Below are 122309 nucleotides of genomic sequence, written 5' to 3'. Positions count from 1 at the left end.
CACTCCATTGGGACAATGGCGGGGTGCCTAATTTTAGTCAGAAAATTGTCACAGCTTGCCCCTCATTTTTCCATGCATGTGGTGGGGTCCTTTTTGCGCGTGTCAGCCTGTGGTTTCATCGACAGCCTCGGGGAGGTTTATGGGACACGGACGGAAAAAAAAGGAAGGCGCATGATGATAAGGTAGTGCGATGTCATAAATGTTCAGATGTGCTAGAGATCACGCTGCAGAGCCAAGTTTGAAATGTACTGGCATGCTGCACTTATTCACTTTTCGGAACTGCTTCTAGATCTTGAAAGATTATGCATGAGATAGTAGTTGTATAGGAGTCGGTCTTTGCACTTGGACTGTTGCCTTAGTCGACGCTAGCCTGCTACTTAATGATATTCTTAGAGAATGTAGTCTCCTCAGTATCAAAGGGTCTTGCAACTTGAAGAGGAATTTGATCAGGTTGGAAGATCATGAAGCAATAGTGTAGCTAGACGGTTGCCTTACTTGCTGGCAGGCGTGTTGTTTTAGGGACCATCGAAAACACTGCGAAGCTGTAAGGAAGCGCTGGGGACTTATTTGCAGATACGAAATAAGAAGCTTGCTACTGTAAGAGTGCCAGTACTATTAACGAGGACGTACATTTATTCCAAGCCCCGAAACTTTACCCGGCCAAGACATTTTCATAGCAGAAAGTCGTGACTGTAACTCGAAAAGTGTACCTCGTTGTTGTAAAGACTACCACAACACGACAGAACAACTTGTATTGGCTAAAAAAAACCAAAGTGACATGCGTTGCGATGGTAAGGCGGTCTCTTCATAACGAAAAGGCTGCTTTTCCGTACCCGGCGAGAGACGGCTGGCTGCGTACACACCCAGCCTGGTCAATCATCGCACGTTAAAAGCTGCGCAAGGGTGTGGACCTTGGGCTAGGATGGATGGTCTCAGGTTCTGGCCGTTGACTGGAGCCGCTCTGCATGCGTGCATGGGTGAATAAACATGTGCAAGTACCTGAAAAAAGAAGGAAATGTATGTATCTATGCCTCGAATACTGTAAGAGGCTCGCTTGGTGATTCGAATCGTCGACTTGAGCTGACATGCATACTTGCTCGCAGCGAGAAGAGGCGAGACTCCAGACTCGTAGACAAGAGGAGAGAGTGGGTAGGATGGAGGACCGGACTCCGGATACGATGCACCAGGAACAGACGGCAATATCGATGCATTCTCATCGACCCTCGAGAATGAATACGAAGGAACGAATACAGTACAATAATGAATAAATGGCCTGTCAGCCCTCTAAGGTAGGTACGGGTACAAAAATTAGATAGGCATCTGATGTCTGATCTGGCAGCAAGCAGCGTGTGGAACATATCGAATGCCTGAGTCTTATTGGCCTTCCCCACGCCCGTGTCAGCAGATGCTTGAATCTTGATAGCTGGACACTTTTCTTTGTTTGATCTATCTCCAAACGTCCTAACTTTTGTCTTCGTCCTCCAGTTATACCCTATCGAACAGGAGATCCGGGCACTGAGAGGTATTTGGCTGAGTGAGTGCGGTTGTGGAAGTGAGGTGATTATTCGTTGGGTCGGGGTAGTAACCATGCTGTGAGCATGAAATGCAAATGCAATGGGCCAGGGCAGAAGTGCAAATCGCATGCGGGATGGAATCAGAGATCCACTATTATTTTACTTACTCACTCACTCAGTCAGTTCCAGAGGGCGAAGGAGGAACACGGCAGGCCGGATTCTCGCCCACGCCCTGGACCACCACTAAATTGGAATAAACGCACCCACCAGAACGTCCAACAACCGAGCCTTGAACCTGCCTCGCCCCGGCAGCCAATCATGGATGTTACACGCCCGATGCTCTATTCTACTTACAGTAAACTGCACGCCCTGGCATCTTTCGGGGGTTAGCGCTTTACCTTTATGCACCCTGGCAGCATTCCTTGCACTAAATTTGTGCACCTTGCAAGCAACCCTGCAAGTGTGGATCATTGCAAGCCACAAGCCACAAACCAGGATCTGAAGTTCCCAGGTGGAGCAACTCACCCAAGCCAAGCCAAGCCCAAGCATCGCTCAAGCCAAGCACCTCTTCCACCTTCCATCCATCACACCCGCCAGAGAAAAGGAGGTAGTTGCGACCGTGTCGCCCGCCCGCAGAACACCACCAGCCAGCCAGCCTGTCCCGCCCAGCCAGCCCTGCCTTGCCTGGCCCTGCACTGGACTGCACTGTTGATTTCCCCATCACCACCAAATCCCCTTCCCTTTCCCTCCTCCTCCTCCTCCTCCTCCTTCATACCACTACAACATCAATCACCCAACATACCACGACCCTTTTCGTGACGACTTCTCTCCGCCTGTTTCCCCTTTTTAATATCGCGGTCGCCTTCCTTCTTCACCTCTTCGCATCGGATTATCCACTCTTGTAATCACGGCCCTTTCGTCGCCCTTTTCTTCACTTGATTCTCCGTTCCAGGTCTTCGTCATCACTCCTTGCGCGCCAAAACATCAGCGTCTCGTCGGTCGCCCAACCACAACAACTTACTTCTCGTACCTTCCCGCGCCACCACGGCAAATACGTCTTGATCGCACTTCTTGCACCAGACCACTTCTTCACAACGCGCCTTTTAATTCACGACTTTCTTGTACAAACTTTTTATCACGACTGTTGGATTGTTGGGCGGGTCTTTTTCTTTTCGGGAGCCGATCGTTTTTAAAGGGGTCTCTCGTATCGACGTCAGCGAAACCCTCCGATCTCACTAGCCAATATCGCCTTCTTTGCGACAACACCACCACACCACGTCCTGCGCAACTCATGATCGCAAGATAAGACTCATCCTCCATTACTTGTCTGCCTGACCACCTCGACTATTAAAGCGCCCGGTCGCGCCTCGCAGCAACGCTCGTCAAGGCGACAACTTGTCCTGCGGATGTTCCGATCATTTTCTTGGATTTCCGAATCCAGGGGCTGCGATAAGGTGGTAGATGGAGTGGTAGGCCACAAGATGGCGCCTGCCACATCGCCCGTCGTGGAGATTCCGGTCGAGTCGGTCGCAAAGCGGAAGAGAGTCGACGAGGACGTGACGGACTCGGCGCATGGAAATTCTCAGGATTTGAAGCGGAGGAAGGCCAACACGGTCGTAGATGGACGCATATCTGTCCCCAACCCGGTGACTGCTGTTCAGGCTGGAGTGAGTGAAAGACAGGAACCGGTGACTGTGGATCCGAGTAGGATACATGATGCTATCGAGTCACAGTTCAGCCTGGAAATTCTCTTGAAGCACAACGAGTTACGTCTGATCAACCAAGAGCTCGCCAAATGTCAAGTCGCATTGGAGCAGCTTCGTCGTTGTCACTTGATTTCTTATCCTGTCTCTCAAACGGCTTCTGAGTCGATGATCAATATCAGCAACGGGGTGGGTCCAGTCCTGGCTCAAAAGGACAAAGTTCCGCAATGGGCTGCACCTTATGGTGTCACTGATGGCCCATACTCGAGACATTATGCCAAGTGGCTCATTCCCGATTCCAGCTTCGACGGTTCACAGGGCGAGTGGCAACGAAGTCTCGACGAATCACGTGCCGGTAAATCAGTACCGGAGGGTCGTTCTACGAGGTACAGCATCGCTGAAGGAGCCATGCCTGCCAGCAAATCTAGATCTCAAAGGGGCTCTACCGCGCAAAAATTTCAAGCTCTATCTAGCGGCTATCCGCCACCAAAAGAGAAGGCTGGGCCTTGTATTCTCAAGCGTGGAGATGGTCAGTGGGTTAAGCTTGTCTGTCCTGAGTGTCACCGTGACAACTTTTCCAGTACTCAGGGCTTCATCAACCATTGTCGTATTGCACACAAGATCGAATTCAAGAGCCACGAAGAAGCTGCCGTTGCAAGTGGGCAGCCGATTGAGATCGATGAAGTGGGAGGCATTGTTGGCGAGGAGAAGAGTCCAACGACTATCAACAATCTTGTACATCCAATGATCCGAAGTGCTCCACCAGACCGAGCAGCGTATGCTGCACTGTTATCTCGCATCGAAGCTTCTACCAAATTGTTCGAACAAGGCAAGCTTCCTGGTGTCACTTCGATACCAACAAGTGCGGCCTCGACGCTAGTCACCCCAAGTCGCAGCTTTGTTCCTTCATCTGTCACACCTCATCTTTCCGAGCTCATGCGCAGTAAGGGCTTTGGTGGGAATCTGAACGACATCGTTGGTGAAGCTAAGCAAAAGATTGACCTAGATGATATGTCATCACACGATGAAGACTCTGGTGCTGAAACAGACATCACTGTCCCTCCTCGTCTTGATGGTGCAAACTCACCGCTTCCAGTAATGCGGATGCCGGCACGAGCTGGCATGTCACCCGCACCCATTGGTCGACCTGGTAGCAGCAAAGGTGTTGATGGTAGAAATGCTCGACAACCTGCTCTAAGTGGCATCTCGCCTCGGTTATCTTATGCAACTCCGGTCATCAATACCATTTCAACTACAAACAATGCTACGCCTTCACGTCTAGCTGAGACTCCTTTGGACCATCACCATATGGTTGATGTGGATGTGGAAATGCTTGATGGACCTTCACTCATTGATTTGAGCCCGAACACCATTGCAAGCAACAACGCACCAAGTTTGGTCAGTGATGATGGCGAGTACGATGAAGGTGATGATGCAGAGAGTGCTAGCTCTGGTGAGGAAGACGATGATAGCGTCGCCGAGATTCAGTTTGAGGATGATGGAGAAAAGGTGGTTCCTAGGACCGTCCTCAGGAATCGGTCGGGAAGCGGGAGTGATGCGATGCGATTGAGGAAAGAGGACAAACACGTCACTTTTGTCAGCCCAGTAAAGGATGTCACAAGAGAGAGGAGAGGGCGGAAGATTTAAGGCTCAGCTCTGAGTCTGTTACGAAAAATGCCGAAGAATTCTCTCAGCGATGTTTATTTTGGCGCAAAGCGCTGTTGTTGCATACGAAGCGTTAGAAACCCTTCTCTTCGTTAGAATTGTTGTATGATAGAAATATTACTCTTCATGAATCCGTACATTCACACGTGCATACAAACTATTTAGAATGTCCAGTCATGAAGCTATCACGTCCCAGTACCCTCATAATTACCCATTTGTGACTCCTGACTTGAGACTTGTAGCATCTCATCATTGCCAAGCTCCACTCCCACTCTGAAAGCCGACTTCCTCTTCATCCAAAGTACCTTTCTGCTTCTTCAACTCCCGTCTCAAATCCTCGTTCTCAGTCTCCAGCTGCTCAATCCTCAAGTTCAACCCATCCATCTGCTCCTCAGCACCAACGCTAAATTCCTCAATGATCTTAAAGAAGCGCCAGAGACGAAGGATAACGACTAGAGAAGCGACTTCTTCGAGAACGCCATGAAGCAGGACGTCGGTTATGAAGCCAGCTACAATAACAGCCGCGTCGAAGCAGTGGAATTTGGACTTGAAGTAACTGGTGCGGGTTAACATGATTTTCACTCCAACATCTAATTTCACTAAATAAGAGAGGATAGGATAAAAGAGAGAAGAAAATCAACAAACCTCCACCCAAAAGCCCAAACGCTCAGAATCAATTCCACCATGAACAAGCAACTAAACACCAACCCGGCAATCGACAGCCCCTCGCGGACGTCGTTCCAGTACGGGCCGGCGAAGTCGCCCTCGTCGCATTGGTACAGGTTGATGATGATGTCGGCGAAGATGCCGAGGAGGTCGAAGGACACCAGCGAGAGCACGGTGTAGTGCTGCGCGGGCGAGGAGAGGAAGGTCTTCACCGACAGGCGGCAGTAGCGGTATGCGGAGCGGATGGGTGCGCGACGGGTTTTGGAGTCGGAGGGGTAGGTGTTTGTGTTGTTGTTGTTGTTGGATTGGGAGGAGGAGGATTCGCCCAGGAGGGGTTGCGAGTCGGAGGAGGAGGAGGGCATTGTTCGTGGTGGTGGGGTAGGTAGCTGGAGAGAAGAGATAGATGGGAGTTTGAGAATGAGTAGATGAGAGGATCGGTTTTGAATCAGAGATGCCCGCGTGAGAGACTGCTCTCTTATGTGTGAAGTGAGGGCGCAAAGAGCGGGTTGAACGTGGGAGAGAAGGCTTGATGGCGCACGTACTCTTATCAGCGCTGAGACTGGTTGACGGTGCCAGTGATAGAGAGGAGAGGAAAACCTGCTTGCTTTTGCCTTGATTTGTACACACTTGTGCAAATAATCGTACGGTCAATGCTCTGCGGGGGATATCAATTGATCCAATGCGTGAGGATATATGTTCTTGCCAAGATGGATATGTTTTTTTGATGGAGATCAGCCTTGGTGGTGGGATGCATTGAGCTTGTGTCTTGGCATGAGATTCGAAATGACGGAAGCTTTCTGCAGCCTCGCGTCTTCGTTCGCCGAAGCGGTACGATGATGCTTGCTTGCACGTTGAAGATAATTTTTTATGAACAACATATTGTAGAACATTTAGTTTGTCGAGCAGTTGAAGCAGAAAGGTACGATATCTATAATCTATTTTCTATATCATTGAGGGTTAATAGAGGAAGTTTCCTTTATTGGTGCACTTGTGTATCCCTTGACAGCTAAGATCGTTGTTGTCCGATGGGGAAGCTACGAGGCTTCGGATTCACTGTTGAAGATATTTACGCAGCTTGAATTCGAGTTGATTGACGAGGCTGCGCTAACGAACATATATAGCGGGCTTCGTCCGGTCTTCTTCCACTTCCGTGCATCAACTTCTTTTGTTCTTGCATTGAGCAAGCTTCGACCGCATTATTCTTCGATCATCGTTCATCATGGCCGACACGGAGCCTAAGGTGGTGGAAGATGTTATGGAGCAACAAGAAGAGGAGGGCAACGATGAGGTACATTGCGCTTGCGTACATGGACTCGTGTTTGTTACTGACATTGACGTATAGGAGGAGATTTCCGCAATGAAGAGACGGGTTGCAGAGATGGAAGAGGAGGCAGCCAAGCTGAGAGAGATGCAAGCCGATATCGACCAACAAAAGAACGAGATGCAGGATGGCAAGGAGGACATCGATTCAAGAAGCATCTTCGTCGGCAACGTAGACTACTCTGCGTCGCCGGAGGAGATTCAGGCTCACTTCCAGAGCTGTGGTTCCATCAACCGTGTCACCATCCTGCTGGACAAGTTCACTGGCCATCCCAAGGGGTTCGTTCACGATTTCTCCGTCCGCGATTGTCCCATTATATGATAATGTTGCTTCTTTGGTTTGGGGTTGAAAGAATCTTTTATGATCAACGCTACCTGGCAAGAGATGGATGCTAATCTAGGATATGCAGGTATGCGTATGTGGAGTTCTCTGAACCAAGCCTCGTCGCTCAAGCTCTTGTCTTGAACGAGAGTGTCTTTCACGGACGTAACCTCAAGGTTTGACATCCTCTTTTGTCTATTGTTTCTATACTGACATTTCACTCCTTCAGGTGGTCCCGAAGCGTACGAATGTCCCTGGTATGAACCGTGGTCGTGGCAGAGGTGGCAGAGGTGGAGGACGAGGCTACATGGGACGAGGTGGTTTCTCTCCCCGAGGTGGCGGATATCGTGGCGGATACAGAGGCAATCGTGGACGAGGATATACCCCATACTAGAAGGAAAGATGATATGACGATGCAATTAGAGGGTTCTCGAGCAGCGAGGCATGGCATTGGAAAGCAAAAAAGTAGCAAATGCGTTGAGTTTCTTCTTCAAAAATGGTGGGGAATCTGGTCTCCGAGTTTATGGGGATGGACCTATTCATGAATTACCTAGAGAATGGGCGTTAATGGAGCACGTGCGTCGTCATTGAAGCTTTCTGGGCTCCAATGTGAATGTTTGACGTGAATCATTGTATTATATGAAGAACTTGTGCGAGTTGAAGGTGTGTCATACGTATTGTAAGATTTGGGTTAGCAGAAAATATTGTTCCAAAGGTTGCGGGACAATATAAATAGAAAAAGTGTGCCTTTTTTCCTAGGCACAGCGGGGTTCTGAGGTGCCTCGTTATGACTTCTGCGGCGTCGAACCCTTCTTCGAAACGTCCTGCTGATGCGAGATCCCAAAGCTCGATATCACGACCTCGACTGAATAATCAGTCAACGGAAGGGCAAAATTACCTGACCAATTTTTTTGTCAGACCTTGTGGTTGGGAGGCGCCTACCGTTCGTTGCTTGCGCTGCTGCACAGCCCCAGTTTCTGCGCTTCGAAAGTGACGACCACTCTTCCTTCCGTCGCCCGCCCAGGATCCCAGGAACCTCCCATCAGTTCTGCCATTACACCTCACGAGCTTCTTCATTGACGTTCAGCTGAACGTCGCCGCCAATTTTGGCGTATCTTGAAGATGTCGAGCAGTAGAGTGGATTCGAGTCTGCCAGCGTAAGTTTGCTCCTTTGGTCAACAGGTACCACGATCATGACTGACAGCCCTTCTAGGCAGCCTAATCTGCGATTAACCAGTACGATAGCTTCAATTCCACATCTATACAGGGTGCATATACTGATAGATAATAGTCATTGCCGCCGATGGACTCTACAAGCGTGATGTATTCAGTATGTATTATACCAGACGTCAACGTCAACATCAACAACCCATGCTGATAGCTTCCCCAGGATTTCCAGATCCCTTTGCAGTGGCGACGCTCGGTGGAGAGCAGACCAAGACGACGACCGTCATCAAGCGGACCTTGAACCCATACTGGAATGAGAGCTTTGATCTGTGAGCATAAGCTTGATGTTGCATGGAGCACCCAGACTAATACGATATACAGCCGTGCCAACGAAGATAGCATCCTAGCAGTCCAGATCTTTGATCAAAAGAAGTTCAAGAAGAAGGATCAAGGTTTTCTCGGCGTCATCAATGTTCGAGTTGGAGATGTAGTCGACTTCTCGTCTGGGCAGGACCGTGAGTGATATATTGCTTTTTGATTCGTTGGCTGCCACTGACAAGCCATGATTCACAGAGATGCTCACCCGAGACCTGAAGAAGTCCACTGATAACCTGGTCGTTCATGGAAAGCTTATCATCAACCTATCTACGAATCTATCAGAGCCTCCAAGAACAAACCTAGCTCCTGCCAATAATCCGAATGGAAGTCGACCATCGTTGAGTACCCCACAAGCTTCGACCACCTCTTTCCCGGGAACATCCACTCCATCTCACACATCAGCGCCGTCTGGTGTCTTGATGGCAAATGGTGCAATGTCAACCGGCCCGACCCCAGGCCACGCCCCCGCTGCCGGCAGCGCAGGCTCAGCGGGTGTGAATGGTCAGACAAATGGTACCGGTGGCCCCAGACAGGGTGGAACTTTCGGATCTTTCGAAGACGCACAAGGAAGACTGCCTACTGGATGGGAGAGACGGGAAGACAATCTGGGACGAACCTATTACGTGGATCATAATACAAGGTCTACGAGCTGGAATCGGCCCTCTGCTTCTGGTACCACCGAAACACAACGCAATGAACGAGATGCGAATACCCAGGTTGAGAGACAAAGACATCAAAACCGAACTTTGCCTGAAGATAGAACCGGTGCGAACTCGCCGAACCTGCAGCAAGCACAAGCAGCTGCAGCAGCTGGTGGAACTACGGCCAATGCTGCCACCATGATGGCTACCGGCGCCACAACTGCCGGAACAGGAGAACTGCCACCTTTATGGGAACAGAGACATACTCCCGAAGGTCGACCATATTTCGTGGATCACAACACTCGAACTACTACCTGGGTAGATCCAAGACGGCAGCAGTATATCCGGATGTATGGTGGACAAAATGCCAACAATACTATCCAGCAACAGCCAGTATCTCAGCTGGGTCCCTTGCCCAGTGGTTGGGAAATGCGACTCACAAATACAGCACGTGTATACTTTGTGGACCATAACACAAAGACAACCACTTGGGACGATCCTCGATTGCCATCATCCTTGGACCAGAACGTACCACAATACAAGCGTGACTTCCGACGCAAGCTCATCTACTTCAGATCTCAGCCTGCGCTCCGTATTCTCTCTGGCCAATGCCACGTCAAGGTTCGAAGATCCCATATCTTCGAAGACTCGTATGCCGAGATCATGCGTCAATCTGCTACAGATTTGAAGAAGCGACTAATGATCAAGTTCGATGGCGAAGATGGTCTCGATTATGGTGGTCTTTCCAGAGAGTTCTTTTTCTTATTGTCCCATGAGATGTTCAATCCTTTCTACTGCCTATTCGAATACTCCGCCCACGACAATTACACGCTTCAGATCAACCCTCACTCTGGTATCAACCCTGAGCATCTTAACTATTTCAAGTTCATTGGCCGTGTTGTTGGCCTGGCTATCTTCCATCGACGTTTCCTTGACGCATTTTTCATCGGGGCTCTATACAAGATGATGCTTAATAAGGCGGTTGCTTTGTCCGACATGGAAGGTGTTGATGCGGATTTCCACCGCAGTCTTCAATGGATGCTCGATAATCCTATCGAGGGTGTTCTGGACCAGACCTTCTCCACAGAAGACGAGAGATTCGGCCAGACTAATGTCGAGGACTTGAAACCTGGTGGACGAGACATTGAGGTCACAGATGCCAACAAGAAGGAGTATGTTGACCTTATGGTGAAGTGGAGAATCCAGAAGCGTATCGACGAACAGTTCCAAGCCTTCATCAATGGTTTCCATGAGCTGATCCCGGCTGAACTTGTCAACGTCTTCGATGAGCGTGAATTGGAGCTCTTGATTGGTGGTATTGCGGAGATCGATGTCGAGGACTGGAAGAAGCACACGGATTACAGAGGATACACCGAATCGGACGAGGTCATCAAATTCTTCTGGCAGACAATTAGAAGTTGGGACGGAGAACAGAAGTCACGTCTACTTCAGTTCGCAACGGGAACGTCTCGTATTCCGGTCAACGGTTTCAAAGATCTTCAAGGAAGTGATGGACCCAGACGATTTACAATCGAGAAAGCTGGAGAAGTGAATAATTTGCCGAAGTCTCACACATGGTACGTGGCACCGCTATCTAGTTCTTTCTGTCTTGCCACTCACTAACACTTTTAAGTTTCAACCGACTCGACTTACCGCCTTACAAGAGTCTCGAAGCATTACAAACGAAATTGACGATGGCAGTAGAGGAGACGATGGGTTTCGGGCAGGAGTGATTGCTTGGGTTGTATTTCCTTTTCGAGTTCCGGTGTTTTCATCATACAGAAGTTGGGAAGGCCTCCCTCCCACGAACTTGGAGGGCCTTTTCGGAGCGTTTGGGGTTGCATAGTCATCATGATCGATATACAAATCGAAAAGCCTCACCTGTATTCAGAAATCGCCAGAAGAAATATCGTCATGTCTTGATTAACGTGGTTTGTAATTGTTTTTTTGGGGCCCGACCAGACCTATAAATAAAATGAACTTTGAATACGCACACCATCAACGTCCGAGTTTTTTCAGGAAGATTTTCCATCCGACGCAGGGTTTCCCTCTATAGTTCGAGCTTGCAAAGGAAGCTTCTCAATAACGGCAATGTCGTTAATGATATCGCTGATCCCTTCCAGATAAGCCCCTGCTGTGCACCAGGGGCTCAAATTTAAGCATAGGAAGCTAAATATTGGCGTCCGGGATAAGCCTAGTCCCACAATTGAGGAGACGAGACCCTTCCACAACAACCAACGCATTCGACAGTTCACAGTACACAGCCACAGATCTCACGAACATGAACACGAAAAGCAAAAACAACATCCCATGATAGGCTGGATATCGGACCTTCAGTCTTGCAATCCCCATATTGTAACGAAGGACACGATGCTCGTGGCTCCCGACGAAGACCAGGTTGCCCGAGCTCAGACATTTATGGACGCCTTGCCGTATGCCGATATTAAAGATTGCATTGCCCAATCAGATGCCTCGCTTCTCGGAGCTTCAATAAAAATGGCGTCTCCAAGAAGAGCTGCTGCGTGCATTGGTCTCAGGGGAATCAGGGTTCGAGTGGACCCCCCATCTGAGATCTGTGAGTCCATGGCTTCAATGAGGAAATTGTCCGAGGGATATCGTATGAATACCACTCTGCACCCGTTGTCTTTGACCTTTTTTCTATCCTTCTTCTCTTAATACCACTCTCACAGTCTACCACCTCTACCTCTCGATATTGTTACTTTGTATCTCAACAGTACTTCCGCAACTCAATCATAATGTATATCTCCTCCGTCTTGACTATTTCTTCCCTGGCTGCTTTCGCGGTTGCAGCAACCTCCACCACCTACTCCTACGTTCCCACCACTTCTGCTTGTGGAGCTCAACCTGTTCTCGAGGCATGCATTGCTAGCACCACAGCAATCATCGAATCATGCGCTGCCACCGATTATTCGTGTCAGTGCCAGAAATACACTGATCTCGTAACGTACGTTTACCGCCTGTCTATCTCCATCAATATATCTTGCTAAATTCTCTAAAGCTGCTTCAATGTCTGCCCCAACGACCCACGTATCGTCGCCGCCCAGTCCTCCCAATCTACATACTGTTCCGACGCCTCCGCATACTCCACCACAACCACCAGCGCCATCTCCCGCGCCGTGTCCTCCGCCGTCCCAGTCACGACCACCGATGCTAATTCAGCTTCCCTCGCGACTACGGGATCCAGCGGTGCTATCAGAGTCGCTAGCAGCACTACCGACGCCGGAAGCTCTGCTTCGGCCTCTGCCAGCAGCACAGCGAAGAGCGGTGCTCAGAAGGAGTTGATTGTTGGTGCTGGTAGCGTTGTCATGGGTCTGGCTGGTCTTGTCGGTGCTTTCTTGTAAGAACACTCACCGTACTCTGCTCGGCTCGAAGAGGGATGAAGATATTGTTGGGACGAAATATTTGGAATTTGAAGATTAGCGTCAAGCGTAGGCGCTCATGTGAAGGCGATTCCTGGGTGCTTTGTGCTGTGAAAAGGTTTAAGGATGTTTTAATCAAGTAAATAGTTAATTTGGCCATAATCGAAGATACCATCCATGGTGCTTCTCATTCTGAGAATGCACACATACACTCCCAGTCTCCTGTCTAGATTGCAAACTTGACGTGATTCTCACCGCTGGAGTTGAATGTCTCTAATAATGTGGAACAGTCTTTCCCGAATCAATGTTTGTCATTGAGAATGGACTAAATGTCTAATCGTTTAGAGATAAAAAGCAATGGTGCCAAGGTACAATGTTTCAAGATATCAAAGTACCTTCGGCGGTCAAGATCTCCATATCATTTTCGGACTTCTTGCCAGCCACATTGTTGGTCTGCGACCAGGGACCTAGGCCGGACTTGAAATCTTCGAGTCGAGACAGACATTTACTGTACAAGCCACAAATTTGCAGTTCTACAATGCAGACTCAGCTTCGCTTGAGTACTCATGGACTTCCAAGAGTTTACACACAATCTCAATGTTCAGTCGGTGTATACACTTTGTTACCAATTTGGATATCTCAAAATTTTCTGACCTTTCAAGCAATCTAATATCAATGATTTAGTAAAAGCAAAGCTTGTAGATCACATACAATTGTAAAATACGATAATAGTATTTTCTTCTCCTAGCTTCTTCGACTAGTTAGTTCTCCAGCTTTTTAATTTATCAAATTCCTAGCTTCCGAGTCCTAGGCCCTAGCTCGTAGCTTCTTAATTGGCAAGTCACATATAGTAAGTAGTAAGTTAGCGCTTCCTTCCCCTAGTTCCCTCTCCTGCCTCACAACTTGATGGGTCTCTATCTGTCTTTCTTCTCACTAATTTTCCATTCCATCCTGCTTCAGCTGATTGCTTATTTCATCTGCTTGCTTGTGCATTGGGACGGTTGTTTCAACACTCTGCTGGTCCTATCGTACAAATTAATCGATTTAGAGGCAAGCTTCAGGAGTACAGTGATATCTCAACAGTACACAAATTCTGGTGCTACCTGTGACGCATCAATTATACCACAGACTCTGCATTCTGACCCTGCTTTGTTTGACCAATGATGGTAGCCGCATCCAGGTTTCCTTTTTGGCTGTAAGCAGAGCCTTCAGTTTTTAGATTCGTGCTCAAACGGAAAAGACAAATGCTCGTTGTATGAAGTTCTATGTTACTGAGTATCTAAGTCATCATTGGTTACTCCGCTTTTCATTCGCTAGCTCCCATGTTGACACCCAGTAAGAATGCAGGCTCGTCGATTTTGTGGTGCTCATATGATAAAGTAGCTACTGCTCCAGGTTCAAGCATCATTGGAAGATTCGTGCTGAGGTTAAATCCAAGCCACCTCTTCGTGAATGCTCTCAAAATATGCCCATGAGCTATCACTACCACATTTGCCGCTTTCTCGCCATGCATATATGGACCTTGCATATCTCTGATTTTGGCGATGATCCTGTCAAGACGCTCTGATACTTCTGCGGGGGATTCGCCACCTTCACAGCCATTTTGCCATATGTTCCATGGCTGCTCCTGATCTAAGCCCTGTTCCTTTCGTTTTGCACGTATCTGGGCTGTCAAAAGTCCCTCATACCTATGGCAAATTAGGATACATTTTTCGTCAAAGACCTAGAAGCCAAGTAGATGATGAGGAGCTGAGACACATAACTTCTCTGACCAGCAACTCTCGACGAAGCCCTCAAAGAAGTTGGCTCTTAGGATGAAAACTCAATGAATTTATAACTTTGACGTACTGGCCATAGTCCCATTCTCTGATGTCTTCAGTAATCTCTGCATTGTCTTCTAGTTCCCTCCGAGTAGATGCATCAAAGAGAAGTTCGTAGGTTCGAAGAGCTCGAGTGCGAGGACTGATAAAGAGATGCGTGATTTTAGACGGGTCGATGACCTTTTTAGGTCCCACAATCACCTGAGCAGATGAGGAGACTTGTTCTTCACCGGCTCTGGTTAAAGGTACGTCAGTCTTGCCCGTATAACGACCTGAGATTGTCCACTCTGTCTCCCCTGCACGAAGGTCAGAAAACTAGCACGTGCGGTTTGCTTGGATGGCATCGAAGATCAGTGGCCTTCGGCAATTATAGGTACATACCGTGACGGACGAGAAGGACCCTCGGTGTCCCCGCATCTTTGTCGGGCATCGTGAGACGTGAAACTTGTTTTACTCAGGTGAAGGGAGATCAGAGAAGATGATATAAAACTTTCTTTCGGCGATAAAGATAGTAGCTGATCGCTAAACGATCCCCTGAAACCTCGCCTAGCTACAAGGGGCTACTCCCTAAATCTAATTATTTCAACGTCAGTTTGACGAGACAAGGCGTTGACGAGATTGCTAAAAACACCTTAAAGTAAGTCACGTTGTGTAGGAACGATCTGTGCTACCGTACGATATCCATGACGATGAATGAAATAGTGAAATAGAGTTGTAGCGCTTAGATTTGCTGGCAAGAGCCACCGGCCAATGAAGCCACCATCAGACGACGAGGCTGACAGCGAAATGACTCGTCCCATCTCCCGACACGGTTCTCGAGGCTTCTCCGCAAGTCCAGTTCAGATCTCACTTTCGTCGTTTCCTTCAACTGTTCGCTGCTTCTTTGATTGTAAACCCAAACCCTCTTCTTTGTCGTTTCTCTACATCTTCTCGTCAGGCGGCAGTCCTTCTACATTGGGTGCCCAGGCAGACGCAGGCAGCCTCACCTCACAGAAAGATGCATCGAGGCGGTTCTCAACACCCTCGGCCTGAGTTACCGCTTCGTCGACCGCGTCGACCATCAACTTCGAATGATATGCTCGAGACGGGGGCGGCCAGCACTCCATCACAACCTCCATCCTTTCCCCTTCCGCACACCTTCTTCTCCCCACAAGTTCAGCAAGACCTTCCAGATCACCAATCGCAGCCTCACCCAGGTCCATCTCGCTATCATAATCCGCATCCTTCCCCATTCACGTTTTCGCCTAGGCTTCCGCTGCCCCGCCACAGAGCTGTCATACCGGCCAGAGAACAGTACACTCCCAGTCTAAGATCCACCGCGCATATACGTCCCCCCAATGTGCCAAGCATGGAATCGAATCACCACAGCATGACTCATCAGGCTCGAGGTCCTGCTTATTTTCCTACAAGTCCAGGCATGTTTCACTTCATTTCCTTAAGTACTTACATCGTCACGAACAATGACAGCAACTTGGTTGCAACAATATCTTGAGCGCATACGAAAGACACTGCGCCGCAAAATACTAATGGCTACAGTAGATCCCCAGACATATAATGGACCGCAAATGACAGGTGGACGTTCCACGTACGAGCTTCCACCATTAAACGTCCAATCTTCAGAACCCTTCAGTTGGCAGCTACCAGCGGAGTTACCAGCGCAATTACCAGCACGAGTTCCAGCACACTTTCCAGTACGGGCTCCAGCACAACTACCAGCAGCAATCATACCTCCGCCACCTGCTCCTAAAGTGGAAAGAACCTGCACTGTATGCATGGAAGATTTCGGTGAAGATATGTTTCCGCACAAGTGTACGAAATGCACAAGCATTTACTGCAAGAACTGTCTCAGATCATGGTTCCTCGATGCCTGCAGAAATGAGTCAAAAATGCCACCGAAAGTAAGCATTTCTCCCCTTTCATAGATTTCAGTATATTGAACGTTGTATCACCTGATTCGCCTTCAAACACGTCCTGTTGATGTGAGAAACAATACTGACCTTCTGTAGTGCTGTACTGTCATACCTCTTTCCGCTGTCAATTTTCTCACCCCGGCTGAGGTACGTAAAAGATCCCTCAAACACTAAGTCAGATCACTAAACAGCTTCGTAGATTGAGCTTTTCAAGCTTAAATTCGAGGAATGGTCTACGCCAGGCAGGCTTTATTGTCCAGAAAAGAAATGTTCGGCCTTTATCAGTACTCGACTCTATATCAAGCCAACGGTAACTGGGAAAGTTACAGAGAAGCACGTTTCATGTCCTGAATGTGGCGTCTCCGTTTGCACGAAGTGTCGTGCTCTGGCACACATTGATAATTGTCCTGAAAGCGACCTTGACCCAGCACTCGAAGAGCAATTAAAAAAATGGAAGATCAAACGGTGTCCTAAGTGCCTTAATGGGGTCAGGCGAGTATTCGGCTGTGCCCATATTGAGTAAGTCAAAGTCCCTTCAATCTAGGGTCATGTACTGATTTGTCGCAGATGCAGATGTGGAGCTCATTTCTGCTGGGAATGCCTGCAACCTATCGGAACCTGCGATGGCTCTTGTGAGGACTCCGAGCGAGATGAGTCTGAGCCAGAAGAGGACGACTTGGACGGGAGAGCGGGCTATTATGATGGTGATGACCACGATTTTGGTCCTGAGCCGTATGGCACTGTCGTTGATGCTTGGAGCTGCCAGCATGTATGGGTTCCCACCAGATCCAGACCCCAAGGAGACCAAATGATGGAGTGTCACCTTTGCTACCGACATATCCAACCCGTTACTACAGACACAGTAGATAAGGACGAGGATAGTCCCATGACTGGTATGACCTGGCAATGCGCTGGCGCTCACATGATTTGTTCTACATGCGTGAGACCACCGGAGTCGCTGGTAGATAAGTCTCCCACCTCATTCGTTTGTTGGTGTGGAACTGCATACTGCCACATCTGTGATAGGAACGAGAAGGTCAAAGAGCTTGAGACGGCCTATGAGTGCACTTGCGGCATGATGCTGTGCGGGGCTTGCAAGAACATTTCAGATAGGCAAATAACGGAGTGATGGAGAGGTATCCTCAATCGCTTTGTACACACAAGGTCATGGGATGCGGGACCGCGGTGGAGGGATGGAAAATGTGGCAATGATTGCATGCCGTTGGCGTTACGGGGGACAATTTTTCTGGTTGATTGAGACTTTTCAGGGCGTTGCATGGCTGAGCTGGATCAGAGCTTCCTGACTTGCTTGCTTTATTTTCCACATTGCATAGCGTTGCTAGCTCAGACTTACGGGATGTGCTTTCTGCTCTGAAGTAGCTAGCATTCGATACTAATAATATGAGAATTGTTCATTGGGATTTTCGGAAAGACAATGTATAAAATCTGGAATCTGAAGCTAGCACACCTCGACTTAACAGAGCGATAAGTACTTTTCGAGCGAGGAACACCCACAATGCTTAGAATAGTATCTGTCTGTCTCAACATCTGATGAAATCATGATTTTGCTGGTCAAGTCAGAAAATGGGTGTACTGCTCACCTTACCTCACTTAGTACTGCTTGTTTCCCTTCAGTAACCCCAGCTTAGTCTTAATAATTTAGCTTTTGCCTACCTCCACGGCAGTTAAGCAATTAAGTAAACAAGTAAGTGGCAAAAAGGTAATAATGGAGACATTTTTTTTCTGCGCAATACTGAAGCTCGCCCTTTCCTCTCTCTCACATACATTTTCTTTCCTCGCTCTCACCTCTTCCACGCTCTGGTCTTCCCCCTCTTCCCCTTTCAATCTGCCTACTTACACTCTTTTTCTCGCATGTTCATCTAGTGTGATGAGGGGCGGTGGCAAGTCCTCATAAAACACTCTGATGCGAATGACATGAATGGCGATAAAGAATGATGCTGAAGAGGCTTCTTCCTCTATGGAGGAGGCCTAATACAAGTATAACAACGTCATGCATCCTTCCTTCTCATGCGCTATACAAAACCAGTTAATCCCCTCATTCACACCGTCCTTTCCCGTTCTTTTCTCTTTGCTCTTTCACTCTTCCACTTGTTTACTTGTTCAACACCCGAGTACAAGCAATAATAAAGTGAGCAGAAGTGAGATGGGCAGCAGTGAGTAGCTAGAATAGTGCTTGTTGGTAAATAAATTGAATGCTGATTATAACTGTCAGAAGAATACCCCCCTTTTTTTAATTGGTAAACAAACGCTACAAAACCTCAGAGCGAGCTGTCTAAATAAAGGCCAGCTGTATTCGTCTCAACTGGGTAGCACTGCAGAGCTGCTATGTGTAACAAAACTTGATATGTATACTATCTTTGAACAATTGAAGGCCAAGAAGCAGCTGTCAAGCGACCGCTAGCTAGTCGTCTATTCGACCAAGCAATCTCTATTTAAATGGTAACAAAAGTTGACCTTGTCCGTCTATAGAGAAAGGAGAGTGAAGCCACCACCTAGAGACCTTTCGGGATCAGAGAGACTGGGAATTGTAATCAGAGAGTAGAGAGTTAATACTTCGGGTAGAACTCAAGTTGAATTACCAAAGCACTACTAAGTAGTTTGACAACTTTGAGATTTTGAACAAAGAAATATAGAGATTTGGCCTTGAATTAACGCATTGCTGAGCTTTAGAAGATATAGGTAGTGCTTCGCAATATCTAGTACGATTATCCGTATGTTGTAGTACGCCTCACTAAGGGAATACATAGGAATGGCCTACTTGATCAATTCTGAAATCCATTCGAATCTATGCTGATAAGATGTCTTTTCCTAGTCATCGGAAGATCTCAATGCTGGTGGAGCATCTTGAGATGCGAAACAAAGCGAGCCCGTGCTGATGTGCCCATGAGTGGCAGGGCGTCGAATAAGCTTCCGAGTTAAGAGAGCCCGGGTGAGGCTGCTCGGGAAATGCATATTGTGGAGGAGAGTCACATCTTCTCTAGCACTAGAGACCCAGCAAGTTCTCTTGAAGTGTTCTAGAATGCTGGTAGATTTAGTCGGAGCATGTAGCTAAGATTTCGATGAGAGATTGCTCGCAGAACAAGCAATTCTGGTGATAAAGTTTCCTGACGCAGCTTGGAGTTGTTCATGGGTTGAAACAAACAGAGTGTGACCAAGGCCAAGCAATCCAGGACGTCCGTGGCCGTGACCGTGACCGTCAACCGCCCTTTAATTATCGTCTGCGTCTTCCTTTCCCCAGATGAATTTTCCCGAGATATCCCTGACGTGCAAGGATGGCCTGGGCCCAGTCCCAATGACGCAGTCAGCGTGCAATGTTACCCCCAAGATTTGCTGCTGGTGCTGCAAACCCCGACCGCCACAAGGGACTCGGATCATCCCCAGAATGGACGCCCACTATCCAGCATCAGCATCAGCATCAGCAGCAAGCACAAGGCTCAATATATAATGTGATAAAATCGAGTCCACCGAGAGTAGATCAGCCACAGTGCAGACGCGGAACCGGGCAGATAATCAGGGTCCGCTAATGCAATCCCAGCCTGTCCCCTCCTTGTGAAGTCGAACGCAGCCTATGGGAGACCACTGATGATGCTGTCCCGGAGTCTGCCAACAGAAAGGGGTTGTCTTGTTGTGCGACACACAATATGGGTGACTGTGAAAACCTTGCAGAACGGGTTTCAAGCAGCCTTCTTCTCCAACTCTGTGAAAGAACTGTCAAACACCAACAATTGTGACTTCTCTCTAGCAAAGCAACGCTGAAATCGAACCGACCGGACTTCTCGCCGCTTTATATATAATCCGGTTGCCGCTTAATCTTGCCCACACTAGCTCGCTCGACCAGCTTTGCTCTCTTCATCGTCATTTGAAAGCACCTGTCTTCGTTCTCACACGCGACATCCTTTGAAAACTCTTCCCCCTCAACGACGAAGAACGAAGAACTTCTCAGAACCCTCATGCAGCAGAACAGATAGCCTGCTACCCGTTTTCTGAATTCCCCTCCACGCGACTCAACCCCGCACATCCTTCCTTTTTCCTGAACGGCAAAGGCGAAAAGATCCCCTCCACACCCGACCTACGGTACCTGAGGGCGCGATAGCTTGTCACCATGGGTCAGACTCTGTCCGAGCCGGTTGTCGAGAAGGTACGAAGTCCATTTTCTTGTTATGACAGAGGTTGTTGTCACTTGTCAGCCTCCGCTTGACATGGTCTGCATATCGCAGTGCTGCGAAGAGTTGAAAATGTGCGCATGGATATCTGCAGGATACATGTCCATGCTGGAACAATTTGAGTGATCTGGGATGATGGAATAGTCTCTACTATATCCAGAGCCTTCTTTTTTATGCCTTCGATTTGGTGTGGTGACGCGCTCTATAATGTGCCGCAGTCGAGCTCGATCGTCGGCCATGATTACTGACAATATTTCTACCACAGACATCGGCGAGCGGTGGCGATGAGCGGTTAATATTTGGTGTATCGTCTATGCAAGGATGGCGAATTAGCATGGAGGATGCCCACGCAGCTGTCCTCGATTTGCAGTCTGCTTCCGAAGATGGCAAGGAGACGAAGCCAGCTAGTGGAGAGACGAGACTTTCATTCTTCGGAGTGTATGACGGTCATGGAGGAGATAAGGTTGCCCAGTTTGCGGGAGAGAATATCCACCAGATCATCGCGAAGCAGGATGCTTTCAAGAAAGGAGATATCGAACAAGCCTTGAAGGATGGTTTCCTGGCCACAGACAGAGCAATCCTGAACGGTCAGCATATTTGCACGAAGAATAGCGGTATTGGAAACTGACTCGTGGTGTACAGACCCACGGTACGAGGAAGAAGTTTCCGGGTGCACCGCTTCAGTTGGAATTGTCTCTGCAAAGAAGATATACGTGGTATGTGTCTCTTCCATCCTTGGAGCGCGTCAATTGACCATATTAGGGCAATGCTGGAGATTCTCGAAGTGTTCTTGGTGTGAAGGGAAGAGCTAAGCCTTTGTCTTTTGACCACAAGCCGCAGAACGAAGGTAAAATTCTCACTGCTTATGTGACGCTAATTGTTTGCTGAAAAAATGGTTCTAGGCGAGAAAGCAAGAATTACTGCTGCCGGTGGTTTCGTGGACTTCGGTCGAGTGAACGGCAATCTGGCATTGTCTAGAGCCATTGGTGATTTTGAGTTCAAGAAGAGCGCTGAACTAGCACCTGAACAGCAAATCGTCACCGCTTTCCCAGATGTTACTGTGCATGAAATCTCTGACGACGACGAATTCTTAGTTGTTGCTTGTGATGGTAATGAGCCTTCAGTCCAGTTGATAACTTGCGCTGACCTTCGTTTCAGGAATCTGGGATTGCCAATCTTCACAAGCAGTCGTTGAATTTGTTCGCAGAGGAATTGCAGCAAAGCAGGAGCTCTCTAAGATCTGCGAGAACATGATGGACAACTGTCTTGCATCAAACTCCGAGACTGGTGGTGTCGGTTGTGATAATATGACCATGATTGTTATTGGACTCCTCAGAGGAAAGACCAAGGAACAATGGTATGAGGAGATCGGAAAGCGTGTCGCGAATGGAGATGGCCCTTGTGCTCCTCCAGAGTATGGCAAGTACTTTTGTTTGTATTCGATTCTCGGAGCAGTACTAACATCCATAGCAGCTGAATTTCGCGGTCCTGGTGTGCACCACAACTTCGATGATAGCGATAGTGGCTACGATGTCGACATGGATCAGAAGTCGAAGGGATTTGGAAGCAACCAACGAGGCCGCATCATTCTCCTGGGCGATGGCACCGAGGTGCTCACTGATTCAGATGACACCGAGATGTTTGATCACACCGAGGAAGATCAAGATCTCGCTAGCCAAGTTTCCAAGGCACCAGTCGCAATAACACAAGAACCAGATTCGAAAGTGGCTTCAAAGGAGTCTGTTAACCCCTCTGAACCTCAATACAAGAGCGCCGTCGATGAAGTTCTTCCCAAATCCACCCAATCATCAGAGAAGAAAGCAGAGGCCGGTTCTGATAGCAAGGAGAAGTAACGAGACGATACCCCAATTCTTTCGGAGAAGTTTTACTTGGAGTAAACCTTACATCACCCGCCGAATTTCTAAGAAACTGATGAAGATGGTTATCTATTTGCAGCGTAGCTTGGAATTGACGCTTGCTTGTGCTTGTATAGCAGAGTCAAATGCAGCTACTGCGTTTTACCTCCTCTCAGCCGCTTGAATGAGCTGGTAGGTTTCTGAGGGAGGCATAAAGTACAGCACTTCCCAGCATTGCAGCATTTGGCATCTCACAGGGGCGGCGGGATTTCTTCATTTTCATTTTCTGTTTACGATCTCCATCACGCAGCGAGTTTATGTCAGAGTCTCTTTTCTTTTGCATCGCAGTCTTACGAAAACGGAAGGATGGGTTCTAGATTATGGGTAGCAGTTACTTTTACTGAGGACTGCTAATTGAGAACTAAAGCTTTTCAAAACTTGTGCCAACTTCCATCGCCTGCAACGTTTTATATGATGTAGGCAAAAAGCTTCGAAACTTGATCGCATACAGACAAGCCACTCAGCCTCGTCCGCCAAGGCTCTAGCCACACACGTGAAGCCCGATGACGATTGCTGCAACGAGAAAACCGGGCAAAGAAAAAGACGCGTTTTCAAGTATCAGTATCGATTCCAAGTCTGAGAACATGTGCGTAGTTGCCCTTTTAGATAGCTCACTATTTCCTATTTATCATTGAATTAATTTTCTGGTCTGGGACATTGTTCTTCGATAACAACTTGGCTGCAATCCGAACTGAACCCTTGCCATCCCCGGTCAAAAATAATATTAATTCCCAGGAGCCAGAAGTCAGAAGCTTGCACGCGTTCTTACCACGCAATCGACCACGACCCCTTTTCATCTTCGAAGACCGAGCCACATCATTAAAGTGCACTTTGAATCTGCAGGCCTAATCATACAACTTACAGAATGTCGTCTCCTTCCTCAGCAGGTTCAAGTGCAGGCAAACGGAAACGAACTACCACCCTAACCTCTGCGAAGAAGACATCGGCAATGGATCAACTACAACCCTCGTCTCGTGATGCATCTGGAGAAGAGGGAGAGTCTACAGCTCCAGAGTCAGGTGTATTGCATCACAAGAAGACTGCGTCGATAGATTCTGCCAATCCTCCTGCTAAACGACTTCGATCTTCAACTCACGACAAAGCTCCGAACGGCTCAGAGAATCTGCAGGATCCCGGAGAACCATCTGACACGACCGAAGGCAGCACAGATATCGCAAATCGCATAGGAAGAAAAGGACGAAAAAGCACTTCTAAAGATGCAGAAGAGAAGACGCAATCGATGGCACCTCCGCCGATCGGAAAGCTTACGGACCCTGTTGGATACAAGACGAATCCCCCACCAGCAGGAAGGGCAGTCCGTGTCTATGCAGATGGCGTGTTTGACCTCTTTCATCTTGGGTAAGCTTTGAAGGCCCCGAAGGATGTATGCTAGCTAATCATTCTTAGGCACATGCGTCAACTGGAGCAAGCCAAGAAAGCTTTCCCGGACGTGTATCTTCTGGTCGGAGTCACTGGCGACAAAGAAACACACAAGCGCAAGGGATTGACAGTCCTCTCTGGCCAAGAGCGAGCAGAGACTGTGAGACACTGCAAGTGGGTTGATGAAGTCATCGAAGATTGCCCTTGGATTGTGACTCCCCAGTTCCTGGAGGAGCATAAAATTGATTATGTTGCACACGACGATTTACCATACGGTGCAGATGAGGGAGACGATATCTACAAGCCTATCAAGGAGGCTGGCAAATTCCTTGTCACTCAGAGGACTGAGGGCGTTAGTACGACTGGCATCATTACGAAGTAAGTCAAGGTCATATGTGAAAATTAGGATGAAGCTCATCACGCACAGGATTGTTCGCGATTATGAAAAGTACATTGCTCGTCAATTCAAGCGCGGTACTTCTAGACAAGAATTGAACGTCTCGTGGTTGAAGAAGAATGAGCTGGACCTCAAGCGTCATGTCTCCGAGATGAGAGATGCTATCCGCTCAAACTGGGCCACCACGGGACAGGAGTTGGGCAAGGAGTTGAGACAATTTTGGCAACCCAGCAGGCCCGCAAGTCCAGCTCGTCTAAACAGCTATGATGATTCAAAGACTCCGACGCTTACGAGTCCATCTGCTCTGTCACATCTTAGTCGACGACTGGAGATTCCCCGAGGTGATAGTCCAGGTCCCGGTAGTGACTTTGCTACAGGGTATAGCTTGGGATTGATTGGCGGTGTTCGTTCATGGGTAAGACTGACATGATAATTCTCGAAATCCTCACTAATTCTCTACAGATGATGAGAAGCCGTCAAACAAACAGAGATAGTCAACACAACAGTGACAGCAGTGAAGAGGACAGTGGTGACCGCTCTCCTCCACGTGGAAGAAGTGGCAACGTTCAGAGTAAAGATGCTATGGATGACGAGCAAGAAGTGGACGCTCAGATTGATGCATTAATGGGAGAGAACTCTAAGAGTTCGGGGGCATGAAGAAGATTTGGCTTATGGCGTCTTGCTGCGTAGAAAAAAGCGTTGACTTGCTAGACTTTGACGACCACTTCTAGTACATATGTTTTCATAGCAGATACGCTACCTGTATAATTGTAGAAACACGACTACTCAAATGAATACTCAATGATTGCATATTTTCTCAAAGAGTTTGGACTATTTCCGGTCTTTTGTCCTTTGCCACCACACGTGACGACCAATCAGGGCAATGCGATTATAAGCTTTGCCGAATTGAAGACGACTCGATTTCTTGAACCTCACGAACGTCGCCTCTCCACTCTATCCCCTCTCGCAATCCTTTTCCTTTTGTCTTGTCATATTCAATTGACAAGATGCTTTCCTCTACTAGATCAGCAGCTGCGCTGGCGCTGCGGGGTATGCATTCCATCAAATCGAAGCTTCCGGTGCCACCAGAGCTAATGAACTTCTGCAGTCAAGCCAGCTTCCTCCTTGATTTCCTACCGATCAATCGCTGCAATCTCATCCTCATCTGCGAAGCCTGCTAACGCAGTCACATCTCACAATGTCCCGGGGAGCTCGGGCACACCACTCATGAGCGTGACAGGCAAGGAGAGGCGCGAGGTACCTTTACCTAGTCAGGAGGGGAAGAAGGGCGTTATGCAATACGCCTTGTACGTTCTGATACCGCTCAAGTCTTGAAAACCTTTGGCTGATCCCCATCTAGAACGACCCTCGACCAAATAGCCAACTGGGCACGCCAGGGTTCCCTCTGGCCGATGACCTTCGGACTCGCCTGCTGCGCCGTCGAAATGATGCATCTTTCCACTCCCCGCTACGATCAAGATCGCCTTGGAATAATCTTCCGTGCTTCGCCTCGTCAGTCAGATGTCATGATTGTTGCTGGTACTTTAACGAACAAGATGGCTCCCGCGTTGAGACAGGTTTATGATCAGATGCCGGATCCAAGATGGGTTATTTCCATGGGAAGCTGTGCCAATGGTGGTGGTTATTACCACTATAGCTACAGTGTAACGAGGGGCTGTGATAGAATCGTGCCAGTGGATATCTACGTGCCTGGATGTCCACCAACTTCGGAGGCATTGATGTACGGGATCTTCCAGGTAAGCTCTGAGTTCCTTCTCGACTTTGAATACCAGTGACTAACTTTTGATTAGCTTCAGAAGAAGATGAGACACACAAAGATTACTAGAATGTGGTATAGGAAGTGAGGCGATAGAGAAGAAGGACAAGAGGGCATCTTTCGTTTTTGTACAAAGTTCAGCTGCACATACGCACAGGAGTTCTTTTGCGTTAGAGAAAACCAAGAAATACTATTCAATCCAGTACCTCGCTCAATATACTGTATGTGGTAGGTAAGAGCAGGCGACCATCAGGAGGACGCGCAGAGGAAGTAGCCTTTGATCACAATAGAGTGTGCATTTCGGAGCTCCATCTGCCCAAATTCATCGAGTTGTTGTCTGTATTTGTGGAAAGGGGAAGCTTCAATACTTGCATATATCGAAAGCTCAAGTTATTCACATAATGTTTATAATGGCAAGCGTTAAGATACTTGTACACGTCGAAGTTGGCAAAGGAAGGCAGAGATTTTGATTTGAATTGTGAACAGAGAAGGTGTCGAAGTCCCAATAGCCTAGTAGTGAGGTGATGGCTCGAGAGCTCTCTAAGAAGGGGCATCTTCCTCAATTTTGGGACAATGATCATGGTAAAACTATCTTTAAGATCTTCAACACTTTTATTTTTCATTTGCAATCAAAGTTTCAGTTCATGGCTAATAGAACACTTCAACACTTACTAAACATCAAATTGAAGGTAGTAGAAATGTGTAGAAACACGTATTATAGACATTGATCTTTTAAATCAACGCTCAGAAGTACATAAAAATTGTCTGTTACTTAATGCTGTTTCAACTATTCTTTAATATGGTACCGAGTAAAATGGGTCAGATTAGACAGTTAGACATTAGGACAAATTTACCAGTTCACTTTTAGAAGCGTGGTTTCACAGTTAGATTTAGGTGAGTCCGATCCTCGATAGCATCCCTCTCCCTCAATGGCAATTAGATACTGTTGTTCAATGTTTTCGTTTGAGTGTATACAGAAACAAGCCTTCTCTCGAGAACGTTTCCCTGTCCTCATCTTCCACTTCTTCCACCAGAAACTTCTTCCTAGCATTCTTCATGAACTGCATGTCTGCCCTCCTCCGCTTCTTGAAGCAGAAGTAAATGACCGCTTCATTACACAGCTTGAGCAGTTCTTCAAGAGTCTGTAAAAGTAGTGGAAACGCTGGCTCAAAGTAGACACAGTCTGCAGCTAATATGACATTTGGCTTCCCCTTAATTACTTCTAATGGCAGTGGGTCACCCCTAAAAGTTACGTTAATAACGGTCTATAGCCCAGACTGTCCTACTCACCAATTCAGAACGAGCTCGTGGGCACGTGACTCCAGTTCGTTTAGTGCAATATTCTTGCGCATGAGGTCGATCATATTCTCTTGGTCCGTGATAAGGGTTAGTTGGTCCAACTGGAACTTCAGAGCTACAGCTAAGCCAACAAGGCCTCCACCAGATCCAAGCTCAAGGCTAGATTGTCAAGTCAGCTCTACTAGTCATGCTTTCAGGAATGAGGAATTATTATACATTCTTGCATTTCTTAAAGAGTCCTTGTGATGGCGCAGCATGTGATGCCCTAAAACCATTCCTGCAGGCCATAGTTGTCCTCCGCATCCGGAGGTGAGGTCCTCGTGGAGCTTTAAGGGTATCTCAAGAAGATTGGAGAAGTCTATGCTCGTGGTAGAAGCCGCTTTGTATTGAGGGATAGGTGTAAGGTCTTCTCCGACCACCAAAGGTGAATACTCCGGTGAAGGAGACCGAGATAACATCTTGAAGATATCGTGGGATTTGGGTCTATTGATGGAAGTATGGACACGATGTATTTCGATCTCGATTCTGCCAGGCGGGATGACAAATTAGGCTTAGCCGCTCGCTTAGAGACCTCCCTCGACTCGATTACTTACTTCACCCCTTTCCAAGCTCAACTTAATCTAGTAAAATCATTCTTGTAATCTAACCCTTGCCAGACTGCCACATTCGATATAGGCGCAACTCATCGCATATTCTCTGGCTCCGATGCTCCTCATCTTTCAGACGCTCATTTCCTGTCCTCACAAATCACAATTTCATGGCCTACGGAGCTCCCTCAACTCTCGTAAGGACATCTCTATCTAGCTACACTATGCTAGCCTTCCTTGAATGCTTGGGCAAGGCATTGAGATATGTCATGTCGCGGAAAGTGGCATGTGACCAACTTCCGAGGATTATCTTGAGGGTGAAGTTAGGAATTTAGATGGCTGGAGAATGGCATGATCCGAGCCTTCCATGAATATGCCAATCAACCACTCCACCATCACTTTTCCAGCATTCAGTGTTTGTCAAGCTATGTTGCACCTTCAGAAGGTTGGGATTGGGAGGTTGAAATCCCTTACAGCCAGATATCTCTTCGATCGAATTTTTAAGCAAGGCGATGATGCCGTAGAAGGGCTCCCTATCCTCCGCCTCAGAATTTTGGCAGTGGAAACTCTTGCAAGTGCTGTCTCTTCTTGCATCTTTGTTCATCCGTCAAATTCTAAGTTTCATCTGCATTCAGAGATTTTCCACTTCGCGTGTTTCGTGAACATTGTTTGCAGCGACAGAAAATCTTGAGAGTACAATTTCTCCGTCGACAGTTTGCGCTAGTAAGATGGCACTGTGGAGAGTAATTTCTGCTGCTGCCATCTTCGGAAGTCTCGTCGATGCGATACCTACAATTACATTTCCGTTCAACTCACAAGTCCCACCTGTCGCTCGAGTATCAGAACCATTTCTATACACGTTCTCGACCTCGACGTTCTTCTCCCAATTACCTCTCACCTATTCTCTTACCGATGCGCCCAGCTGGTTATCTTTGAATAATGATACTCGAACGTTGGAAGGCACTCCAACTAGCGATACATTGGGGACGGCAGAACTACTTGGCGTGTCATTTAGCCTGACTGCCAGCGATGCGTCTGGGTCAACTACACTTAATGCGACACTCGTGGTCTCTAGGAATCCAGCTCCCAACATTACGATTCCTCTCTCTACACAGCTCTCATCATTTGGTATTTTCTCTCAGCCCTCAACTCTTCTCTACCATCCATCAATACCATTCAAAATCAGCTTTGACTCGGAGACTTTTTCGTTCAGCGGTAGAAATTATAGTAAATTCTACTATGCCATTACCGTAGACAACACACCACTGCCAGCATGGATCACTTTCGACGAGAACACACTTTCGTTCAGCGGCCAGACCCCCGATTACTACTCGCTCGTCGAGCCCCCTCAAACATTTGGCATACAGCTTGTTGCGTCCGATGTCGAAGGTTTTTCCGGGACATCGATAGATTTCGACATTGAGGTTGGGGTGCATTTGTTTGCTTTTGACAACCAAACGATATTGATCAGCGCGACAGACGGCGATACTGTTGATTTCGGTGGACTCTCGGGAAGTTTACAACTAGATGGGCAATCTGCCAGCATAGCAGACATTTCATCCATTACAGCTCAAGTTCCATCTTGGATGACCTTTGATAACACAACCCTTGCTCTCAATGGCATTGTTCCTGCTGGTGCAGCTTCGGTCAACATAACCATCCAAGCTAAGGATATATATGAGGACACAGCAACGGCATTTGTGTATGTCAACGTCAGTGGCAGCACAAACTTCACATCTCACATTTTCAATCGGTTGATAGGCGAACTGAATGCTACGATTGGTTTTAGCTTCTCCTACGATCTGGGAAGATATCTTAATAATAGATCAGACACGATAATGGTTGCGCATTTCTCATCTCCTGCATCTTGGTTATCGTTCGATCCACAATCATTCGTCTTCGCTGGGCAGGTCCCCTCGAATGTCCAGCCATCTGTAAGTCTTGTCACGTTGAACGTGACCTCGAAGACCCAACATGTTACGGATTCGCAATCCTTTGTACTTTCGATTGCTCAAAGGCTACCAAGTCCATCTCCGGAAACTCCGACAACAATACCCACCGCTCCCGCCTCCATTGCCGACTCTCATCACCATCTGAGTACGAACGCTATTCTGGCAATTAGCATTCCTACAGGGCTATTAGTCATGGCTTTGCTTCTTGCCGTCATCTGCTGCTGCCACAGGCGACACGCTGCGCGGAGAATCAAGGACAGTCCGAGCAAAAGTGATATCTCGTCTCCGACGGGTGGGAGACAAAGTATGGCACAAATAATACGTCCAGGGCGACTTAATCCACCTGAACCTTTACGTTTGGACACCTCTGGGTTTGCTAGCCAAACAACCGTGGATCCAGAACATGCGAGGACAGACAGAGTCTCAAAAAAGTTCTCCACAAACTTGGAGTTGAGAAGATCCCAAAGCTTAATGGCTGTTTCCGAGAATCCTTTATCACCACTTCAAGAATCAGAAAGCTCCGGGAACAGAGCGCGAGCGGTCTCGGATAATAGACTCTCAAGGTCGGACCCGAGCTGGAGGTCAACACAGGGCAGCGCATACCCAACTCTGAGGTCGTCGGGGACGAGCTCGGCGAGGACACAGAGATTGTCTCGAAACTACTCGAACTATTCCCGTAAAGGTCATACTAGGCGTTCGGCCATGGTTTTCTCGGGAAATCCACCTCGCCCAGTGATGGAAAGTGTTGTCTACTCCAAAACTAGGGAAGAGTCTATCTTGGGTCTGCAGGACATCGATTTCTCTTCAACACCACTAGATGATTTCTCCATGCTGGCAAGACACACGGCTGTTCAAGACACGCCTCAAACCTACGCCAGAAAGACGACTGCCTCTCAGAGAAGTTCAAGACGGCGTTCAAAGTTTATGTCGTCCTCTGGTAGACCACTAAGCGGGCTTGGACACGGGGCTCGACCATCTAATTCTTCCATACCTGGGCTTAATGAAAGACGGCGTAGTGTTGGCCACGGACAGGATGAGGTCGACGGACAGGGACTTCCCCGTGACTCGAGAACTTGGCTAACTGTAGGGACTACCGATATGTCTGAACGAAACCGCCGCAGCAACACAAGTGCTCTGTCAGAATACTCCGACTCAAGACAAGACGACGCCAATGTTGATCCTAGAATTAGAGCTGTGACCAAGAGTCCAGCCGAACCAGTCTCTACGACTACTTCCAGACGCCCGCGGCCTCTCAGTAGAAGAGTTGGGTCGTCGCCATTCTTTGCTGGCTCCTCGTCCAGAAATTCGAGAAGGTCGCCAAAGAAGTCGAGAACATCTTACGCAGACTCACCAACTGTTCCAGAAGAGGCTACTATGGCCAATAACTTGCCGAGGCTGGTTCATCCGGTTATAGACGAGTTACCTCGAGACTCCTTTGGAATATCTTATGGCCTCGCTCGTGAAGGAACGAGGCAACTAAGATCGTATATTCAGAGTCAACTTGCTGGAGCTAAATCTAGGCGTAGTCTGAGATCCACGGAATCAAGGGATAGTCGTTTTGAATCTGCGGCTGGCTCCATGTTGTCGTTGCCACAATCTCGAACCCAGCATTCACCCGAAAGACCAACTGGCGATGACAGCTACGAAGATTTCTTACGAGATGGATTCTCAGAAGAGAGCTGGGAAACGCAGGGCAGTCTCCATAACAGCCAAGAAAATGTGGTCCTGTTTGATGCTGAAGACTCTGCAAACATGATTTCGGAAGCAATGCAAGCGAGAACAGATATTGAATCAGCGTTGAGACCCGGGACTTCAGCATCCAACCCAGTCTCTCAAAGACCGGGCTCGAGCTCCGGCATCAGATTTATGATGGGTGCCGCTAGAAGACCACTGAGCGTTGATGCGTCAGCAAATAACAGGACGAGTAGAGCCACTAGAGCTGTGGTGGACAGGGGAAATTTGATGGACTATACGGCCTATATCTGAGCGAGGGCCTAGAGGACAACGGGGCTTTGTTATATTTCTTTGATATAGATAGGAAAGTGATCATGTAAAGCAATGCGAGCACATACAGTCTCTTTTCACCTGGTATGAGCTTTGCTGAGTATACCTTATGACAAGTGCGTGCTTTGTAACTTCGATGCGGTTATTTGCTTCGAAGAGAATACAAATTCATAGGTTGACAACTTTGAGATCTCGATCAAAGAGATGCAGAGAATTGGCTTCCAGGGGATACATATCTATAACTGATACATTGAAATACGATGGAGACCCCAATCACCCGTCGAGGCTGTTCCGTTCCTGGCTTTCGTCTTGTGATCTCCGGTCTCATTCCTGCTTCTTCGGCTGTCGTTGCGTCCCCTTCTATCCCTGCTTTGGTCTGTACTGGCTACCGACCTCGTCCCATTGCTTGATTAGATCATCACTATCAAATTCTCCCTCCTCATTCTCCTCGGCATATTGGGCAAGATCTTCCTTCTCCTGCTTTCCACGTTGTGCTCTCAAGCGCTCATTCATCTCCAAAGCAGCAATCGTTGTTCGTTTGTCGTTCAATTTGGACAATGCTCTCATGGTGACGTCGTCAGGACTGAAGCCAGCATCTTCCATTCGTCGAAGGACATCCACTGTATCAAGAATCGCCTGCATCTTGGAATATCCGACAACAAGTGTGTTCCAGGTGATCATATTGGGCTCTACGCCACGCTCTTTCATCATTTCGAGAACCTTTTCAGCTGCTCGAGGCTGTTGGTAATCCATGAAGATCTTCAGAAGTATTGACCATATGAAGACATTTGGAATGGCAGAGCTGCCATGAGACGAGCCTTCTTGCGAAAGCTGTGGCATTTTGGGCAGTGTCGATCCTCTTCTGCTAGCCGCTGAGCGGGGTTTCAATCTGGTGGAAGAGTTGGCGAGTCGGGCATTGAAGCCAGGTTGCAGAGGATCCAGAAGGGAAGCATCGTTATCTTCGTGTCCAGCATTAAAGTGAGGCGGTAATTTGGTGTTAGAGAGCATAGTTCCGACAACTTCTGGACAGTCTGATAGTCCATCACTAAACCGGCTCAAATTCATAATGATCACACTCCAGATGTGCGTCGTCTTTGCTACTTCAATAGCAACCGAGTCTCTCGATTCGAGGAGTTTGACGAAATGAAGGTAGAACTGCCTCACACCCACTGGGTTCCCCAGACCTGCGAGATAAGCAGTAATCATGACAACTAAGGTTGGAACAGAGGGACGCTGTTGAGAGCTCGTTAGACACTGGACCACGTCGGAGTACCTGGACGTGAAGGAGGGAAGGAGACTTCGTAATTGTCGAGTATCGAAGTATTCGCAGTAGACTTGAAGCATGCTTTCAAAGGCGGGTTTAACCACTGTTTCGTGACGTTCGGAAAATTGTGGAATCCTGGTCGTACGATCCCTATGAAGGAGGAAAATGGCATGAAGGACATCTGTTATAATGTGCCCGTTCCGTATTCCCTTGTCTTTAACAATGCCGATCACCTTTTTGATAGCTTCTGAATCCATTCGATTTTTAGCGTCGTTCAGGAGAGAGGAGTACGTGTAGGCGTCAGGCTCAACATCGTTCTCCATCATCATGTCGTATATGTTCCAGCCTGTCTCGAACTCTCCATCTCTAATGGAATTATGCAACAAGATATTATAAGTAATGATATTTGGAGAAACACCACTACTCATCATGAAATCAAGGATTCTTGAATCGAGCTGGCGAGCATCTGAGTCTCGATCAAATCTCTTCAGCATGGTACTGAACACACTTAATGCTTTCGGTGTATTTAGAGGCCAACCTGCATCCTTCATTCCCTCCAGAATGTTCAGACTTGCAAGAACGCCCGCCGATCCCGATTTACTAAGTTTTGATGCGAATTGAAGCAAAGTATTCTCGTGCAGTGGGTGATTGACCTGTTTCAAAGTAATATAAAACCGCATAACCTCAGCTGCCTTTAGATGGGACATCAGACTATGTATCGAATGCTGAGGTAGATACACTCGCTTCTGAGCGCCTAGATAGAGAAGCGTTCGAACTCTGTTCACGAATCGAGAATGGTCTTTGAAATCGTCGGATAGTGGGTGAGAATATTTGTCTGAGATGATAAATTGAAGACAATCGGCCACGGCGAAGGCGGGAGGAAAAGGGTTCATGAAAGTTGCTTCAACGATGTTCAAAGCGCTCTGAGGTCGGTTTTCCATAGCTCTCAACATGACTTCTGGCCAAATGACTGATCTCGTGCGTCTCTCGAGATTTTCCCAGATTAGGCGAAAGGACACTGTTGGAGTATCTTGAGATAAAGCCTGCTCAATAGCTGTCGGCAATTTGACAGTGGGTCGACGGGCATGAAATTTGACTTCTCGCGGTATTTTTATGCTTCGCATGAACTTCTCATGACGGAGATTGAGGATTGTGAAGCGTTGATTCCACTCCCCATAGGACCATGGAAACCTGTAGCGTCCCCTTAATTGTAGGCTTATATATCTTGGTCGAGTCTGCGGAATTCTGAGCCTTTCAACTTCCGCATCAACTCTGAGTTTTAACATCCTCCGTCTTAAGGCTTTTCGACGCTTCTTCTGTTCCCTCGGTACATCCCGAGCTGCAGCTTTGAGAGGGCCAAATGCCAGTCTTCTGAAACCTAGTACTACGTGGGAACTGCCTCGAGTGCGGCGTGCGAGCTTCGGTCCCATATCTTCTGGAGGCTTTCTAACTTCTGGGGCAAGAGGAGTATGCCACGTTTCTGAGAAAAGGCGCAGAAATTCCTCATTTTCGGTCTCTTCTAGCTTTCGGCGAGGTGTACTGACCCCCTTTGACTTCTTTGCTTGTTCGTCGTGTCGTATGCCACCCTGATACATCATCTGTTCTTGCGCCGACCCATATGCTCCCAAGATGCCATCCGCCTGTCTGAAATCGATTACTTGTTCTCTCGATTGGTGCCCATAGTTCCGATGCTTTGATCGAAGATGTGCAACGTCTCGAACAATCTTTGGCCTCTTCTCGATTGCTTGTCCCTGGTGGTAAATCCTGCGTGTGTCGCAAGGCCATGGTTTGAAGACTCGGGGTGCTAGAAATGGCAAAATTGGCAATTCAAACGTTGACCAGCGTTTCTTCAATGTTCCTAGAGGGGGAGGCATCAGCTAAGAGGAGCTTTTCATCCGATAAGTCATTGCATAGAAACTGGAGTAATGTTTTGTCCCCTGAAAGCCTCGCCTCGTCAAAATATTCTGAACTAGCGGTTTGGCTCCGCCGGCCGCAGCAAGGCTGACAAATTTATTAGCTTGAGACAACATCGAAAAGGAATCTGAACAGTGTTTATGTACCCTGACCTCCAACATCGTACACAACCTCATACATAATGTCAACGACTCATGCGACCTTGGGCGCAGCAGCCGACGAGCGAAAAGCCCGCCTTGCGAAGCTTAAATCTTTGAAGCGCAAGCAACCTGGCGACGATGTTACTGAAGCCCACGAACCCACACGGTCACCTACCCCACCTGCGGAACCAGACGTTGCGAAATTACATCTATCAGGTCGCAACTACGATCCAGAAGCCAAAGGTCCTAAACTTGGCTTTGAGGCACCCCCAACACAAACAGTCGAGAAGACTCTGGAACAGCAGGCAAAACAGGTCGAGGAAGATATCAGGAGAAAAGCTGAAGAAGAGGAACAGGACGATAAAGGGGTAGATTTGTTCAAGCTGCAGCCAAAGAAGCCTAATTGGGATTTGAAAAGGGATTTGGACAAGAAATTGGAGATCTTGAATGTGAGGACCGAAAACGCTATCGCGAGAATGGTACGAGAAAGGATCGAGGGAGCGCAGAAAGCTGCGAAATCGAAGAGTAGACATGGAGCTGCTAGCGCGAGTGGAGAGGGAGAAGAGCTGGGGATGGAGGGTGTTGCACTTGTAGAGGGAGTTAAGTTACGGGAGCGAGAGGAGGTGGAAGACGAAAGACGGGAAAGGGAAGACGACGAAATGCAGTGATTTGGGTCCAATAACATAGGCGTTGTGGAGTCTACTGCTTGGTTGAATATCATGGAGCATCAGATATGAAGGTTCTGCTTGCCGAAGGCATATTAACCTTCACAAATCGAGGAATCTATCCAGCCCTCACTATTTCAGTAATAGCCAGCGATCCTGATGTTTGTGCCATTACTGAAGCCTGCAAAACAGATCCAGACCCTAAGTCCCTCTATTATACTTCAACACTTTCCGATTCCTCAACATTCCCGAGTACCATCACCACCTTTACCTGGCCTGTGATCCAACTCTCAATTGAATGCCCAAAGCGTTCGTTCCAATGCTTGACTTGGCCCTCAATCTAGTGCAAAGCTTAGCATTCAGGGCCTTGGGACTGGAAAGAATCTAAGTTGAAAAGATCCGGCTTGTCGTTCGCACTTCTTCGACATTTGCAGATAGCTCGTTAGAGCAAATGGCAACTGCACATAGAAATCTACAAAGTATATGGGATGCCATCAAATTGCCAAACCAAGAACTGGCTCACTTGTATACCCCAGGGTACCACAGAGTGAACATCTGGAAAATAAGCAAATAGTTACACATCAAAAATCTGCCCTTCGTTATCGGGATACTGCCATTGTGATCGGCAGGTCAGATGGTTTGATTTTCGATGCAGAGCAGTTAGGCAAGTATGTTTCACAGTGTGAACCTGATGGCAAGTTGTTTCTTTTGTCGAAAGGATCAATTCGGTGGAAATTGGTACCAAAGACCTTGCTCGTCAACTTTTGAGACAAGTCGAGCAGGAGGACATGAGGAGGAGCAAGATGAGTGGGAGGATACTGAGGTCCGAGATGAGGAGGATAATTTCTTGAACGATTTGGGAGTCTGGATGAAACTCATCTATTTATAGAAGCAATGTTCAGCCAAATCGCAAAATTGGGATTTCCTTCATAGCAGTGGAAAGCGCAACACGAAAGCTACTTCGTACTTCAAGCAGGATCTTGCTATTGTCAGTACTATCACACCACAAGACACTGGGGAGGCTGCTTGGGTGTTTCAAATTAAGGGTATCTCAAGCTGTGTCGATTGGGTCAGTCAAACCAAGGCAAATAAGGAAATTGGATCGTGGGAAGAGTCCGGTCTGTACTAATTGCGGCAATGATTTGAAGGACAAGACTACCCAGGCTCGCCAACTCACACAAGTAGGTGTGCTAGACACAAGAGTAAAGTGCAAATACCGTCAGTAGATCGTGAAGGGGCACACAACCCGTGGATGGTTCCAGATCCAGATTATGGCGAATCATGAACAATCTTGTACTCGCTACTTTGTGAGGTTTAGCATTGCTTCACGGATCTGGCACTATGGAAAATGTTATAGAGTGGAGAACGAGGAGCAATTGGAGGCAAGCAATCTGGACACTTCGGGATTACTTAAACCATTTCAAATTTTGGTACATGGAGGCAGCAAGAAATTATATCGTAGCACTAACAAGATATTGTTGCATCTTCAGGTCTTGCTTTGATCTTTTGGGTTGAAGCAAGCCTTATGATAATTGTAAACCAATAAATGATTACAGCCACAACTAGGAATTCTGTGATGGATGCTGATTGAGTCATAAATTGGACTCTGTCTAATCATAAAGAACAACGGTTGGTGTCGCCAAGGGGTATCTCTTCTACAATCCTTTATTATCCTACCCATCCCAATGATGCTCGCTGGTATCCTACCGACCCATGTTCATCGCCTGCGTCAATGCCAACCGCTTACTGAAGGGACTTAGACTTCTTTCATTAGGCGGTCTGTTGCTTGGGTTCGTGCTGACAGCAAAATCTCCCTTTTCTCTCTGTCGATCATTCGATAACTTGCGTCTTTCTCTGAGTGGACTTCGGCTTTCCGTCGTTCTTCGTCCTCTGGTAGGGGGGCTGGCTTGTTGATATCTTCTTCGGGTGCTGCGACTGCTCTCCCGCTCTCTAGAGCGCCGCCTCTCAGTGGAGCTATAAGAGTCCAGAGACGAATGGGAGTCTCTTCTCCTTTTCTTTTCAGAGTCAGAAAGTCTTTGACGATGTGATCGTGGTGAGCGACTGGCTGATTTTGGTTGTTGACGAGGAGACTCAGATATGCTCATAGACCTGAATTTGCTCCTGTCAGGCTCTCTCGAAGGCTTGGGAGATGGTGAACGAGACATGTTCGTAGAGATTGTCGAAACTGAAGCTGACGAAGCAGAGCGCATTCTTTTCCTAGATAAAATTAGCAGAGAATCTTATAAAAATCCAAGTTCTCATCGGGTGTAGTCGAAATCCTATTCATAGCTAAGGGCCTCCATGACTTCCTCGTTGCGCAATGTCCGGAAAGAAGACTTACGTCCGAATCTCTGGGTCCTCACTCTGTCTTTCCCTTTTTCGCCCTCGCTCTAAGTCCGCTTTTGCAAGTTGTTCATCCGCAATACCCTTTCTAGCACAGAAAAGCAATCAGCATTACTTCTTAACGCTCAAATAATCGAGATCAGGGAATAGTATTGTAGCGAAGTAAAAGATGACGGGCACATACTTCTGCAAGAGAGGAGCCTCGCTGGTCAGTTTCGGAACTAGCTTCGGGTTGAGCAATTGCTGTGTTCTTGAAGGGCGCGTTGTGTAAGGTCGGTCTTGGGAAGTGGCTTTGCACTCATAAGAATAGTGGCGTTATGAATGTCAGTCAGGTCCTCGATCCAACGAAGGATATACATATCTTTTTTGAGACATTTCTGGCACAACGTAGACGGCGAAGCTTTGGAGGGGCCAGAAGTTGGACCTCTGCTATAACGATTCATCTTGAGCAAGCACAGGAGAATGGAAAGAAGTGGAGGTATTCGCACGCAGAAGCTCTGTTAATGCAAGATTTTCGATTATGGAGTTGCTGTCGGAAGAATTGGAAGGGGTTCTGGTAGAAACGCTTTGAAATTATTCATGTTCTAATACAAGTACCTAGTAGTCAACTCTTGCCTTGCCTTGCCTTGCCTTGCCTTACAAAAATTAAGGTTACGCTAGCGCTAGCGCTAGCGCTAGCGTTGTGCAGCTCAGAATGGAAGGGGCCTTGAAATTATTTCAACGACGGACTTGCGCTGAAGAAATGGTCTGACCTCCACACGGTTCCTCCTCGATTTTACAGAAAACATATCTGTGCCGATCTCGCAGAGTCTGGAAAGGTCCAGTCAGAAGTTCAGCGACAGGAGAGGTGGTGTAAGAGCGGACGAGTTGAGTATTCCATCTTATTAGGCCCGCCCGGCACTCCAAACGGAACTCTGCGAATCTACACAATACCTCACCAAACACCCGATTCTAGTCATTCACGACAATGACCAGTCACTTCTCTTCATCGGGCGCTTTTGTTAAATTTCTTCCTTAAAAATTCTGTTTCTTCACGACGCTGAGTTCTCCCGGCCTCTCGCCTGGCTGCGATTCTCACCTTTGTCCGGTCAGGACTTTTACACTCATTTCCACTGACTTGACGGGTTCTGGACTGGACGATATACCACTATGACTACTGCGCAAATGTCCGCAGATAAGTCTAGACTGTCCTTTGCGAAGGTAAGAACTCGTACCCCTCACCACCCACAATCATACCGCTTCTCTTCTCGTTCTCTTTCCAGGATCTCGTACTGACTTCGATCTGTCCGGCAGGTAGCTGCATCTGCTGGCAAGGACAATGTTGCTCTCAGTTCATTTGCTAAAGTGGCTGCCTCTGCGCAGGCCAAGGATTTAAAGAAGGAGAACATTGCAATTCCAGGTCAGGCAGAGACATCTACTCAGCCTAATGGATTGTCGGATATACAACACACCAGCACCGACGACGGAAAGTCTAACGAGAATCTTGTCGAAGCAGTAAAGGCGCTGAGTATCAACGCTGCTCCCAGCCTTGTCGTCAATGGGTCTGGAATAGTTAGGAACAAGTCTGAGGGACCTGATGATGAGTCTGGATCCGATCTGGGTACAAGACCTCCGAGCTTCACTTCTGGCACCACGTTTGCGTTGGATGAAAAGGAATCACTTCGCCCCGATGATAGTGCATCTGTCAAAGCAGCCGAAGATGACGACACCTTTTCTGGACGAGGATCTATTGTGGCTGGATCTAGAATAGGCAGTGAGGCTGCTGCTCGTGCTTATCGTGCACAATTCTACGACGCTCCTGATCGACGGAACATGCAGAATATCCATGAGCGTCAAAGCCAGGGAGTGAGTACACCTCAGAGTGGCTCATCTGGACAGCAAACAACAGACGATGGCAAGTCCAAGCCACTCATTGGAACACCAGGAGTGCCGGATGCCTTCAATCTATTCTACCGACAAACACCTGACGAAAAGCTCCTCGAGGCACTGGAGTCACCAAAAGACCGGATTTTCCTGCTTCGCCTGGAACAGGACGTGATTGAGTTTGTCAAATCCAGCAAGTAAGTGATTTTCTGTGGCATTCTTAATATAAAACTCTGCACAAGTCTTGGAAACGCTTTACGACTGCTCTCCCTTTGCTGGCCGTCCATATTGCCTGGAATATGCTAACCAGCAACAGGGAGCCTTTCATTGATCTTCCCCCATGTAATTCATTCTGCAGAATGCTCACCCACAAGCTCGCGGACTACTATCATATGACACATCAGGTCGATGCTATAGCTGGTGCTGTTCGCATTTTTCGAACTCCTTTCTGTAGATTGCCGCCTTCATTGACTAGTATCTCAAATCCTCCCACATCGGGTAACACTCCACCACCTACTATGCCAGCGATGAAAATCATGCGCAGAGGTGGTGACGGAGACACCGGACCGAGTCCGTCAAAGGCTACTTCTGAAACAGGAAGTGACGGAAAGGATAAGTCGCTCTCCGCGAAGGAGAAGTATGTCACATTTCTGTTCTTAGAGACACTGTATTGACTATGGTCAGACTATCCCGAGAGGAACGAGAAGCGGCGTATAACAAAGCCAGAGAGCGGATCTTTGGTAAAGATGATAAGGCGGGAGATGTAACTCCAGGTAAGCCTGAAATTGTCTTATGCTACTTCCTTATTTACTCATTGGCGATATAGATACCGAAGACGGAAACGAGATGTCCAGATCGAGTTCCGTCTCAACAAAAGACAGAACTAGCCAAAACAAAAGAGCCAAGCCTGCTAAGCAACGACGAGACGACTCTGAAAATTTTGATGTTAGATCTCAGTACGCACCCTACTTCCCACAACCGCAAGCTCCGACATGGGTTCCGACACAACAATATGCACCAATGGGCCCTCCTCAATTCAGTGGTGGTACTGCACAGCCCAGCTATCAAAATCCTATGCAGCCTCACTTTGGTCCTCAGCAATTCAACCCAGGAGTGATGACGGGTGTTAATATGCAGTACAACCCTCCCCAAGTATGTGACACATTTTTTCCGGCCCCATTTAGTGCTTCCATTGACAACTTTCGGTAGCAATATCCACCACAGGGTCAACAACGCTTTCAACAGCCCCATAGTGCTCCAATCAGTGGTTTCGCCTCGCCCGTCCAATCACCACCGCCTGCTCCACAACAGTGGCCACAACCTCTCTATCAAAGCCCATATCAGCAATCTCAAACAGCTATGGTCCGTGGGCCTCCCAATTCGATCCCATATGCGTTTGGTCAATTGCCAAGTACTGCCAATCCAGCAGACCCAAAAAGCCAACATCCAATCCCAGGAAGTTTTAACCGCCATGCATTCAACCCGAAGACACAGTCATTCGTTCCTGGCAGTTCAGGCCTTCCGGTCCCGCAGCCCATGTCTCATCATGGATCTCCTCACCATGGTTCCCCGCATCACGGTTCTCCTCATCTCCCTTATAACGCCTTCGCTACTCCTCAACAACAATTTGGCAATGGAATGGGCTACAACATGGCACGTCAAGGCTCTAATAACTCACTGCCGTCGTACCATGCATCTCCTCACATGGCTCAACGTCCAATGATGCATCAAGGTATGCCTCAAAACCTCCCCCAAGGCATGTCTCACTCGCAAGGTATGCCCCAAGGTGTGAGCCAAGTGATGCCAATGGCGATGTCACACATTGGAAATCATCTTCCCAACTATGGTAATCCCTCGACACTTCCCCCTAAGCCACCTACTGGAGTTTGAAGGCGTACCCTTTTATGTTTTTATCAGAAAGTGGCGTATGGTAGGAGCATTGGCGGAGTTAGCGGGACTTGCGGCATAAAGTGGCACTTTAGTACCAGGTTTACAACATTGAGCTGATAGACCACAAATACAATATTCAGAATGATGTGATTTTAATGTTGGAAGACCATGTTTGTGTGAAGAACGGTATTCTATGCGAAAGGCTCCCGAGCCAACCCCAACGCCAATTTTTCCATTCCTGTACAATGCGAAGAAATGCACAGCTGAGTCAGTCAAAACGAAAAACTATTTTCAGTCATGACTATCATTACTCAGCAGGCTCTCTTGGTTCCCTAGGTTCTCGTCCCCCTCCACCCCGTCCGCCACCACCACGCTTGCCACCTCTCTGTCCTCCACGCTGTCCTTTGTCTCCTCCACCTTCTCCACCTCCAGTTGCTGCTAAAGCGTCCGAGCCTCCCATAGTAAGCGTAGCGGTTGCTAGTCGTTGAGATAGATCGATCTGGGTGCGGATTGTATTTGCAAGATACGAGACCACAAGCACATCTTGGATATGATTGTTAAAGTCACGCTCAATGTCTTGAGCATCGACTTTTGGCGCCAATGATAGAGCATTCATGAGGAACTGTCCCAATGCATTGGACGGCTCTCGTTCTTCGTCTAGAACCGAGCTGACATACTCTGACACCCGTTCGAGAAGGTCAATTGACTGATCCACTGCTCTTTCCAACCCCTCGATATCCGAGACTACCGGTGCTGCACGATTCTCACTGTCCTTCGCACCTGAAATTAACTCAAGACCGCTCTTCTCAGCTTCGCCATATCGGATCTCGTAAGGGACTGGTATGAAGAGACAACTTTCTGCTGCACGCTCGGCGTTGACCCCGACGGGAGCACTGATATATGCTTTCGCGTCGATCTCCTTTCCAGCTTCAGTAGAGACGGTCAAATGCACAGCGGGGTGAGGGAAGGTTCCTGTCTCTGGGCTGGCGAAGAAGTTCTGGATCAAGGCACTGAAGCTGTTGAGCTCAAGGCTTGTGGTGTACCATCCCAGCAACACCTCTCGGGGGTTGGCTTTTAGTTGTAATGCCAGCATATTCTTCTGGTACTCAACATCGACCTCGACTTGATCCTCGTTCTCGGTATGTGGGATTGCAAAGCAATTTCGTACTTCCACCTCCATGCCATCCTCAGAGCGGATACCTAAAAGAGCTCCAATCACTCGTGTTGATTGGGTATCCCTGATATCGCGTCGTATCGCATGATCGAGGATCGAGAAGACAGCCTATGCATTGTAAGGTCGGATACTCATTAACGGGTGAAGGTTGAACGTACTTGTGGTTGAAGTATAACATTTAGAGGGGCTGTAGTAGGCTGAACTCCAATGACTGCTGGCGCAAGAGGTCGCGCTAGGTGCAGAAACGATTCAGTACTGACCGCCATGCCGGGCGAATTTATGGTCAGGTCTGAAAGAGTCGTAGAAAACTTGAAGGTGTCGGCGCTGAGATCAAAATTTCACCCCTCTTTGTCGTTAGACGCGAACATTAAAGATTGTGGGAAACGCTCGCTTCCATCGATAAGAGAATCTCTTAGCGCGGTTTGACGATAAGGATTTATTGCGATAAATTTTGTGCCACCTGCAACTTTGTCGCATTCACGACTTCTTACGCAAATGGCTTTCTATGGACCCAGAGGAGGCTCTCGAGGACGGGGCTTTAGTTCTACAGGGTTTCGAGGTCGAGGAGGAGCCAGAGATAGCAGGGTTCGAGGACGAAGCGGATTCAGAGGGGGACCAGGTAAACCAATATTTGACTGTGCGAGAATTGCACAGCAGAAAGAGGTGTAAGTAGATTTGAACGCTCTGTGCAATTCCATTGTACTGATCCATCTTGATAGGGAAGAGAACAACGCCCAATCTGGAGAGGAATCCTCACTCGAAGAAGAGCAGGACTTGGAACTTGACGATGAATCTATTATCGATGAAGACGAGGAGTCTCTACCGGCTGTACGTTCTTATGCTGCTCTCATGCAAAGTTTGTTCTCGGAATCTGGACCACAGTCCAAGAAGCGGAAGTTGGATCACCCTTCGGACGTTATTACGGAAAGGAGGAACAGTGCGAATGACCAGGAGGTTAATGATTTAGCCGCTGAAGATGCAGACGATGTCGAAGAAGCTGAAGAAGGCCCGGAGACAGCTACGGATGGTCTACTGGAAGAGGTTGCCGAGGATTCTGAGGATGCTTCTGATCCTTTTGAGGCGCATTTTGCAGATCCAGACAACAACATACTGGGCCAGAAGCTGAAATCTATTCAGCAAGACCAGTGGTCAACTCAAAAGGTACTATTTCAGAAAGTTGGAAAGGCATTCTTCAGCTTTCCTCGACAAGATATTATCCAGGATGTCTCTCCCAACGAAATCCCCGACTCGAGCCAATTGAGATTGAAGCAAAAGTTGGCCACCGCGGTATCGAAGTGCAGACCGTGTTTCGATATGCTCGAGAGACACTTAGCCCCTCTTCTATTCAACTATCAAGATGTACTACACTGTGAGCGGAAAACAAGCAATTCGGAGAGTTTGAGACGATTGACTTGCTTGCACGCTGTCAACCACATCTTCAAGTAAGCGCCCCACTCTACAACTTCCGGTTTTCAAGACACTTACCACTGCTCAGGACCCGTGATCGTGTCATCAAGAATAATTCACGGCTTGCAAAAGAAGACAATGACGATCTAAGTCTACAAGACCAAGGCTTTACACGACCAAAGGTCTTGATGATTCTTCCTACTCGGGATTCTTGTGTGAGAATGGTTAGCATGATAACGACACTATGCGAACCAGAGCAGCAGGAAAACCGCAAGAGATTCGACGACTCCTACGTGGAAAAGGAAGAGAAGTTCTCTGTTGACAAGCCAGACGACTTCCGGGAACTCTTCGGAGGCAACGATGACGATATGTTCAGATTGGGGCTGAAGTTTACTCGCAAGACTATCAAGTACTTCTCTCAATTTTACAATTCAGACATCATATTAGCCAGCCCACTTGGTCTACGCATGGCTCTGGATGGAAAAGACGAGCAAAAGGGAGACAGTGACTTCCTAAGCTCGATCGAGATTGTCGTTGTTGACCAAGTTGATGCACTTCTGATGCAAAATTGGGAACATATGGAGTATATTTTTGAGCATCTCAACTTACAGCCGAAAGAGGCCCACGGCTGTGATTTCAGTCGTGTGCGGCCCTGGTATCTGGACAACAATGCGAAATACTTTCGTCAGACTATCGCCCTGACAGCTTTCAATACTCCTGAGATCAATACGATGTTCTATAATCAGTCGAAGAACTGGGCTGGTAAAGTCAAGATCAACGCATTTTACCCAGGCACAATACAAGAATTGGGCCTCAAGGTCAAGCAGACCTTTTCTCGACTTGATGTCGCATCATTTGCTGAAGATCCAGATGCTCGATTTACTTACTTCACCACGGCTATTGTCCCTGCCTTGACTCGTCGTTCTAAGGATAGCGCTGGGACACTTGTCTTCATACCCTCGTACCTAGACTTTGTTCGAGTAAGAAACTACTTTTCCACCTCAACTTCTACTACTAGCTTGTCCTTTGGTAGCATTTCTGAGTACAGCTCTGTACCAGATGTGGCTAGAGCACGCTCCCATTTCCTCAGTGGCAGGCATAGTGTCCTGCTATATACTGAACGAGCCCATCATTTTCGCCGTTATCAATTACGCGGGGTGCGGAAGGTTATCATGTATGGACTCCCTGATAATCCAATATTCTACAAGGAGATGGTGGGTGGTTATCTTGGAAAAAGCATACAGGAAGGAAAGTTGGAGCCAGGAGAGGGGAGTGTGAGAGCAGTCTTTTCAAAATGGGATGTTTTGAAGCTAGAGAGAATTGCTGGTACTGAAAGAGTCGGGAAGATGGTCAGGGAGAAGGGTGATACTTTTGATTTTGTGTAAAGTACCTGAAATCTCGCCCGGAAAATTTCACAATCTTGTAAATGCCTACCAATGCAATGATGTACACCAAGAATGTGCTCCCTATCCTTACAATATTCATATATTCTACACATCGCCTCCCCACCGCCTCTCATCAGTCGAGGCGTTACTCCTATCCCCGACTTTCAAGTTACTCAACTTCGCAACCATACTCTCTAAGTCTTTCTCGCCATCAGGTCTGTATCGAGTCACCTTCTCCACATTCCTGTCAGTCATCTCCGTGGATTCCTGGCCCTCTGCTCGATCCTTCGCTATCGTTCTCGCGGTCATCGCAAATCTCATATCCTTCGGTCCATCCACTAGCTCTAGAATCGCAGAAGGTGCCTGATCTGGCTTCAAAGATTCGACTCGTAGAACTCGTGTATAACCGCCGGGTCTATCTGCATATCGTTCTCGTAAAGGTCCGAAAAGCTTGGGAACGAGATCGTGAGGTTTCTACAGTGCCAATTGTCAGCAGGGTGGTCGCAATATAGCTCTCGGACCTCGAGCCTGAGCGAAGCATACATAGAATATACCCAATGCTTTCCTCCTGCTAGCTTCCGTATTCTTCTTGCCCAGCGTTACCAGCTTCTCAGCAAGTCGCTGAGCTTCCTTGGCCTTGTGCCATGTTGTGGATATCGATTCGTGTTCGAAGAGACTGGTGACCAGATTTCGGAGGAGAGCTTGGCGATGAGATGATTTACGGCTCAAATGACGGTAGCGCATATGACTACCTGCCATTGTAATTGAGGTATGGTGTGGATCGATACTCTTCGCATGTCGGTGGTAGTCAAAATTCAAAGATTACTGCATGGTTGATTGTCCGAGCTTTTGCCGGTGGCTCGCTTCTTGCCTGAGCTTTCCCCTATTCTGTCACCACTATGCTGTGACCTGCCTGTCTAAATTTTGTGATAATTGCTTTCTCACATTTGCTATTTTCAACGTAAAACTTGCTTGATTTACCTATCGAATTTCACAAAATTATGGTTGAAAACACTGCTCGTAGGCGAGCTTCGATATCACCACCTAATGTTACATCTGTTTTCCATTCCCTTGCATTATCTACATCATTCTTAACCACGTTATATCACACCAGCTACGGATAAGCTATGTACACAACCGTTCATCTGCTACTTCTCCCTCTGCAGTATGCTTCAATCGGGCGAAATGGAGCGAGAGGCTGTTAGTAGAGTAAAGTTGGCAGACTCGAGATCAATAAATAATATAAAATTATTCCCTCAACAACAGCATGTCCTCATCACTATATTCAGTATCTGCTCTCCTAGTAGATTCATCAGGATGGAGAAGGCTCTCTTCCGAGTCTGATGCATGGCCTGGATAGAAAAAGGGCCAGGCTGGCACTTCCGTCCACACAGAGTCTTGCGCCTTAGTATGTGTCGCCTACCCACCCAAGGCAAGACATTTCTAGTGTATGGTGCATGACATGACCTTCTTCCCGTTGTGATTCTATGAAGAGAAGTGGATGTTCAGATATTCGCCAGATGACACGAATCTCTCTGAGCTAATGCAGCGCTACATTCTTGAGTGCTGACTTCATACTCGTGCTGTTTAATCTCTTACCATATTTGCCGACGACTTCAAGAACTTTCTCCGAGGAGCGGAAAGCGAGCCTATATTGAGACGCAGCGAGGCGCACGAAAGCCAAATTGGTGAAGAAGAAATGTGGTGCTGTTATCAAGATGACAACTCCGAGGATATCGATAAGAAATGCGATGTGCAACAAACACAAACAGGCCTGATTAGAAGATAAGCACAAGATGACAACTCGTTTCTGATACCTTTGATTGCCATTTGAGTCGAACAGGCAGTGGCCATTGTGTTTAGAATACATAGTCTCTTTTTGCAAACTTCCCTTCCCTGACAACATATAATCCAACAAGGCCGCACTATGCAGCAATCATCGCAACCAAGAAGGCAAACCATTATTTCCCTGCCATCGCTTAGCACCTACCGCAATCAAAGCAACAAAAGCCCATCGAAAAATAGCACCCTTTAGACTCTCACCTCCAAGGGAGAACACAAGTCCCAGCCAGTAACCAACGCCCTTGATCTCACGACCCTCTCTATCGAAGTTGGGCTTCACCTCACTCATCTGTCTGAACTTCTTGAGCTTGCCATCGTAAGGAGGGTAACGAACATCGAGCATCTTCTCCATCCAGCCAGGGGTCTGTACTACAGACCGGCGATGAGTGAATGTATCAAATGAGGCCTTGCCTCTGTAAGCACCTTGACCAGAGTCTCCGATACCGCCGAAGGCAAGAGTCGGAATCGAACCGTGAAAGAACGCGTCTACAGGGAAGTTAGCAAAAGGGAGCAATGGGAGTGTGGGAATCCTTGACCATTGACGGTTGCTCCTCCGCTTGTAACTTCGTTAAGGACTAAAGAATGTCAGTAAGGGACTCTACGAAATTATTTCGATCTTACTTTTGGTCGTCTCTGCTTTGTTACCAAATGGATATAGACCCAAGGGTGTAGAATGGACAGCATTGGCATTACGAATAGCCTCTTCAACACTGTCGACTGCCAAAAGAGGCATCAGAGGTCCGAAGGACTCGTCCACAATCATTGAGTCCTTGATATCCTCGACTTGAACAATAGTCAATTCAATGAAATTTTCCGCTTCGTCCATCTCTCCCCCAACTAAAATCTTGCCGCGGGTTTCATCAAGCATCTTTTTTATTCTGTGAAAATGTCTGTTGTTCACTATTCTAGCATAGTCAGGGCTGGCCTTTTGTCCTTTGGGAAAGAATTCCTTCATAGTAATCTTAATCTGCTCGATGAAAGCTGGGAGTATGTCTCGTTCGACCATAATATAGTTTTGACTGATGCATACTTGGCCAGCATTGTGGAACTTGCCCCACAGAAGACGTCGAGCTGCAAGACGTGGGTCCGCGTGCTTTGTGACTATAGCAGGATTCCGACCACCTAGCTCAAGACAGACGGGTGTCAGAGTCTCGGCAGCTTTCTTTGCAATGATGGTGCCGACGCTTGCGCTGCCGGTATAGAAGATCTTATCCCACTTCTCGTTGAGTAGTGCACTCGTTTCCGGCACGCCACCATTGGCACAGGCGTAAGCATTTGGATCGAGGTAGGTTTCAACAATCCTCTTCATAACCATAGCTGACGCGGGAGATACCTCTGATGGTTTCAGAACAGCAGTGCAGCCTGCGGCGATGGCACCAATCAGTGGACCTATAGACAGCTGTACTGGAAAGTTATAGGCGCCAATAATGAGGACCGTTCCAAGAGGTTCCTTTCGGATTTTAGGATTCAACAGAGAGTTGGTGAGTGGAATATCTGGAGCGGATTCGTCTTTCATCCATTTGGCTAAGTTCTTGGTTACGAACATAATGTCGTTCTTGCACCAGTCGATTTCCGAAATATAGGTTTCGAAAGACGGTTTGCCAATGTCCTTCTTGCAGGCTTCGACGAGAGCATCAGAATTATCAACAATACCCCAATATAGCTTCCGAAGCTGGAGCAGTCTGTACGCGATAGGTTTCGTCTTTTGGGATTGAAAAGTCGTTCTGCAGAGGTTCACAGTGCTAGGGATCGAATCGATGGGAGTCGCCTCGAAAGGCTCGAGTTTGGTTGAGGCCATTTTAAATAGTGATTCTGCAAAACAGATTGTTAGCAAAGTTTAGAAGGGTATTGGATGTCGAGAAGGCTTCTAGTTGTCACAGGAAAGGGGGAGGTAAATATCGATTGAATCCATGTTTTATTGCCGAAACAGCGACATGTGAAGTAATACGTAGCGGGATTACTTGCCTGTTTTTGAACAGTCCAGCCTTCGCAGCTGTGGAAGAAATACGGTAGTTCTCGACTGTTTTGTTGCGAAAGCTCCAATCCTGTACCATTCACAAGCTAGAATCCCAGGAGCTACTCCAAGTTTGCTCACAGAACCTCGGAAAAAACTTAGGAAGAGCTATCGGTTAAACTGAGATCGCAACTCTGCAACTGTGTTTCCGTCGTAAAGATAACAACAGAAAGGAAACGGGGGATTTGAGTAATTATCAGCAGTGAGGAGGTGAGGTGAGATGGGGTTCGTGTTGAGGGGCATTATTGGCCAATGGAACCGGCCGGCCGAGGTTGCAAGATGTGATGAAACCGTGCAGATCAATGTTCACCCTTCGCATGTGGAGACCGCCGCTCGAAGACGCACCAAGGCTACTGTAAATGAACGTGGACACGAACAGTTCGTCTGATAATGGTAGCTTGCTACAACATGATCCTTTATATTTTATATGAAGTTAAGAATAAGGCAAGTAGAATGTAGAACGTCATATATATTAACCCCAGCTCATTGATGACCGAGGCCTTCAGACATTGGTCGATTGGATGAGAGCACAGTGAACATTCCTCGATGGTATGACCGTGAGAAAGACAATTCAAAGTCGTAGGAGCATGAAATTATGTCTGGTCTAAATACTTGATCAAAATGCAAGCTCTAAGCCAATGGTGGAAGCCAGATGCTTGTCTATGTTCGTGTCTATTGGTACTTGTACACATGATAGATTACACGGTATCTTACAAAATGATCATCTGCTCACTACCTTCGGACAGCCACTCTCTTACCCTTGGGCTTCAAATCACCAACCATGAGTAATTCAGGCATAACCTGCCTCGCGGCAGCCGCTTTACTTAGTCCTTCTTCGATTTGCAACCTTCCATCTACGATTTGACCAACAAGCTCTTTCTGCTGGTCTTTCATGGCAGCTCGGCGTCTGTATTGTTGCAGTTCCTCTCTGCGCTCAGCTGTTAACAGCCATTCTTCAGGAAATTTTGGTTTCGGTTTGAAATGATGGTGCCGAGTATCCAGTGGCACGTCTTCAAATGTGTCTTTAGGGTCCTATTTCAGGTCAGCGTGAGTCTTGTTGAATTTACATGAGAAGTAATACCCTTGCTTCTGCCAGAAGAGAATCAACCACATCGCCCAGGTACCGCTTGTTTTGGGCTTGTGTTTCGAACATCTCACAATTCATCTTCACGATGTCCGTCTCTGGATTGTACCTGACACCCGCCAATTTCTTAAGCTTCTCCCTCTGGAGCCCGGTCAGGTTCGGCATGTCTGCAGGAGAGAACTCGAGCACGACTTTCTTTTCGGCAGGATGCTGTTCGCCCATATAACTGCTATATCTGAATCTCAGGGGCATGTTTGCTGTGGGCGGTTGGAAAGGTTTCGCAAGTTCTGGTCGATTCTGTCAATACAATACTTGAAGGTAGGAGGACTGCCTACTGGATAATAATGGCAATTCCCAAGCGGCCAATCTTGCATAGTGTCTGATCTCTCGATGCTGTTCCAACTCGCCATGCGCCAGGGCGTTGATATCGTCATCGTCATCTTCCAGCGTATCTTCGTATTCCCAAGGGTCGGGATCTCCTACATTCATGAAGGTTTGCTTCAGTTTCCCTGCCCTTGGTGGTAGCGATGCTATGGGAAATCTGGTTCGGGCCCTTTGACTGATAGGATCCCAAGCATTGTCGGACGGATCCTTCGTAAGACCATCAAGCTCTTTCTCAAGTGCGATGACTTCTTTGGCAAGTGGATGGTTCGACTTCTCCAACTTCGCAGCAACACGTTTGGACCGAGTCCTCTTGGATCGACTCGCCGTCGTTGAGAAAGACCTTTCGAGTCCAATTGTTTTCGTCACAAACTGGTTGGCAGTCGAGTTACAACTACAACCCTTGGCTGCAAGTCGTATGCTGCACCGTACAGCAGTTGCCATAGCTGTTGAGTCGATGCCCAAAGGACCTCCAGAAGATAGGTATAAGTTTTTGTCAAAGTACGCTAAGCCTCATTGACAAACATAGCCAGGACAGGCTAGTTTGAATCAAGCGTGTCACGAGCTAGACCAAAAGAGTTAGCCTTGCTTTAGTGCGGTCTTTTGGCCACACCTCGTTTCTTCTCCGCCGACGTCAACCGTATCAACATTGATCCGTTCCGTGACACCATCGATAAGAAAGATCGAACAAAGTCGCGAACATGTTGGGGTATCTTCGCTTGCCGCAGCCCCAAGGAGAGGTCAAAGAAGAGACGAACCTCTCCGAGACAGAAGAACAAGAACACCAAAAGACGAACGATATCATCATGAGCAAAGTCTGCTTTGTCACTACAGGTGCGACAGCCGAGTTCTCTGAGCTGATCGCAGCTGTCCTGGATCCGCAATGTCTGCAGCTCCTTAAGAAAGAAGGCTTTACTACGCTGAACATCCAGTGTGGTGAGACATTCAAGAACGTCGAGTCGATGAAGCCAGCCGACACCCAAGGTTTGGCAATCCATGCTTTTGATTTCAAGCCGGATCTGCATAGGGACATGCGAGAGTGCCAAGCACTCGAAGGACCTGGTTGTTCGAGGAAGCAGGGCTTGATCATCTTGCACGCAGGTACGTCCGCACCCGCATCGCAGATGCAATACAGTACTTCCTTCCAGGGCTGACTGGACTACCAGGCGCCGGTACGGTCATGGATGCTATGAGATTGGGTCTTAACATGATCGTCGTTCCTAACCCTTCTCTACTGGACAATCATCAGGACGAGCTGGCCGAAGAGTTGCACATGCAGAATTATGCTACTGCAGCCTCAGTCCAGTAAGTCTGCTCTGTTTTGGTTTTGGATCCTTATTACTCCGTCACACTTACCACAGCACCTTGGGGATCATATTGAAGGACCTCTCAACTAATTGCGCTACAGCGAGCTGACTAAGGGCATTCGTCGTGCTTGTGCGTGGCAAGCTAAGCCGTGGGCTCCCCCAACCTGCCAACTGAAGACTTTCGTCGACGAGGTCCTTGGGTACAATGAAGATGTGAGTTCAAGATTGGTGTTGGATTGATGAATAAACTGTTGGATTGTGGAGTTGATTGATCTGATCTTGGTTGTCGTTAGGGTACGCCTCAGTATTCAACGACTCATAGACTCCTACAATTCAAGACTGTCAAACAAGTTGAACTTCTCCAGGTCGAGGAAGAGGAAGGACTCTAAAGGCTTTCGTTCATTCGCGTGGCGTTCTAGGGCGGCTGGGGCTTATGCGGGGCGCATCGGAGAGATACACGGCAGAGAGGGTGCGTATTTCTGGTCATGATGTAGCCGCCATACCAGACCTGGAGTTTGATCTCTCGAGCGAACTTGAGCCTACCAGTTGTTCCTTCTAGCAGAGTATCCTAGCTACTTGCAATCGACAATGCAATGCTTGCCCCTTCCCGCTTCGACGGATGCCTTTGACTGTCTATAAAGGCAAAAGTGCAGCAAACAGCGATGCTACGCTTCTCTTTCTTTCTGATCTAGTTCTTACCAGCATACCCGGCCCGGCCTGGGTATTGTTCTCGCCTGTCAGCAGAACTAAAGACCCCATTTCATGACTTGTTCTGTCCTATAATGATCCGTGTTGCGCCTTCTCTCGCGCTTGTTCTGCGGCGTGTTGGTAAGATCTTACGGGTACGTGTAGTCCCTGCAGGTCGAGAGAAAACCAGACCAGTACCCGGAAGAAGGCGCTGTAAACCAAGCGCTGAATGTATTATTGGGACCGGCAAGCCGGAGACTACAAAGCATCTCGGATTATTCAAGTGGCCATTCGATCATATTCCGAATTGTGAGCCCACCTTCAGCCTTGCACAGTTTACTCCCCAGCATATCCTTTCGGTTCTGCTGGCTGACGGCGTACAGCTTACTGGAACTAGTCTAGTCCGCTGGCTTGGGTCCTTCACGATAGCTTTCTCACGTAACCGCTTGACAAAGTCGATTGAAAATGGAAGGTAGATAAGTCGGAGATTGTCTTTTCATGGGCGAGTGCCCGAATGCTGACACTTTTCGCTTGGACTGTTCATACGAGAAAACCAACACAGCTTGAGACCTTGTCGCTTAAATAAGGTGGTATAAAGGTCTCCAGGTTTCCCCTCCGAGCTTTCGTAGCAGGCCCGCTATTCTACTCACTCAACTACCAAGTTGGATCTCGTTCTTCCCACATGAAATGGCCGTTCCTATAGGTTTCAGACTGGAAAAAGCCTCGCCTGAGGACATGAAAGATGTCTTTGCGTTAATGATGGATGCATACGTTGACGACGAGGTCTGGCAAACGACGGTGAAGGATTGTGACCAGAAAGAGATCTTACCCTGGACTCTCAAGACTTTCACGCCAAGGTGGACGATGCCAGATATCGAGACCTATAAGATAATTGAAGAGAAGTCGGGGTATGTTAGATCATGTAGACCATATCTCAAACATGACTCTAACGGGCAGACAGTAGGCTAGCCGCCTGGGCATCTTTTCAAACACCATGGAAGTATGTCTCAGCGATGACTCCGGAGTTGAAGACTATAGCGCAGTCCAAAGAAGTTCCTCCAGCGCTACCAGGAACCAATATGGAAGCGTTCCAAAGCTTATTTGAGATGCTTAATGGCGCCTACAAGTATGGCTACAACCCAGAAGAAGACTATCACCGAAAGGGCACTACTGTCCATCCCGACTTTCAAAAGAAGGGTCTAGGCACAGCTCTTACCGTGTTTTGGAATGATATCGCGGATAAAACTACGGGCGACAAGACTTGGTGTCCTTGCCGGCCAACTTCGATCAAGATGTTCAGAGATCATGGATTTCAAGATGTGGGCGAGATCGACTCCCAATTGGAACGCTGGGGAGGATCCAGAGCAAATAGCATTACCTACATCACGGTCCGACATGGACCAGGCTCTGAAGCCGAAGCCAGTGGAACAGCAGTAGCTTGAGACGTCGGGCTGCGATACGGGACTTGTTGAAGTTGATCAAACATATTGGAAGCTGCATGGGGATGGAACTGAATATGATGATACCTTTACAATCAGAAGATAGACATTGACCAACGTGTGAAAATATCTCACCTCAGGGAGGGTGATGACAAAGTTCCATTTATTGAAATATCGAAACTTCGAAAAATCCTCAGCTCCTTGATGGAGTAGTAATCTGATCATAACTCACAATCGATCCCAGAGGCCAGCACCCTATCAAACACTTGATTCATGCACCGAGCAGTCTTACGTCTCCCAGTTGTACTTCCTTTTAGTCTGCCTCCCCCAGTCATGCCTTCTTGACTCTCCACGTTCTTGAACAAGTGAGTCCTTTAGATGTCCCGTAGCCCCTGTTTCAATCTCATCCTCCTTGTTTTCTCTTGAGCTTTGTTCCGACTGAGGCTGTGGCAACAAGAAACATAACCTCGCGATATCCGTGAAAGCACCCTCATCAATTTCCAGCGCGCGTCTGATGGCTTGCCACTCGAATGGAGCCGTCCTAGCACCTTGCAATTTGAGGATAATCTTCACGGTCGGAGCTTCGAAGAGACCTTCACCGAGTATGTCTCTAGCCATGTCTTCTGCTTCTCTTTGATCTCTTGTGGAGGCTTCGTAGCGAGGGGCTTGATTCGGTGCGTACTGTGGGCAATCCCAGACCGGATCGAATCTTGAGTGGAATTGACGAGTAGATCTTCTGAGAGTGGATGACATCTTGGTAGTTGGAGGCTCATATGAAACGATAGTCTTTGTGGTTCAAGGTGAGGGTTAGATGAAGACACTTGCAACGACAGATGTAAACATTTGTGTTGTTGTAGGTAGTGATAGTGGCGAACGCGTTTGTTCAGACCTAGAGATGGGCTTCGTGTTCTGCAGCTCTGAGTGAATTTAGAAAACGCATTCCAGGTTCTAAAACACGATGCTGAGTTGAAGTAGTGTAAATTGTCTAGACAATCCATAAGACAAGGCTGAGTATTGAAGAACTCTGCCATTCACTACATGAGACCACAAAGGGAACTTTTTTTGAGTTCTCTTAGAAAGAAGAAACGCCATCGAATGTCCCAATGGGAAACACTAGTGTCCTTCCATGCTTGAGAGATTCATTCATTGTCCGACTACTGCGAGGATACTTAGGGGACATTAAATGTAACGTTGAGACGCCCATCCAACTTCGATTCGAACTCAAGAGATGCTTGGTTGGTCTACTAATATCGACAATGGACTAAGTCTTCAACAAATGAGGGTCAGTAAGTGGATACTGGAGACTTCTCCTTACTAGATGCTAACTTAATTGTGCGGTAATCAAGAGTGCCCTGGTCGAACATAACTTGCCTCTTGAAGGACATGAGAGCTGAAGAGTTTGTATCATCATAATCTAACATATCTTACACACCGCGGAGAACCGTGTTATCCCTCTCATCGATGGGCTTATACCTCTCTTCAAGAGCTTCTTCCAAACTCGGTAAAGCTTTTGGCTGTTCGTATCGTTCGTGCAATGCCTTTTCTACCGCCGAAGAATGGCTAAGCGCAGAAGCCTGTCCTTTTGATTCGAGCTTCTCCGTAGCAAGGCCAACAGCAGCTTGTGCTTTGCCAACAGCATCCTTGCCCATTTCAATACCTTTCCCAACGGCGTCCCTCAAAGCTCCACGAGCAGCATCAACAGTACCGCCACTGTACTTGGCAGCATCTTGTGCCCCGGATTTTATGTCTGCTGCTACTCTGCTAGCTTTTGCGCTCACAGCATCGTGTGCTTCGGCAGCTTTCACCCCTACTTGATTCCCTTTCTCCTTTGCCTGAGCACCAACAACATTAGCGGTTTGAGAGGCCGCAGCTTTGCTCCTGTCGACTGCTTCTTGGATCTTAGGACCGGCTTTCTTCTCTGCATCCTCGATGCCTTCTCGTGACTTTTGTAATCCGCTGCCGAGTATCCTAGAGACAGTTCCTTCCATACCCTCTCTCACCTCACTCCAGTCTGTCCTCTGCACCCATCGTATCGCATTTTCGATTTCTGCATTCCATCGATCCTTTGCGGCCTCGACAATCGTACTTCTTTCTTCTCGCGCGAGTTCTGCGCGAGTCTGTGGAGGTGGGAGAGGCGCTGGTTCGAGGAGACCTTGGAGCACACGGCTTTGAGCCCGTAACTCGAATGCCTGGGCCCTCCTGTTGCGTTCGTGTGCGAGAACTGTCAGATACGCAAGGCCTAATGTCAACGTCACACCGCCGGTCTGTCCTAGTCAGCAGTGAAGATACAACTCAAATTTGTTTCAACTCACGAATCCGCTAGTGAACCCCATCACACTTATTGCAGCTCGGATGTACTGTGTCAACAGCTCTGAAGGCTATCCTGGGTCCGTCTGCCTTCAAGATGGGATCGAAGGATTTCGATTGATGCTGCAGGAGCTTCGGAGCTCAAGTGGTGAGCGTAGCCAGGTCGCGTGGTGTGATGGTCGTCGTCAAGTCTCCAAAATTTCGACTTGCGGAGGACATGCCGCCTCGTGCCGAGCTCGACCACAACAAGGAACAATTTTCTGTGTGCAGTGTCTGGAATAACGCACACATTCAAGAACTCATATATTCGACGAGAGGGACATGATACAGTCCATAGTTTTCTGCTGGTGTTCATACGGCCTGATTTTGATATGGTCCTTGGTTTTAGCTTGGCTAGTAAACTATACTCTGGGTATATCAGTGCAGATATTGCTGTCCTGGTGTGAATTCACGTAACATCGTCTGGAAATATTATGTCTGTCACATTGTTTCTTCTGAGCACAAATTTGATGTGCTCTCTGGCGCAGGAGAGAAATGTACATCTGTAGTAACAAAACTCCAAAGCCTCGTGCTAAACATGTAGGTATGGTCCTATGATATGAAGTTTATGATTTGTGTGTTGCTCATTCTGCTTAGAAGCTTTAAATTATGTATTTGCTGATTCGCTTTAGTACTAGCGATTCTTATGTTTCATCCACGTTGAGCAACAATGATTTAATGATTAGTTGCATGTGTAGTCTATAAACTCCTTTATACCAATCCTCCAAGAATAACCCCAATCTGCGCCTACGCAATGCTTATCCTTATTATACATTGCCTCGTCACAACTCCACCTGTTCAAACGACAAGCACGCCTCTGTATCTCATCTTTCCCTCATCCAAAGTCTTCATACTCTCCTCAATCCCCTCAACCGTCATTGGAAACTTCTGAATAATAGGTCTGATCTGATGATGAGCTGCAAACTCAAACATCTCTCTATGCACCTGTCGGGCTGCGACCAACGAACCCTGGATCTTCAGTTCTCCAGCAATGATTGGCATATATGGGATCTTGAAATCGTCTGGTGATACGGTAAGAGGGTAAAGAGTTCCTCCGGGTGCCATGATGGGGAGGAAGAGCTTCCAGTCAGGCTGAAAAGAAGTGGTGATGAGTAAGTGATCGATGGGACCAGATACTTGAAGTTCCTTGGCGCCTTTCGTAGCGACAAACTCGTCTGCTCCCAACTTCATGGCTTCGTCTTTCTTGCTGTCGGTTCCAGAGAAAACTACGACTTGACAACCCATCTTATGAGCGAATTGAATAGCAAGATGTCCCAATCCACCAAAACCGATTATACCAACGCGATGTGTAGATCTGGCACTGAAGGAATGAAGGACATTGAAAACAGTAGCTCTGCCCAATGAATTAGCATTGTAAAAAGCTGGCAAGTAGTGAGATAAGCTGAAAAGCTCCGAGCTGTCCCAAGCTTTTGCAGGATTGTCTCTTTTAAGCTTCCAAGACAGCTGGCGGCTCCGAGGTTCGTATATAAAAAAGAATGCAATATAATAGAGGAAAGAACTTACCCTCCACAATTCAAGGGAGCTGCGTATTCGCGAGGAATCGAATCCGGGATCTTGAAGATGAAATCTGCTTTCCAAATTGCGTAGTGTGCGAAGGATCCTTGGTCATGGTCGGCGTAACCGTACATCTTTCGCTCGGGGCAGAGAGTCTCGTGGCCAGTGAGACATTGTTTGCAGTGTCCACAAGCGTCATGTTGGTAACCCCATCCTACTGAATCGCCTTTTCGATAGGTCGTCACTGAGGAGCCAATTTCCTAATTGGCTGTTAGAATACCATATAAATCTTACGCAGCAATATGCTTGCCTCTATAACACCAGCACCTTCATGTCCCAAACCCATATCTTCGTGCTTGTAATGCTCATCTGTGCCGCATAGACCAGAGTGAGTGACCTTGATGAGAACCTCATTCGCCTTGAGTTCCTTCGTAGTCTTGGATTCGACAATCTTGCCCTCTTTGGAGCCTTTGAAGACAGTGAACTCGACCATGGCGCTTGAGTTCTATGTTAATACACCTGTGAGGGATTGAGATAAGGGATGTGCGTGGGAGTCTGAGAGTGAGAAAGAGATGTGAAGGTAGAAGTGGAGTGGAGCAGATTGAAATTGGGACGTGACTAGAGAAAGACCAACTCTTATATAGACAGAGCAAACTCACTCATTCCGTTACGTACCATCAGGTAAACCAAATCATCGTCACCCTTACCGCTTGGAATTGATAAGCAATTGATCGAAACCTGGTGTCAAGAAGTCTCCAGAAAAATTCCATGACACTTGTCTAGTATTATTTTTCGCAGTTTAGGATTGATGGCAGCAATCCCATGCACTTGCAGCCTGGTTCCCAGCACCTCGACGTCCATTGGCCGTGAGGGAACCGGAGCAGCATGACAAAACCGGCAGTCTTTCGGGATTAGAACTTCCTGTCCAATCCGCGAGCGTGCCAGCTGCATGGATCCTAAAGGGAAAAAAGATTTTTGACAGGAGGCGAGCGAAACGAGCGAAGCGAGATCGACAGTGACGTCTCTCATCCGAAACCCACGATAAAGAGCTGGCTTATCACCGACACTGCTTGAAGACCGACACCGAAAAGTTCTTCCACATTCAATGAGGATCAATTGTTGACCTGCAATGCACCGTACGGACAGAAACTTCCTGTACACGGATTATCAATCACAGCAACCAGAAGAAATCCAAATTGTCGCTCGAGAACATTGGCGCGATTAAATGCCCTTGACGCAGCAGGACAACTATTGAACAGCATGATAGCATCTGATCGACTCAGATTCAGCACCACAGCCTTTTTGGCACCAGACGTCCGCCAACCCTTGCTCTCATATATGCCGAGGCGGCGGAACCTCGACATAGAGCTTCAAATCTTCAACTCTTCTGCAGTAGTGCAGCTTTGATGGAACCGCCTCATCTTTGCATGACTCGTGTGCATTTTTCGAGGCAAACCCTGGCTATGGTCCACCCAACATCAACACGACTCTCTTGCCCATCTCTCCTCCCAAGTATACAATGTTCTCGCTCGCATCATCTTCCTCGACGAGAGTAGCAGCTTCATAGGCCTTCATAACCATATCTTCATCAACATTAAGGCCTTCTTCCACCAACAAATTAATGACCCCTCGTATCCTCGCAATTTCTCTCCTGGTTTCCGGTGATATCTCGTCATTCTGGCTCGAGTAGACCGTACTGCTGATACTCTCTTCTATCCTCGTAATAGCCGTGTCGCCTTCTTCAACTTCAATATGTGTGCTGATCCAAATATACCCATTGACTCCGAGAATGACATCGACCTTCCCTCCACCCCGTATCGTATCAATAGTCCATACTTGTCTTCTCGACCTAACCACACCTCCTCTTCCGCCAGTTCCGCTCACACTCATGAAGACTCCATTCCTTAACTTGCCATACTTCAGACTGCGGGTATGCAAAGTAGCGCTTCCATCCTGATGTAGAGATTGCACTTCGGCCACCAACAAATCTCCTTCTGAGAAGAAAGTTCTGATTTGTAGTTCATCCGTCTCTGTTCTCTTTCGTAGAATACCACCAGGTAGATTGATAGCTGAGAGAGGCAGGCCAGCCAAGTGCGGAGCTCCAACATCCACTCGCCACCGTTTGGGTTGGACTTCGATGATACGTCCTACGACCAGATCACCAATCTCGGGTGTGTATCGTGCGCGAAGTGGTCGAACAGAGAGAAGTTTGTTGGTCTTCTGGACTGTGCCTGCTACTGTCGCAATGATCTCCGTGCTTGCAGGGGCAATATATGTACCATGGCCTCTGAAACAATGTTAGTAGACTGCTTGCCGGATACAATAGGACCAATGTGATATACCTCATCCATTGAGGATCATCGGTGACTGTCTCTCCAGGAGTGACGAGGTCTTTCGCAGAGCTGCGTCGAGCACGCTTCGCAGGTCGCATGCTGGAATCACCCTCCAAATCAACTCCGCCATCTTCATGGTCTTCATCATCTGACACATCCGTGGTGTGATACGGGACAGCCGGAGCTGGAGCAAGAATAGTTATGGTCATTATTGCTGGATTTTATGAAATGTGTGTAAATCAGACGAGGCTGAGGCAAACAAAAAATATCCCCTCGGCCAAAGGTGTTCCGCTTCCGCTTGGCGAGGCTACAGTACAACCAAATGTCCTTATAGAAAGCAAGATATTAATTACCGTATCACAACTTTCAATCACTCGCCAACCAATTGGAGGGTTGGTTCCATTCTGCCTGCATTGGAATGTCTGCAACTAAACTTTCATACAATATCCAATTATCTACCAGAGGAAAGATTTTGGGAAATTATTGGACGTGATATCCAATATAATTCTGCTCTTGTTAGCTGAGCAGCAGACTCCCGATCCGAAGTACAGAGTCACGCATCTGTAAAGTCAAAAGCTTATGTACTGGCGTAATAGAGCAACATCTCAAACAGAATTATGGATCATGTATCTTTGATTTCCACTTTTCATCTCGAATAGGTACGGGCTCCGCTACTGCCACAATGTTGCTTCAAATAATCTACCCTTCTTGCATGTGGCCTGTCTCGCAGAATAATGGACGAGCCACATCCTTCACCAAGGATAGAAGCTCATTCGAGATCTTAAGTCGGTTCTTGATCCTTGCTTCTAATGTATAACTCCCTCTCGTCCTACCACCAATCACAGTCCAGAAGTGGTAGTATGCCCTCATCCATGCAAACATCTTGCTGCATTCAAGTCCAATTACGTGGAACATTCCAGTCGTTCGTGTGCTCTTGAGCTTGACGCGGTACCAATACTTCTCGGAGTCTATCCGGTCGTTCTTGGATACGTGGTCGCGTGTACCTAGGCAAGAGGATAGGTCACGGGAAGTACGAGGTCATTGGTTCGATCGAATAGGCTGTGCTGATGAACATGGGGTTTAGGCTCGTTTACAGTGACGGTAGTGTCGCCAAGAAGTCGTTGAAAAAAAGTAAATCTGAGTTGAGAGGAAGTTGTATGTGTAAGGACATCTGTGTTGTCAACAAATGTGGTGTAAAAATTCGTCCACCAGGTGCAACGAACTGGTTATGAGAACCACTTTCCATTTCGGCCGAATTGCCAGATCCAGAAATGGCCTGTACAGCTGATTTGACGGACAGCTTAATTGAAGCTGTCTTAGTTGACAAGTCTGTACAGTCCCATCAAACCAAGGGTTAAAGCTATTCCAGTGACTCCCGATCGTCGAGCTCTCAGCCCAAAGGCACTTTTGCTGGCAAGAATTTTAGATTCCTGCATTTTGAGTTGTGAATGCCCGGTGTAGTAACTGGAAAACAGATTTAGCATAGCACAATACTGGCCAACAATTAGGCACCCAAGCTATCATACGAAAGAAAAGTATTTGAGTATAGAAGTCATATTACCTGTACGCACCGAGCCCCATAAAGGCAGCAGCTCCTGAAAACAACGTTAGTGATCTCCTGAGCTTGCTTTGAGGGTAGGGTCAGAATATACCAGTGACCCTGCTATTAATATATCAGCATGCGTTCTACAAAGATATCAAGGAGGCATCGGGCTGTCCCGAACAAGCGTCCCGTGATTTCTTCCCAGGTTTCCTGGTGGTACTTGAAACTAAGGGTGGTTCTCGACGTACCATGGGGTGCAATCATCCACTTTGTCTTGTGCAAGAACATCATGTAAACGTTCTGGACGCTGGAGCTCCCCGATAGAAGGTAGTCCCGAGCCCATGATGAAATCAAAATGGAATTTGCGCGCGTTAATGAGGAGGAGTTTGCCTTAATACGTGAAGCGGTTACGTTCAAAAAGAAAGATTTGAAGCTTGAGAGACTTCAAGTCGGCGAAGCGGCCGCGTCTTCTGCACCCCACAATCGCGACATAGCACTTGTTCATACCGTTCACACGAGAAACTTTGCAGACTCTCCAATGTCTCGATAATAACTTGAAGATCACGATGAACGGAGCTATTGAGGCCGTGTACATCTATGATGAACACAAGTATGCATCTCTTGTTCAGCCGCCACCTTGACTCAGCTAATTCTTGTCACAGTCGCCCAATACTCACCCACGCATACACGTCAAGACCACTCACTGCTACTCAACTTCTCCCAATTTACCTAGGTCATCCGAGTCCGCGACCCAATCTGATATATCTGCCAAATACCTCTCCGCCGACCTTAGTCTTCAGTCTGATTCACTCCAACCTACTCTTCCTCCTAACCTCATCCTCCGAAATTGAACCTTTACTAGCCCTCGAGTTTCTACACCGAGTAATAGATGTTTTGGAAGAGTTCGTGGGTGCACCTCTGATCTCTCACAAGGTAGAGAGCAGTTATGATGTCGTTGCACAACTTCTGAATGAGATGTGTGATGGAGGTGCTGTTAGTACCACCGAGCCAAACGCTCTAAGGGATTTGGTAGAAGTTGAGGGCTGGATTGGCAAACTTCTTGGGGGCATAAATATACCGGGGTATGTACTCCTCTTACTTGACGTGTTGTGCATCAGTGACAATCAAAATTCAGAAAGCCGGGGTTCTCGTCAACATCTTCTAATTCCAACATGTCTGCAATATCTTCCACGGGGACACTAGCTGCAAATACTCCAGCATTGCCTTGGCGTAGAGCAAATGTACGACACACATCCAACGAGCTATATGTGGATCTAGTCGAGACTCTCTCCGTGACACTTGCGCCGTCTGGACGGCCATTGGCCGCTTTCGCCAATGGCACCATTGCCTTCACCTCTAAAATCTCTGGGGTCCCAGATCTTCTATTGCATCTATCCACACCCTCGGGAAGACAGAATATCAACAGCGTCATGGAGCTTCCAATATTTCATCCATGTGTCAGGTTAGCAAGGTGGCGGGAGAATCCAGGAGAATTGAGCTTTGTGCCCCCTGATGGAAGATTTGTTCTGGCAGGATATGGTGTTGACTTACTGCCGTTTCAGAATGGCAAAGTTGGATCGACTAATGCATCAAATCTGAAATTACCTGTCAGCCTCGAAGTCAAGACCAGCCTTGGTCCCACGGGATCGGACTTCGAAGTCAGGTTGTTCATTACTAAAGTCTCTGGACAAGGCAATTCTTCCTTATCTGGCTCATCGCAGGGTATTGGGCGACCAGGAGGACGTGGTGGATTCGGCGCAGGAATTGGCAGTCATCCGGGGACTTCATCGACTCCCGCATTGGAAGATCTGGTAGTAACCATACCCTTGCCAGCAGATGTTAGGAATCTCTCTGAAATTAGAGCAAGTAGAGGTGATACCACTTATAACCCTGGAGAGAAAGTATTGGAATGGCACATCTCGGCGAAAGAGGCTACAGCCGGAGGAGCCACTTTACGCTGTACCATTGTTGGACCTCTCTCGGATGACGATGACTTTGAAGGAAACGGCTTCAAGCTTGAAGGAAATTATGATTACCAGGAGGAAGCGTACCAGAGTGCTCCGGTCAAAGACACGAGTCCGGAGAAAACCGAGGAGCAGAAAGATGCTCGGAAAGTTGCTCAGAACAAAATTCTGATGCCGACTTCTACATCTGTCAGCTTTTCAGTCAAGGGCTGGCTGGCCTCTGGTATCAAGGTTGAGAGTTTAGTTATCGACACTAGAAAGAGCCGTGGACTAGGTGAGGGTGTGAAGCCATACAAGGGTGTCAAGTACTTGACCGTGAGTAGGCGAGGCGTCGAGATAAGGTGTTGAGTATTTGCATAGCATAGCATAGGCGTCAGGCGTTGGACTTCGGATTGATCGTCCGAAGTACCAATATACTATAGGAAGGACCGATTTCTTACGATTTCACGTTTCTAAATGCCACTCGTTACCGAAAAAGTCGAATCATGAAGAAGCAGGCAATGGCTCAGCGACACCTCCTTCCCTTCTCTATGCTGCTTCCCTAAGCATAATCAACCCCATGAAGAACTGCTCTTTGCTAGCTCTACAGACTCGGTTTGTATTGATGGGGCTCATCTACGAACCTTACTCAATTTGCTTAGGCTATTGAATCGCTGTAGTCTATTCAATCATGTTCTATAAACTACCCAGTGAGTCGCTCGTGTTACATTCTCTCAAATAGAGGAAGACATTGCGGACTGTGCTCCAATTTAGACCAGCACGTCAGTCAAACGGGACAACAGCTACTTTCAAATGGCACTTCTTAATATACCATAATTCTTGCCAAATCCTTTGTACTTGGGATTCCCCTTATCACGTTGGCTTGGGAACTTTCATTTTCGTTCCTTTCTGGGCTCCATCCCTTCTAACATTGTTCGGGCCATATCACCTAGCTTCCGCTTAAATATGGTTTTTGGTTGCGACTCCTGTTCTTGACGCTTCTGCTTGTCACGCTTTTTCTTCTCTGCTGCAGCCCTTTTCTCCTTTTCAGCTTGACGGGCTTTTTCTCTTGCCCGCTGCTCCCGGAGACGTTTTGCTTCGTCATCTTTTTTCTTCTTGGCATCCCTAACCCTTCGGGCTTGTCTTACATCTTCAGCTCTTTTCTTCGCAGCTTCCGCGCGTTCTCGCTCTCTCTTCTTTTGCTCTTTGAGACGCTTCTCGTTGTCATCTCTTTTCAGCTCAGCTTTCTTGTTTCGTTCTTGACGTCTCCTTTCCCTGTCCTCGGCAGCCTTTCTCGGTGCGCCTTCCTTCAATCCATCTCTCGCTTTCCGTGGTTCCTTTATTCGTTCTTCAGCTTTGTTTACTTGGGCCTAGGAGAAATTGCATAGTCAGCATACCTTCACGTATTTTGTTCCAGAACTTCAGACGTCCGTTCACAGTAGTGAATTACTGCTAGTGTACGGAACAGGACAAGAAAGATGAGTTTGCTGCTCTGGAGAGGTCATCTCCTTGCTCAGAAATTTTAGTCACTGCGCTTTTTTCAAGCAAGCACTCCTGAGAATTGAATCGCCCAGCAATCGTGTGACAGTATGCTTGCACCTGGAATGAACTTAATCTTTGATCAATAAGCAAGAGGAAGCAAGTGTACTTACTCGAGGAGATAAATTACCGCATTGGTCTTCTTGGCAGGTTCTTTAGCGAGAGGCTTTTGGATAGCAACTTCTTGTTCATCCTGTTGGACAGCGGTCTCCTGCTCGGTGTCTGTTCTTGTGGCTTGCTGATGTGTTTGAGCTTCCACCAGTTTCCGCTCCCTGGATTGTTCACTCTTCCGGGGCTTTAGAGACTTTTCGGCTAGTTCACACTCTTCAGATAGAATCATGCCTTCGAGATAAGTGCGGTCCATGTTACCCAGTCCCCTGTGCAGCTCCGTGCGACCTAGAATATTATCAATGAAGTCTCCCTGCTGGGCTCTCACATTTTCCTCGCTTAGTTGGGAGACAACTGGCCGTGACCGTCTTGCGGCAGAGTTCGATGCCCTGCTACGGTTTGCTACCCTCTCTGCTGAATATCTTGGAGAGGCGGCTCTACCTGGTGTCTCCTTGCTTCGAGTTGGTACTGGCTGCCCTCTTCCATCGGAAGCTGCTTGCCTGGCTGCCATCCTCTCCTCCTCGCGTCGGAACCTATCAGACGTATCTCTCTGAGCTGACTCTCGTGCCTCCTTTCCATCCTTCCGCCGTTGACGCAAATGCTCCTCGGAGTTTTCACGTACCTTTTTATCTCGTGCATATGCATCTCGCTTGTCCTTGATTGCCTCCATTTCTCGCTTCCATTGCCTCCCTGCATTCTGAGAGTCTTCCGAGCGATGTCCAGCCTGACGACTTTCCCACAATACTCGTTCTAGCCTCCGTTCTTGATCTCTAAATCTTCTCTCAATGTGTGCCCTCTCGAACTCCTGTTCTTTGAGGCGAGCCCGCCTTCTTGAGTCAGCGCTTGCTGCGTTGCTTCCGGGTCGCTCTTTGTGTAGCTTCCGAGAATCACGCCTGGAAGCATCACCGTCCGAATTTCGTGCCGAATACTTGTCACTCCTTTTACTGGATGAGCTTCCCATCTTATCTTCGTCCGAATGAGGGCCGGGACTCCCACTCGACAGAGGAGATGAATCTCGGGATTGAACTTCTCTGTCCGAGTGATTGCTGTGTGTGTCTTGGCTAATCCTCTTCCTGTCAGCACGAGTGATTTTGTGCGGCGCTAGATCTACAACGGTGCTGTGTTCTAGGTGGGGGTTCCTGTCGTGTCTTTGCTTAGACCGATCCTGTGTCTCTTCTCTATAGCCCTCGGTGCTTTTATCTTCCCGAGCTGGCACTTGTCGTGGACTCTTATCGGTATCGATATTGGTATCGCTTTCGGAGAAAGCTGCTCTGGACTGTTGCTTACGGTTCTTGAAGCTGTTCAGGAACCGCTCTAGATCTTCGACGATCCTGTCGTTGGTTCTGGCAATGTCCTGGCTAAACATCTGCTCGATGCTTAGCATATTGATGCATTGCCTTTTTTGTGGCTCAAAGCAGTGTCAACACCCTGCAATAAATATGGCAAGTGGACAGGTTTGATTTTGAGCTGAGATTATAAGATGTCGTCGCGACTGGGCTATGAATTTGTGAATAATCCTGTGACAATGAAACATCCTACTATCGACTGTAAGATCACCAGGCGTTATCGAATATTGACTCTAACAGATAATATACACACCTTCCTCTTCGGATGCGAATTTATGAATCATTCTGGGGCGAATCCTACCTGTGGTAGAAGTCATTATGAAACACGTGATAGGTCTCGCTACCCCTTTCCCCTCAAGCGCGATACGTCTAAAGCACCAACTGTATGTCGTACTTGAAACAAACTTGGCAGCATTTGCTCTCATTGAACGAGGCTTTCCAGGAGTGAAAGTAACTCGTGACTTGAAAACAAAAGCTTCGATGTTCGCCATGGTCATTTCACCAGCGAGGGTACAGACCAACTCGATGACACTTGAAAAGGCTAGGTATCAATACTGTTAACATTGCATACAAAAGATAGACACCTGAGGGTTATCATCTGCACAATGAAGACTAAAAGAGTAGAGATAGTCTCTAATTGCAAGTCACGGTCCAGACTTCAAGACATCTTGCAAATTTCAATTCTCGATCTAAACCGTCTAAGGCTCATAAAAGCACCTGTCGCCATTCACACTGCGATCTTACTGTGCCTTCCGACAGCCGTGTTCAACGCTTGCGCGCAGACTTACCAAGGGTGGTTTTTGAAACCATTCCCTCAATGAAGGTTCTGTTCATATCCCCAAGTCGGCGCCTGGTAGCAATGGAGGACTGGTCATCTTGCGAGGAATGAGTCGACACTGACTTCTCGGGCGAAGGACGTGCCGGTGGTGTGGCAGGAGGAGGCGAACGCATTTTCGGTTCCTCTTTCTTCTTCTCGCCTTTCGATATTTTGTTTGGAGTCTTCTCTGGTCGTTTTGACTCCGCTGGCGCGGAGACTGTACGTTTGGGTTCTGGCACTGGTCTTCGAGCTGGTGAGTTGCGACGTTTCTTGTCAGGTCTTCCTGCTGGTTCTCGAATCTCCCGTGGTGGAGATCTCAACAAATCTCTCGGATTCAAGATCGGCTCGCTTCGTCTTCCATAAGCAGGTGGTGGCATGAAGGGAGGCAGTTGTCCCCTGCCCCTACCTGCTCGAGCGAGTTGCTCTTGTTGAGCATATTGAAGTAACGCACGATCGATCTGCCCGCGATCGCGTATTCCGTAACCGAGTAATGGACGCCAGGAATTATCTATTGGCAGGGGAGGTTGGCCGTATGGTGTATTTGGACCACGGCGGCGGTCGCGACGGTCCCGGTCACGACCGAGGCCATATGGGATTGGCCGTTCATTAGGCATCGGGTTAAGAGCATCTCTGTCCTGGTTTGGGAAGGGGAAGGGCGGTGGACCATATCCACCATATTGACCAAGTCCGCCGTATGCCCGACCACCGTATCGCTGTCCCACGCCGGGCATCGGCGGGGAATAGCGTCTCTCTCTTTTCATGGACCGCAAATAGCCTTCATAGTTGCCATCGTCACTTGGATCGTCCGATTCTTTATGAACCCGGGAACCTTTCTTGTCCTTCTCCCTTAACTTTCGCCAGAAACTTGCCAACGCACCCTTCTCTCCTCCTAGAGCTCGAAGACCTGCGTCGAGAGCATTGTGAATGGGATCTCGCATTGTATCTTCCTTGTCGGTGTCTGGTATCTTGATAAGCATTTGATATTTCTGCCGTCTTTGTGAACTGCTGGTAGTTCGAACGTTACCGAATGGAATAATAGGTTTAAATGTTTGCTAAAAGAACACAGCTCGTTCATGAGACGTGAATGGATCAAATGACCACATTGGTAGTCATTACGACTGCTTAAATGGCCTGTGCAAGTAAGAGTTTCCGAGTCATAAGCCAACAATCAGGGTGGTGGATAGGACAAAGCATGAGATGGTAACTGACAAGAAGACCAATTCAATTGTTGAGGATATTATTGACGAAAAAATACGGTTACACCTCAATTACTGCTTGTCTAGATGTGATGAGATTGATAATAATTCCCACCAGCTAAAGTGTGACACCGATTCGAATGGTGAATGATCTGCAAGACATCCGCACTTATTCACGAGGAACCTGAAAACATCCAATCCATGTAAATGTTCCTGACTAACTCGCGAGGATTGGGGCTTGCAGATGAGAGGGTATTAGAGCTGTTCAGGATACTTCCTGGTGGTCCCGTGAATGTTCCATCGCGTGTCTAATGATTGCTCTGACGTCTCGCCTGACATAGTTTGAACCATGTTATCTGACAAATGTCTGATACGGTGTAACAAGTAAGGTAATCTCAACTCATGTGCCTAAGGCATGGCTCTGTATCCGAACATCTTCCTGTGTGAGGAGTCATGGTTGCAGAGTGCAGTCTGTACCTACTAGCACACCTGTAAGAAATATTCAAGCCTCCAATCAAGTCCCAGTACCATCATACGCATAAGATGATGATGTCGCATAGACAAATAAAAGATGCCGAGTCATAGCGAGATATGTCCGTGGACACTAAATTATATCACACGCTAGGATAGTTGCTCTGCCTAGATTGACAATGCATATCTCTCATGAGGACGCGGCTTTTGACATCAAAATAAGCCTCACCCAAGCGCCGCTAAGAATTGAAGCTTCTGATGCGCAATGCAAGACAGAGAGTCAGCAGCCGCCCTCGCCGAGTAAGCAGTAAGCTGCTGCTTGTTTGAGGTAACTTCTCACGAAAATGGGCAATTCATTTCCCGCGTAGAAGAGAGTCAACATCCGCAGTACGGGATGGTAAGAGACAATCAAGTTTTTGCACTTGCAATGCAGTCCATGTAATGCCTGCCACCCGACGCGTAAGCTAAGCTGCGGACACATCAAGATTAATGTCCCCTAATTCGGATTTTGGCACGAATGTGGAATTGGGAACTGTGAACACTGCGATATGAACATGGATAGTCGAACGGAAGTAGGTAGAGAGAAATGCAGCGACGGAGCTCAGTACAATAAAAAAGGGACGGCGGACACTTCAGCGCAGCACAGCGGGGCCGAGTCTTGGCATGGGGTCGGTACTTGGAAGCGACGGCAGTGACACGACAACAGTAACAGTCAAGCACGCACTGTACTTTATTATCTCGTCCATCTCGTCGTCCTCTCATCTCCTCTCATCCCACTTGTCGTTACCTAGTATTCATGTCCTTTGATCAGATAGTAAATAATACGCCCACAAACTGCGAGTCCGTCCCTTTTGAAAGATTGCCCTGATCCACTATTGAATGCAGCAGCGCAGGGGCATCTCAAGCGCTCCCGAGCAAGCGGGGAAGACATCAATACAATTTACTCTGCACTGCACTGCAGTAGTCTGCATATGTACATACTCCTAGGGCCAGGCCAGGTAGGTCTGCTTCGCCTGTGGAGTAGCACCTAGCACCTAGCACCTAGTACTTACTCGTTAGTACCAGCAGCTTCAGCACCGTCGCCGCGCTTTGATGTCGTCTTCTTGGTCCCAGGAACAAGCCACTACAGTCTACAGTCTACAGTCCCGCACCGGAGTCCACCACCATCACCTACTACTCGCTGCCACACCATTTTACAGCATGCCACCCACCGAGTTATTTTTGCGTGCATGGCAGACAAGCACAATTGGTGCTTCTATTCCGAGGTTTCAATGGCGTGTGTGTACCTACTTACTTTCGAAGGGACTGTATCGTGCTCGCCATGAGATCCCCGGGATATCGATGGAGCTACTGGACACCACAGCGCCAAAAAGGTGCTTTGGTGCCCTGGTGCACTGCGCTGCTGAAAATCGTCATCACTCCCGGGGAGGAAGCTAGTCTCCGTCTTTCAACGGCTGCGCGGCAGACCACCCTGTTCGGACTGAACCTCGTGTGCGGCACTTCTTCTGGAATCCGAAGGTGGTGACGCTTGGAAGAAATGACACTACTCTCGAGAATGAGAAATAGGTAACTAATTTTACTGTATGGCATTCGCGGTATAAGTGCTTACAAATACCAGTAACTTATTTCCGAACCTGAAAGTTCTTGTTCCAATGTTGATACAATATCGATGTACACGGATGCTGCTTCCGTGAGGGGACCTCCTGCCTTCCATCCGATTTGATATCCCCCTCCATCCTTGCTGGCCGAAGCTTTCCTAGATCTCCAGCCATGGCGAACGGGACCTGGCAAGGTCCGCTTGCTGCACTGCACAGCGTATCCAGTTCGGTTGTCTAACTTTCTCCGTGTCCCAGGATCTCGGGGCCAATAAGATACCTTCAAAAGCTTGTCTTGAAGATCTGATGCAGTAGCACCCCAGTGGCAAACTAGTCCAGAACCCAGGTGCTTGCTTGTGCTGTCTGTCAGTAAGTCTGACCTGCCTATTCTGCATCGGTGGTTAGACCTCCCACTACTCTTCATACCGAGTAAAGCGAGTTATTACAGAGCTTTCGGCCTCAGCCATAAGCTTGACGCAATACATGTTTATTTTAAATGTCCGCGGATTGCGTGGACTTTCTTTGCCTTTCATATATTAACCACATGTCACTCGATGTCATTCTTCTTCCACTTGCCCCCTTATCATCCTTTACCAGGCAATATGCAGCAAGTTGTACGCATGATCGGCTCTTTGGTAGCTGCCGGCCTGTTTCCAGCCGTCATGGCAGCACCAGCTCCTCAGATGAATTATGGAGAAAATACTGGGGCCGTGGGTGGCGTTGATCCCCCTTCTCCTACCGTGACTACAACATCTGGATCTCTCTATGGGCCATCAGATCTACTCGGAGAGGTAAGGACATACGGGAAAATATCCAACACAGCTAATACTCTCTCAGATTGCTAAGCCATCACCCATCTCTGGCGGTGATTCAGCTTTTGTTTCGGATGCACCTCTTGTCAATGGACAAGAAGCAGATTCCGACCTTGGACTGTATCTAGATTTTAACAGCGTTGAGAACCCCCAGCCTCTCAGGGGCACGGGTGGCCAAACCGACCCAGGTCCAAGTACGTCCTAACCCGACGTCTGCGAAATACCAAACTAAATAGTAAACAGGGACTTATGAGTATGAGAAGTTGAACCCAGATATCTTTGCTCCCCCTGGAACAGACTCAGGTGATGTCCCACAGGCTCAGTGGCCACTGGGCCTCAGCCATAATCGATTTGGTACTGGGAAGCAGTCGGGCTGGGCGAGACAACAGAACACCGATCAATTGCCAGCGGCAACAGAGATGGCGGGCGTAGATATGCGCCTCGCTCCCCATGCTTATCGAGAACTTCATTGGCACTCGGCAAACGAGTGGTCCTTGATGCTCAAAGGCAGTGTGAGGCTCTCTGCTGTAAATGAAAACGGCGAGACATTCATAGACGACATTAGCGCTGGTGATGTGTGGTTCTTTCCTGCTGGGGTGCCGCATAGCATAGTAAGATATACTCTTGTTTCATATTCACCCGGGGAGTTGAGTGTCCAAAAATCTTCCCAGGAGCCGCCAATCAAAGAATACCTTGTCGATCTCTTTAGAAGAGCTGGCGTCAGATCTCTCTGTCAAGAATCTATACTAAAAAAATTCTAGCAAGCTTTAGATGAAGGATGCGAGTTCCTGCTTGTCTTTGACCAAGGTGATTTCTCTGAGGATGGCACCTCGCTCATCTCCGAAATGTTCCTTCGAAATCCGAAAGAAGTGCTTTCCAAGGATTTACAAACACCAGTATCAGCGTTCGATAACCTTCCGACTGATCAGCTCTACATTTTCACTGGTACACCTGCGCCAGCTAATATTTCGGAGCAAAATATCACGGGACCAGCGGGCATCTTACCTTACGATCAGTCTTATACATACCACTTTTCTCAACAAGAACCTTACGTTGTCCCTGGTGGATCTGTCAAGATCATTGACACAACTACGTTCCCTATTGCGAGTAACTTCGCTGCAGCACTAGTGACTGTGCAACCTGGTGCGATGCGGGAGCTACACTGGCATCTCAACTCAGACGAATGGAACTACTTCCTCCAAGGGTCGGCTCGAATCACCGTCTTCGCTGCTCCTGAGTCGTCCCGCACTTTTGATTTCACGGCTGGTGATGTTGGATACATTCCCGCAATCAACTCCCATTTTATCGAGAATACAGGGACAGAAGATGTCATCTTCCTTGAAGTTCTGCAGCAGCCGAAGTTCACGGACATCAGTGTAGCCCAATGGTTGGCACTGACACCCAGACAGATAATCAAGGATACATTACATTTGCCTGATGAGACCTTAGACAATTTGCCGCAATCAAAATCATACATCAAAACCGGGAATAAAAACATGACGGCTTTGGCTGCAAATCCAAATGGAACCGCAGCGTATGAGCCTGCGAACTAGGTCGAGGCATATTAGGAATTGTTGCTGGAGAGGATGCCTTGCATTAGACATTAACTAATACGTTTCTCTGCATCGTAGAGAATAGTAGTTTTAGAATAGAAAAGTTCAACGAGGTTACCCGTCATAAGGCGAAAAAGAGCCTTGAAAAAAAGCTCATTGTACACTGAAGCTGCCTATCCACAACAGAGACAAGAGTGCCATCGATATATACCTCAATATCCAGAAAAACATAAGACATCTAGAGCCCCAAAAACCATGTGCAATGATTACACCAGCGTCACAGGGAAATGGACTTTACAGTGTGCGGAAAAGTTTAAACATTGAAACCCAAAAGAGAGGTGCCTATGATAGGTGCAATAAGGCAATGGGAAGTGAAGTACTTCTGCCTCAGGCCTCAAACGACATGATTGGTCAAACTTGACCCTCCACTCTTCCCTTTTTTGCTTCTTTCCTTAATCACCACGTTAATCTTCAACCCATAATCCCACACATACTTTCCTGGCCATCAATGCTCAAGACTCATATTTTTCATTCCTTGCCTAGACAATTCCTGCAACCCAAGGTCTTTACAAGGTGTTTCGCGATGACGAGTACACTGTCCAAAGAGCCGAGACGGTTTGCTCCCCTGGGAAAGAAGAGTGAGGATGCGGGAAAGGTCTTACCGAAGTTGAAGGGGATTGTTTTTGATGTTGATGGGACTTTGTGGTAGGTTTCCAATGTCTTTTTCATTTGATATTCAATTTGTGTGTTCGTTCTAGCTGCCCAACAAGTTGCATAATAAGAGTTCCTAGCAAGTGCTGATGGCTTGCACGTGCATCTTTCTGGTGATATAAAGTCTAGAACTATGGTGGCTAGAGCTATTCTTCTACGAATCATTTAATGTCAAGTTGAAACTAGTTCCAATGTCTGTATTTGCGAGATGTCTTTTCACGCCGAAAAGCTGGAATTTGGAATCAGACATCCGATAAACAGCAACTTGAGATGATCCTTATAATCTTCGTTCTAGTATATATTCTCGTCTCATAAATGGAGCAGTCCTCGTGTTCTGATCGAGACTAAGTATACCACTTCACCGCTTTCAACATGCCTCCTGTTTCTGCTGCCCTTCGATGTTCCCAAGAAAGAATCTAATCCATCTTAGCCTACAACAGAATTACATGTTTGGGGAGATGCGTCGAGCACTCGGAATCGACAAGGGCACTGATATCCTCGACCACTGCCATTCCCTGCCCCCAACCGAAGAAGAAGCCGCCCTCGAAAAGATCCGTACCATAGAAAGAACAGCCATGACTAAACAAGAACCTCAACCTGGTCTCGCTACACTAATGGAATACCTCGAGTCACGAGAGATCCCTAAAGGAATCTGTACCAGAAACTTCGAGACGCCAGTTGCTCATCTTTTGGAGAAATTCCTTCCCGGGAAAAAGTTTGATCCTATTGTAACAAGAGACTTCAGACCGCCAAAGCCAGACCCGGCAGGAATTTTGTGAGTCTTGTTTCTGCCCCTCTTAGTTGAATCTGAATATGAGATTGTGATGTCAATAGTTATAATAGCAGTGATGTGGTGTTTCTCACACGATGACTACCGATACTAATTATTTTCAGACATATAGCTAAAAGTTGGGGTTTTGTCAAGGTCGGCGAAGGGGGAGATGTTGGGGATGCTTCGAATATGATCATGGTTGGGTAAGTGTATTATTCATTTACAAAGTATCATAAGAACAAGTACTTCCATGACGAACTATATCTGACAATGTCCACATAGCGACTCTATAGACGATCTTACCGCTGGCTTCGGAGCAAAGGCAGCTACAGTGTTATTGGTGAACGAAGCGAATGCACACTTAGCTGGGCACGAACATACAGACTTAATTGTGTCTCGTTTGGACGAGCTAATTGACATCCTCGAAAATGGATTTGTGGGTAGAATCGGAAGGGAAGACGAGGAGAGCGATACTAGAAAACGAGCCGAAGAAGTCTTAAAAGAGGGAAGAGCGGAAGGGACCACCTTGAAGTGATGGCAAGAATGGATTGTCTAGATACGCCGGTAAAAACGCCCCAACTTGCTGCTACACGTTTCCAATATCGAGTGAGCCCTTATTTCATATTCTTTCAACAGCAGCTTCCCGCCCACCAGAGAGGTATGCATTCAAAAAGGACGATTGAGACGTGAATCTGAGATACGATGAGGTGGTGACGCCGGGAGATGCTTCATGCTTGCTTGCAGGTTCGAAATGTAAGTGGATGAGAAGAATGCATGAAAAACCAGTCCGCTATTTGCTCAGTAGTCGTATTGGCGGCCAGTTCCCGGAGCGGGATAACCCGAGGCGTAGAGGTCATTGCCAAAGGTTGCCTGCCTTCTGCTCTCCTTCTTCAGGTCAACATCGGCATTCTCCTTCTTGGGTACAGGAGGCGGTGGTAGCGGTCCTGCAGGTGGCGCTGGTCTCATGGGAAGCGTGGTGGTTGTAAACGTGACACCATTAGCACTCGAAGGCCCATTGGTGGCATGATCAGGGGCGCTAAGGGTAGTGACTTTTGGGACAGAATTTGTAGTTGTTCCCCGCGGAGGTAATCCGGGATGATAAGGAGCTCCAGATGAACGACCTAGACTGATGCTACCGTTCTTGGTGGGTGATCTCTCGCCATGCTGGGGAGATGTGACTGCAGAACGAACATCGCCACCACCTATTGGAATATCACCTGAGGTAGGCGTGGGTAAGGAGTAATCTGGAGAGTTCGTAGCATAAGGCCCTGTCGGTGAATCTCCCGAGCGGAGAAGTTGCTGAGTTGATGGAGATAATTGAGGAGCCAAATGCGATTTTCGATTGTCTTTTTCAATCAAGCTCACAGCCCACTCTTTCAGGTCCACAGGTGTACGCTTGGCAGCCTGAACGAAAGGCTCACGCTCCTACAAGATTATCAGCACCACCATATTGTCATTGAAAGGGGGTTCCTTACGTAAAGCTCTTGTGGTGTAGGCCGCTCTTCCGGGGCTTTAGCCATACACTTCTGAATCATGTCTTCAAGAATCTGAGGGAAAGCTTCACTCTTAGGTAGCTTTGGAGCTGGTTCGTAGACGATCTGCTGCAGAAGATCAAGAATACCAGATGGAGCCCCATCACCGTCCGATAGGTGTTCGCTAGCATCAAATGGAAATTTGCCGATAGCAAGTTCCATGATAGTCAAACCAAAACTCCATACATCAGACTTGACAGTATACTTCTGGCCCTGGATTCTCTCGGGAGCCATGTATGTAGATGTCCCAACGAAGGTATCTGCAACCGAGTTGACAAGCTCACCCGAAACACCGAAATCGCATAGCTTGATTTGTCCCTTTGAGTTGACGAGAACATTTGAAGGCTTGATATCGCGATGCATAATGTGATGCTTGGTATAGAGGTATGTGAGGCCACCTAGGGTCGCTTCTGCAATCTTGCCAAGAACATCCACTCGAACAGGACCAAACTTCCTCGAGATTCTATCCAGAGAACTGAAAGATTGTCAGTCAATGGCAAACCAATTTCTCATGGGAAGTCATACCCAACATCCATATACTCCATGCACATAATGACGTCGTTGGTGTCGCTCAGGAAGGCTCCATAAAAGTTCACAATGTACTCTGAGTTGGTATCGTGCATGATCTGAAGCTCCCGGACAATCCGACGGCGCATCTCCTTCTTTGCTTCTACGTGAATGATCTGACGGAAGCAAAGTCAGTAATTGTTGCAACATGTCGATAGCACTCAGATGGATGTACCTTCCGGGCCATGATTGTACCAGTGGCCATATGTCGAACTTTACTGACGGTCCCTCCATTTCCATGGCCAAGATCCTTTAATACTTCCAGATCCTCTCTCTTCAAATCTAACTTGTACTCTATACCGATCTCCAGCTGCGCGGTGTTCTTTGCATTCTCATTATCTCCTGGAAGCTGCAGGTCGCTCTCAGAGGGTGCTACTGTGCGAGGGGCCGGTGCTGCGAGGGCAAGCTTTTTGATATTTTTTCGTTTCAAGGTTCGCACCGAACCAATACCTTCCGATGAACCAATAGCTTCGGACATCGTGAGGACTGTTTGTCTGCAAATCTGGGGTGCAGTGAAAGCCGACACAGAAGCAAATGAGGGGCAGATGCGTTGCTGAAAGGTTGGCGGGCGGTGCAAGCTCGAGAGATCGCCGTCGGCCGTCGTACGATGGTCGAAGAAAGCCGGCAGCTATGGATATCCTACAGCAATATTGCCGGTATCTCCCTGCGATGAGATATTCACGCGGTTGCAGATGAGGTTGATGGGTGAGTTTGGAGGTCAAGGTCGACAATCGGTGGTGTAGCCGCAGAGCAAGAGGTGAACCAACAGCAGCAGATTGGCGTTCTGGCGCTACTCTAGACACAACGTGGGGAAAATCACACTTTGTCTTGTCTGTCCCAAACAAATGGACCCGAGACCAAAAATGACAATGAATATGTTGCGGAGTGCTGCTGAAAGAAAAAGGTTATCTTTCTTCATGAAAGGGGTAAATCTCGATTTGATGCAACGATCTTAGAGCAGCCGCCGCATGGACCGGAGTCGCAAGCACTGCTGTCTCATGATTTTAGACTTTCTACACGGTATTGGGCGGCGATTTGAGGGCACGTCCAGCTTGCGAAAGGGAGTGGATGGCTTTCACGCGGGCCATTGATAGGGCACCTTGCCGCGCGCCATCTGCCGGATTGGTGCAAGTCTTCATGAATAGCAACCCGACAAATACCCATATTATACTTGTTATATCTACCATCGTATCGTGAGCATTGTTTATTCCTCATAACTCGACTGTGACCCAACCCAGAGCCCAGCACTCCACTCCGCTCGAGCCCTGTCCCGTCATGCCACATATGTGGCTGAGAAATGTGGCTGATAAGGGGCAGAAAGAAGGCGGTGAGAGAAACTAGCGTCAAAGCCTTAGGCTCATTCCGTATCGTGAGCTGCAACGCGATTTCGATTTTATAATTCTCGACACCTTCGATTCAACGGTACCGTCCGCGCATGAAGTATTCACTCTTTTGCCGCAGAGCACACTAAGTTCTCGGCTACTTGAGGACCTCACAGGCTCCCAAATTTCTTTCTTCATTCCAATCTTTATTCATACCACCACCAAGATGAGTATGCGCGATCTGATCAACGGGGAGGCCGAGCTCGACGACGAGGAGAATGATGAGTCCTTCGACGAAGAGACTGGGGAGCCGAAGCCTAGGAAGCAGCGACTCAATGGAGAACTCGATGATTCCAGCGAGGAAGAAGATGATGACGACGATGAGGAGGCTGCTCGTGCGGTATGCGACGGAGGGCTCTACATTCGACAAGGGCTTCTGACTGACATTGTCTCTAGGTACGCGAGGGCTTCATTATAGAGGATGATGAGGATGAAGAAGCTGAGGCCAGAGAACGCCGTCGCCGAAAGAAGCGCAATCGAGCCGAACGCGAGCAGGAGGAGGCCGTTTTGGATGAAGAGGATTTGGATTTGATTGGAGAAGCCAACCCAGAGTGGGAGCGCAAGACAGCAGCACAGGTATGCATTATCTATTGCCACATGTACCTACCAGCGGTGTACTGATAAGTCTCTAGCCAAAACTCAAGCGACTCAAGCGCGGCCACCGTGACGATGGGGACCAGCACCGAGAGCGTGGCCTCGACGAGATCTTCTCCGAGGACGAGGAACTTGATGCTGGGCATGACCTGGATCGCGGGTATGCACGACCTGACCATCACAGAGTTGACGAATTTGCCGACTTCATCGAAGAAGACGATCTCGAAGATGAGGACGAGAGGCAGAGACATCAAGAGGAGATGGAGGTGGCTCGACCACGCGAGCGAGGCTACGTTGGAGGAACTGAAGTCAGTGGGCTGGATAAGGATGCGTTGGAAGATATGGAGGCCATCTTCGGGAACGGTGAAGACTATGACTGGGCACTTGCACTGGAGGATGAGGCTGAAGTCAGAGAGGCTGGGGACCACAATCTGGAATTGAAGGACGTCTTCGAGCCTTCTCAACTTTCAGAGAAGCTTCTCACCGACGAGGACAATCTGATACGATGGGCTGACGAGCCGGAGCGGTTCCAGTTGGATAGGCTGCCGTACAAGAACCTTACTTTCACGGATGAGCAATCCAGAGAGGAATCTCGATGGATCACAAGTCTCATATGGCCGAAGAAGCAACTTCATAGCGATCTGCAAACATCCTTCACTCGAGCTATTGGTAAAGTCTTGGAGTTCTTCGTTGTGGATGAGGTCGAGGTTCCCTACGTGTTCCAGCACCGCAAGGACTACCTGATCCATGCAATCAAGACACGAGTTCGCGATTCCAACCCAGCCGACACCGAGGAGTATCACGTCAATGCTGAAAAGCTCTTGAATCAAGATGATCTTTGGAGGATTCTGGAGCTTGATCTGAAGTTCCGAGCTCTTGTCGAAAAGAGAAACGTCCTCGAGAAGACATTCGACAACCTGAAATTAGCGGCCGGAATCGACGATCCAGTGGTAGATGCCATGCTTCCAATTGCCCAAACTATGGAGGAGCTACAGGATGTCCAAGATTACATCTACTTCCACTATTCATCAGAGATCAAAGACGTGGCGGCTACGAATGGTGATGCCAAGGAGAAACGACGTCCGGGCGGAAAGACATCAATCTACGATCGCATCAGAAAGAGTAAGGCGTACGACCTTGTCAAGGCTTACGGCATATCACCTGATCGAGTGGCCCAGAATGCTTTACGAGAGGCTAGAAAGGAGTACACTGAAGATGCACCACTCTCCCCAATCGACCTTGCGGATTCTTTGATTAGCGATAGCGACTTTAACACTGGTGAGCAGGTTTTGCTGGCCGCCCGTCAAATGTTTGCTGAAGAGCTATTCAACAACCCGCGCATGCGAAAGCATTTCCGGATGGGCTACTACATGATGGGCGTCGTCAATTGTCAACGGACAGAAAAAGGTCTGCGAAAGATTGATGAGCAACATCCGTACTACGAATTGAAATACCTCAAGAACCAAACGTTCAACGACATCGCTAACAAGCCTGAAATCTTTTTGAAGATGCTGAAGGCTGAAGAAGAAGGCCTCCTCGAAGTCAAGGTAGTGATGCAGAATGAGCGCGAATTCCGCAAACAGTTGTTCACGGAATTTTCTTCGGAGAATTATAGCGAGTTGGCAGATGCCTGGAATGATGAGCGCCAGAAAGTTCTCGACTTGGCATTTTCGAAGCTTGAACGTATCATCACAAAAGGCGTCAAGGAGAGCATGAGAACTGAATGTCAAGACTCGATTCTCAAGATTTGCCGCGAAGAGTATTCGAAAAAGCTAGATCAAGCTCCATATAAGCCTCATGGCATGGTTCTGGGTACAGTTCCTCGCGTCTTAGCACTGTCCAACGGCAAAAGTGATCCAAGCAGGGATGCGGTAAACTGGGCTTGGGTGGAGGAAGATGGGCGAGTCTTGGAGAATGGACGCTTCGACAGATTGACTAGAGATGAGAAGTCGAGGGAGGACTTCGTAGAGCTGGTGCAGAGAAGGAAGCCAGACGTAATTGGTGTCAGTGGATTTTGTGTCGATACTCACAAGCTGGTCACCAGTCTTCGTGATTTGGTGGCAGAAAAGGGCTTGAGAGGAGCTGAGTTTGAGGATCCAGACACAGGCGACGACTCGAGCGCCCCACTGGAGATTGTCGTCGTCAATGATGAGGTTGCGCGCCTCTACAAAGACAGTCCACGAGCATCTATTGAGCACCCGACCTTCACCTCTCTAACGAAGTATTGTGTAGCGTTGGCGAAATACCTTCAAAACCCACTCAAGGAGTATGCGGCGCTTGGAAAGGATATCGTCTCTCTGTCCTTCCATCCCTGTCAACAACTTCTTCCAGAAGAAAAGCTTCGCAAGCAGCTCGAGACAGCAATGGTTGACATGGTCAATCTATGTGGGGTTGATATCAACGAAGCAATTGGCGATCCCTATACAGCTGCACTGCTACCGTATATCTGTGGACTTGGGCCACGAAAGGCAACTGCAGTACTCAAGACCATCAACGCTAATGGTGGTGTTGTCAATACACGCGATGAGCTTGTGGGTGATCCGGACAGTGGCAAGCTACCAGTTGTAGGTCCAAGAGTGTGGAACAATTGCGCGAGTTTCTTGTCTATTGAATACGATAGCTCCAATCCAACTTCGGACTATCTCGACAATACTCGAGTGCACCCCGAGGACTACGAGCTGGGTCGAAAGATGGCCGCTGATGCTCTAGAACTGGACGAAGAAGACGTGAAGGCGGAGGTCGACGAGGGTGGTCCAGGTGCTATTGTACGAAAGCTCATCAAGGACGACGAGCAAGAGAAGGTCAACGATCTCATTCTGGAAGAATACGCCGAGCAATTGGAGCGTAACTATAACCAACGAAAGCGTGCAACACTGGAGACCATTCGAGCCGAATTGCAGCTGCCATACGAAGAGTTGAGAAGAGGATTTGTCACCTTGACCAGCAACGAGATATTCACAATGCTCTCAGGAGAGACGCGTGATCAGCTCTGTGAGGGGATGATCGTCTCGGTCAATATAAGACTCGCTAAGGACGACTTTGTCATTGTGAAGCTTGACTCGGGCATGGAAGGCCGGGTTGAGTTGCAAGACGGTTCTGATAGTGATATCCCACTTAGCCGACTTTTCGCCCAAGGACAAACCGCCCAAGCCAAGATTCTTGACCTTGATCGTACCAACTTCACTGCGAGGTTGGCTTTGCGTGAGTCGGCGTTGAGACAAAACTATAAGAAGCGCGTAGAGCACGAACCCGGTTCATGGGATGTAGTTCAGGAACATAAGGATAAGGAGGAACTTCGCGAGAAGGATAAGGCGACGGGTCGCACCCAAAGAGTCGTCAAGCATCCTCTCTTCAAGCCATTCAACTCCACACAGGCCGAAGAATTTTTGGGGTCTCAAGCGGTTGGCGATGCTGTCATCCGACCATCATCCAAAGGCAACGACCATTTAGCAGTCACTTGGAAGGTCGCCGATGGAGTATATCAGCATCTTGATGTCCTCGAGCTGCAGAAAGAGAACGAGTTCTCTGTTGGGCGACAACTACGGATCGCTAACAAGTTCAACTACAGTGATCTCGATGAACTGATTGTAGACCATGTCAAGGCTATGGCCAAGAAAGTGGATGAGATGACGCAGCATGAAAAGTTCCAGTCGGGCAGCAAAGCCGACACAGGTACGTTCTTAGCATTCCCTGTTCCTCATTTGCAATGATCAAGGCTGACGTGATCTTAGAACGATGGTTGACTACCTACACGGAAGCTAATCCCAAGAGATCTGTCTACGCTTTCTGCCTCGACACGCGACACCCAGGGTATTTCTGGCTGTGCTTCAAGGCTGGCCAGGCTGCCAAACCTCAAGCATGGCAAGTCCGCGTTGTCCCCAATGCATACGAGCTGTTGAAGAGCCCGTACCCTGACATGAAGGCTTTGTGCAATGGATTCAAGATGCGCCATTCGCAGGGTGAGTCGCGGAGACACTGAATCAAGTCCTTTCCGTGGCAGAGGATTGTGGAGGAACGATATAATGGCCCGGGGCAAGACATAAAAATGGGTATTCATCACAGCATGAGGTTGGATGGGGGAGTTAACTTTTAGACTGGCATGATGGCACATTCTTGCACTTGTACCAACATGCGGTGATCATTCATGGAGCGCATCGATCCATCCAAAATAGCCTTGATCTCACAGAAAGGAACAAATTTTGCCTATACTTTACTTTGCCTTGCATTGCTCAAGAGATTACTTTTCAACCAACACGGCCTGTGATAGTCTGTTTCTCTTCTTGGGGAAGTGATCGGGCCCTGATGATTGTAGAGGGCGTCCAAGTCCCCCTATTCCATTTATCATTCTTGCTCCCTTCTCTTCTGTCGATCATATAAGATCCTATCTATAGATATTTCTAAGAATTTCAAAGGAGGCCATTATGGGAATGAATCATTTGAAGAAACACAATCCTTTAGCAACGGTCCCGTACCTAGGTAGTGCTGGTAAAATAATACTCACACGTGCTTGCTTGGCATGGGTTCCCGTCAGCATCAGCAAAAGTGACCTCCTGCGCTCTCATACGATGTGGTGATATGCAAGGCTGAACCTTCCTTCCTTTCCCAAGCGACTATTTGGCCCGTGTCCGTGTCCGTATCCCAGGGCTGTGGTCTGGGTGTGTCAGCTTCAGTGGTGTGTGTTTTGTGTGGTCGTGGTGCCTAAGTGAGTGCCCGGACAATGAAACACGTAGACTACCTAGGTAGTTTAGCAGAGCAGAGCAGAGCAGCGCAGCGACTAGACCCGCGCCGACTTCAATGCCCGTGCTCGCCGCAGCTAACATTAACATTACCAAGGTATGTACGTACCGTATGTTCCTCCGTACTGTACAGTACGTACCACCTATAACGATGATGAGGACATCATGTCCTCTATTGTTTCCATACCTACTCTGACAAGAATTGATATTACTGTGTCGCCGCATCATTCCATTTCTTCCACACTCCCAGGACCACCTACCAACCACAAAGCCACCCCCCGCGCGGCGCTGCCACGGCTCTCCCGCATGAGAAGTCAGTTCTCTGTAGAGTAAGCTGAGCGAGCTCCCGAGACGGCGTATCTTTCTCTTTCTCTGGTCCAGGGACCGACCATTCGCGGCCGGCCGAGCCTAGGATACGGATACTCTACGACACCGGAGAAAGACAGATTCCCTTTAGACCTGTCCAGTATCTATTTTCTGTCTCTACTGCCATCCTCACTTTACTGGTATCTCATGTGCATGCATGCATGCATGCGCTCGCGCTCTGCGTGGCATTCCTTCCTCCCCTTCCTCGCATGAGCCCTCGAAATTTACCTACCTACCTACAAAACAACAGCTGGAACCTCTGTTCATGAACATCCGCCATCCGGCAGCCGCGACCAACCCATTCCTTCCTCATTTCTTTCGTACGCGCGACAGCTGCCGGCATTCACCCATTGATCTTCCCAGAGCCCATATCCAGAAGAGACGATCCTCGACAGTCCACATCCAGCTACAGCCAGACTTCTGGTCGCCTACGCTCACAGAATGGCGGGCCTAGAGCGTTTGGAGATTCACAGCAAGGTATGCCCTCTTCCTGTCCCGGTAGCACAGTAGCACAGTAGCACAAGAGCACAAGAGCACAAGAGCGGAAGCTGATGCGGACAGTCCTATCTGGTGCGATGGATCAAGATGGACCCAGGGGAAACACTATCCTGGAGCGTGCAGCCACACAAGAAATCCATGTAAGCACAGTAGATTCCGGACACATAAAGCTTTGCTGAGGCCGCTGTAGCAACTTTGGGATATTCAAGCATCCGGGAACGAGTAACGCGGGGGCTCCAGCGTTCGAAGACGCTGCTGTCTCGCTCCTTCAGCTCGATCCTAGTTCCACATCACAGAGACGTGCCTCGGGAACGAATTCCTTAAACGATGCTTCGACCGCACAGGACCAGCTCAGGGCAAAAGGCTTCCTTCCGATTATGTGGTATGGCAAATGTGAAGCGGACAAGGTGTCAATGGGAACTTTTCCAGTGGTGGCAGGACAGGGAGGAATGTATGGCCTCGTTTTCGACAATACTTTCTCGAGACAACTTTCGAAGACTGCCACGTTCGTGCTTCTCACGTATCCTTCAAATGCCCCACCTCATGCTACACATCATCTTCAAAATGCCATGAGTACGACTGGAATTGGGGGATCTGGCAATAAGCCAAGCCCAAAATTGACGGCGATGGCATCGGAATCGGTAGACAGTTTGCAAAGTCATCTGGGACCACCAACCAACGGAAGTAGAGGCAATTCGGTTGTTGGGAGGAATGAGAGTGGAGATGCACTAGCGAGTTATCATGTGGGCATTCTTTCGAAACGACGCCGGAAGAAGGGTCAAGGTTACGCAAGGCGCTTCTTCTCTCTGGATTTTGCTTCGTGTACACTATCCTATTACTATAGCCGCAACTCCTCTGCCCTCAGAGGCGCAATTCCTCTAAGCTTGGCCGCTATCGCTGCAGATGAGAGAAGACGAGAAATCAGTATCGACTCGGGTGCGGAGGTGTGGCATTTGAAGGCTTTAAACGCCAAAGATTTCGAGGATTGGACGAGCGCTCTAGAAAAGGCCAGCAACACGGCCCGAAATGTAGAGAGTGAGCTGCCGGCCATATCCGAGCCGCGGTTAAGAGTACGGACTACTGGCCTGCAGAATGTGGCGTCTCATCAGGACGAGGAACGGGAATGGGAGCAGGTGGAAGCGCTTGTGAGTAGGATTGTTGGCACCCGGGATGCCGTTCGACGACTGTCCAAAGATACTGCACCAGGCAATTCGAAAAGGCATACTCTACAAGGCCTTGGACTTTCTACCGGCAGTCCAAATGTCGAAGAGGGAAATGACTATTTTGGTGGGGCAGCTGCCCCCGAAAAACGACCGTTCTGGAAGCGAAAAGCCAGCACTCCCTCCACGCCACGAATGCTACAGCAGGGTGTCTCTTCTCAGCTTGCCGTACCTTCGCCCGCAACTGTGACTACGATTACAGCAAGTGGAGCTCTTTCTGGTAGCGGTAGTGCCGGCAAGTCTGCTTCCAGGCGAGGAAGAAAGTCTATGCACGAAGAGTATAGCATACATGATCACTGTTCTGCATTACTAAAAGATCTCGACTCTGTACTTGACGACTTCTCTACCCTTCTTGCAAATAGCAAACGAAGAAGGATCCAACCTCCTAAGTCTGCCTCAAGGAACAGCTTAGACTCCACATCCACAGCAGAGTTCTTTGACGCCGAAGTAGGAGATGTAGACCGGTCACAAGTAATGATTATCGAGCGTCATAGCGAAGAAGATACCCAGCCGTCAGATGCAGAGGACGACTTCGTTACAGATTCTTCTTCGATCTCATCCGGGGATGAGCAAGACTTGACTGTGCATCTCAATGGGACAGCTGCACTCTTCCCGACGAAACCAAAAACGTTAGATCCTCTCCCAATAGCTACCTCTGTCAAACGCAGGAAGGTTGTCCCAGTAGCGACCGTCATGCCACCAAGTCTGATCGGCTTTTTACGCAAGAATGTTGGCAAAGATCTAAGCACTATTAGCATGCCAGTCAGCGCAAATGAGCCAACTTCTTTAGTACAACGTGTTGCCGAACAGTTGGAATACGCTCATCTTTTAGATACAGCAGCCACTCAAAAGTCCGCAACTCATAGACTCCTGCATGTTACTGCTTTTGCTGTCTCCCAATTCAGTATGAATCGTGCGAGAGAAAGGGCGATTCGCAAACCGTTCAACCCCATGCTCGGAGAAACCTACGAGCTTGTGAGGACAGACAAAGAGGTTCCAGGTGGCTTCAGAGCCTTGGTAGAGAAAGTCTCACATCGCCCCGTGAGGATGGCTTGCCAAGCTGACTCGTCAAAATGGTCACTGAGTCAATCTCCTGCTCCTTCACAGAAATTTTGGGGCAAGAGTGCTGAGCTTGTCACAGAAGGTCGTGTCAGGGTGGTTCTGCATCTACTGGATGGAAGCGACGAGCTCTACAGTTGGAACGTAGCAGCAGCATTTCTACGAAACGTTGTAATGGGGGAGAAGTATGTCGAACCTGTTGGAAGCATGACCATCACCAATGAAACGATTGGTAGCAAAGCTACGGCCGAGTTCAAGCAGAAAGGCATGTTTGGAGGTCGTAGTGAGGATGTGCAAGTGGAAAGTTATGACGCAGATGGTGTACACACTGGCGTTGGCCTAACAGGAAACTGGACGTCGCATTTGAGGATACTAGAAGCTGGCAAAGCTGCGGGCCCCGAGATTTGGCATGTTGGCGAACTGGTCGATAATGCTCCACAAAGGTATGGATTCACGACATTCGCAGCAAGCCTCAACGAAGTTACCGAGATCGAAAAAGGCAAACTCCCGCCTACAGACTGTAGATTACGACCCGACCAGCGTGCTGCAGAACAAGGTGATCTCGACCAAGCCGAGCAATGGAAATCGACACTAGAAGACAATCAAAGAAACCGAAGAAGACATCTTGAAGAAAAAGGTGAAGTTCACAAGCCACGATGGTTCGTCAAAGTCGAGGGTGGTGATGATGGTGAGGAAGTATGGAAGCTGAAAGGTGGCAAAGAGGGTTATTGGGAGGAAAGAGCAAAAGGTCAGTGGATGGGCGTAGAGAATGTTCTCGCACTTTAGACCGGTGAACTTGGCAAGCTTCACTGCTTGTGATATAAGCATGCATAGTGGTGCGAACGGCGTTCTGGGATGCTTATTATAGGTTAGAAGCAAAGCACTGTTGGACTAGATAGCGGCGTGGTTGGATTTGAAGAACAATGAACGTATGCAAAACAGAAATTAGACGTCACAATGTCGCAAGTCCAATCTTCTGTCAGTATCGATCTATATTGATCTAGGTACTTGTGGCCAAAAGCAATGCGGTATAAGTTACATGAAGAATTTCCCAGTGGAGGTCATATCATGAGATCAAAAATCCACCCTTTAATACGCCCCTCAATGACACTACCCGTTTCTTGTTTGACGCCCCTTGCCCACCGATTTTTGACTCGTACACAAATTTGAAGGAAACCATTCGTTACATGTTCCTCGGAAAATTCTACTTCTTCTTCCCCTTGCCCTTGCCTTTGGAAGCAGGGGCGGCAGGGCTGGAGGCTGTGGACATGACACTCGACGCTCTAGAAGATGGTGCTGCTGAAGTGGCTTTGCTTCCTGCACCGGACTTGATGTTGTCAAGAGCCTTGTTCTGGGGCGGATTAGTATTGGATCAGGTTGACAATTTGTTCGGGAACATACCTTCACACCGTTCTTGGTCTTTTTCTTGGCAGGCGCCATACCCAGAACACTATCTTCATCATTCTCATCATCTTCTGGTTCTCTCTTGTTCTTGCCATTGGCAGCTCCGTTGGTGGTCTTCGGGACAGATGCGTCTTCGAATTCACGAGCAACGGTTGTGAGAAGGGTGGTGCAACGTCTGCTAATCTCGATTGGAGTTCGGCTCAAAAAAAACCAATCAAAGCGGAAGAGAGGACTCTCGCGAATATCATCCCGAATACGATCAAATATGCCTTCGGTATCGACACCGTATTTGTCTAGGAGAACAAGTAAGAATCGATCTTCTTCCTCCGTGTAAACCTTCTTGTTTGTTGTGGAGACTGAATAATTGATCTTCAGTTGCTGAAGAGGGACGCGATATTGCTGCATCTTCTTGCGCAACATCTTTCGTTGATGTTCCATCTTCCTAGTCTTCTCCTCTCCAGCCTCGATTAAGCTGATGTACTTGTTGTAATCAGCAATCTCTGTGTATCGTTGCCAAAAGACCTTAGCATAGGCCTTGATCTCATCTGCTGTCTTGCTATCAACTTCGTCTGCAATGGCATCGTAATCTTTTCGGCCATACTTGGCGGAGCCATTGACAAATTGTTGGAAGTCTCGTCGATTCCAATCGGCGAAGCCTTGCTCGCTCAAACGTTGCTTCTCCTCTTTCTCTTCTTCTGTGAGTGGAGTGGCATTGTCAATCTCAGCTTGATCAATAGCTCGTTCAGCTTCACGATCGGACAAATCTTCCTCCGTACCAGGGGCGAGCTCGACCTTGAAGCCTTGCTCCCTCTGGAAGTTTGCAGTCTCGCGATCCTGAAGCTCTCGGAGCATGGGTGGGAAAAATTGATAGTCGTGGACAAGAATCTGCTTCGGGGGACGAGGGGCCTTGGGCTTCGTATCCGCAACCCGACCGCCAGTTGACAGCGCCTGCTTATAGTACTTGTCCATGGAATACGACGTGTCTTTTCGCTCACGCTTAGCAGGATTGATCCAGCTCATGCCAATCTCCTTCTTCTTGTTGGTGAAGTCTTGACCATTCCATTCATACGCTGATTCGGACGTGAACTTTTGAAGATCATCAATTCCAAGCTTCTCGTATCGGGCGTTCAGTTCGGCGGTCCGCTTCTCGCCATGCTTCAAGATGGCGTCAATGTCATCATCAGTGAGGTCGGTTCCTTTCTCTGCCAGAGCTCCAGTGGGTCCCTTGGATTGGAAAACCTTCTCCGCACCATGCTGGATCATACTGAGCAACTCATCCTTGTTTGCAGCAGCTTTAGCAGCAGCTTGAGCACGACCTTGCTGAATGACCAATTGATCAAGACGAAGTTTCTGAGCAGCACGCTCGAGCACCTTCTCCTCGATGGCATTTTCGGTGACAAATCTGTATACAACAACCTGCTTGGTTTGACCAATACGATGAGCTCGGTCCATAGCTTGTAGATCGGCCTGGGGATTCCAATCACTGTCGTAAAGCACAACTATGTCGGCGCTGGTCAAGTTGATGCCAAGACCACCTGCTCGGGTAGTCAAAAGGAAGACAAATTTCTCTGAGCCGGGCTTGTTGTACTCGTCGATGGCAGCAATACGATCCTCGTGCGCAGTTCCACCATCAATACGGCAGTACTTGAACTCTCGAAAGACACAGTAATCTTCAAGGATGTCGAGTAATCGGCTCATCTGAGAGAATATCAAAACACGGCTGCCCTCCTTTTGAAGACGGACAAGTAATCTGTCGAGCATCACCATCTTTCCAGCGTTGGTGATGAGATGAGTGTCGGTTGTATATGGCGGTCCTGGTTCAGCGCCTTCGAAAAGATAGGGGTGATTGCAGCACTTCCGAAGTTGCATGACGATATTCAAGAGTCTGGTCTTTGACTCGCGCTTTCCACCTGCACCGTTAACAGCATCGATATCCTTCTCCAAAATTTTCTTATACCATTGGACTTGCATGTCAGACATACCGATGTACAAGTTGATTTCCTTCTTCGGAAGAAGACTCTTCTCGACATCGCTCTTGACACGTCGAAGCAGGAAGGGTCGAAGTACACGATGTAGTTGCTGCACAACTGTATCTTGATCCTCTCCTTGCCCTGAAAACCATTGGTCAAAGGCTTCAGATTCGCCAAAGACATCTGGAAGCAGGAAATTGAGCAGTGCCCAGAGCTCATGTAAATTGTTTTGAAGGGGAGTACCCGTAATCAACAATCGATTTCTGGAATTGAAGAGACGGATGACCTGAGCCAACGATGACTCCTCATTCTTAATACGGTGTGCCTATCTGATATTAGCTTTCCCAATGGTTACTTTAAGCAGGAAAACATACCTCATCAATGATGATATATTCCCAGGCAAATTTTTTGAGATGCGCCTTCTCTCGTAGGATCATCTCGTAACTTGTGATGCAGACATCGAACTTCTCATCAATGAGACGATCGTTGATAAGCTGATGGCGCTCTTCCTTAGCACCTTGAAGGACTAAGACATTAACCTCCGGGGTCCACTTCTCAAACTCTCTCTTCCAATTGTCGAGTGTCGATTTGGGAACCGTGATGAGATGCGGACCAGTGATGCCCATGATATGTCTCAAGTATCCCAGGAAAGAAATGGTCTGAAGAGTCTTGCCTAGACCCATCTCATCGGCAAGGATACCAGAGATACCATTCTCATGCAACGAAATAAGCCAATTGAGTCCCGCAACTTGATAGTCTCGCATGAGACCATGGATAAATCCTGGAGATTCTCTGAATACCGTCTCGGCAGAGCCCCCTACTTTCTCATCCTTCAGGAGCTCCGCGTCTTCTTCTGCCTCAGTTCTTCGGCGTCGCTCGTTGGCCGCGCCACCTTGCCTATCTCGGCCCTTCTTGACCTTCTCAGCCTCTGCATTCTGTCGATCGATTTCGTGCATGATCTCTTGGATTCGAGGATTGGGATTTGTCTCAATGAAATGCCTGAAGAGGTCGGTCAAGCCTAATAAGTATCGAAAGCGTCGAATGGAGTCATCTTCCTGTACAGCCAGAGGAGTCAGCCTTCGAATTTTATTGAAATATGCAGCACAAGAAGTGTCAAGGATTACCTTATTCTCGCCCAGAACGTCATGCTTCTTGCCAAAGACACTGCGTCGAAGTTGTGTAGCTTCTGATCTGCGCTTGCGGCCGTCCATGTTGAGAGAGTCCCCAACAACACTGCTTGCAGTTGTATTGGGGTTGGTATCTGAATCCTCGGTGTAGTCGGGGGTCTCGTCAACTTCCTATGAACAGTTTAGTATGGGTCCATGTTGGTGAATATCAAAAATCAAAACTGTGCATGATGGTCAAGTAGAGTTCGTGTTCACGTACCATTGGGTCAACAGGAAGTTGACGGATGGGTTCAGAGGCATCCGCCATGGAGGTGTCGGTGTCGGCGCCGCTGGCGCGAGAGGATCGCGGTGCCATCGTGTGAGGTTGTTCGAGATTTGAGTAAGGCAAGTACAGTTAAGCACACCAGGCTACACGCCCTAATGCGCGTCGAAAGGCACTGAACGCGAACACAAGAAGAGGTGATCGCGATCGTGATGGGGATGGATGTGGTGGAAAGGATGTGTCGCGAGATGGGCCGATGGTTTGGCAAGTAGAAAAGAAATTCACCTCGTTGAGAACGCGCTTTTAGAGTAGGTTTGCCATTTGGTTTAGGAAGGGAAATTGCGGATTATCGTTTTGCCGAGATATCTTTTTTTTTGTTTCTGCTGCTGCTTTTGGCTACTGTACGGTGCACTGGCACTAGCCCCGCCAGGAAACACCATCGCCATCATCTTCCTTCGCCCTCATTCAGCGCATCTCAGACACTTGCCAGCAGCAGCGTTGCCCTCTTTCCTTCTGGTACCAGATCTGTACTGTACAGTACATACCTCGGCTCCCGAGTCTCCCGACTTTACTACAATCACATTCCTTACCTGCGGAGAACGCCTACTGTAATCGCGAGCCGAACAATCCATCTAATATCAAGTCAGCCTTCCAACAACACACATTTTCTGGATACCCACAACGCCCCCTACCACAACAGAACACCACACAATAGAGCTCCGACCATGGATTCTATGCGGAGTCTCAATACATCATTACCAAGATCGACTCCTGCGCCCTCAAAACACCAGGATCCGCCAGAGCCACTTCTGTCGGCTTTCAAAGCCGCCGCATTATCCGTGACAAACCTTTACAAGAGCGCCGCCGTCGACCAAGGTCGAGCACGAGCAGAAGGTTACCAAGATGCTCTATCTGAACTACTATCATTTCTCGACAAGGAGGATATTGGTTTAAGTGACGGCGAAGGCTGGAGAATCCGGAGCTGGGCCACGGAGAGATTGGATGGGCGGGACTCGACCTCACAGAACATGGAAAGTGATGACGAGCTGTCGGAGAAGACAGATCGTGGATCATCTCCGGTCCTTCAGCGGTCACAAAGCGCAACTCGGCTTTCCTCTACCCTACATACCACGAGGACAGCATCGCCGATCCGAACAGAGTCTGCACCACCGCCGTCACTCATACCTCCTACGACCTCTGACTACACCACGGATTCAGTGCCTCAACAGGCCACGTTTACGTTTCGGTCTTCACATCCATATCCACCAGACGCAGACATAATTCTGTCGGACCTTGATTCATCTGACCATGCTCGACCGCCAACCCAAGACGCCACGCACTCTTCCAGTACAACAGGCATCACGCTTTCCAGGGCCTCCCGGAGCAGGCATAACAGCCATCCCGCAAGAGTCAACACCAGATCCGTGAATACAATAAGCAGAGGGGCAGGACAGAAACGAAAAATTAATTTTGGCGATTTCTTCGACATTGGGAACTTGGGGCACAAGGATGGATTTGGTGGGGGTGGCAAGCGAGGGCGTTATGCATGAGTTTTTCACGATTCCTGTTTGGTTGTTCGATACCCATTCATTGCCTTTGCAGCGATCCATTTTCTTTTGAGACTTGAGAAAGCATCAGCGCTGTAGGAGACACTATGGATCGATGATGATTGATGACGGTAGCGCCCTTCAGGATTGCTAATATTGGCATTGGGATGGTCACAGCAGGAACATGGTAACAGCATTGCATGGAGTCTGTCATGGGGCATGACACATCATCATCATCATCAGCGACAATTACATAAGACATTAGACTGAGGATCTCGGTGCAGTTGTTCTAGAAATAAATTGCCTCCACCCATTAGAACGGTGTCATGACATGGTTATAAGGAATTCAATGATTCTTTTTTGATCAAGCTAAGTTTGAATTCACTGTAGAAAACGGATCCTTGACTCTTTTTGTTAAGCACTGTTCAAACGCCTGAATCAGAGAATCTTGAAGAAACGAATATTTAAGCAAGCGCTTACAACCGTTCCCTATCAATCTATTACTTTGGTCAAATTAAATCAAGTTCGTGATTGCACCACATTCTCTATGGATCACCCAAATCTAGTTACGCTTTGCGGACGCTATGGTCTGTGGAATGGCGAGAAATTTCTTCGCCGTAGATCAAGCAAAGAACCAGTTGAGGTAACACTTCCACCAAACTCCATCGTCAGTTGACCAGAAGCCTCGATAGGCCCCTAGACGATACTACTCTTCCGACAAAGAGTACCATGAAGGCAGAGCGGCTTCAGCAGGTGCTTGTGAGTCTCAAGTTCTTGCTACTCCTTGCTGTCTTAGGGAGTCACGCTTCAGAGTTCTTCTCTGAATGTACTTCTGAGATATGCAGATCCACTCCAGAAATACATACAAGAGATTGACTAACTCCGAAATTCTGACTTCCAGGGCAAATTTGGAAGAATGAGCAACACGTTAGTAAGCCATTACCTGGAAGTCAAGAGATTCGAACGTATATGCATGCTGTTATGGTGCCGAATTATTCAAATATGTCCTCTGTATTAAGGCTATCAGAGAGCTGCATTGACTTGACTTTTAGGGAAGATCGAGTGTTGAAAAAAGCGCATGGTTCGAGCTTGCTGACAACGACCTGCGAGAAATAAGCCGCCTCATACAGAGTCACGACGAGCAAGCCTTCTCTACCGGTTTGGAGCGACTGGAATATAGAGTAGCCCAATCGCAGCAAGCAAGTCAGAGTCTACAGGACCCGTCTTACCGGGCCCCCAAGTGGCAGTTGAAGCAGTGGCAAGAGCAGGTCAGGAAAGGGCCCCCAGTCTTGACTGGAATAGCAAAACATCTGAAGGACCCTTCACGTCGTCCGCACGCAATGCAAATGCTAGCGAACATCTGCGATGACCGTTTCTCGGCGAAAACTTTCAAACCCCCGGTACCAGTCCAGCAAACAAACACCTCTCCCCAAGGCAGATCTTCAAGAGAATCGAAGCCTGCTAAGCCTTTAGCAGTAGCCGTTGTTCCTCAGGTTCAAGTCAGAGCACACCTTCAAGGCAAAGAATTTGGACTGGGCTACGACCCTGGGGAGTACGTGGAGGAATTTGTCACCCCAGCCAACATGTTCGCGCCATCTGTTGTGCCCCTGACTGCATCTAAGCGAGTGGGAGCGAAGACGCCCTCTAGTGGGATTTAACAAGGAGATTTTCGTGAGACCGCCTGCCTAGTCAACTCAATGTATTTGTGATCTTTAAATTTTCCTTTTAACGACGTATCCCTCGGGCTATTGTGACCTTGATCTGTTGCCCTCTGAAATATTTGGCTGGAGGAAACAACGAAGGGGGTGTGGCGTCAGAATCTGGTGTCTAGTGCATTAAATGTTTTACTGACTTATGTAATCTCCTGCGCCACCAGGACACGATCACGATGTAACTTTAATAATTATTGTACAGTCCAAGTGCGTCGAGATTCTTTTTAGGAATTAACAACAGATACCACAGCTAGAGCATTGACTCCTTTTACTTATCTGCGGCTCTCCCGGATATGGTCCTTGACCTACTACTTATAAAGGCTTGAGCAGCTCCAATTGTCAAGATGCAGAACGACCCCAAATCCACCGGGTGTGCCAGCCTCTCTCAAAATGTGACGACCCAATCCGACTTGTTCCACTCGGCCTCAGGCCATGTGCATATTGTGGCACCGTGCCAAAGGGAAACGAGACCACTTTTCGGACAGGTCCTATTAAGGCACCTTGTCCTTTCCTCTACCCCTTCACAGCGTCTCTTGCCAGACATATTACCTGATGATCTTGGTAACTGTCCTGTCACACTCCCAATTGGTCGCATCCCCATAGGTCACTACCTCTCTTTGTAGGTTATAACATGACCCAGGGCAGGGCAGGACAGAAGCAAATATGCCACCCAACAATGTCCACGCGTCGAATGGGACACAAAGGGCAGTACGTTTTGCAAACGCTTGAACATGTGATGAAAGGATTGACAAAATCTCAGCTCCACACCTCCGGCATTGCGCCCATCTCTTACCCTTCCACCTGTTTAAAGGTTTCCGGCTGTCAACATCCACCAACACCAAGCCATAGGACGCAACGGTCCTCGACCTTACTCAGCCATTATACCTTTGGACCGATGGTTACACCAGCATGGCTTCCTCCCAAAAGGAGAATCTCCAAGTCCCTTCCGGCACATCTCAACGAAGGTCGAGGCTGGCATCACGTTAGAGTGGAGGTTGACATGGTGTTAAAGGAGAGCATCTGACACTTCTCGTCCAGCTAAGTATACGTTCTTATCCTTGGAAATCTGTGATACATCATATATACGGAATCCGTGGCTGGTATACCCGGTCCCCTATTGTCAATGTATGCATTCGAGTTCTGCGTGTACGTCCCAGAGCAAGCTGTTCATTGCGACTCCCTTTGCTTCATCGCCTTGAACAACTCATTGGTTCTTAAAAGGTCGTACAAGAGTGATTGCAGTCTTGCTTTGGCCGAACAGACCGACTGGCTTCGGGAAGCCTCTATCTGTTGCTTCCAGCGCCCTTAGCGTTGCACAGTATCACCTGCACTAGATGATCCTCCCATAACCACTTGATCATAGCGATCCTGTATTGCCATAACTTGCCGACTCTCTGTGTTTTCTAGCCCTTGTGATTGACTTGACGGTGTATGTATCCATTTTAAGCAAGGCTTTTGCGATTGAGGACTCCCCAGGTCGTGGGCATGCTTAATAAGGGAGGGCGCTGAGTTGTGTATGGCGGTATATTTCGGAGCGAATGGTCTTTGTAGGCAGTGAAACCACTCAAGAGCTGATGTCTAGGAGTGCAGACTTGGCTGACTTGTTCTGGGTTCTCGCTCTGAGTGTGGCGGGAGAAGAATAAGCTCTTGATGGAGAAGACGTTCGAGGCCATGAAGCACGGAAGGTCTATGCATGCGGAGTCTAGATTCTGGAGAGACTATTTTGAACATTCAGTAGTTATTATGTATTCCGTTGATGATTTCCTTTTGCCGTTGTCGCAAGATTGTGTGTTTTGGTGTAAGGGAGTAGCTTTCGAGTCATTGAAAGCCTACTCAAGCAGAAGTCGGAACACGGCAAAGCTGTTTGTGACAATGTATGTGACTCAGCAGAGGCCTTGAATCACACGCCGATGATACTCGGAATTTCTAGCCACTCGTTGCGGGGCTAGACTAGGGCCAAGGCAGAAGGAAGTCCTTTCACCGATATGGAGCAAGGCCCAAAAAGGCCCAGCCGAGCTGTTTGGAACTTCTTTACAATGCTACATCCTACAACCATCCGTCATCACCCAAGATAGCTAGCTTTCTCGGGCCTTCATTCTCTACAGAACATGATCGTTGACGACAGACCGACTCCATCTGAAATCGAAACCAAATTTTGGGAGCTGGACACTAGTATCGAGGTACCTGAAAGTGAATAAGTTCCATCGTTCGACATCGTACGATAATTTTGTACTTTGTGCTCGCTTGTCTTTTGGGCAGTTTTCGTGGTAAGCTCTAGTCATCCTTCTCAACTCAACACATCCTTTCATTACTTTTTGTCATCGAGCACACTTCCGAACTTGATCTTTCCGAAATCCATCGCAATCTCACATACTGCGCAGATAGGGGACGTTGATTCCGATATCTAGAAGGTCGGTTTCAGCACACCCCTCTTTCCTTGCGTTTTCTACAATTTTCTCCTCCAGCCCAGCCCTCTGTCTGTTAGGCTCGACTAACATTCCATTCAGATCCTCAAGACAACCCGAACACGTATATACTACTGATCCAGAAGTACACCTTCTTGCTGATTAGTCTCAGGCCATAGCATCAACGCGAGTGGTATCAGAGAACGCGTCGACGGGATTTTGAGGTGCGTATCGCGTCCTGTGGGTTGGAAACTTCAACTTTGCCATATCCAGCACATGGAAGTCTCCGATGTCGGGGATTGGGACACTGTTGATTATCTTGTAATATTGGCTGACAACACAATAGAAAGCGCATGTGAGTTGATCTATCCAACTTCCTCTCTGTGCTTGCCGTTCTGTTCCATTCAATAAACAAATCGCGCCATTGTTTTGGTGGCTCTCTGTCAAGCTAGATATCATCACGCATAGTGGATCATGCATCCAGATATCTGCTTGTACATACATGCAAGACTGTGGATACATTGACGGAGGCTTTCGAGTCCGATTATGTTTGGAGCAATACTTAAAAGCCTTGACTACCTACCCGACCACCAGCTTCGATGATTGAACACACGGACAAAGATATTGAGCTTCATACTAACTCTTCTAGAAGCTTGGAACGATTCAGAATCCTCACCGACAATCTGAGACAACCCTTGTAAGTACACCCATGCCGTTTGTACAGCTGCAGCTGCCTTTGTGCGTTTCGACTTGCTAATGTCTATCACGTGCAGATTCCCGGGTCAAACACTGCAGTTTCCCGCGCCCATACAACCTTATTTGCTACCAGCAAACGGTTGATTCTAGGCAGAATACTTACTTAAGCATTCTACTTTGACAATTTGACTCCCGATGTATGTTTTACTACACCGTTTTCAAGTTCACGTCGGGTTTAGCTAATCAGGACGTGCCACAAACAGTATCTCCTCTACAGTCTTTATAGGCTGTATAGATACACTTGTTCGTACTGCTCTTGTTTCTCTTTCATACTCCCCTCCTTTCATATCTCAAACCTGTCGCATTGTTATCAATATGTCAGCGAAGCAGGGAACTCTCGCTTCGTCCCCTGACTCCTCTGGCCCTCCTAGCATTCTGAGCTCTTCTGCGGATGTTGAAATGGCCTGTACGCTGACCTCAATCGAAGAGCGGTGCAACAGATCTCGTTCGTCTTCTCCAATTACCGAAAGAATGGCGTCCTTCCAATCCGCTCGAGAGCGCTCAGAGCGCCTTAGCAGCCGTCCCCCCAATCCTGGCCACAACAATTCCCACCCAGGTCAAGCCAACAGTTGGAGAGATGAGACTCCAGGACCCAATGGACCTCCCCAGTTGCACTACTATACACCCCAATATGATCCCCATGCACCCATGATGGGTGGTCATTATGGTCCTCCTCGCCCACGTGGAAACTCTGTCATGATGATGGGTGAGAATAGCGTCCCGCTTAGCACCATCTGCCCTGGTACTGTCTGGCCAACTGAGGCTCAATTGAGTGCTTCTTATGGTTATGGTATCCGTCGTGAGGATGGTAGCATTACTCGACTCTACGCAGCCGATGAGTTGCCTCCACAACATAGCGTTCCACCTCGACAAGGCCCGGAAGGCTTGATCATCGTTCCTACCCCTCGTCAAGTCTCCCCAAATCGACGCATGGGCGCAGAGGTCATGATCCCCGGTGATGTACGCAATCTGACCAAAGTTAAAGCTGTGATCCACGTGGACTAACACACTCAACAGGTTGTCCAGCAGCTTGCGACCAATCGTCCCTACCGCCCTGAGCACAACTACTACGATGCTACTCAGGTGAGGCGATTGTACCTTCCGATGGCTCTCATATGGACTCATTTCTGACACCATTTTAGATGCAAATCGATTCAATCGTTGCTCATGCGGGTCCGTCCGAGTCCGTCTCTCCTCCACCGCGCCGCCGAGAGAAGATCTACTGTGACAAGTGGATCCACGAGGGTGTTTGTGCATTTACACAAATGGGTTGCAAGTATAAGCATGAGATGCCGATGGATAAGGCTACTCAACTAACTCTCGGCCTCAACCACGGTTTGCCAAGTTGGTATCGTCGTGCTTATGCTGTCAACCTCAACCCCGAGTCATCGTCCCCTCCTACCATCTCTAGCCCACCAAGCCATGCTCGTGCTGAGGGTTCTTGGCGTAACCGTGCCCAATCCCAATTGGAGGCAGCCCCTTCTACTGGTAACTCAAACTCCGGCAATGGTCACTCTGGCGCTTGTAAGTTCTCAACCTAACAATCTCTGTACCTTGAATCTCTTGTTGATAAACGTAATAGCCCTTGGCACTGCCAGTAGATCCTTTGGACCGATTGCTCCACCTGCCAGCTCTCAGACTTCTCCCTCCAACAACCCGTACTCAAGCCTAAAGGTCGAGGAGCAAGATGAAGAGGAAGAGGAGGAGGACGACACGGTCACCTGGAGAGGCCGTCGCAAGTAAAATATCACGACTTCCTATTGCCGGTTACTGCTCGGACTATCTATCAGCGAGATCGAGGCTCTTCCATGTCATCGGCTTCTATATCCGACCTTCCACCGTATTGTCTTCTTCGTAGCCTGGTTTGGCCTCGCCGGCGTTGCCATTCCTCGCTTTATATGGAAGATTACTATGCTTGCTTTCGTACCTTTCTTTTTAAAATCATTTCAAGGGGTGGCTGGCACTAGACTTCTTGTCGTTTGGAACCTCACTGGCGGCCTGCACTTCTTAGCTCGGCTCCCTCTATGATGCTTTCGTTGTTGTTTTTCTGGTTCTAGTCTGTCTTCACTGCAAAACACCGGAGTTGGGTCTCGGCAATTGGAGTGGACGGGGCTTGCTGGTTTGGTTGCATTTGCTTTCATTCCTGAAATCCCTTCCCTTCACATGTTCTCGACTTTGGGCGATAGATTGGCTGGATCAGAGGTTTCCTTTTCCTTGTCTGCATTTGCGTCGCATCTCAATGGCGTTCGTCAGGATTCATATTCTGTTTGGCTGGAGGCTCTCTCATCACTGCTTGTCGCGTCCAATAGAGATGACTGGCACCATAGAGAATAGAAATGAATAAATCGTTGACCTCATCAAGTAAAATAAATAACGATTGTGCAAAAAGCCGAGCTTCGAAGCAAAGACTTGGTAATCGAGTACATTCATCGAGTCTACCCAGGGAGACTTGAAAACCGGTGGTAGAGCACTGATTCAAGCCCATAGGGACTTAGCCGAAAGCAGCTAGGTGAGGGTGCTACATGATTCGTGTCGAGGTCTTGCTTGGTGCGGCCGCGATCACTAACCCTTGAAGCGAATAATTCAGAAATATTTCACGACAGCAAACGAAGTTTTGAATCAAGACACAACGCCCTGATCACTGAACACTTCCTTGAAAGTGTGTGAGGAGCTCACAGTGTCCACGCGTCGAAGCCAGCACAAGAATAAAGGATCAAATTGAACTTCTTGTTCAAGGACAGGACATTTGTCCTGGCACAGATTTCAAAAGTGAACCCATCTGAACCACATTGCTGCAGCTGTCACGGTCTCCAAACGAATCTTGCCCAGTTCTAGACACAGCTCTTTGTCCTTTCCTCGGGTTCTTCGAAGACTAGTAGCCAGTACCCTCTCACACCAAATATGGCTTCTCTCAGCAAATTTGATGGGCTAGAACTTCCAGCTTCAGCCGACTTCCACGTCCACTTACGGTAAGTTTGCCATGGTTCGGGAGTGGCCCTTTTTCAATTTGTTCGTCCTTATTAGAATCCAGTATCGGCATCCCGGATAAAGATACTCTTGTCTTGCTCAGAAGGATATTGCTAACGTGCTTATTCCGCTGGAAGGGATGGAGCCATGATGGAAACGGTCGTGCCTTCTATCCGACGAGGCGGAGTGAACACAGTCTACGTGATGCCAAACCTCATCCCCCCCCTCACGTCCGCTTCAGATGCGCTAGCCTACAAGGACCGACTACAGAAGCAAGATTCAAGTGGCAAGATCAATTACCTGTTGACTCTCTATCTCCACGAGAAAATCACGCCTGCCGTGGTGAAAGGTGGTAAGTTTTCCCCCTTTCTGCCTTGTTGTTGCTTTCTCGCCCGTGGTGGTGGCTTCCTTGGGACTCAGAAACTTGAAGCCTATTTCTCAGTTGTATTTCTAGCAGTGTCCAGCGCTAATACATCGGACAGCCAAGGCACAGGGCATTGTCGGCATCAAGTCATATCCAGCTGGAGTCACCACGTAAGTGGATTCACTGCCTCATTTGCATAGCCGGGGCTTGACTTGTCTATTCTTCTTTCCCTCCGCAACAAAACCTTTCCTAGTTGCCACTAAACTTTGTCGGCTAAGAGAGATGCTAATTGCTGAACTACTAGCAATTCATCCTCGGGTGTCATCTCATATGAGCCATTCTACCCCGTCTTCCAAGCCATGGAGCAATGCGGCATGGTGCTGAATTTACACGGAGAATGTCCTAGTGGCGAAGACATCACCATCTTGAATGCCGAATGTAACTAATCCCTCATATGTGCTTCTGACGAGCTCCTGTCCCTCTACCTACTTTTCAGAGTGATAATGTATTGACTAATTCGCTATAGCGAGTTTTCTTCCCACACTCAAATCGCTCCACAACAAGTTTCCTAAGGTCAGTTCTATCATCCGTCTCAGTTTTTGGTGTTGCAGAGCAACTTCAGCAGATCTACTACCTGTAAACCATATATATGGGGCAATGGACTAATCTATCTCTCAACTGTAGCTCAAGATCGTCCTGGAGCATTGTACGACACATGACGCGATAGAAGCGGTCAAGGAATGTGGCCCGAACGTTGTTGGAAGTGAGTTGAAATATTTGTGGCACACGTCCAACATCACCTACTGACAACGTATTCTCTGTCAATAGCTATAACACCCCACCATCTCTTCTTGACAATTGATGATTGGGCAGATGATCCATTCTGTTATTGGTAAGTGACAGACTCCTAGTCCCATGGTGATATATTCGTATCATACAATCTACTTACACTAAGTGTGTCTCCTGCAGCAAACCAGTTGCTAAGCTCCCTCGTGATAGAGAGGCTCTTCTCAAAGCTGCCGTTAGTGGAAGTCCCAAATTCTTCCTAGGTAGCGATTCGGCTCCACACGACCTGGCGAAAAAGAAAGGAGGAAGAGGGAAGACGGCAGCAGGAGTCTTCACCCAACCATACGTTACCCAGCTCGTCTTGGACGCATTGGAGCTAGCCATAGAGCGAAACGTGATTTCAGAGCGAGATGTGTCAAAGGAGATCCTAAGGGATTTTCTAGGTGGACATGGCAGGAGATTCTATGGCATCACTGATGGTAGTAACGAGAAGATTATACTGCGGAAGGGAAGCGAGACCATCCAAGAATCGTTCAAGGGTGATGGGGTTGAGGTAATACCTTTTAGACGAGGCCAGAGCACATGGAGCGTCGAGTGGAAGTGAGCACCATGGAGCAGTACTGCGCTACATTGGCATTTCACAAATGCAATGCTATATTCTGCGCTGCATGCATTGCGCCTATGGGTTATTCTATGAATTCACGGGCTCAAGCTCAAGATACTCGTAGACATTATGGCATGCATGCTCTAATTTCATTGATAACGTGACGGCTATGGAAAGCGGGTGCAGTGATGAGAAATCCACGAATCTAGCGCTCGCTAAGTCTAGTAGGGCCGAAGTTCCAGTGACAAGATCTGGAGTCTCGCACTCGCTGTGCTGGCGAAGTGGCCAGTCTTTTCGAGAAAGAGGAAATGTAGCTTTTGTGTACAGTACAAAAACAAGTTATAGGAAAGATCCCAGATCATAGCCAAACTTTAAATCTTCCTTCGCTGTGTCCTTTTCGAGAGCTCGAGCCTTAACACTGCACGGAGATCGTCAATACCAGCCTGAGCTGCTAACGAGCGGGTATTATCGAGTAAGAGGCGCAGTCGAACTTCCGAGCTATACTTGGGGCAAGTGCGAGAGATTTTGAGGTGTGCAAGGCCACATTTACCGCAGAGATCCTGTAGGGGACACGGTCCAATCGGATGAGTAGACCTGCATGATTGGCAGAAGGTTGGTGTACTTGAGGGGATGGGACGGTCAGAGTAATGTTTCTGCAGGTTTCCATCTTTGTATTCATGCAGAGGGAGGTTTGAGGAAGGTTTGATATGGCTGCGATTATGACTGGTGCTGCTGAGTTCGGGACGGCTCGAATGTTGGCTCGTAGAATGACCGCTTCGAGAAGTACTTAGGAGTTTTTCTTGTATTGGGGAACCGAACCTGGCTGCCGTGGGCTGGAGCCGTCCTGGGGGGCTACTTCCCGTGCTGCGACTGGGGATGTTTTCGTTCTTGGATTGTTGGACATTGTCATATCCGTCATGGTCGTCTGCGTAAAATCTCCGTTAGTAACGATCGATGCAGAATGGTCAAGAGACGAATCATTGCTAAGCGAATGCGCAAATGAAGTGGGAATTAACAGCTTCTTGAGACTTTGCGATGTGTCCATAGGACTCTTGTTCTCAAATTGGGGTCTCTTCTTAGGGAATGGCTTTGCCATGCCTCTATCTGACATGGGAACCTTTGCTTGATCAAGGTCCAGACGTGTCTCGTGAGTTCCCACTGAACTGATACTAGAAGAGATTCTTGATTTGACATTTTTCAACGATGTAGCAGATTCCGAGTTAGGTTTCGCTTGAGCCTTGCTGCTATCCTGCACGATTTGAGAAGCAGGCTGAGATGAGTGATGTTTGCTGGTAGTCTTCCGCAGTTGTGCATTACTCGAAGGTTTTTGGATGTTTTTGGCCTCCATGCTCTGCGTAGTGCGTGATTTCGGAATGGCGGCTGGACGTCTTGCTTTGTCGATCTCAGGTGTACTGACATTGCGGAGCTTGATCTGCATTACAGAGCTTTCTGTTTTGCTACCTTTTGACATCTTGTTGCGGTTACTTGCAGTGCCTTGCTGCTCTCGTGTACCTGCTGGGTAGTGTAAAAGATTGATTCCGCCCCCGGTACTGTTTGTCACCGCAGGGCTTCGCTTTTGCTTGGAAGAATTGACACGCTTTTGAGGTGTAAGAACGCGTTTCTTTAGCGTACCTTTCCTTGAGCTTCCGAACTTGGAAGGTGTGCCAGAATGAAGTTCTCGAGCATCGACCGGCTCTATATCCGAATCATCATCTCCGTCAGAATCATCAGCGTCGGGAAAGTCCAGGTCACTCGCAGAGTCGGCTGGTTTGCGTTTGCTCGGTTGCTTGAGGGGAGACGAATCTGGCATATCATCATCCAAATCCAAATTGGATTTTTGATAGTCGATAGTCTGTCTTCATGTAAGTAGAATTCTGTCGCAGGTCTTTCTCTTACTGACCTGTCTTGCTCTTTTTCCGCGGCCGAATGTTTGCATATTTCGGGCGGCTTCGGCAGCGGCTTTTGCTTCGCGCTTCCTCAATATCTTGTCCCAGAAGTCGGAATTTGGAGCAGCTGATTGGTGCTCATTGATTTCGATATTTTCTGTGAGATCGCCTTTATCACTAGCCCAGACTCGGGCAAACTTAAAGTGAGATTCCGCGGTCTTCTCCAGATCTGTAACCGTTGTCTGAGCCTGTGCTCGATCCAAGAGCTGGTCTACAGATGCTGAGTTGTAGTGGACATCATTTCGATCATCGTCATTGAACAGTGCTTCTGCCCCGTGCTTGAGAATGCTTTCCAGGTCCACATGGGTATCGTCATCTTCCTTCATGCTTTCAATAAGAGCATGATCAAGAGACATTTTCTGGCGACCAATCTGTACGATCTTCTCTTCGGCGCTGTCCTTTGTCATCAGCTGAAAGCAGAGGACAGGCTTCGTCTGTCCAATGCGGTGGGCACGAGAGAGCGCTTGAATATCTTGATGAGGCTAGAAATGGTCAGCTTAATCACCAAACGAGCGGACTGGAAATAGTCACATTGAAGTCGGGGTCCTAGGTTAAAGTTAGCTGAGTAAGAAGCCATGAAGCGATCGCATACCATGATAATAACGGTATCTGCTGTAGCTAAATTGATACCAACGCCACCAGCTCGAGTCGAGAGAATGAATGCGAAGTCAGGAGAATTGGGAGCATTGAACGCATCAATTCGCTTTTGCTTCTCCAACGCTGGAATGTTTCCGTCCAAGCGTTGAAATCTAAAGCCAAGCCCGTTGAGGAAGTCCTCAATTATATCAAGCTGATTCAGAAATTGACTGAATAGCAGAACTCGATGGCCTCGTGCTTTCAATTTCGGCAACATCATCTCAAGAAGTTGGAGTTTTGCAGAGGCGTCAATTAGATTCCGATGTAGCGCGTCCTTGGGTAAATTCCTCTCCTCAACGGCAGCGCTGTAGACGAAGGGGTGGCACAGGCACTTCCTCAGCTGCATCAGGATATTGTTCAGATTGCCCCTCTCCGTCGCCTTCAAAGAATGTGTGTCGTGGCCAAGGATGGATTTGATAAGTTGCCCGTTCTTTTCCAAAATTGATTTGTATAGTCTTTTCTGCAGCACGCTCATGGTAAGAGGTAAGATGACTTGTGATATTGAAGGCAGAAACTTCAGGACTTCACGCTTGGTACGTCTTTAATAACGTTAGCTCAGACATGGGACAAGCGAGGCGCATTTGTATACCTCAAGAAGAACGGCCGGATAAGTTCATGCAATCCAGGCAAGTTCTCTCTCGTCAATTCAGCATATTCTTCGTCTAATTCAGTAGCGTTGATCGAGGTATCCAGAAATTGAAGTAGATTAAACAACTCGCGCTTGTTGTTTTGGAGTGGAGTACCTGTGAAAATTAGAATGCAGGGTTAGACTCGCAATGTTGAGACGCATACCTGTTAACAAAACTTGAAAAGGGACCTTCAATGCCTTCAAGGCACCGTACAGTAGATTGCCGTCATTTTTCAGACGTTGGCCTTCATCAACGATCATACCTGCCCATTTAATTCGACGAAAGAATGACTTACTGCTGTCGTCAACGGGCCCTTCGTAGGACGTGACTACAACGTGAGCTCTAAGATCGGAACAGCCACCTGGATAGAGCTCATACTCCATTGCCATGTCACGAGCTTTCTTGCCTCCATAGAATGCAACGACTCGAAGATTGGGGGCCCATTTCTTGATCTCTCTCCGCCAATTTGGGCATGTTGAATTTGGGGTGACTACCAGAAATGGCCAACACTAATTCTGTTAGCAAAAAATTGGGGGCTCATCTAGGATCGAATTTACCCGAGGATTTTCTTCGACGAGTGCGGCGATGAACGATATAATTTGGATAGTTTTCCCGAGGCCCATCTCGTCCGCCAGGATGACGTTCTTCATTTGATGGAAGTTGTATAACAGCCAGTTCAAGCCCTGCAGCTGATATGGCATCATGTCTCCTCCACTTAAGGCAGAAGGCTGCTTCTTAAGCTCGTCGAAGTCCATCGAGCGGAAGTGATCAGTACGCTCTTTCATTGTCCCAGCTGAGGGTTGTTTAAAATATTTCCCAGCAACATACTCGTTGTAAGCCGCCACGAAATGAGTCCATCGCTCTCCATCGTCAGGGTCTGGAGGATCTTCCCAAACTACTTCATCATAGCTGAGTCCTTTGAATTTGACGTAGACTTGATCGACCATCTGGATGGCGGCCTTATCAGCTACTTCCGACTGGGGCTCGAAATCGTCGTCATAGTCCACATCGAGGACAATCTCAACACAAAGAAAGTCCTCAGGTATGGCTTCTTCCTCTGTCCATTTAGGGAGGTTATTTGCACCTTCGTCGCGCTTGAAGAAGGCCTTTCTCATAACAGCAGCTGTGGTTCCCCATACCCAGCCTCCGGGCATCCAGCTGCACTTGAAGTATGATTGAGCTTCCCACTTGATAAGGTATTCCTTCTCATCCTCTCGGAACTCGTCAGCTTCTTGGCCGTTGACGTAAGACAACTGATCGACTGGTCTCCAAGCAACTAGTGTTTGCACTTTCGCAGAAGTATCAAGGCAATCCTTGCATCGCCACTGGACTTTGTATTCGTGGAATCGGTCTTTATGAAGTTCTTCCACATCCGAGGAGGTCTTCGACTTCTTGTCCAACGGCGGAAGATGCTCAAAGTGAAAGGCTTGCTGACAAGAAGTGCATCTGAACAAAACGTTCTCAGGATTATTGAGCAAGTTTTCGGGGACATTGGTGATTGGGTCTTCCCCGTTGTTCTGTTCCCTCAGCTTTTCTTCTTGTTTTGCCGTCTTCCTAGACGTGAAAGCCCCACAGGATAAGCCGTCCTGCTTGCATGACTGACAGGCACCTAAAATTGGTGCGAGTTCATCTTTCTTGGCAGCAGTGCCGATGCATCTGCGACACTGCAAAATAAAATTTTCATGGCCAACTTTGGTGACCAAGTGTTCTCTACCGCTACGATACCCAAGGCAGACTTTGTGGATTGTGGTAGAGCAACCTTGACAATAGACCAAAGGACTATTGCCTTTGTTAGACTTAGATCCTACGCCATTGCAGACGTCACAGGTCTGTCTGTGGAGGAAGCCAAAGGGAGACTTGCTTGAGATAGGCTGAAAGACCTCACGCACGCTGATGACTTTAGGGTCGTTGTTCAGGGGTGTATCGTCCGCGTACATCTCTTCATCCACATCTCGTTCCTTCATGCTTTTGATGGCCCTGTCTCGTCCGGAGCGTCGACTCGGCTGTGGTCGTTCTGGTGAAGCAGATGAACTGCTGTGCTTGCGCGGTCTTCCTCTCTTGCCTTTCGAAAGGGATCTGCCTTTGATGTGTCCTGTGCGACGTTGCTGCTTCAAAGGCATGAAACCAACATCTGAATCACTCTCATCCTGCTCCCCGTTCGCCAGCTCATCGGCATCTTCGTCCTCATATGATGGTCCAGTCTCATAGGCATATTTCAAGGTTGACTGGCGAGAGTGAGTGTCGGTTGACCGAGTGGTTCGGGTTGATCTGCGGGGACCCAAGGATGTACCGCGATTCAATTGAGGACCTCGTTTGGCGGAGGGAGCATCATCTGTGTCTGAACTCTCTTCTTCGTAGAATTTAGGATTTGCGACTCCCCCTTCCCGGATTCTGCTACTCTGGCGAGTACTGCTCCTGGTTGACTGATTCCCGGATTCCTTGTCCACACGACGCCTCTTAACATCAGTCTGGCCAGCGTAAAGTTCATCTTCGTCGGAGTTGAATTCCATGTTGGAACTGTCAACGTATCCGGTATTGCTTGTCTGAACCCGCGTTCTTTTGCCAACACCGTTGGAATTCATGGTTGGTCCTTCGGTCAAGCTCTTGTTAGTTTCTGAGATTTCAACCTTATTGGTGTTGTAGAAGTCGAGAGCGTTTTGGCCGTTGCGAAGCTTCAAGAGTTTGTGCTCGGATACCTGTGTTGCACGAAAGTCAGCGCTGATATCTGGTAACGTGGCGAAAGGGGTCTCCATACGCGAGGGCAATACGTGAGGGCTTTAGCGAGAAGCGAAGCGAAGGAGAAAATACTCAAATAATGAAAGAGGTTTGAAAAACACGAGAGACCGCCGCTCAGGAAGGCAAGTTCTTGTGCGTGCTCGTATGCCCTGTTTGAGCGATCTAGCTGCAACGCTTTTCTTTGCAGTGTGGGTCCGTTGACGAGGGTAGAGGGTAAAGAGTAACGAAGGTCAAACGAAGTTGTGTTCCATCCATAAGTGACATGTGCCGAGGTAAGATGAAGTTCAGTGGAGCAACAATGAGTGGAGGTTTGGTGAATAATAAGGAAAGGACGGACAAAACAAGAGGGAAGAGGTGATAATGGTTCCCGCCTTATTTGACAGATCTTGGGTGTGATCGCGCGATCAGTAAATTTTGGGGGCTCCCGGCGTTCAGCAGTGAGATTGAGATTGAAATTGAAATTGGAGCAAGAAGTAGAGCGCTTGGCACGCAGTAGCCTCTTGTTGCTACAATTGATCTGAGGGCATGACGAAGCCTTTGCATGTGCTGGAGCAGAGCCGAGCAGAGAGAACGGAACGTAAATAAATCACTTGACAGGTGACATATCTTGAACTTGATCGAATGTGGCGGTAGAAAGTTGAGGTTCAATCATACGGCTAACTGAGTTGCAATTGAAGTGCATTTAAGGGATCCGTGCTCAATACACTTCCGTTGCAATGCAAAGTCAATGTGCTTCTGCCATTCTGCCAACCATGTATGGCTGTTCACAAGAAAGTGCCCACGCTTTGAAGGGAAATGGTGTATACCCCTGAAAATATAACAAGAACATTTGCATTGCGACAGAGATACAAGGCATGTACGCCATCTTGGCAGACATGGTCCATATTCTGAAGTGGAGAATCTGCAAAATATTTGCCAGTACATGCCGGTGTGGATAAACCTCATTTGAATTTCGGAACGCCCAGAACATAGACCAAGATACAATCGAGAATGCTAGCTACTTACTTCTTCTTGATTGCCGTCCTCATACTCGATTTTGTATCGGTGTTCACCATTTGTGCCTTCGAAAACTTCTAGAATCGAGTCTACGGTAGTGTGTCCCTTAAACGGTTGATATTCCCAGGGGTTCTTAGGAGGAGATAGCAGTACCGCAACAGCAGACCCGTGTCGCTCAGATTGTGGTTTAGGAGGGGATTTTCGAAATCGATGGGAAAGAAACGATGAAGGACCAGGAACGCCACTCTCTTCATCCGGCACTGGCGTGTGGATGTTATCGGCCTGCGATTCGGAAGAGGAGTCTGACTCAGAATCAGATACATGCCGACTGGAAGTCATTCTGACGCGTTAGAAATCGAGTTTTGTTCGATGTTGTCGAAAAAGCTATGGCCGTTAATGTCTCTGCCGAGAACCAAGCAAGCACCAGCGTGGAAGACCTACTTGCACCCCTCCGCGCCCTTGCGCTCGCACTTCTCTGCGTCCGACCGTTCTCGGTTGAGCCGAGTGTCAGATATGCTGGTGATTCTGGGACATTGTACATCACCGCGCAATAGGTGATGATGCATGCACAGGTAAGACACGCTTTTTCTCTGGCGACGACGAGACGACGCGACAGAATACTTGCAGGCTTACCGAGACCAGGCCAGATAAGATAAGGAGTGACGCTAGCCTCGATAGGAAATTGAAAACTCACGCCTGGAAGTTTTTCAATAGGGAGCCGGCAGCTTCACTTCAGAGTGCAGCGGCTGTAGTGCAAGGCAATGCACAACTATGTTCTGTCAACGAGGACCACCGGCTTGAAGAATCTACATCGCTCTTATCATGTAGGCAAGGCAGCATCGGTCAATACTGCGATTGGGCGCGTCCTCCGGCACCATGCTCCTCTTGCGGGCAAGAAAGTTGTGAAGAACGAACTGAGGTCGGAAGAACGGGCAGCAACGAGCAGATCAAGAGATTCTGGCTTCGCTGGAAGGCGAGACCATTTTTCTCAACCACGGAGATCTTTCAATGGCTTCGACGACACAAGAGCTGGGACACATTCGTCATTCCATCGAACATCAGATAACTTCTCTGGTCCATCGCGCGAAAATTATCCTCCTTCATTGAAACAATCCTCAAAATTCAACGATCGACCTCGACCATCCCGTGGGGAGACTCACTCTGCACACTTCTCAAAAGGGCCAGACCGGTCTTCGTACAAAGATCAAAAGGCTCCTTTCATACGCACGTCGTCTGGCCAGGAACGAACTGCTTCTGAATCATTGGATTATCCTTCTCTGTCCTCTCGCGAGAGGCCTTTTAGACCTCGGACTTCTGGTGGGTCCCCGAACACTTCCGGGCACCAGACATTGGCAAATACACATCAAGACAGGAACTTTGGTAGAAGTCTTGTGAATAAGTACCGTTCTGGTCGCGATTTGGGTGAAGGACAATCTCGATCGTTGAGACTAAAAGATGCTTCATCTGAACGCAAGACACAATCATTCTCGAGGGAACCAGTAAATAGCTCGTCTCATGCTCGTGGTCCTCCAGACCGCGCTCGCCTTCCCCATGCGGCCGACAAATCACCTGTAGTAATCCCTTACACTACCCCAGCTTCTGAGTTCTTGTACGGGACATCAGTAGTTGAGGCAGCTCTAATGAGCAGACGGATACCTCGAAGAAAACTATACAAGCTATACATCTACAATGGAGAGAATCGGGAAGGTGGTGAGCGTGATACTCAGCTTGAGCGGCTCGCCAAAAAGCATGGCGTGGAGGTAGTACGTGTTGGAAACGAAGGATTGCGTCTGATGGAGAAGCTGAGCTCAGGGCGCCCACACAATGGCTATATTCTGGAAGCCTCCCCGTTGCCCCGATTGCCTGTTCAAAGTTTGGGAGAACTTGCTACAAGAGAAGGTCGGAATGGCTTTCTTGCGACTCTCGGTCATCAGTCACGAGAGGAGGCTGCTGTCAACGGGGTCTCCGACTTCCAACTGACGAATCCATCTTCTGGGAAAATGCCATTAGTCCTTCTACTCGATGGTATCGTTGATCCAGGGAATATGGGTAAGTGTCGTCTTTTCCTCATATAACTCGCTTCTTCTTCTTCTGCAACATGCAGGTCAAAGGTGCTTCAAGATTACAGGTCACTTAATACAATACCTCTCGACTCCCCATTAAGTTGAATCATTGGAACATTAACTGACTCTGTTCTGATGACAGGTGGAATCTTAAGAACCGCAAGCTTCCTCGGTGTCTCAGCCGTAGCTATTTCTACTCGCAACAGTGCACCTTTCAGTCCGATTGTGCTTAAGGCTTCCGCAGGTGCTTCTGAGAACGTGACATTGTTCTCAGTCAGTACACCTGCTGGTTTTATAGTCGACTCCCAAAATGCTGGCTGGAAAATCTTTGCCGGCGTGGCGCCTTTGAATAACAAGGATGCAACAACGCCACGATCAGTGTCCACTGATGAATTAGGGGATCCCTTGTCCGAGTCACCTTGCATTCTCATGTTGGGTAGCGAGGGTGAGGGCTTGCGCTGGAATCTGAGAAGCAAAGCCGATGTGGACCTGTACATTCAAGGATGTGGCCAGAGCCACAATGTTGATAGTTTGAACGTCAGTGTGGCCGCCGGCATACTTTGTAGTGCTTTCCTCAAGACAAACAGCAATGCAGAAGTAGCCTTGTTAGCGACAAAATATTCTGAGGTCGAGGAGGTACCGAGAGCTACTATGTTTTGAATCTGCCAGAGCTATATATGTCGTCGGCAGTATGTATGATTATTGTAATGAATCAAGCTAGCTATGACAGGTCGTCCGATTATGGCATATCATCCGACTGTGGGTATAGAACAAGTCCGCTGCTGGTCAAGCCACTATAATGCAGTCTAGAACAACGATGTGGCTTCTTTGCGCTCCACTGCAACTCGGTTGTGCTTAAACAACACTCCATGATAGGTAATATTTACTCACCTATTGATCCATGTAAGTGTTTACCGACTCCCGAATCAATAATAGCCGCCAGTTCGCTTCTGAGAGATCAGCGAGCAGAGGACCGGCTATGAAATCATTCAAACCTTTCCATGTAAGAAATTCGTTTAGTGGCAGCGAGTCAAGTACCGGATAATGCAGTTGATGAAGATTATGCGTCGAAGCATGACAGTTGCAGCTTGGGACAAGGCTGCAACTGAGCTGTGTGAATTGCTTCCCCCATCTCAAGACCTCCGCGTTGACGTCTCTTGTAGCTGATTCTCTCCGAGTGTCTCGCAATTGCCAAAGAGATGTTCTTGTCTGGTGATTAAATAGAACACGCATCAACTCTCGGTTTCCACCCCCGGCCCACAATGCCAATAAGTCAACGCCTAGGTTTTAAGTACAGAAGCTACTATATTCGAAGCTCTACGGTTCGGCTATATCAGACCTGAAAATTGCGGAAGCGACCTGCAAACATTGCTTGTTGCTCCTTGCAGTTCAGTATGGAAAGACTAGCAGCAGTGTTGATAGAGTGACCGATAGGTACGGTTCAAACCATTGGGTTGTTGCTCTTGCGTGTGTGAAGGAGTGGGTGATAATCGCGAGTCAGATGTACAATCCCTGTTTGAAACGCCACCTTCGAATCATTGGAGTTAAGTTCGCCAGTGTATTCATGCATAAATACGGCCCACAATACTCGATCAATGTCGGTTTGAAAATCAAAATTACACAAACTGCAATGTGGTCGTGTAGATGTAGCGAAGAAGGGCAACTTTTGGTAAAATCTGCTCTGGGGAATACGGCAGTTTGGAACCAAAAGTCGACTCCTCAATAAGTGGGTAGGTAGCCCAAGATCCGTAGAACTTCCCTATAGCCATCTCTATAGTTTATTAGAATTCATATAGAGATTGTGTATAGTTTTCTAACATAATATCGGACAATTGATACATTCATTGTTAAATATACATACTTAAGCTACTGGACTACGCCACGTCATAATCTCGCTAAACTCAGGGGGTTCGCTTAATGAACTCACTAAATAATTTCTGTGTATTTTGACTTTAAGGTTATGCTTTATTTATTAGGATGATGATGCTAAAAGCTGGACCCAAAACTGCCTGGTCTAGAAAGTTCTGGACACGATATTTAATTAGTTACTAAGAGTCGCTCTCTCATCTTTAAAAGCATTTGCTTTGCTTGTTTCAGTGAGGCGAAGTTTCACAACATGACGGGAATTTAGTCCAGTGTCACCCAGTGCACTTCATGATTTTGGAACAATTACGGATAATTCTAGATCCATTATACCGCCGATTGTTTAGTTTCAAAATAGAATCACTGTAAAGTATCCAATCACGTGGTATTTTACATGCAGGGAAGGGAACCCATTTATTTAAAGGCCAAAGCCCCCGGTAATCCTCGTCTAAAATCTACCTACGTACAGAGATAGGATTCTCAAGTGAGAAGAATTGGCTCCCTGTCTACAGTACCCCTCCCACCCCCCCGGCGGCCCGCCCCCTGATCCTTTGTTAGTTTGCCACAAATATGGAGACTTGCTGCTTGAAAGTATGATGGGATTGCACGGACAGATTCTGTGTGAATATTAAAATTTCCACAGCAACGGAAATCTTGAAAGCAGCATAAGTTTTCTCCTCTTCAAGTTACTTCAAAATAACCGAGTGGCAAGAAACTAACAAAGGATCAGGGGGGCGTACTGTAGTCACAGTACTACTCGCTGTGGTATTCTACACAATTTTTCTGATTTCAACCGTGCTCCACCGAAAAGACCCTGGTCCCATTGGAATCGGGAAGCGACCACATCCTTCCGAACCTGGAATTTGACTAGAGAAATACAAGGGAACGAGATGGGGAGATTTGCATTTCCACTTTGCATCAGCAGGAAAGTGCAGCGACAGTTTTTGTATCTGCTTTCAAGGCTTCTTGGTTCTTGGGTTGCAGGACATGCAGCAAGCTGATTCGTCAGTTCTACTTCACCACTCGGAACCTTCAATTGGATCTCTCTGTTTTTGTGTCACCATATCCAATGGCTACTGTTGCATAGCATCTTTCTATAGATGTGGCTCGAGTACGGCGATATGCAGGTGCATCTCTTGTTCCGAACTGAAAGGGCGATTCTTGGACTATTCGCTGCGAATGCTGGGAAAGTTTTCCACAAATGCACGATCTTCCACTCATAACGTTGTCTTGAACACAAATCAACTGGGCTCATAACGCGCCTGTTGAGTTGCAACTCGGTGCAGTCGTCGGAAAGTCTTCCAATAAGGGCCTGCGCTCGGATAAATACTCTTGCTAGGGCTTACTCTCAATCAGCTCCACACAAGAGCAGCGTGTGCAGAGCCAAATCAATAAATCCACATGGGTTGCATTCCATTCCGTGTGAGCGCCTTATGGTTATTTCATCTTTCTATCCTTTCTTTGTTTTTCGCAGACCGATCCGAATCTTCCTCTGCTTCCAAGTCAATTTTATCCATACACGTTGAGTTTTGCCCTCAAATCTGGTGATATGACTCGCTAAATGCATACAGCATTCAATTTTATGATGGCTATCTGGATGATTTCGTCACACAAGCTGCACAACAACACTGTGCCTCTTGAAACTAATTATCTTGATGCGCAATTCCATGTTGCTGCAGCCTTATGGGTCCACATCATTCTCATGACTGCGGCTTCGATTTTTATGCTCCCAATGATCATTGTATTCAGAGATAGAAACCATCCTTGGTACATTGCTTGTAGGGTTGCTACGGTCATTTCGATGGTGCTTGGAACTGCAGCGACCTACGTCGAGAAGAACGGACTACTGTCATCATCTCATGGCGCCATGGGATACATCGTCATCTTTCTTGTCGTGGCATATCTCTTCAATAATGTGTGGCATAGGAGGTCTTCCATCCCTAGACTTACAAATAAGGTTCGCCTCGTGTTTCAACACGTAATTTTCGCCGTCCTCCCGATACTCTTCTACGTCGAAATTCTCCTAGGGGTGATCACCTTGTGAGTTCATGCTTGCCATACCGTACTCTTTCTTTGAGTTGCGACTAAACTCTATGGACACAGATTGGGATTTTGTTCCAGTCCGTACACCCAACAATGCTTCGGTCATCTAGGAATTGGCAGTCTTTACCTTCTCTACTTCTCATTCTGGGCGGCTCTTGTTCATAACGCATGGGTGATCTCCCATCCGATGCTAACATCGGAGGTCCTGGATGCTGCCTTTCTTGTACCCTCTGCCTTGGGTCTTTCACGTAAACTAAACACTGATTCTGCTTCATTGCGGCGTGATGCTGACTCTGTGTTCAAATCTATAGTTTTCGGTCATGTAAGTGTGCAGGCTCAATGAAACCTTCATGTGGAAAGTTCTCCGGTTTTCTGATGTCGTTTTCGAAACAGGCTTGGGGCTACCCTTGGGACGACGAGTCCGTCCAACATGTCGCCGTTGGCATTTTCGGTCTTCTTGCAACTGTCATCGGTACTTTCTCAAGAGATTTAGGTGGAAAACCTAAACGTAATATCTTTCCTGGTCTCGTTAGTCATAAAACCTACCTTTTGTGGTCTGTCACTGATGAGCCAAGGTCTCCTGTATAGCAGGCTATACGTTTCTCTCCCATCCAGCCAAATCGAATTACATCTTAAACGCCTTACACCGGGCACTCGGTTGTTTCAGTGTCGGGATAGGGATTTGTCGAATTCTTGATGTGGTATTTGTTACATACTCGACCACTCAAAACAGGCGATCGAGAGAAGGCTTGAGGTATGATAGAGATAAGTCGACTGATGGTGGACTAGCGGGACCATGGAACGCTCTGGCGAGCTTCCTAGGGATAACCATGGGACTCATAACCATGACTGCCCATGAAGAGCAAGCTCAGGTGTTAGAGAATTGGGGATTACATACATCAACTCTGTTTATGGTGCTATTAACAATAGGAATCGCTGTTATGAATTGTAAGTTATGTTTCTTTCATAAAAATCAACAAAGAATAATTAGACTCGGAATTAATATAAAATAGATATTTTTATTATAATAATTCTAGAACGTAATAAATAAGTTTACTTTTAATTGCGATAATTATTGAAGTTTGTAAAATTTCATATTTAATAAAAATGCAGAAACTTTATTATCACGGTTCTGGTGATATTATCGGGTATATCACGTGAAATGTTTCATTTAATGTTTGAGCTAGTGCTAAAGATTCGGCTTATCTGGCTTCAGCATTTTTCCAATTTTTTAATTCTTTGTTTATTATTCACAGATTAATGCGTACGTTTTAATACTTAGTCCAGAGTGCGTAGCTGTTACGGATCACCTGCTTGCTGATAAACGCTGATAAGCTTTGATAAACAAGATCACGTGTGTCACAACGCCAATTGTTACGGATCGTTTAAATTAATCGCCTGCTTAGTCGCTGTCACAGCGCCAGCTGTTACCAATCGCCTGAGCCAATCGCCTGCGACAGAGGCCAGGCCGGGAATGGTGGCGTTCCCGAGCTTTAAGCCTACTAGGGCTTAGCTCCTCACATGACATCCCCTTACTTCTAACATATATATGTATATAGATCTCTCCTCCTCTCCTTTCTTCTCTCCTTAGCTTTAGATTCTAAATGAATAGCCCGACGTTGCGTCGCCACCTCACACCATCGTCACAGTACTGTCACATTATCTAAAGCTCTTAACCCTACTTGCCTGGGAAGGCAATTCAAGAATATCCCACCTAGTACGATTTGTTTTAGGCTCGCTGCAGCCTTGATAATAGCACTTGACGCGTTTATTTTATATCTTTACAATGGCCGACATACGTACGCCTATTGCACCCGCCGGAGAATCGATCGGAGTAAGCATAGCATCGCCCGCTACTCCGAATCTTCTCTCGGCTGATCCAAGAGTTGCGCAACGACGAGGCGGTCGAAGACGCGGAAACCGTACGAGGAAGAACGGCTCTCCTGCGGTTCAGCCCTTAGTCGAAGACGCTAGACCTTCTTAGAATCTCAAGGAAAAGGGGAAAGCCTAACTACCTGAAATCTCTGTGGCTAGTACGTCTTCTAGTCGACGCTCCCTTGCAGGAACTAGTCTAAGTATAGGACCCCAACATTCCCGACAATTTACTACGCAAACCTTGGAATTGTCCCTAGAGGCCTACGACGCTATCCTATAACGTCTTGTATTCCTGGAACAAGAGAGACCCCTTCTCTAGAAGCAAGCAAGGGATGCCGTACGAAGCGCCTCTCGCCACCACCAATAGCCCTCCAGAGCCGGATCTCGACGCTCTGAATTAGGGCACGTAAGGGACGCGGACCTCTTTGCTTCGAACCCAAGGACCCATTTTATGTTAGGGGCCCTCCCTAACAACGACGATTATCCTTCCTCGGACGACTCCTCGTCCGACAACGACGACGACAATAGCAAAGACCCACTCCCTTCTATACTAAGGCGCTATCGGTCCGAGCGACTTACCCCTGGGCCCACCGACAAGAGAAAGGAACAGTATAACACCCGGTTCCCGGACCCACCTTAGCTAGACGATAGTACTAATCCTACGTTTTAGTCATAGATCCTTAGCCTCTACGGAAAACTCCTTGCCTCGGGATACATAGATAGCCAAGTGTCTGAGGAAGAGCGTATGAATTACGTCCTTAGCCGTACTACTAGAATAGCTCGTATGATTCTGGAAGCTCGCTTCCCGAACATCTTGTTCAAAGTACGATATGCGTACAAGAACGTAGAATCTATGTTATAAGACCTTAAGAATGCATTCTCCGACGAGTTTAAGTAGTCTAAGAAGAGGGACGAATACTAACACTTAATAATGAGCGAAAATCAGACGGATCAATAGTTCCGGGCTGACTTTCTTACTCTAGTAGCACAAGCTAGAGTATCCTCCCGTAACTATTACCGAGACTTTCGAGCTAAGCTATCCACAAGGATTCGTATAAGCTTAGCGCCCCAAGTTTATACGCTCAAAGAGAATTTTCAACTCCTTTGTATAGCTGCCGAGAGTACTAACTTAGAACTGCGCGACATCCAACTGCGTACGATCGAAAGGCGATTGCCCGCCAATTAGCGCCCTCCTTTAGGTTAGTTAGACTCCCGACCACTAGCTTCTAAGACTCGACGTTTCCTTTTGCACGTCCTAGCCGGACAATCCTTAGTTTCCCCCGGGCCTAACTTCGCACCGTCTCGTCCCCTTGCCCCTATGGTACAAACCACTCCACCTCCCCGCCAAGATACCGAGCCTCCACGGGATGCCTCTAGTCTTGGGCCTTGTTACAATTGCGGAAAGAACGGTCACAGGGCCCGTGACTACACACTCCTTCGGAAGAGCTCTACCCTCTATAAAGTACACCTCGAGACCGAAGAGCTAAGTATAGTACAAGTAAACGAGACTAGCGTTGGCTACTCTACTCCGTACGGTTATTAAGAGCAGTCTAGTGGAGGATTTATTGTGGGAGAAATGCTGTTAAGTAGTGATAAAGAGGACGAGTCGTCCGCCCGCCCTCTTGTCTCGGGAAATGGCAAAGCCTAAGAGAAGTCTCCTTCTTAGGCCGTCTTATTGACTATTCGCGCTTAAATTTGCAAACCCTTATGGGTGGAAAACACTTTTCCTATCCTTATACGATAGGTTTTAATAGAATAAGTTTATATGTTCACGCGTTACTCGATACTAAAGCAAATAGTTTTTGCTTTATCTCGTACAAGTTAGCTCGAGAGGTTTGTAATTTTATGGGCATAAGTATACAACGCTTGACTAGCCTTATACTTATAAGAGGGTTCAACGGAGCGGAAGCTCGCTCTATTACTCACATTCTTCGATTGCACTTTATTATCGACAAAAGAAAGCAATTATTAGTCCCTTTTTATGTCGCTACACTAGGCTAGTATAAAGTTATTCTAGGGAAAACATAGATGGAAATATGCTAAATAAAGTTAGATGTAGCGAATCGCACGATTCTTTAGCCGAAAGGATACGGCCCTTCCGACCCAATTTCTCTATCTTAAGATAGGATTGTACCGCGATTCCATTTGAAGATGCTTCCTATTTAGGATCGTACAAAACACTAGCTAGACGTAGATCGGAGAGATATGATCCTAGCTACGGACAAATAACGAAAAACAGCCGGTTTACGTTCTCCACCGATTATACTCAAAAGAGTTGTAAAAGTTACGGTTGAGGAAGTAAGCTTAGAAGATCCAGAAGGATTAGCAGCGGCCTCTCCTAAGGGTGATGTTCCGCCCCCTTCTGTTAAGTTGGCTCCGCTAGCACTACTTGTGGTAGAGTACACGTCGGACAACTAGTCGAGTACAAAGGAAGTTCGCGCGTACGTCCCTTGCTTAGGGCGCACCCAAAAGTCCGATAATAAAGAATCTTTGTTAAAGATGGAGAACGAGTTAAAAAGAGCGCCGAACAAAAGACTAACCCTAAAAAAGCGCCCCAAAGTTTGGGCACTACTGTAATACCTAGCTCAAGGAGTAGATCTGAACCTTATCTTAGCCGCAGCGTTCTCCACAAACTTACAAAGGAAAGAAAACGTTGCTTTTAGTCTAAGCTTGTACGAGCTAGACCACTTGATCTCAGATAAGAGGGCCGAGGAAGACGTACCTATGGGTACGCCCCAAGAAAGTAATCCCGAGACCGACTAGCCTTTCCCTATGCTTGGACGATTTCCTGATTTCTTAAGTCCAAACGGAGAGATAAATGAGATTAACGATAGCACAAGCTAAGAGCTTTTGTCGAAGATCCCTCTCGAATACTAAGAATGGAGTGATGTCTTCTCCTAGTGTGAATCAGACAAATTACCTCCTTATCGCTCGTACGATCACAAGATTTAGCTAGAGAAAGATGAATCGGAATTATCGTTTAGCCCACTATACAAAATGAGTGCCAAAGAGTTAGAAGTTACTAAGTAATACTTAGTAGACAACTTAGATAAAGGATTTATTGCTCCTAGCTAATCTCCTTTCGTAGCCCTTATTCTATTCGTTAAGAAGCCGAATAGAGCTCTTTGCTTTTGCATCGACTACCGAAAGCTAAACGCTATTACTAAGAAAGACCGATACTCGCTTCCCTTAATTAACGAGACTTTGGCTAGGATCTCTATAGCTAAGATATACACTAAGTTAGACATTTAACAAGCTTTCCACCGGACCCGAGTTCAACCCGATTCGGAAGAGCTAACTACTTTTCGCACACACTATAGTTCGTACAAATGTAAAGTCTTGCCTTTCGGATTAATAAATAGTCCGGCTACGTACTAACGCTATATGAATGACGTTTTGTTTGACTATTTGGACGACTTTTGCACGGCTTATTTAGACGATATTCTCATATACTCGGATAATGTCTTAGACTATTAGCTACACGTGAAGAAAGTTCTACAACGGCTACAGGACGCTAGACTACAAGCGGATATTAAGAAGTATGAGTTCCACATTACTAGTACGAAGTATTTAGGCTTTATTATTAGCATCGACGGTATTCGTGTGGACCTAGAGAAAGTTATAGTTATAGATTAATAGAAAGAGCCTAGAATAGTCAAAGGGATATAGTCTTTCCTAGGATTTTACAACTTCTACTAGCGATTTATACCTAAGTACGGACGAGTAGCGGCTCCTCTCAATCACTTGACCCGCTCGGACGTGCCTTTTATATTTAATGATAACTATAGAGAAGCTTTCGCAAAGCTTAAACAAGCCCTTACTCACGCCCCCGTTCTACAACACTACGACGCTACCTGAGAGTGTATGCTAGAGACGGACGCTTCGGACGGTGTTATCGCTAGCATCTTAAATCAGAAGCATAGTGACGAATAGTTTCTAGTCGCATACTTCTCTAAAACTATAATCCTAGTAGAACTCAACTACGAGATCTATAACAAGGAAATGCTGGCTATAGTCAAAAGCGTAAAAGAATAGAGAGCTAAGCTTATTAGAAGCCCTCATACGATTAAGGTTTACACGGATCACAAAGCCTTAGAGTACTTTATAACCTCTAAACAACTCACCGCAAGATAAGCCCGCTAGGCCGAAGTGTTGGCCGATTTCGACTTCCTTATTATGTACCGCGCTAGGAAAGACAACCTTAAGGCCGACGCTCTAACTAGGCGCAACGAAGAAACTACGTCTCAAGATCAAGTAAAAAAGAATATGCGTACGCAAACGTT

The 122309-nt window shown here is 47.8% G+C and overlaps 44 protein-coding genes across 44 annotated transcripts; 25 read left to right on the top strand and 19 right to left on the bottom strand.

The window, feature by feature from the left end:
• Positions 1–2995: 2995 nt before the first annotated feature.
• On the top strand, positions 2996–11109 carry LY89DRAFT_697744 (putative E3 ubiquitin-protein ligase hula; the record flags this gene model as incomplete). Its single annotated transcript, XM_018216928.1, has 10 exons — positions 2996–4813; positions 6789–6836; positions 6891–7147; positions 7279–7366; positions 8165–8235; positions 8313–8347; positions 8581–8686; positions 8739–8872; positions 9609–10953; positions 11010–11109. 10 exons carry the CDS (start codon positions 2996–2998, stop codon positions 11107–11109), a joined length of 4002 nt encoding a protein of 1333 aa, XP_018069990.1.
• Positions 11110–11908: 799 nt separating this feature from the next.
• On the top strand, positions 11909–12974 carry LY89DRAFT_719361 (uncharacterized protein). The gene is made up of 2 exons (XM_018218490.1): positions 11909–12341; positions 12396–12974. Exons 1-2 carry the CDS (start codon positions 12133–12135, stop codon positions 12736–12738), a joined length of 552 nt encoding a protein of 183 aa, XP_018069989.1. The 5' UTR covers positions 11909–12132; the 3' UTR covers positions 12739–12974.
• Positions 12975–13525: 551 nt separating this feature from the next.
• LY89DRAFT_89884 (uncharacterized protein) lies at positions 13526–13991 on the top strand. The gene has a single exon (XM_018223506.1). The coding sequence runs from the start codon at positions 13663–13665 to the stop codon at positions 13918–13920; it is 258 nt and encodes an 85-aa protein (XP_018069988.1). The 5' UTR covers positions 13526–13662; the 3' UTR covers positions 13921–13991.
• Positions 13992–14369: 378 nt separating this feature from the next.
• On the bottom strand, positions 14370–15285 carry LY89DRAFT_89943 (phosphoglycerate mutase-like protein). Its single transcript, XM_018223507.1, has 4 exons — positions 15208–15285; positions 14958–15149; positions 14605–14872; positions 14370–14548 (listed from the first exon to the last, which is right to left on the bottom strand). The coding sequence occupies exons 2-4, from the start codon at positions 15004–15006 to the stop codon at positions 14455–14457; spliced, it is 411 nt and encodes a 136-aa protein (XP_018069987.1). The 5' UTR covers positions 15007–15149; positions 15208–15285; the 3' UTR covers positions 14370–14454.
• On the top strand, positions 15201–17906 carry LY89DRAFT_782914 (uncharacterized protein). Its single transcript, XM_018222626.1, has 5 exons — positions 15201–15991; positions 16116–16474; positions 16583–16633; positions 16686–17005; positions 17054–17906. The coding sequence occupies exons 1-5, from the start codon at positions 15574–15576 to the stop codon at positions 17613–17615; spliced, it is 1710 nt and encodes a 569-aa protein (XP_018069986.1). The 5' UTR covers positions 15201–15573; the 3' UTR covers positions 17616–17906.
• Positions 17907–20715: 2809 nt separating this feature from the next.
• On the top strand, positions 20716–22989 carry LY89DRAFT_89803 (protein phosphatase-like protein 2C). The gene is made up of 7 exons (XM_018223504.1): positions 20716–20857; positions 20936–21257; positions 21313–21386; positions 21433–21517; positions 21573–21779; positions 21829–22089; positions 22144–22989. Exons 2-7 carry the CDS (start codon positions 20984–20986, stop codon positions 22521–22523), a joined length of 1281 nt encoding a protein of 426 aa, XP_018069985.1. The 5' UTR covers positions 20716–20857; positions 20936–20983; the 3' UTR covers positions 22524–22989.
• A 153-nt stretch (positions 22990–23142) lies between these two features.
• On the top strand, positions 23143–25171 carry LY89DRAFT_618090 (cholinephosphate cytidylyltransferase-like protein). Its single transcript, XM_018210827.1, has 4 exons — positions 23143–23945; positions 23994–24344; positions 24394–24778; positions 24826–25171. Exons 1-4 carry the CDS (start codon positions 23452–23454, stop codon positions 25018–25020), a joined length of 1425 nt encoding a protein of 474 aa, XP_018069984.1. The 5' UTR covers positions 23143–23451; the 3' UTR covers positions 25021–25171.
• A 123-nt stretch (positions 25172–25294) lies between these two features.
• Positions 25295–26709, top strand: LY89DRAFT_685582 (NADH-quinone oxidoreductase). The gene is made up of 4 exons (XM_018215112.1): positions 25295–25413; positions 25472–25670; positions 25724–26120; positions 26175–26709. The coding sequence occupies exons 1-4, from the start codon at positions 25371–25373 to the stop codon at positions 26226–26228; spliced, it is 693 nt and encodes a 230-aa protein (XP_018069983.1). The 5' UTR covers positions 25295–25370; the 3' UTR covers positions 26229–26709.
• A 306-nt stretch (positions 26710–27015) lies between these two features.
• Positions 27016–27962, bottom strand: LY89DRAFT_647452 (uncharacterized protein). Its single transcript, XM_018211960.1, has 3 exons — positions 27656–27962; positions 27431–27598; positions 27016–27382 (listed from the first exon to the last, which is right to left on the bottom strand). The coding sequence occupies exons 1-3, from the start codon at positions 27895–27897 to the stop codon at positions 27091–27093; spliced, it is 702 nt and encodes a 233-aa protein (XP_018069982.1). The 5' UTR covers positions 27898–27962; the 3' UTR covers positions 27016–27090.
• Positions 27963–28528: 566 nt separating this feature from the next.
• LY89DRAFT_89743 (uncharacterized protein) lies at positions 28529–32081 on the top strand. The gene is made up of 2 exons (XM_018223503.1): positions 28529–28601; positions 28662–32081. The coding sequence occupies exon 2, from the start codon at positions 28755–28757 to the stop codon at positions 31962–31964; it is 3210 nt and encodes a 1069-aa protein (XP_018069981.1). The 5' UTR covers positions 28529–28601; positions 28662–28754; the 3' UTR covers positions 31965–32081.
• Position 32082: 1 nt separating this feature from the next.
• On the bottom strand, positions 32083–35177 carry LY89DRAFT_89740 (uncharacterized protein). Its single transcript, XM_018223502.1, has one exon. The coding sequence runs from the start codon at positions 35118–35120 to the stop codon at positions 32343–32345; it is 2778 nt and encodes a 925-aa protein (XP_018069980.1). The 5' UTR covers positions 35121–35177; the 3' UTR covers positions 32083–32342.
• A 93-nt stretch (positions 35178–35270) lies between these two features.
• On the top strand, positions 35271–36234 carry LY89DRAFT_89697 (uncharacterized protein). The gene is made up of 2 exons (XM_018223501.1): positions 35271–36105; positions 36158–36234. Exon 1 carries the CDS (start codon positions 35342–35344, stop codon positions 35966–35968), a length of 627 nt encoding a protein of 208 aa, XP_018069979.1. The 5' UTR covers positions 35271–35341; the 3' UTR covers positions 35969–36105; positions 36158–36234.
• Positions 36235–37445: 1211 nt separating this feature from the next.
• Positions 37446–38902, bottom strand: LY89DRAFT_719351 (uncharacterized protein). The gene is made up of 4 exons (XM_018218489.1): positions 38670–38902; positions 38493–38622; positions 38307–38396; positions 37446–38182 (listed from the first exon to the last, which is right to left on the bottom strand). Exons 1-4 carry the CDS (start codon positions 38749–38751, stop codon positions 37669–37671), a joined length of 816 nt encoding a protein of 271 aa, XP_018069978.1. The 5' UTR covers positions 38752–38902; the 3' UTR covers positions 37446–37668.
• Positions 38903–39036: 134 nt separating this feature from the next.
• On the top strand, positions 39037–42215 carry LY89DRAFT_647446 (uncharacterized protein). Its single transcript, XM_018211959.1, has 6 exons — positions 39037–39508; positions 39602–40368; positions 40488–40808; positions 40856–40944; positions 40998–41323; positions 41381–42215. The coding sequence occupies exons 1-6, from the start codon at positions 39458–39460 to the stop codon at positions 42059–42061; spliced, it is 2235 nt and encodes a 744-aa protein (XP_018069977.1). The 5' UTR covers positions 39037–39457; the 3' UTR covers positions 42062–42215.
• LY89DRAFT_719349 (Mov34-domain-containing protein) lies at positions 42206–43614 on the bottom strand. Its single transcript, XM_018218488.1, has 2 exons — positions 43394–43614; positions 42206–43343 (listed from the first exon to the last, which is right to left on the bottom strand). The coding sequence occupies exons 1-2, from the start codon at positions 43499–43501 to the stop codon at positions 42369–42371; spliced, it is 1083 nt and encodes a 360-aa protein (XP_018069976.1). The 5' UTR covers positions 43502–43614; the 3' UTR covers positions 42206–42368.
• LY89DRAFT_89647 (U3 small nucleolar RNA-associated protein 25) lies at positions 43351–46080 on the top strand. The gene is made up of 3 exons (XM_018223500.1): positions 43351–43900; positions 43955–44677; positions 44731–46080. Exons 1-3 carry the CDS (start codon positions 43731–43733, stop codon positions 46025–46027), a joined length of 2190 nt encoding a protein of 729 aa, XP_018069975.1. The 5' UTR covers positions 43351–43730; the 3' UTR covers positions 46028–46080.
• On the bottom strand, positions 45899–46786 carry LY89DRAFT_647438 (ribosomal protein L17; the record flags this gene model as incomplete). Its single annotated transcript, XM_018211958.1, has 2 exons — positions 45899–46501; positions 46571–46786. 2 exons carry the CDS (start codon positions 46784–46786, stop codon positions 46133–46135), a joined length of 585 nt encoding a protein of 194 aa, XP_018069974.1. The 3' UTR covers positions 45899–46132.
• Positions 46787–47469: 683 nt separating this feature from the next.
• Positions 47470–48144, bottom strand: LY89DRAFT_89594 (uncharacterized protein). The gene has a single exon (XM_018223499.1). It carries the CDS (start codon positions 47931–47933, stop codon positions 47568–47570), a length of 366 nt encoding a protein of 121 aa, XP_018069973.1. The 5' UTR covers positions 47934–48144; the 3' UTR covers positions 47470–47567.
• Positions 47964–50116, bottom strand: LY89DRAFT_647434 (aldehyde dehydrogenase; the record flags this gene model as incomplete). Its single annotated transcript, XM_018211957.1, has 4 exons — positions 49835–50116; positions 48491–49681; positions 48406–48444; positions 47964–48355 (listed from the first exon to the last, which is right to left on the bottom strand). The coding sequence occupies exons 2-4, from the start codon at positions 49665–49667 to the stop codon at positions 47964–47966; spliced, it is 1608 nt and encodes a 535-aa protein (XP_018069972.1). The 5' UTR covers positions 49668–49681; positions 49835–50116.
• A 227-nt stretch (positions 50117–50343) lies between these two features.
• LY89DRAFT_647432 (uncharacterized protein) lies at positions 50344–51963 on the bottom strand. The gene is made up of 3 exons (XM_018211956.1): positions 51303–51963; positions 50965–51254; positions 50344–50915 (listed from the first exon to the last, which is right to left on the bottom strand). Exons 1-3 carry the CDS (start codon positions 51790–51792, stop codon positions 50616–50618), a joined length of 1080 nt encoding a protein of 359 aa, XP_018069971.1. The 5' UTR covers positions 51793–51963; the 3' UTR covers positions 50344–50615.
• Positions 51964–52154: 191 nt separating this feature from the next.
• LY89DRAFT_586905 (glycosyl transferase) lies at positions 52155–52657 on the top strand (the record flags this gene model as incomplete). Its single annotated transcript, XM_018209394.1, has 2 exons — positions 52155–52449; positions 52515–52657. 2 exons carry the CDS (start codon positions 52155–52157, stop codon positions 52655–52657), a joined length of 438 nt encoding a protein of 145 aa, XP_018069970.1.
• A 1372-nt stretch (positions 52658–54029) lies between these two features.
• Positions 54030–54784, top strand: LY89DRAFT_734772 (uncharacterized protein; the record flags this gene model as incomplete). Its single annotated transcript, XM_018219943.1, has 2 exons — positions 54030–54250; positions 54304–54784. 2 exons carry the CDS (start codon positions 54030–54032, stop codon positions 54782–54784), a joined length of 702 nt encoding a protein of 233 aa, XP_018069969.1.
• A 174-nt stretch (positions 54785–54958) lies between these two features.
• Positions 54959–55817, bottom strand: LY89DRAFT_89504 (uncharacterized protein). Its single transcript, XM_018223498.1, has one exon. It carries the CDS (start codon positions 55532–55534, stop codon positions 55070–55072), a length of 465 nt encoding a protein of 154 aa, XP_018069968.1. The 5' UTR covers positions 55535–55817; the 3' UTR covers positions 54959–55069.
• A 388-nt stretch (positions 55818–56205) lies between these two features.
• Positions 56206–57114, bottom strand: LY89DRAFT_587394 (uncharacterized protein; the record flags this gene model as incomplete). The annotated part of the gene is made up of 2 exons (XM_018209428.1): positions 56206–57045; positions 57094–57114. 2 exons carry the CDS (start codon positions 57112–57114, stop codon positions 56206–56208), a joined length of 861 nt encoding a protein of 286 aa, XP_018069967.1.
• A 668-nt stretch (positions 57115–57782) lies between these two features.
• LY89DRAFT_685572 (putative NADP-dependent alcohol dehydrogenase C 2) lies at positions 57783–59308 on the bottom strand. Its single transcript, XM_018215111.1, has 3 exons — positions 58953–59308; positions 58652–58902; positions 57783–58481 (listed from the first exon to the last, which is right to left on the bottom strand). Exons 1-3 carry the CDS (start codon positions 59133–59135, stop codon positions 57926–57928), a joined length of 990 nt encoding a protein of 329 aa, XP_018069966.1. The 5' UTR covers positions 59136–59308; the 3' UTR covers positions 57783–57925.
• Positions 59309–59768: 460 nt separating this feature from the next.
• Positions 59769–61210, bottom strand: LY89DRAFT_618051 (uncharacterized protein). Its single transcript, XM_018210826.1, has 2 exons — positions 60985–61210; positions 59769–60929 (listed from the first exon to the last, which is right to left on the bottom strand). Exons 1-2 carry the CDS (start codon positions 61182–61184, stop codon positions 60104–60106), a joined length of 1026 nt encoding a protein of 341 aa, XP_018069965.1. The 5' UTR covers positions 61185–61210; the 3' UTR covers positions 59769–60103.
• An 880-nt stretch (positions 61211–62090) lies between these two features.
• Positions 62091–62915, bottom strand: LY89DRAFT_89349 (uncharacterized protein). The gene is made up of 4 exons (XM_018223496.1): positions 62767–62915; positions 62628–62638; positions 62537–62570; positions 62091–62439 (listed from the first exon to the last, which is right to left on the bottom strand). Exons 1-4 carry the CDS (start codon positions 62859–62861, stop codon positions 62292–62294), a joined length of 288 nt encoding a protein of 95 aa, XP_018069964.1. The 5' UTR covers positions 62862–62915; the 3' UTR covers positions 62091–62291.
• Positions 62916–63033: 118 nt separating this feature from the next.
• On the top strand, positions 63034–65105 carry LY89DRAFT_618049 (uncharacterized protein). The gene is made up of 3 exons (XM_018210825.1): positions 63034–63128; positions 63181–63600; positions 63654–65105. Exons 1-3 carry the CDS (start codon positions 63085–63087, stop codon positions 64828–64830), a joined length of 1641 nt encoding a protein of 546 aa, XP_018069963.1. The 5' UTR covers positions 63034–63084; the 3' UTR covers positions 64831–65105.
• Positions 65106–65224: 119 nt separating this feature from the next.
• LY89DRAFT_749542 (uncharacterized protein) lies at positions 65225–67492 on the bottom strand (the record flags this gene model as incomplete). The annotated part of the gene is made up of 3 exons (XM_018221176.1): positions 65225–65798; positions 65859–65880; positions 66114–67492. The coding sequence occupies 3 exons, from the start codon at positions 67490–67492 to the stop codon at positions 65355–65357; spliced, it is 1845 nt and encodes a 614-aa protein (XP_018069962.1). The 3' UTR covers positions 65225–65354.
• A 455-nt stretch (positions 67493–67947) lies between these two features.
• Positions 67948–69423, bottom strand: LY89DRAFT_719338 (uncharacterized protein; the record flags this gene model as incomplete). Its single annotated transcript, XM_018218487.1, has 2 exons — positions 68243–69423; positions 67948–67985 (listed from the first exon to the last, which is right to left on the bottom strand). Exons 1-2 carry the CDS (start codon positions 69246–69248, stop codon positions 67948–67950), a joined length of 1044 nt encoding a protein of 347 aa, XP_018069961.1. The 5' UTR covers positions 69249–69423.
• A 2334-nt stretch (positions 69424–71757) lies between these two features.
• LY89DRAFT_89314 (RmlC-like cupin) lies at positions 71758–73320 on the top strand. The gene is made up of 3 exons (XM_018223494.1): positions 71758–72324; positions 72371–72539; positions 72589–73320. The coding sequence occupies exons 1-3, from the start codon at positions 72088–72090 to the stop codon at positions 73104–73106; spliced, it is 924 nt and encodes a 307-aa protein (XP_018069960.1). The 5' UTR covers positions 71758–72087; the 3' UTR covers positions 73107–73320.
• On the top strand, positions 73071–74011 carry LY89DRAFT_89320 (Bicupin, oxalate decarboxylase/oxidase). Its single transcript, XM_018223495.1, has one exon. It carries the CDS (start codon positions 73191–73193, stop codon positions 73896–73898), a length of 708 nt encoding a protein of 235 aa, XP_018069959.1. The 5' UTR covers positions 73071–73190; the 3' UTR covers positions 73899–74011.
• Positions 74012–74481: 470 nt separating this feature from the next.
• LY89DRAFT_587413 (HAD-like protein) lies at positions 74482–75916 on the top strand (the record flags this gene model as incomplete). The annotated part of the gene is made up of 4 exons (XM_018209430.1): positions 74482–74603; positions 75040–75384; positions 75504–75584; positions 75664–75916. The coding sequence occupies 4 exons, from the start codon at positions 74482–74484 to the stop codon at positions 75914–75916; spliced, it is 801 nt and encodes a 266-aa protein (XP_018069958.1).
• A 263-nt stretch (positions 75917–76179) lies between these two features.
• On the bottom strand, positions 76180–77958 carry LY89DRAFT_734761 (kinase-like protein; the record flags this gene model as incomplete). Its single annotated transcript, XM_018219942.1, has 4 exons — positions 76180–76806; positions 76857–77388; positions 77439–77596; positions 77656–77958. The coding sequence occupies 4 exons, from the start codon at positions 77956–77958 to the stop codon at positions 76180–76182; spliced, it is 1620 nt and encodes a 539-aa protein (XP_018069957.1).
• A 720-nt stretch (positions 77959–78678) lies between these two features.
• LY89DRAFT_618036 (transcription elongation factor Spt6) lies at positions 78679–83663 on the top strand. The gene is made up of 4 exons (XM_018210824.1): positions 78679–79202; positions 79259–79438; positions 79495–83128; positions 83188–83663. The coding sequence occupies exons 1-4, from the start codon at positions 79029–79031 to the stop codon at positions 83433–83435; spliced, it is 4236 nt and encodes a 1411-aa protein (XP_018069956.1). The 5' UTR covers positions 78679–79028; the 3' UTR covers positions 83436–83663.
• Positions 83664–84999: 1336 nt separating this feature from the next.
• LY89DRAFT_587110 (uncharacterized protein) lies at positions 85000–88121 on the top strand (the record flags this gene model as incomplete). Its single annotated transcript, XM_018209408.1, has 3 exons — positions 85000–85035; positions 85120–85196; positions 85247–88121. 3 exons carry the CDS (start codon positions 85000–85002, stop codon positions 88119–88121), a joined length of 2988 nt encoding a protein of 995 aa, XP_018069955.1.
• Positions 88122–88308: 187 nt separating this feature from the next.
• On the bottom strand, positions 88309–92390 carry LY89DRAFT_618029 (uncharacterized protein). The gene is made up of 5 exons (XM_018210823.1): positions 92096–92390; positions 91834–92007; positions 91084–91764; positions 88737–91034; positions 88309–88686 (listed from the first exon to the last, which is right to left on the bottom strand). Exons 1-5 carry the CDS (start codon positions 92189–92191, stop codon positions 88540–88542), a joined length of 3396 nt encoding a protein of 1131 aa, XP_018069954.1. The 5' UTR covers positions 92192–92390; the 3' UTR covers positions 88309–88539.
• A 65-nt stretch (positions 92391–92455) lies between these two features.
• LY89DRAFT_89069 (uncharacterized protein) lies at positions 92456–93667 on the top strand. Its single transcript, XM_018223493.1, has one exon. It carries the CDS (start codon positions 92824–92826, stop codon positions 93646–93648), a length of 825 nt encoding a protein of 274 aa, XP_018069953.1. The 5' UTR covers positions 92456–92823; the 3' UTR covers positions 93649–93667.
• Positions 93668–94374: 707 nt separating this feature from the next.
• Positions 94375–95303, top strand: LY89DRAFT_734757 (uncharacterized protein; the record flags this gene model as incomplete). The annotated part of the gene is made up of 3 exons (XM_018219941.1): positions 94375–94471; positions 94547–94656; positions 94698–95303. The coding sequence occupies 3 exons, from the start codon at positions 94375–94377 to the stop codon at positions 95301–95303; spliced, it is 813 nt and encodes a 270-aa protein (XP_018069952.1).
• A 3530-nt stretch (positions 95304–98833) lies between these two features.
• On the top strand, positions 98834–100565 carry LY89DRAFT_749528 (uncharacterized protein; the record flags this gene model as incomplete). Its single annotated transcript, XM_018221175.1, has 4 exons — positions 98834–99478; positions 99536–99601; positions 99661–100042; positions 100101–100565. 4 exons carry the CDS (start codon positions 98834–98836, stop codon positions 100259–100261), a joined length of 1254 nt encoding a protein of 417 aa, XP_018069951.1. The 3' UTR covers positions 100262–100565.
• A 544-nt stretch (positions 100566–101109) lies between these two features.
• Positions 101110–103559, top strand: LY89DRAFT_647393 (Dihydroorotase). Its single transcript, XM_018211955.1, has 8 exons — positions 101110–101487; positions 101623–101837; positions 101968–102019; positions 102154–102287; positions 102376–102422; positions 102534–102612; positions 102678–102741; positions 102819–103559. Exons 1-8 carry the CDS (start codon positions 101420–101422, stop codon positions 103237–103239), a joined length of 1080 nt encoding a protein of 359 aa, XP_018069950.1. The 5' UTR covers positions 101110–101419; the 3' UTR covers positions 103240–103559.
• Positions 103360–110747, bottom strand: LY89DRAFT_719327 (uncharacterized protein). Its single transcript, XM_018218486.1, has 10 exons — positions 110624–110747; positions 110192–110566; positions 107008–109146; positions 106614–106959; positions 106411–106564; positions 105778–106360; positions 105717–105731; positions 105140–105667; positions 104872–105091; positions 103360–104164 (listed from the first exon to the last, which is right to left on the bottom strand). The coding sequence occupies exons 2-10, from the start codon at positions 110519–110521 to the stop codon at positions 103611–103613; spliced, it is 4869 nt and encodes a 1622-aa protein (XP_018069949.1). The 5' UTR covers positions 110522–110566; positions 110624–110747; the 3' UTR covers positions 103360–103610.
• A 99-nt stretch (positions 110748–110846) lies between these two features.
• Positions 110847–113021, top strand: LY89DRAFT_89013 (uncharacterized protein). Its single transcript, XM_018223492.1, has 2 exons — positions 110847–112231; positions 112388–113021. The coding sequence occupies exons 1-2, from the start codon at positions 110944–110946 to the stop codon at positions 112903–112905; spliced, it is 1806 nt and encodes a 601-aa protein (XP_018069948.1). The 5' UTR covers positions 110847–110943; the 3' UTR covers positions 112906–113021.
• A 2672-nt stretch (positions 113022–115693) lies between these two features.
• Positions 115694–116739, top strand: LY89DRAFT_670144 (uncharacterized protein; the record flags this gene model as incomplete). The annotated part of the gene is made up of 3 exons (XM_018213144.1): positions 115694–116148; positions 116212–116473; positions 116545–116739. 3 exons carry the CDS (start codon positions 115694–115696, stop codon positions 116737–116739), a joined length of 912 nt encoding a protein of 303 aa, XP_018069947.1.
• Positions 116740–122309: the final 5570 nt, after the last annotated feature.

Source organism: Mollisia scopiformis (genome assembly GCF_001500285.1).
Source record: "Mollisia scopiformis unplaced genomic scaffold LY89scaffold_14, whole genome shotgun sequence".
Lineage (NCBI taxonomy): Eukaryota > Fungi > Ascomycota > Leotiomycetes > Helotiales > Mollisiaceae > Mollisia > Mollisia scopiformis.
This window is presented reverse-complemented; position numbering and strand designations above follow the sequence as displayed.

What these genes read in the sequence shown, in the direction of transcription:
- LY89DRAFT_719361 (XM_018218490.1), top strand. Translation starts at nt 12,133, where the DNA reads ATGTATATCTCCTCCGTCTTGACTATTTCTTCCCTGGCTGCTTTCGCG. An exon ending in AAATACACTGATCTCGTAAC is followed by an intron (nt 12,342 to 12,395) that starts GTACGTTTACCG and finishes AATTCTCTAAAG; the next exon opens with CTGCTTCAATGTCTGCCCCA.
- LY89DRAFT_89884 (XM_018223506.1), top strand. Translation starts at nt 13,663, where the DNA reads ATGGGTCTCTATCTGTCTTTCTTCTCACTAATTTTCCATTCCATCCTG.
- LY89DRAFT_89943 (XM_018223507.1), bottom strand. Translation starts at nt 15,006, where the DNA reads ATGCCCGACAAAGATGCGGGGACACCGAGGGTCCTTCTCGTCCGTCAC. An exon ending in GGTCCTTCTCGTCCGTCACG is followed by an intron (nt 14,873 to 14,957) that starts GTATGTACCTAT and finishes ACCTTCGTGCAG; the next exon opens with GGGAGACAGAGTGGACAATC. An exon ending in AGAGAATGGGACTATGGCCA is followed by an intron (nt 14,549 to 14,604) that starts GTACGTCAAAGT and finishes AACTTCTTTGAG; the next exon opens with GGCTTCGTCGAGAGTTGCTG.
- LY89DRAFT_782914 (XM_018222626.1), top strand. Translation starts at nt 15,574, where the DNA reads ATGCATCGAGGCGGTTCTCAACACCCTCGGCCTGAGTTACCGCTTCGT. An exon ending in TTATTTTCCTACAAGTCCAG is followed by an intron (nt 15,992 to 16,115) that starts GCATGTTTCACT and finishes TGGCTACAGTAG; the next exon opens with ATCCCCAGACATATAATGGA. An exon ending in TTCGGCTGTGCCCATATTGA is followed by an intron (nt 17,006 to 17,053) that starts GTAAGTCAAAGT and finishes GATTTGTCGCAG; the next exon opens with ATGCAGATGTGGAGCTCATT.
- LY89DRAFT_89803 (XM_018223504.1), top strand. Translation starts at nt 20,984, where the DNA reads ATGCAAGGATGGCGAATTAGCATGGAGGATGCCCACGCAGCTGTCCTC. An exon ending in AGACAGAGCAATCCTGAACG is followed by an intron (nt 21,258 to 21,312) that starts GTCAGCATATTT and finishes CGTGGTGTACAG; the next exon opens with ACCCACGGTACGAGGAAGAA. An exon ending in TTGTGCTCCTCCAGAGTATG is followed by an intron (nt 22,090 to 22,143) that starts GCAAGTACTTTT and finishes CATCCATAGCAG; the next exon opens with CTGAATTTCGCGGTCCTGGT.
- LY89DRAFT_618090 (XM_018210827.1), top strand. Translation starts at nt 23,452, where the DNA reads ATGTCGTCTCCTTCCTCAGCAGGTTCAAGTGCAGGCAAACGGAAACGA. An exon ending in ACGACTGGCATCATTACGAA is followed by an intron (nt 24,345 to 24,393) that starts GTAAGTCAAGGT and finishes CATCACGCACAG; the next exon opens with GATTGTTCGCGATTATGAAA. An exon ending in TTGGCGGTGTTCGTTCATGG is followed by an intron (nt 24,779 to 24,825) that starts GTAAGACTGACA and finishes AATTCTCTACAG; the next exon opens with ATGATGAGAAGCCGTCAAAC.
- LY89DRAFT_685582 (XM_018215112.1), top strand. Translation starts at nt 25,371, where the DNA reads ATGCTTTCCTCTACTAGATCAGCAGCTGCGCTGGCGCTGCGGG. An exon ending in GGCGTTATGCAATACGCCTT is followed by an intron (nt 25,671 to 25,723) that starts GTACGTTCTGAT and finishes ATCCCCATCTAG; the next exon opens with AACGACCCTCGACCAAATAG. An exon ending in TGATGTACGGGATCTTCCAG is followed by an intron (nt 26,121 to 26,174) that starts GTAAGCTCTGAG and finishes ACTTTTGATTAG; the next exon opens with CTTCAGAAGAAGATGAGACA.
- LY89DRAFT_647452 (XM_018211960.1), bottom strand. Translation starts at nt 27,897, where the DNA reads ATGTTATCTCGGTCTCCTTCACCGGAGTATTCACCTTTGGTGGTCGGA. An exon ending in TCTTTAAGAAATGCAAGAAT is followed by an intron (nt 27,599 to 27,655) that starts GTATAATAATTC and finishes TTGACAATCTAG; the next exon opens with CCTTGAGCTTGGATCTGGTG. An exon ending in CACGAGCTCGTTCTGAATTG is followed by an intron (nt 27,383 to 27,430) that starts GTGAGTAGGACA and finishes CGTAACTTTTAG; the next exon opens with GGGTGACCCACTGCCATTAG.
- LY89DRAFT_89743 (XM_018223503.1), top strand. Translation starts at nt 28,755, where the DNA reads ATGGCACTGTGGAGAGTAATTTCTGCTGCTGCCATCTTCGGAAGTCTC.
- LY89DRAFT_89740 (XM_018223502.1), bottom strand. Translation starts at nt 35,120, where the DNA reads ATGCCTCCCCCTCTAGGAACATTGAAGAAACGCTGGTCAACGTTTGAA.
- LY89DRAFT_89697 (XM_018223501.1), top strand. Translation starts at nt 35,342, where the DNA reads ATGTCAACGACTCATGCGACCTTGGGCGCAGCAGCCGACGAGCGAAAA.
- LY89DRAFT_719351 (XM_018218489.1), bottom strand. Translation starts at nt 38,751, where the DNA reads ATGAATCGTTATAGCAGAGGTCCAACTTCTGGCCCCTCCAAAGCTTCG. An exon ending in GAGGCTCCTCTCTTGCAGAA is followed by an intron (nt 38,397 to 38,492) that starts GTATGTGCCCGT and finishes TTTCTGTGCTAG; the next exon opens with AAAGGGTATTGCGGATGAAC. An exon ending in GAGGACCCAGAGATTCGGAC is followed by an intron (nt 38,183 to 38,306) that starts GTAAGTCTTCTT and finishes AATTTTATCTAG; the next exon opens with GAAAAGAATGCGCTCTGCTT.
- LY89DRAFT_647446 (XM_018211959.1), top strand. Translation starts at nt 39,458, where the DNA reads ATGACTACTGCGCAAATGTCCGCAGATAAGTCTAGACTGTCCTTTGCG. An exon ending in TCGCTCTCCGCGAAGGAGAA is followed by an intron (nt 40,809 to 40,855) that starts GTATGTCACATT and finishes GACTATGGTCAG; the next exon opens with ACTATCCCGAGAGGAACGAG. An exon ending in TGCAGTACAACCCTCCCCAA is followed by an intron (nt 41,324 to 41,380) that starts GTATGTGACACA and finishes AACTTTCGGTAG; the next exon opens with CAATATCCACCACAGGGTCA.
- LY89DRAFT_719349 (XM_018218488.1), bottom strand. Translation starts at nt 43,501, where the DNA reads ATGGCGGTCAGTACTGAATCGTTTCTGCACCTAGCGCGACCTCTTGCG. An exon ending in ATGTTATACTTCAACCACAA is followed by an intron (nt 43,344 to 43,393) that starts GTACGTTCAACC and finishes TACAATGCATAG; the next exon opens with GCTGTCTTCTCGATCCTCGA.
- LY89DRAFT_89647 (XM_018223500.1), top strand. Translation starts at nt 43,731, where the DNA reads ATGGCTTTCTATGGACCCAGAGGAGGCTCTCGAGGACGGGGCTTTAGT. An exon ending in ATTGCACAGCAGAAAGAGGT is followed by an intron (nt 43,901 to 43,954) that starts GTAAGTAGATTT and finishes CCATCTTGATAG; the next exon opens with GGAAGAGAACAACGCCCAAT. An exon ending in GCTGTCAACCACATCTTCAA is followed by an intron (nt 44,678 to 44,730) that starts GTAAGCGCCCCA and finishes ACCACTGCTCAG; the next exon opens with GACCCGTGATCGTGTCATCA.
- LY89DRAFT_89594 (XM_018223499.1), bottom strand. Translation starts at nt 47,933, where the DNA reads ATGTTGTCAGGGAAGGGAAGTTTGCAAAAAGAGACTATGTATTCTAAA.
- LY89DRAFT_647432 (XM_018211956.1), bottom strand. Translation starts at nt 51,792, where the DNA reads ATGGCAACTGCTGTACGGTGCAGCATACGACTTGCAGCCAAGGGTTGT. An exon ending in GGAATTGCCATTATTATCCA is followed by an intron (nt 51,255 to 51,302) that starts GTAGGCAGTCCT and finishes AGAATCGACCAG; the next exon opens with AACTTGCGAAACCTTTCCAA. An exon ending in CTCTTCTGGCAGAAGCAAGG is followed by an intron (nt 50,916 to 50,964) that starts GTATTACTTCTC and finishes GACCTGAAATAG; the next exon opens with GACCCTAAAGACACATTTGA.
- LY89DRAFT_89504 (XM_018223498.1), bottom strand. Translation starts at nt 55,534, where the DNA reads ATGTCATCCACTCTCAGAAGATCTACTCGTCAATTCCACTCAAGATTC.
- LY89DRAFT_685572 (XM_018215111.1), bottom strand. Translation starts at nt 59,135, where the DNA reads ATGGTCGAGTTCACTGTCTTCAAAGGCTCCAAAGAGGGCAAGATTGTC. An exon ending in AAGGTGCTGGTGTTATAGAG is followed by an intron (nt 58,903 to 58,952) that starts GCAAGCATATTG and finishes ACAGCCAATTAG; the next exon opens with GAAATTGGCTCCTCAGTGAC. An exon ending in GCTCCCTTGAATTGTGGAGG is followed by an intron (nt 58,482 to 58,651) that starts GTAAGTTCTTTC and finishes TTCATTGGGCAG; the next exon opens with AGCTACTGTTTTCAATGTCC.
- LY89DRAFT_618051 (XM_018210826.1), bottom strand. Translation starts at nt 61,184, where the DNA reads ATGACCATAACTATTCTTGCTCCAGCTCCGGCTGTCCCGTATCACACC. An exon ending in GATGATCCTCAATGGATGAG is followed by an intron (nt 60,930 to 60,984) that starts GTATATCACATT and finishes ACATTGTTTCAG; the next exon opens with AGGCCATGGTACATATATTG.
- LY89DRAFT_89349 (XM_018223496.1), bottom strand. Translation starts at nt 62,861, where the DNA reads ATGGGCTCGGGACTACCTTCTATCGGGGAGCTCCAGCGTCCAGAACGT. An exon ending in ATGGGGCTCGGTGCGTACAG is followed by an intron (nt 62,440 to 62,536) that starts GTAATATGACTT and finishes TCTGTTTTCCAG; the next exon opens with TTACTACACCGGGCATTCAC.
- LY89DRAFT_618049 (XM_018210825.1), top strand. Translation starts at nt 63,085, where the DNA reads ATGAACGGAGCTATTGAGGCCGTGTACATCTATGATGAACACAA. An exon ending in TACATCTATGATGAACACAA is followed by an intron (nt 63,129 to 63,180) that starts GTATGCATCTCT and finishes TTCTTGTCACAG; the next exon opens with TCGCCCAATACTCACCCACG. An exon ending in GGGGGCATAAATATACCGGG is followed by an intron (nt 63,601 to 63,653) that starts GTATGTACTCCT and finishes ATCAAAATTCAG; the next exon opens with AAAGCCGGGGTTCTCGTCAA.
- LY89DRAFT_89314 (XM_018223494.1), top strand. Translation starts at nt 72,088, where the DNA reads ATGTCATTCTTCTTCCACTTGCCCCCTTATCATCCTTTACCAGGCAAT. An exon ending in CATCAGATCTACTCGGAGAG is followed by an intron (nt 72,325 to 72,370) that starts GTAAGGACATAC and finishes ATACTCTCTCAG; the next exon opens with ATTGCTAAGCCATCACCCAT. An exon ending in CCAAACCGACCCAGGTCCAA is followed by an intron (nt 72,540 to 72,588) that starts GTACGTCCTAAC and finishes AATAGTAAACAG; the next exon opens with GGACTTATGAGTATGAGAAG.
- LY89DRAFT_89320 (XM_018223495.1), top strand. Translation starts at nt 73,191, where the DNA reads ATGTTCCTTCGAAATCCGAAAGAAGTGCTTTCCAAGGATTTACAAACA.
- LY89DRAFT_618036 (XM_018210824.1), top strand. Translation starts at nt 79,029, where the DNA reads ATGAGTATGCGCGATCTGATCAACGGGGAGGCCGAGCTCGACGACGAG. An exon ending in AGCGCAAGACAGCAGCACAG is followed by an intron (nt 79,439 to 79,494) that starts GTATGCATTATC and finishes ATAAGTCTCTAG; the next exon opens with CCAAAACTCAAGCGACTCAA. An exon ending in GGGCAGCAAAGCCGACACAG is followed by an intron (nt 83,129 to 83,187) that starts GTACGTTCTTAG and finishes ACGTGATCTTAG; the next exon opens with AACGATGGTTGACTACCTAC.
- LY89DRAFT_618029 (XM_018210823.1), bottom strand. Translation starts at nt 92,191, where the DNA reads ATGGCACCGCGATCCTCTCGCGCCAGCGGCGCCGACACCGACACCTCC. An exon ending in ACGTTCTGGGCGAGAATAAG is followed by an intron (nt 91,765 to 91,833) that starts GTAATCCTTGAC and finishes CTGGCTGTACAG; the next exon opens with GAAGATGACTCCATTCGACG. An exon ending in AGACCAAGAACGGTGTGAAG is followed by an intron (nt 88,687 to 88,736) that starts GTATGTTCCCGA and finishes AATCCGCCCCAG; the next exon opens with AACAAGGCTCTTGACAACAT.
- LY89DRAFT_89069 (XM_018223493.1), top strand. Translation starts at nt 92,824, where the DNA reads ATGGATTCTATGCGGAGTCTCAATACATCATTACCAAGATCGACTCCT.
- LY89DRAFT_647393 (XM_018211955.1), top strand. Translation starts at nt 101,420, where the DNA reads ATGGCTTCTCTCAGCAAATTTGATGGGCTAGAACTTCCAGCTTCAGCC. An exon ending in GACTTCCACGTCCACTTACG is followed by an intron (nt 101,488 to 101,622) that starts GTAAGTTTGCCA and finishes TTCCGCTGGAAG; the next exon opens with GGATGGAGCCATGATGGAAA. An exon ending in CACCATCTTGAATGCCGAAT is followed by an intron (nt 102,288 to 102,375) that starts GTAACTAATCCC and finishes AATTCGCTATAG; the next exon opens with CGAGTTTTCTTCCCACACTC.
- LY89DRAFT_719327 (XM_018218486.1), bottom strand. Translation starts at nt 110,521, where the DNA reads ATGACTTCCAGTCGGCATGTATCTGATTCTGAGTCAGACTCCTCTTCC. An exon ending in ATCCGGCCGTTCTTCTTGAG is followed by an intron (nt 106,361 to 106,410) that starts GTATACAAATGC and finishes ACGTTATTAAAG; the next exon opens with ACGTACCAAGCGTGAAGTCC. An exon ending in GCGGAAAAAGAGCAAGACAG is followed by an intron (nt 105,092 to 105,139) that starts GTCAGTAAGAGA and finishes ACATGAAGACAG; the next exon opens with ACTATCGACTATCAAAAATC.
- LY89DRAFT_89013 (XM_018223492.1), top strand. Translation starts at nt 110,944, where the DNA reads ATGCACAACTATGTTCTGTCAACGAGGACCACCGGCTTGAAGAATCTA. An exon ending in CGTTGATCCAGGGAATATGG is followed by an intron (nt 112,232 to 112,387) that starts GTAAGTGTCGTC and finishes TTCTGATGACAG; the next exon opens with GTGGAATCTTAAGAACCGCA.